Source organism: Vanellus vanellus (genome assembly GCF_965231255.1).
Source record: "Vanellus vanellus genome assembly, contig: HAP1_SCAFFOLD_49, whole genome shotgun sequence".
Lineage (NCBI taxonomy): Eukaryota > Metazoa > Chordata > Aves > Charadriiformes > Charadriidae > Vanellus > Vanellus vanellus.
In genome coordinates this window covers 942,437-1,083,243 of record NW_028126699.1, presented here as the reverse complement: position 1 = coordinate 1,083,243, position 140,807 = coordinate 942,437, and the positions used below count along the sequence as shown (strand labels likewise).

Sequence of the window (140,807 nt, the reverse complement as noted above, 5' to 3'; positions counted from 1 at the left end):
GTGTTTTCAGTCCTGGGGACAGGAGGGGACTCGGTTCCCTCCCATGCACACCACAAATCAGTCAAAGGAGGTGGGATTCCTCTTGCCTCAGCTCAGATGTGCACAACACAGCCGCCCTGGTGGGAGCTCCTTGTCTGGGCTCTGCTGCTAATGACTGGAGGTGGAGGGCAGTGGTGAGCTGCTCAGACACAAACACCTGGTGACATGGGAGGTACTGAGTTGGTCCAGGGTACGTGCAGGGAACTGCAAGCTCTAAGGGAGCAACTCTGAGAGATGGAGCAACACCTGGGGTCATCTCCTTGGAGGTTGTTGGGAAATTCCTTTGTCCAACTGAGATGACAACAGATGCCAAAATTTAGAGCAACTGCACCTTTTGCTACTCATTATGTTCAGGGCTCCATCACGCATAACAGTCACTTGGAAGGACAAATGCCATAGCCTTCAAGAGACCTTCCCCCAACACCTTGCTCTATCTTTCCCCAACTTTTATTGCTGAGCACGACGTTCTATGGCGTGGAATATCCTTTTGGTCAGTTGGGGTCAGCTGTCCCGTCTGTGTCCTCTCCCAGCTTCTTGTCCACCCCCAGGCTAGTTACTGGTGGGTCAGCATGAGAGGCAGAGAAGGCCTTGCTGCTGTGCAAGCCCTGTTCATCGACAGCTAAAACTGCGTTGTGTTATCAGGACTGTTTTGGTCACGGATCCAAAACAGGGCACCATTTGGGCTGCTGTGGAGCAAACTAACTCCGTCCCAGGCAAAAGCATTGCCGTAAAGCCCATCCTACTCCTGCCGCAGCAGCCACACGCAGCGGAGAGGAGTGTTGGAGCACGCTGGAGGGGCTGATGCACCCCAGAGGGCTTTGGTGCCCTCTCTCGTAACTTCGATGCACACAAGTCTATGGGACTGGATGGGCTACACCCAAGAGTGCTGAAAGAGTTGGCAGACGTGCTTGCCAAACCGCTTTCCATGATTTACAGGAAGTCATGGCTAATTGGGGAGGTCCTAATGGACCGGAGGGTGGCAAATGTAACACCCATCTATAGGAAAGGCAAAAAGGAGGATCCAGGTAACTACAGACCTGTCAGTCTAACCTCGATACCAGGGAGGTTACCTCGAGTATCGTGTCCAGTTTTGGGCACCTCAATACAAGAGAGATATCGAGGTGCTGGAGGGAGTGCAGAGGAGGGCAACGAAGCTGGTGAAGGGCCTAGCAAACAAATCATACGAAGAGCGGTTGAAGGAGCTGGGACTGTTTAGTTTGAGGAGGAGGAGGCTGAGGGGAGACCTCATCACTCTCTACAACTATTTGAAAGGGCACTGTAGAGAGGTTGGTGCTGGTCTCTTCTCACAGGTAATTAATGACAGAACAAGAGGGAATGGCTTCAAGCTCCAACAGGGTAGAGTTAGACTGAACATTAGGAAAGAATTTTTCACAGCAAGAGTGGTTGGGCATTGGAATAGACTGCCCAGGGAGGTGGTTGAGTCACCATCCCTGGATGTGTTTAAGAGACGTTTAGATGTGGTGTTGGGGGATATGGTGTAGGGGAGAACTTTGTAGAGTAGGGTAGATGGTTGGACTCGATGATCCTAAGGGTCTCTTCCAACCTAGACAATTCTGTGATTCTATGATTCTAAGCAGAAAAGCATAGAGGTGTCGCACCTGTGGGGAGGAGCGGGCAGGACAGGTGACCCAAAACTGACCAACGAGGTATTCCATTCAAGGAAGCTGCTTTACACTGACTGGCAAAAATCATTTCAGAACTGTCTGAAAGTCTCTCGTAACAGTGGCTTTCCAGTTTCGCTAACTGGCAATACTAGGAAGCCTCTGCACTCCTACAAAAATGATACTCAAGTTCTGAATTAGTTTAGTTTTTAAGAGTTGTCTTCATATGTAGCATTCTCTTTGGCTATTTTATTCCTTTTTCTATGTGTGTTTATTTCATGCCTCTGTAAATTACTCTGTATTACACCCCACAAGTTTGAATGAACATTTCCAACTTTGTCAGCCCCAGCAGAAGCGGTCTCTTGAGCGAGGGGGTGGAATGTGGGAAAGTAACAGAAGATTGGTGAGGAGGACTGCTGAAGTGCCGCGCACCTGGGGTGCTGGACAACACATCTGTCACACTAATTGTTGTTCAGCCCCATGTGTGCTCTCAAGTGGAATATCCGCACTTAGATACCGTGAGCCTGGGATGGGCTCAGGGACACCTTATCTGGCATACAGGAGATCACTGCTTTGGTGTTGAAGAAGAACAAAGCGCACTGGAAAGCTATGCCTGCTTGAACCCTCGAAAAGCAGTCGAGAACAGCGAGTTGGAGCTCACGCTGCTGCTAACAAGGACTTTCTCCCGCCCTGTGGCACCTGCATCCCCTGCTTGTGTCCCTCTGCCCGGGCGTTGCTGTGGAGACTCCCCGATTCGCAAGGTATTGAGATCACATTTGATCTTTGTCTTTCATCCGTGGTCTTGTGGTCGTTCCTGCGTCCTGCCCGAGTCGGCTCACACAGAAGCCTTTTGATTGTATCCCTTTCCTTAACGTGTGACCAATGCTGTATTATTGATCATTTTTAGTAATCTTTCCACGGGGGGGGGCGTTGCAGTCCCTCCTGGCACCAGCTGTGGTGCAGCCGCGGAACCCTGGGGTGCCCCCCATGGGAAATGTTAAAGAAATAGAGACCAACGTTTTATCCCTGGTGCTGTGGTTCCTCCTCCCATCCCGCAGCTGGGGCTGTGCCCCCCTCAGTGCCCGACCCAGTGGGACAGGTTGGCACTGCTGGCACCCACCAGCCTGGGGGGCAGGGTGGTCTCAGGGGAGCTGGGTGGGCTGGAGAAAGGGAGGAAGCACCTCTTGAAACCAGCTGGGCCCTCTCCAGCCACAAAAGCCTCCCCAGAGGCACCAGAGGGGACCCCCAGATCCTTGAAGGGCTGCCCCAGACTCCCTCTGGCCTGCAAGAGTCCCCCCCAGGACCCCATAAGTGCCGCCCAGGACCCCTTACGGACACCCCACTGTCCTCCCAAATCTGGGTTCTTTACCTGCTGGGCAAGCCAGTAAAACACACAGAGCAGAGGTATTACTAAGTTTATGCCATTAATCGCAGAAATGGGTGCTTGTCCCAAAACGGGAGCGCTCACACCTTAGTTCCAAAAATCTCCACTTTTACACATTGATTCTTACATATTCAAACAATTAATACATATTCACTGTTATTCTCTCTAATGATTGGTCGAGTTTTCTTTGCTTCCCACGTAAATGAATGCGCAGACTCTGTCTTCTTTTTCCACTCTTATGTTTTTAATAAGTGGTATTGTTTGGGGAGGTGGTCAATGAGTCGGTGGTCACCATCTCCCTCCGGCCGGAACCACCTTTTACCTGCTTTTCCTCTGATCTTGGCAGTTCCAAGCGGGTTTCTGGGTTTGCTGACCAGGCCTACAGTTCGTCGCTCTCTTGATAGGAATACCCTGCTTATCAACAGTGCTACACTGTCTGCTGGGTAGTTCCTTAACTGAATCATAGAGAAATCATGTCTACTAATTATTTCTCTATTTTGAGATTAGGTAAATAAATAGAGTTGGGGCAGTATCTAGGGCTTGAGCAGCAGCAGGTTTCCTTTGTTGCTTCAATTACATTTTACATTTAATTTTCCTGGTTTATGTCGATTTTAGTACAACAATTCCCTCCCTTTGAGACTTAGCCAAGTCTTTCTGTACTTCAGTGAGCCTCATTTCCTATCCCATATCACTAATACATAAGGTTGAGATAATTGCATGATAATGATACTCTTAAGACATCTAAACAAAACACAAACAAAAATCACTACGATCACAAAAATGATTGGGTTTCACAATAGGCTTTGCAGCCATCCGGTCCGGGCAAACTCAAAGCCAAGCAAGATCTCGTTCAACCATCCGACTTCTATTGCCTCTCGTAGATTTCTGCCATCCAAGCAGGAGGCAAATTAATTTTTCCTATCTTCTCTTTTGACTGATTCCCTGTCCAATCCATACACCAAGGAGTAGATTGCACGTAATGCCATTCTCCGTGTTCTGCAGTCTTCCACGCTGAAGGGAACTGCATTCCCCGAGGGAATCGATCACATGGTCCTGTTTGCTTAACCAATACAGGTTGCTGGGTCTCGTTAATATGCCAACACCAATTTTTAGAATCATTCCCCAGAACCTTCCATTTCCCTAATCCAAATCCCCTTTCCTTTTTCAAATTAAATCTTAATCTTCCAGTTCCATTCATGAAGATGGTTTCAAAGGTCCAATTCAAAGCAAGGGTTCAAATTCCCTGCTCCAAAGGAGAGTTTGCTGTCTTTGGTAAAGGCAGACATGCTGTAATTGAACCCATGTTAGGAATTTTACTACAGCACCAGGACACCACAGCGGACACGCAGTGTCCTCAAGGGCCCGTCCAGCACAAACCAGGAAACCATAAAGGGACCCACAGCACCATCAGGGAACCCCCAGACCTGAAGCAGCCTCTGTTTTAGGCAGCGCTTCCAGGAGATGCGGTTTCTCAGCCTGAGAAGCGAGCTGCACCAGCCAGTAGGAACCATGCTGTTGCGAGTTTGCAACCGCCAGTCCCCATCTGCCACCCAGTTTGGGGTGCCAAACTCGGATTCCAAAGCCGCGGGCGCAGCCAGCTGCCTGCTCGCAAGGACCCATGCGCCAGCTCCCCGTCTCAGAGCAGCTACGACATCCTTTTGGGGAAGGACGCCATGGAGAGAACCACGAGGTCCACCAGCAACTGGAAAACTACACCCTGGAGCCCCTCTGCAAGCGCAGCACCAGCCGCTGCACTGGTGGCAGAACAATGAGCATCGCTTCCCAGCCACGGGGCGGCTGAGCCGGTAGTACCTCGCCATCCCCATCCACCGTCCTGCTTCCAGACCAGGCCTTCGCTGCCCGGGAAAGTGCCCTGGAGCATCGGCATGCCATCCTGGTGCCGGAGAATCTGGTCCAGATTCTCTTTATGCGTCAGAACTTTGAGGGTTTGGAAGCTGTACGGAACAGCAGCAAGACTTGCAGCAGGAATCCACACGTGGAACCCTTCTGTGGGGCAGCGGTGGTTTAAATCCACCTACGGGGCTTTTGGACCTGTATTTCAATACCGTGCCGGGTATTTTCCCCAAACTCCCGCGTCTTGGCATAGCTTTGGCAGTACCAGCAGCAAGGAGCAGGCTTAGGGAGGAGGTGTGAACACACTGCCGCTTCTTTGATTTTCAGGTTTTTTACGTACAAGTGATGAGGAGCAAAAGGAGAATGTGCTGTTAATGTTAATTACCTAATCTAACTCTACTAAACATGTTTATACTTCAGCTCCCAGGTTTCCTTGTTTTACCCAATTCCCTTTCCCAGGTGGGGAGGGCTCATCGGGTGATAGAATGATTGCCTAAATGAAAAAAATTATGGGTCTCTCCAACTATAACAGCACCACCAACCAAGCGGAACGAGTTTTAATTGCTTAAATGATTTACAGCACAAACAGCAAGAGCAGTCCCAGAACTTTTACATTCACCAACCCAATTTAATAAGTTAAGGAGTAAACATATAAAATGTGTTGCTGTCGATTGCATGCTGTTGATTGCATGCTGTTGATTGCAGACGCAAGAGCAGTCGCACTCATGCCATGTATGGTGATGTTGCTCCTCCTCCTCCTCCTCCGATTGCGCTTCCTCCTCCTGGGAGGCGCCTTCCTCCTCCATGGTTGCTGGAAGCGGCTCTGTGGCATCCCATGCCAAGCTGAGCACCTATCCGCCTCGCTGCGCCGGCTGCTCCCTGGCAGGCAGATGCGCTTGGGCTCCACGCCGTTCTCTCGTGGGCTTGAATTCTAGTCTCTTGAATTCTCTGTTTAGAAAACTCTTTAGTTGTGCTTATCTTTCAATTTGTTTTCTGGCAAAAACATTTCTTCCACGGTTATGCCTTGTGGGAGTTAAAGCTCATTGGTGGCAGCTTGTACGTGGCATACAGTTGAGGAGTGTGTTTTGTTTTAAGGGTAAATCTTATCAGTTTCATTCTGTTCATTCAAAACTCGGAAGAATCCCTCTTTGCCTTTGTGCCGCCCGGTCTCTAAGGAAAGCAGTGGGCGCTGGTGCAAAGGAGCTGTAACCTCCAGCTGCAGAGTGCGGTGGAGAAGGGTGATGGGAGGCAGAGGGAGGCGAGTCCCAGGTGGCTGAGGAGAGACATGGTGGGGTTGGGGAGGTGTGGAGCCAGGGTGTCCCTGCTGTGTCAGACCTCCGGGGACAGCTTCTCTGACCAGTCCCACCTCGGGGGGGCGGAGCCTCGTAAGCACAGACCCCGCCCCCTCTGCCCTTCCCCCCCCCATCATGGTACTTCCACCGGGGGGTGGGTCCAAGCGTGGCCCCGCCCCCTCCTCCTCCTTCCCCCCTCCCCCATTCGGGTGGGGGTCATGGGGTGGGGTATGGGATTGGGGGGGTGGGGGGTAATTTTTGGAGGTGTATTTGGGTGGGGGATGGGTTTTGGGGGTGGGGGATGTACTTGCGGGGGGGGTCACGGGTTTCCCTCCACGGGATTTTTTTTGCCCTGTTCCAAGACCCCTCCCCCTGCCCCCATCCTGGACAGTCTGGAACGGCCAAATCCGTGTCACGGGAAGGGGAGGGGGGAATGTGGGGCCGCTGAGGGGACGGGGAGGGGGGGAAATAGTAAAATAAAGTAAAATAAATAGAATAGGATAGAATAAAATAAAAGTATAATAAAGTAAAATAGAATAAAATTAAAGTAAAATAAAGAATAAAATGACATAGAATAAAATAACAAAGAAAAATAAAATACCATAAAATACGGTAAAAGAAAATACAATAAAGAAAATAAAATAAAGAAAAAGAAAAAAATAAGTAAAATAAAGTAAAATAATGTAAAATAAAATTATACAAGAAAATAAGGTAAAAGAAAATAAAGTACAAGAAAATAAAGGAGAATAAAGTAAAATAATATAAAGTAAAAGAAAATAAAGTAAAATGTAAAATCAAATATAAAGTAAAATAAAGTAATAAAATAAAATAAAGAAAAATAAAATTAATAGAGCAAAATAAAATAACATAAAATAAAATACCATAAAGGAAAAAACAAAATAAACGAAAGAGATAAAATAATACAATAGGATGAGATACAATAACGCAGCAGCACCCGCCCCACTCGTGGCACTACTTTTATTCTCGGCCACTGCAGTGATTGGGGGATTTGACAGGATGGACCTTCCAAGGTCCCCTCCCACCCAAACCAGTCTTTGGGTCCATGACTGGAAGTGTCTGAGGTCAGGTTGGATGGGGCTGCAACCAACCCCGTCTACTGGAACCCAAACCACCCAGAAATCCAATCCAAACTGTTCTTTGGGTCCGGTTGGAGGTGTTCAAGGTCAGGTTGGATGGAGCTGGGACCAACCTGGTCTACTGGAAGGTGTCCCTGCCAATGATGGGGAGGTTGGACTGGATGGACCTTCAAAGGTCCCCTTCAACACAAACCGTTCTGTGGGTCTATGACTGGAAGTGTCCAACGTAAGGCTGGATGAGACTGGGACCAACCCTCTCTACTGCTTCCCAAACCTTCCAGCCCAAAAATCCAACTCAACCAACCCAAACCTTCTATGAGTCTGATTGGAGGGGTTCAAGGTCAGACTGGACGGGGCTGGGACCAACCTGGTCTGTTGGAACCCAAACCACCCAAAAATCCAACTCAACCAATGCAAACCATTCTGTGGGTCTGAGTGGATGTATCCAAGGTCCGGTTGGATGGGGCGTTGAGTAACCTGCTCTACTGGAAGATGTCCCTGCCGATGACAGGGGAGGTTGGACGAGATGGACCTTCAAATGTCCCCTCCAAGCCAAACCAGTCTGTGGGTCCATGACTGGAAGGTCCGAGGTCAGGCTGGTTGGGGCTTGGAGCATCCTGAGCTGCTTGAAGCTCTCCCTGCTAATGGCCACCCCACCAGAGGGCAGCAGGTTGGTGGTTGCCGTGTCACCACGGTCAGTCAATCAGCGATGAACATGTCACCCTGATGTCACAAGGGGTGCATGACACACCCACTCAGAGCAGGGGGTATAAAAGGGCCCACCAGGTGGTGGGTCCCACACTTTGCAGGAACGTCCATAAGACGACCTCCAACATGGCTGTTGCCACCAAGAACCGACCCACCAGCGTGAGGCGGACCAAGATGGACTTCTGGGATGGGATGGAGCACACCTTCGCTATGTCCAGCGTCACCGCTGAAGGTACGGCCAACTGCAGCCACCTCCCCGGCAGCCAAGACTCAAGGGCTTGTCACCATTTTGGAGCCAGCCATGACACTTGGCGTCTGCCACTGCGTCGCGGCTCAAGGGGGAGATGTTTGGGGTGGACCTGAGAGCTGGTGGAGATGGGGCCTGACCTGGTTCTTCTTTGTTTTTTTCAGAGCGAATGGCCGTCTGGGATGCAGTGGCTGGCTACATTCAAGACCAACTCCTGCTCCACAAGGTGGTGCAACACCCGCGTCCTCCTCATCCACCGTGAGGGGTGGTGGGATCCCCCTGGGGCGTGGCCTGCTCTCACCCTTCAACTCCTCAGAAAACAGGAACCTCACCCCGTCGTCCCCCCTGACAGCCAAACGGGGCCTGTGCAATGTTGGTGTCACCTCTGGTAGGGCTGATCCTGGTCACTGGAGACCCCCTGGGATGTCCTTGTCCTGGTTCTGCCCAAACTCCAGTGCTGTTTTTTTCTCCTGAGGAGGGGAAGGACTCAACATCTCCTCCCCAAAGTTCTCCCCACCGCCCAGCTCATGCCTCCGAACAGTTGGAGAGGGCAGGATCCAGCCTGAAGCACCATCCCTGGATGGGGGAGGTCACTTCCAGATCTTCCCTCTGGCCAATCCTCACCCTCCCACCCTTCTCGTCCACTTGCAGGGCGTCCGAATTCCCACCCTCGGCTCCTTCAGCACTGTCCCCGAACGCGTCCAGGTCGGAGATGAAACCCTGACTATCCAGAAACCGGTGTTCCACCTGGCCAGGAACCTTGCCGTTGTCCACAACCTGATAGACAACAAGGACTACCTGCCCGGTAAGATGGCTGACTGCACGGTCATCTTCTCTGAAGCAACTCCAAAGTCCAAAAATTGAGTGGTTTTGAGTTTTTTTGGGGCAATGCAATGATTGTGACGCACAAGCTGTAGGACACAGGCCACCGGGTGAGCATCTCCATCCTTCTGTGGTTTTTCCAGGCAACAAGGAGCTGGAGTCCCTCAAGTACTCCAAGGTGGCCGTGGCAGCCGCTGTGTCCCGGCAGAAAGTGGTGGACTGCATCCAAGGCACCACGACCCTCCTCTCACACTGCCTGGGGAAGGGGGAGAATGTGGCCCTCATCCTGAGGGAGGTGGGGGTGCTCCTCATTGAAGGCACGAAGGTGCGCATGAAGTTCTACCACGACTTTCTGGAGAGGCTGTCTGGGAAGGAGAACTTGAAGAAGGTTGCCTTCAAGGTGAGCATTTCGGTTTCTCTGTGGCGCGTGCGGTCCCACGGCAGTGTTCCGGCACTGCTTGTGTGGGGTCCCTCAGGACACGTTCAGCCACTCGGTCCAGGTGAGAGTTATGGTCCTGCCAACACTTGCTGCCTCGAGCTCCTCCAACACTGAGTGCCTCAGCCATATGGAGGATGTCCCGCCATCTTTGGCCTCCTCCAACGTGGGGTGCTTCAACCACGTTGAAGATGTCCTGCCATCTTTGGCCTCCTCCAGTGTGGAGTGTTTCAACCACGTTGAGGGATGTCCTGCCATCTTTGGGCTCCTCCAACACTGAGACCCTCAACCACATTGAGGATGTCCTGCTGTCTTTGGCATCCTCCACTGTGGAGTACTTCAACCACGTTGAGGATGTCCTGAATCTTTGTGTTCCTCCATTGCAGGTCCCCCATCTGCTGGACATGATTGTGTCCCCAGTGGTACCCGTGCCCTCACTGAGTTTCTCCGGCCATGTCATCCTCTTTCCCAAGTGAGTACGTTGGTGGCTGTAGCCGCTCTTTGATGCCAATGCCCAAGATAGCATCTCCTCCTTGTGCTACCATGGGTGTCCTCCTCTGGGGACACCAGGCGGCGACTCTTGATGATGTCCCCAGGCCGCAGTCACTCCCATAAGGCGGCTCTGAGGGGAAAGACAGAGGAATTTGGGTGACATTTCTTCTCGTGGTGGCCTGGACTTCTTTGCTGGGCGACTCCATTTCCCAGGCCTGTCCTTGGGGATGGGATGTGGTAGACTTGGGAAGACAATGGCCTTCATGGCAATGCCATACCCTGCCTGCGGGCAGGTGGCCGCAGCAAGTGGCAAGTGCTGGTGGTGCCATGGGTCATGTGGGTGTCTTCTCCTTCTTTCCAGATTTGTGATGGAGTGTGTGCCCAAACACCCACCCAGGGCTCTCCTCAAGACCTCAAGACAAGTCCCTGGTGAGGACAAGCAGATGAGAAAAGACAGTTTGCCACCTCTTCAGCAAGGTGGGAAAGGTAAAGCAGCTCCCAGCTCCTCTCCATGGGATGGGCAACTAACTTATGCCATCTTGTGGGGAAATGGCTGATGCTGAGTGCCAAAAGGCTCCAACTTGTCCCAAAGCTTCAGGCCAACTCCTGAGGGCTTTTTGTCCTAACGATTCATTGGCATCACCAAAACAGAGCCCCAGGGTGGGATGTGCCCAAGGGTACGGTGGGAGGATGGTGGGCCAAGGCCTTCTCCCCCTCTTCCCCTCAGAAATGACACCTACCCCCAAAAAATTAGTCCCTGTCCCCTCCCCGGCATCACCCGGCTCCTCCTTCCTGACCATGATGATGATGATGAAATCAGAAATTGGAAATGGTGCTGGTGTTGGGGAGGACACGATGGGGCTGCGAGAGGGGCAGAATGTCCACCCCTCGGACATTTTGGGAAGAGGCCTGAGCACCCCCTGCGTCACAGCGATGCTCTTCTGAGGAGGTGTCTCCTTTCTGGTTCCAGTGAGGTTTCCTGGTTTTCCCTTTCCTGCTGGTTCCGAGCCTGACTCAAACCGAAACGTCACAGTTCAGGGAAATCTCAGGGCCACAGAAGAGGAAGAGGACAAGGTCTCTGGCCAGGTGAGGCTGAAGGCTCAGGGCGGGCGGCCGCATGGGGCCATTTTCCCCGGAGAGGTGGGAGATGCCCCATCCCCGGAGACGTTCCAGGCCAGGTTGGATGGGGCTTTGAGCAACCTGATCTGGCTGAAGACCTCCCTGCTCATGGCATGGGTGTTGGACTACGTGGACCTTCAAAGGTCCCTTCCCACCCAAACCGTTCCATCAGCCTGACTGGAGGTGTTCAAGGTCAGGTTGGATGGGGCTGGAACCAACCTGGTCTACTGGAAGGTGGCCCTGCCGATGACGGCGGGGGATGTTGGACTACATGGACCTCTAAATGTCCCTTCCAACCCAAACCATTCCATGATTTTCTGACCCAGCAAGAGCCCATTCCCCAGCCCTGAACACTCCTTGGCCATCACCACCCAACAGTGGTGAAGGCAGCACCTGGAGGGGTGGGATGGGGCTGCTGGGAACACCCCCGTTTCACAGGGCTGGTTGTTCTCCAGCTCTTCAGGAGAGCCCCAGCGTGGTCTGGGGACATGGGGACAGCTGTGTGTCAGATGAGGGTCCCGGCACAGGGGGTTTCCTCAGCCGACCTGCTGGTGGCTATGTGAGGAGGCACATGGCTCATGGGGAGGGGCAGAAAGCGGCCCCAGACCCATTGCATCCTCAGGTAGACCTCTCCCTTTGTGTCCTTCCAGGTGGCGGTTGGTGGTCCCAAGGGTCTCCTCCGCCATAAACCAGCCTGTGACCAGCCAACCCAAGGGCAAAGCCATGCCCAAAGGACAAGCACAGAAGCAGAGCCAAGAGCAGGCAGCAAAAACTCAGCACTACGGAGGAGGAAGAACAAGAGAAAGAGGAGGAGAAGGAGGAAGAGAAGGAGAAGGAGGAAGAGAAGGAGGAGAAAGAGGAGGACAAGGAAGAGGAGGAGGAGAAGGAGGAAGAGAAGGAGGAAGAGAAAGAGGAGAAAGAGGAGGAGAAGGAGAAGGACGAGGAGAAGAAGGAAGAGAAGGAGAAGGAGGAAGAGAAGGAGAAGGAATAGTGGAGAAAAACCTCACCAAACGCGCAGCGCTGAAGGCGGTGAAGGCCAAGTCCTCCCATCCTCAGGAAGCCTCGGCCTTCATAATGCCTGTAATAGCTGTATTATCAGCAACGAGCTCCGAGTCAGCCTGCTCGAGGAGCCCACCTACGGGGCCCTCCAACGGCCACCACAGAGCCTGAGGCAGCAAAACCAGCAAAGCTGTCCCTCCATGGACACCCCTGGTTTGGTCCAGCCGGTGGGCGAGGGGACCACCTCCAGGCCATTGTCTGGCGCTGAAGACCACTTTGGTGCTCCCTTGGCCGTAGAGGCCACGGTTGGTCATCATGAAGGAGATGAATAAAGAGATGTTGTGAAAGAACATTGACCACCTCCCTCAACAAGCCTCCCCAACTCTTGGAGCACAGGGCAGAGGGCGGCTGCAACAAGGAGCTAGTGGTGGCAGTGATGCTGGCGGTTGGCAAAAACACCTTCCCTGATGACCCCGACAGCTTTGCCTGCTCCACCTCCTTTAACAAAGTCCAGGACTTCTTGGAGCCTAGGGTGGAGGGTGACTGCTCCAAGGACTGCCTGGTGCAAGCAATGCTTGGAGATAATGACCCTTTCTGGGGAGTGCCAGACACCCCCTTGCAGGACCCCAAGGGGAAGCAGGGTGGGGTGGCGGCAGACCTTCCCACCTGGCTGACACCGAGTCCTTTGGAGACTTCCAAGAGGAGCTCTGCGGAGAGTTCAGAGAAGACTTTAAAGGACAGTCCTGTGAAGAGTCCCTGGAAGGATCCCCTGAAGGGTCCTCCAGAGAGTCCCCTGCTGAGAACCCTCCGTCACCTGCTGCCAAGAACCCTGGCCAGACCCCCGGCTGTCCCCCAGCACTGGCCACCCCGCATGGCCCAACTGTTGAAGGAGCCGCTGAGGAGGCAGCCCCGTGAGGTTTTGACCTGCTCGCTGCTGCCACCAGCCATTGTCTCCTGCCAGGCTGTGCCTAGATCGGGAGAGGTGGGTGGCAAGCAGGCCAAGCGCCCCACGCCACACGGCACCCCCAGGACGCAAGAGACCTCCCCATGGGACAACATCCCACCCAAGAAGAGGAAGAAGACGGTGGTGTGCCAGGTGGAAAAACACTCCAAACCCCTGTGGGAGGGGACACCGGAGCGGGACGGTGCCGCAGTGGGCAGCAGCAGGCAGCACATAGGCAGCAACAAGCAGAGGGCATCTGATGGCAACACCATGGCCACCAAGCGACCCAGAACCCTGGGGGATGCAGGGGGGCAAAGTACCCCACCCCCCCCAGCCGCTCTTCATGGGCTGATAGAGAAGGCACGGAGCACGAATCCCCACCGCATGTGACCCGCACCCACCCACTCCAGCCCCAGACCTCTCCCACATCTCTCTCTCTTTCTTAATTCATTAAAGGTTTGATGTTTGGTTCACAGTGTGTCTGCCTGCGGTCATTCCTGCAGTGGGAGGCGTGGGGGTGAACGCAGTCCATGCCACATGTGTTCATCTGACACTCCACTTCTTCGTCCTAGTATATGAGGAATCCCCCGAGATTGTGGGTGGAGACTTTTAATCAGAAGCTTAATTCCCGGACTCAGGGCAAACAAGCTAGAAAGAGCTCTCAGAAATCTCTCCGCTACCATGGAAGGCACAGACAATGGCACAGCAGACGCCACTGTAGCCTTGCAACAGGAACACTCTTCTTTAGCTTTGAGAGCAGGAGAACATCATCTAGTACTCGATATGCTTACCCTGCAACAAGGAGGCAGATTTTCACTTTCTGAGCAGTTTCGTGCAAAAAATGTCAATGAGCATTTGCAAAAAATGTCAATGGAAACTCTTATTATTGTAATATTCTTGATCCTGTTACTAAGTTTTGTTTGGATTGTGATTAAGTGTTGCTTTGCCTTGTGCCATAGAACCAAACGATCAAACACAGACAGTGATTAATCTCACGTTTGCCCCTCGCTTGGGAAAGTCCTCCTCCTCCTCCACCATCTCTCCCTTCACACCCAGCCATTTCGCACGTGTAGATGCCAGAGAGGCTCACAGCCTCTCCCTGCAGGGCTGTCACCCAACCACTGGATCACGCCATTACCCATGCCATCAGGTGGGGAGTGTGGCGACATGCACTTGGTACGACCTTGGGTATGGCATGGGACAGTGGAAAGCGCTTACATACCGTGCTTGCGCTGCTCACCGTAGCTGCACAGATCCACTCGCACACAGAAACTGGTGACCATCCCCGTAGAACTACTTGTGGATCACCAACCCTTTTGAGACACATCCAGCTGTGTACGTAAAGGACATGTCTTGGTCAACCAGTTGACCATAATAAGACTGAACAGAGAAGGGGCAATCCCATAAGAAAGGCACCCCAACGCTGACTCCAGGCAGCTCTTGTTGCCTGGTCCACAGCTACAGCCCAGCGAAGGAGATACCCTTACATTATGATGGAGAATATGAATAATCAACAGTTTCCCCGACTGTTGCTCAAAAGTGGGTAAGTTTAATTGTTAACACTGTTGTATGTTGCCTACATGGCAAGTGAGGTTTCCCCTTCTCACTTTCACTCATGCCTAGATTGTTTGAGCTCCACTCAGTCTTAATTATATTGATTGTGAACTTATATTACTATAATAAGGTTATCAGACTTGGTCCATAGACCATTGCTGTTTTATCGCCCGATACCCAAAGAACCCTTGCTGTGTGACAGGCATCCACCTCTCTTGGAAGTCGCAAGCAGTAGCTCCCAGTGTTTGGCAAAGAAAGCTGGCAATGCCAGGGCAATCCCAGAGCACAGTGACACCTGGTCATTCAGGTTAAGCTGATGGGGAGAAGGACCAGAAAGCAGACTTTGGCCTCTTCAGGGATCTGCTTGATGCAGCACAGTGGGATAAAGCCCTGGAAGGAAGAGGGACCCAAGACAGCTGGCTTATATGCAAGGACGACCTCCTCCAAGCTCAGGAGCGATGCATCCTGACAAAGAGGGTGTCAGGCGAAAAACACCTGGAGGCCTGCGTGGATGAACAAGGAGCTCCTGGACAATCTCAAACAGGAAAAGGGAGCCTGCAGAGGGTGGAAACAAGGCCAGGTAGCCTGGGAGGTATACAGAGAAATTGTCTGAGCAGCCAGGGATCAGGTTAGGCAAGCTAAAGCCCAGATAGAGGTAAATCTGGCCCAGGGTGTCAGGGGCAACAAGAAAGCCTTCTATAGGTATATATGGGAGGCGAAAGGAAGACTGGGGAAAACGTGGGCCCACTCCAGAAGGGAACGGGAGACCTGGCCACCCGGGACATGGAGAAGGCTGAGATACTCAACAACTTTCTTGCCTCGGTCTCCACTGAGAGGGGCTCTGATCACACTGCCCAAGTTGCAGAAGGCAAAGGCAGGGACTGGGAGAATGAGGAACCACCCACTGTAGGAGAAGACCAGGTTCGAGACCAGCTGAGGAACCTGAAGGTGCACAAGTCCATGGGACCTGATGAAATTCATCCATGGGTCCTGAGGAACTGGCAGATGGAGTTGCTAAGCCACTATCCATCATATTGGAGAAGTCGTGGCAGTGTGGTGAAGTTTCCATTGACTGGAAAAGGGGAAACATAACCCCCGTTTTTAAAAAGGGTAGAAAAGAAGACCCGGGGAACTACAGGCCGGTCAGTCTCACCTCTGTGCCTGGCAAGATCATGGAGCAGATCCTCCTGGAAACTCTGCTAAGGCACATGGAAAATAAGGAGGTGATTGGTGACAGCCAACACAGCTCCACTAAGGGAAAATCCTGCCTGACAAATTTGGTGGCTTTCTATGACAGTGTTACAGCATTGGTAGATCAGGGGAGAGCAATACGTCATCTACCTGGACTTGTGCAAAGCATTTGACACTGTCCCACATGACATCCTTGTTTCAAAACGGGACAGACATGGATTTGACCAATGGACAGAGGATAAGGAACTGGATGGACAGTCACAATTCAAAGAGTTGCAGTCCACAGCTCCATGTCCAAGTAGCAAGCAGTGATGAGTGCTGTTCCTCAGGGGTCAGTACTGGGACTAGTACAGTTTAACATCTTTGTCAGTGACATGGATGGTGGGATCACATGAACCTTCAGCAAGTTTTACGACCACAGCAAGTTGTGTGGAGTGGACAACACACTGGAGGGCAGAGATGCTATCCAGAGGGACCTGGACAGGCTGGAGAAGTGGGCCTGTGCAAACCTCATGAAGTTCAACAAGGCCAAGTGCAAGGACCCACACGACGGTCAGGGCAATTCAAGCACAAAGAGACACTGGGCAGAGAACGGATTGAGAGCAGCCCTGAGGAGAAGTACTTGGGGGTGTTGGTGGATGAGAAGCTCAGCACAAGCCAGCAATGGGCACTTACAGCCCAGAAGGCCAACCGCATCCTGGGCTGCATCAAAAGAATCATGGCCAGCAGATCAAGGGAGGTGATTCTGCCCCTCTACTCTGCTCTCATGAGACCCCATATGGACTCTTTGGAGACTTCAGCTTTGGAGCCCTAAACATGGACATCGACCTCTTGGAGCAAGTCCAGAGGAGGGCACGAAGATGATCCGAGGGCTGGAGCACCTCTCCTGTGAGGACACGCTGAGAGAGTTGGGCTTGTTCAACCTGGGGAAGAGAAGGCTCCAGGGAGACCTTATAGCAGCTTTCCAGTATCTGAAGGGCGCCTACAAGAAGGCTGGAAAAGGACTTTTGACAAGGGCATGTACTGACAGGATGAGGGGGAATGGCTTCAAACTAGAAGAGGGGAGATTTAGACTAGATATTAGGAAGAAATTTTGCACTCTGAGGGTGGTGAGGCACTGGCCCAGGTTGCCCAGAGAAGCTGTGGCTGCCCCATCCCTGGAGGTGTTCAATGCGAGGTTGGATGGGGCTTTGAGCAACCTGGTCTAGTAGAAGGTGTCCCGGCCCATGGTAGGGAGTAGGAAGTACATGATCTTTAAGGTTTCTCCAACCTAAACCGTTCTAAGATTCTCTGATGATAAGGAAGAGGCGAGACAAAAAGGAGGACGAGCCCCGGTGTGATAAACTCAGTATCGTTTGTTCACCAAACCTAAAAACTTACATTTCCACAAGAAGGCAACTGCTTAACAAGAGGTGGCAAGATGGCCAACATTTTACTGTGTAAACAGGATATGCATGATTGTGCAGGCAAGGCTAAGCCGCAAGGTCAAGTTATGTAGACAAAGTATAATAAATTGTGAAAAGACTTGAAGGAAAGGAGCCTTCACCCCAAGACCACTGGCAATACTAGTGTTAAGATATTAATTTGTGGAATTTTAAAGGTGTTTGTTTAGTACTGCCAGAGTTTTAGAGATACCTATAGCACTTAGATAAATACTTTGAGAAAATGTTAGATGAAGAATCCTTATAGAATTTACTAACTCTTTAGAAAAAGGGGGGGACTGAGTCAAAGATATAGTACTAATTAACTAGAAGTAATTCATGACCTAAAAGACAGGCCTGATAAAAAATGGACGAAGCAAGAAGTCTTGAGGCATTGCCAAGGACAGCTCCTGATAACAAATAAAAGAAGGCCTTGAAAGGCGGCTGAAACCAACCCTGCGGTCTGGACAGAGACCAAAAAGAAAAACTGAGTCTGCGTGGGGACGAAAGGTTACTTGAAGTGATGAAGAAGAATTTGCAGCCTTCATCCCCAAGACCCTCAGCGACCACCACCACAAAGCATTGCGCAAGCACAGTTAGGAGGAGTTTATGAAAATGACTTCTTAAAGCTAATTTTAATACGAAGCGGGGATAGGTTATGCATATGTATAGCCGTATTAAGAGATCTTATGATTATGTAAAAAGTACCATATATATTTGAGAAGGCCGCTGCATTGGGTGCGCGCCGTCGGTGGAGTGAGACTCCCGGGCCGCCCAGCGCTGTTTTGCTTGCTGCCGCTTGCTAATAAATACTTCAAATTTTAATTGACTCTGTCTCACGTCAATTTTGTGAGATCAACATATAACAACGGCCAAGCTGAGATTGGGGGGGGGGGGGGGGGCGGGGGGGGCAGTTTGCCCCATGGCTGTGATGAGGAGAGAAGGGGTGGATGGGGAGTGGGGGGTGTGGTGTGGGGTATTTTTGGGGGGTGGTGTTTTTTTGCCAGGTGTCGCTTTACCCAGTGGCTCGGGGAGGTGTTGGCATCAGGAAGCCTGTGCTAAAGCGGGGTGGGGGCCTCGCCGCAGTTGGTTAGCAGAGCCAAAGTGGTTACTAATGGTTATTAATGGTGCACTAATTACGCCCGTGTAACTGGGAAGCTCAGATGCCCCCTAACCACCCCCCCCGGTGCTTCTCTAGCCAGGAGAGCGCTGGGCGTCCCCCCCCGCAGGAGGGGAGCGCACCTCCGGGGTGGGTGGAAGGGCATCACCCAACGGGGAGAGGATCAAGATGGGGCTTAGGTGTCCCTTGGGGTGGCCGGGTGGTGGGGTAGGGCTGCTGGGGTCTGCCACGATGAGGGACACCCCCACGCCTTTCTCCATGGCTCCCACAGCTCTGCTCCCTCCCTCCCTCCCACCCATCCAGTGCCGCCGGAGAGGTGGTGTCCCCCCTCCCGGGGCGGGCAGGGGCTGTGCCACCCCATCTAACACCTCAGCGCACCAAAGCACCTCACTGGGGGAGGGACCCTGTGCCTGGTAGCCCCGTGCGCCCCAGCACTGTAAGGATGGGGCTGAGCCCCCAACACGGCCACCCTGTGCAAACCAAAGACCCCCCCACAGAACCCCCCACCCCCATTCCCCGTGGCACTGCGAGGATGCACAGCCGAGGGGTACGGGGAGGGCTCTCTCCATCCCACAGCCTCCCCCTTCCTCCTCCCTCGCCTCCCGACGCTATCCCTTTAGTTGGACTAACAGAGGCAGAGAGAGAGAGAGAGAGAGAGGTTTTATTATTCTTTTTTTTTTATTTATTTTTTATTTCCTAAAAGCCACCGGTTTTTCATCCCAGGCATGGCCAGAGGAGCTCGCCCAGCATTGAGGGGGGGAGGTTGGGCTGCAGCGCACAGCGCAGCGGCTCGTCAGTTTTTAGAATTAATGTAACCCTAACGAAACTAACGGCGATTTTTAAGTTTTGTAAGGATTTCAATTATTTATTTATTTATTTAATTCCAGAGGGGCCCGGGGTGGGAAGGGGACATTTGTTTTTTAGCAAAAGCCGGCTTTTCTAGAGGTTAAAGGAAAGGCCGTGCTCGGCTGTAAATGCTTCCCTCCAGCGTCCTGGATGGGGGGGATGGATCTCCTAGGGGCCAGCTGTATCCTTGGAGGATCCCCCATTTGTCTCCCCAGACCCTGCGGTTTATATTTCCTGACTTGGTGAGGGTGCAGGATTATGCCCGAGTGGATTACACTGTCTGGGATATTTCCCTCTGGTGGTGCCATAGCGAAGTCTCTGTTGCCAATTTGTGATGTCCGGCGCTCAACATCACGGGAAGAGTGGTGGGATGGGACTCGGGGCATTTTGTCTGTTAAGGGCCATTTGGTTTTGGGTGTTCTGTGCCATCTGGAGATAAGCCCGGGCTGAGAAGCTGTTTTGCAGCTCCCCCCAAGTTCTCTCTGCACAGCCACGGCACGGCGGAGATGGAGCTGAGTGGGATGGCAGCTCCCTGCCTCTCACCTCTTGTGCTCTGAAACCGGCTTGGCTGGCTGCTCCCACACAGTGTGTTACTGGCTTGCCCAGCAGGTAAAGAACCCAGATTTGGGACGCCACTGGGGTGTGCGTAAGGGGTCCTGGGCGGCCCTTATGGGGTCTTGGGGGGGAGTCTTGCAGGCCAGAGGGAGTCTGGGGCAGCCCTTCAAGGATCTGGGGGTCCCCTCTGGTGCCTCTGGGGAGGCTTTTGTGGCTGGAGAGGGCCGAGCTGTTTTCAAGAGGTGCTTCCTCCCTTTCTCCAGCCCACCCAGCTCCCCTGACACCACCACCCCCCCAGGCTGGTGGGTGCCCGCAGTGCCAGCCTGTCCCACTGGGTCGGGCACTGAGGGGGGCACAGCCCCAGCCGCGGGATGGCAGGATGAACCACAGCACCAGGGATAGAGACCAACATTTTATTTCTTTAACATTTCCCACGGCGGGCACCCCAGGGTTGCGCGGCTGCACCCTGCAGCCTGTGCTCGCTGGCCAACTCGGAGGACTGCAGCAGCCTATTGAGGAGCAGCTTCTCTTCTCAGAGCTCCCTCTACGACATCCTGGAGGCCTGGCCCAGTGCAGCAACAGAGCCAGTGGTGCTCACACACTCAGGACACCCCCGCTCTCCCATGGCTGCTGGTGGAGCAGTGGGGAAACCGGGGCCGGTCCTGGGCCAGGAGCCTCCACGGGAGCTGCCAGCAGGGACCGAGAAAGAGTGGGTTCCCAGGCAGGGGACGGGACTGAGTGCGGAAGCATACGCTGTGGGGCTCTGAGCTGCTGCGTGGTGCCAGGTCTATCCAACGTCAGGCAGTACGTTCACAGGAGACGTCACCGCTGACAACTCTTCCGAGGAAGTGGGGCCGTTTCTGTAGTCGTAGCCTGCCTGGAGAAAGAGCCCCACGGAGCCAATAGTCTGCTGAGCAGCAAGGGAGCAGAGTCGCTGACTCTCAACCAAGGACTGAAATACAGCAACCCACTCTATTGCCTTCCCCCTTCGCCCGCTGCCTCCCACAGTTTGGAAGAAAAGAACCAGGGAGCTCCAAAGGAGGGGACCCCTCCCCCACTCCCACAAATCTGCCCAACACCCCCAAAGCTCCCCAAAGACACGAGACTCCTCCCACACACCTCCACTCCCCGCACCGACAACCCTCCCCCTCCCCCAACGCTCCAAAAAGCAGCAGTCCTTAGGGCAGACTCCTTAAGCTGACTCCACAGCTACGGCTCCCCGTGGGCTCTGGGGGAGACAAGGGGGCCCCGGGGGTCTCCGTGGGCTTTAAGGGGGTCCCAGGGCTGCCCACGGGCTCCCAGCAATGCCCGTGCCCACCACCCACCCCCGCTTCAGGGGGCCCAGCGCTGACACCCCCCGACCCATCTCGGGGGTACCTGGGGGGGCTCGGCCGTGGGCTGGAGGCGGGCGAAGGGGGCACGGCCGGGCTGACCTGCCGGGGGGAGCTGAGAGCGGAGCCCAGAGCGGAGCCAAGCGCCCGGCCAGGCCGGCCCCGGGCACCCTGCGCTGCGGCCGGGGCTGCCGCCACCTGCGGGGAGCGAGCGGGGGGTGAGGGGGCGGCAGCGGGGGACGGGGGAGCCTGAATCGGCCCTGTTCTCCCCGAGGACCCCCCACTCGGCTCTGCCCCCCCCAAAAAGGCCCAGACCGCCCCCCGAGGCCCCCAGCCCGGTCCCGCCACCCTACAAACCCCCCCAACTGGCCCCGGAGACCTCCGTACCGCTCCTGCCGCTGCCGCTGCGCTGTCGCTGCCGCCACCCCACCCCACCCCGCTCCCGCTCCCGCCCCCGCCCCCCTCGGCCCCGGTCCCCCCATCTCTCTCGGTACCGAACGCCGCAGCTCCCGACCACCGCCGCACAACGGAAACGTTCTCCTTCGCGTCCGCCCAACCGCGCATGCGCTGACGGCAGATCCGGGCCACGCCCCCCAACGTCGCCGCGGCAACGGCGGACGAGAGGGGCGGGGCCGCGCCGAGGAGGACGAGGCCCCCTCAGCCCCGCACCACCGCTTCTTTCCGCCCCGGGCACTGCGAGGCCGAAACCAGCGCAGCCCTCCCCCAAATGCGCCGGGACCCCCCTAAACCAGCCCAATCCTCCGCAAAATGAGCCGGGACTCCCTGAAATCAGCTCAGCCCTCACCAAAATGAGCCCCACATCCGCCTGCAGAGCTCCGCCAGCCCCCCCGACGGACATCACGGGGGTGGGGGGAAAGAAAACAACCAGAAAGGTACTGAAAACAACGTGGAGACGGTGCTTAGAGATCCTTCCGAGAGGCAAAACCCGGCCTTTGTTCTCATTTTTGAACACGGGGTTTCGCAGTGCTTCGCGGGCAGTGGTTATCCAGGGGCATCAGCTATCCCGGGAAGCGAACGTTCCCATCCCGTGTGGCAAAAATCCACTCGCATGAATAACTTGGACAAAACCAGCCCACAAAAGGACAAGAGGCACCTTTGGTCACCCTTTGCTTGAAGCTTCGCTAAAACTGTATACTCAGATTGGCCCTGTCCTGCAGTTTCTTTCCCAGAGTTTTGCCCCAAACCCACGCTTCTAGCCCCGCTCCCCAAGCCCTCCCTCAGGGCCACCACCTTTCTCCAGCCCAGCCTGTCCTTAAAGCTTTTCTTTCCACACACAGCCCTTTCCACTCACCTCCCTCCGGGGCCTCCTCTCTCACAGACACCTCACAGCCCTGCAAACCTCCTCTCCTTCTCCTCTCCCACTCACGAAAACCCCTTCCCCCCTCACAAACACCCATTCCCCTCACTCCCCCCTCACACGCTCACTCCCACACCCTCAACCCTTCCCCCCACCATTCTCCCCTCCCCCCTCGACTCTTCTCTCTTCTCTTCTCTTCTCTTCTCTTCTCTTCTCTTCTCTTCTCTTCTCTTCTCTTCTCTTCTCTTCTCTCCTCTCCTCTCCTCTCCTCTCCTCTCCTCTCCTCTCCTCTCCTCTCCTCTCCTCTCCTCTCCTCTCCTCTCCTCCTTTTTTCTTCTCCTACCCCTCTCTCTGCCCGTGGGCAGCCCTGGGACCCCTTTAAAGCCCACGGAGAGCCCCGGGGCCCCCTTGTCTCCCCCAGAGCCGACGGGGAGCCGTAGCTGTGGAGTCAGCTTAAGGAGTCTGCACTAAGGAATGCTGCTTTTTGGAGCGTTGGGGGAGGGGGAGGGTTGTCGGTGTGGGGAGTGGAGGTGTGTGGGTCCCTTCTGCCAAAGTGCAGTGAGAACCACGTTCACTGAACCCCCATTCTACATGGACAGGGTCAGTTGGATGTATAGGACCAAGTTGTTGGAATAACCTCAGCTCTTTTATTAGCAATTCCAAGGCATTGGTATGTTGGTCAGTCCATTCCCAGGATTTTCCCTTCCTGAGCAAATCATCAAGGGGCGAGCAATGATGGAAAAGCCAGGGGTGTGTTTACGCCAACAGCTTAAAGTTCCTAGAACTTGCTGTAACTCCTTCACACTGGGTGGATTCTGCCCCTGTTCTGTTTTTTTTAGGGTATCTTGAGGGACCGAAGCAGCTCCTTTAATCCACCAGAGCCCCAGGAATTGCACTTCCTGCGCCGGTCCTTGACACTTGGTGGGGAACGGCCCCAGTTGCAGATCTGACCTTGGAGGATGAAACCAGGCTTGGGTCTAGTGGGAGGTGTCCCTGCCCATGGCGGGAGGTGGAACTCGATGATCTTCAAGGTCCCTTCCAACCCAAACCATTCCGTGAGTCTATGATGGTGTCTGTCCAGCTGATGAGCTCCCACCCGAGTTTCACTCGGCGAAAAGCAGCAGCCGGTGCTTGGGTACCCAAAGGCTTCTTTTACATTTTCCCTCTTCTTTGTTTCTTAACTTTTTCAACTCAAACCAAAGGTGTTGGAAAGGGTGGCCCCGTGGGCAGAGAAATCATTCCTCCCTGCGAGATGGGCTGTGGCACCACAGGGCCATCTCACCTGAAAGGAGGAAACCCACAGGTCACTCCTTTGGTCCAAAGAGTGGAAAAAAATAGAAAAGAGAACCACCACCACCACCACCCCCCACCCCCCACCACCCCCCACCCCCCCACCCCCAACCACCAAACCAGCCCCTCGCTGAAGGCGTAAGGTGGGAAATACTGCAACAACTGTATTTTTTGCAACAGCCCCACTTAAAAAACGCTGTAATGATTCATAACGACCCATCCGACTAAAACCAGGAGTAGCGGTGACCTACCCGTCAGCTTTTAGCATCCTGCTAACCAGCTTAAAGGCACCGGTGAGGAGAAGAGTTCAGCCACAACCAGCTCGAAGGAGGAAAAGAGGATCTTGCTTTTAGGGGAACGGCTGTCTTTGCAGAAGGTAAGTGCCCCCGCGGCTCGACCACCCCTTCAAACCTCGATTTCTCCAGCTCAGTTTTCTCTGTAACTGCTCCCACAGCACTGCGGATCCTGCAGCTTTCCCTAAATCATAATAAAACCTTCCCTAAATCCGGCTGCCGGTTTCTGACGTCTCCAACGCCTCCGAGCATCGCATGGGGATCCCGCACGCCGCCGGTCCCCCGGGATTTCCAGGCTCTGACCCCTGGCTTGGCTCAGGTGCCCTCTTTTTTCACTCAGTTCCTCAAGTTTTAGGTAAAAGGGCACTGGGGATGCGCCTGCCTGACCCCACAGACCTGTGCCAGAGGGGGGGTTGAAAGAAATGAATAAAAAAAATACTATATGAAAGATAACTAGAATCTCTTTGGATTTAATGTAATGCTAATTAACTATTGCAGATGGGCAAAAATATACCCCCAAGAATGTAGGGAGGAAGAAATGCTCAATTTCTGTTGTGCGCCGGCCCCTCCATCCCCCCCAGTCCCCTTTCTGAGCTCCCTGAGCACCCCACGGTCTGGCAGAGGGGACACGTGTGACACTGCTGTCCCCTCCCTCCTGCAACACAGAGCTCATTGCAATTACTTGCACAGAGAAACAACCAAAATTATATATCAAAAAAACATTTAAAAACCCAAATTAAAGTAAACAACAAAATTTAAACCCCCAAATTTAATAACCCAAATTAAAAAAAAAATAAATTAAAAACCAAAACATAGTTAAGTCATTAAATTTTTCAACCCCCCAAACCCGCTAATTTCAGCCCTTTCCCCAGTCAGCTGGTTCCCCACCCCCAGCCCCAGGCAAATGGGCTTTCTCCCAAAAATCAGTGCTACCCACTCCTCCATCCCCTCCGCCCCCCCCCCCCCTCAAAAAAAGCTCCACAGCCCCCTCTGCCTCCTCCCCGCCCTCCCAAAGACACGGCAGCGGCGCAGTGAGACAAACGAGAGGTTTATTCCATTTTTTTTCCCATTACGTTCAATGGGCAACAAGAGAAAAAGGGCCGACAGTCCCATGGAACCCCTCAGTCCACAGTGACGCTCCACCGACGGGACCCACACGACGGCGACAGGGATTTGTGTCATTTGTGTTCCACAGAATGAACCCAAAATAAATTAAAAAAACCCAATGAAACAAAAAAACTAAAACCAAACACAAAACCACACAAAGATTCAAAGTGATAACTAACACAGATTCGCTTGGGGGATTCCCCCACCCCCCACCTCCAGTTTTATTTACAACACGGAGTGTTTCCAAACTAGATCATCTCTTACAATAAAATAAATATATTTCAGCATCTGCGCAACAAAAATAATTGGTGTATTTCTACATGTAGCGCACTGGGGGGAGGGGGGGGGAATTAAAATAATTAAAAAAAACCCACCCTTTTTTATTACCTTTTTACATTACATACACACACACCCCGCTTAAAGATCTCTTTTATGCGTATCATTTTAGGAAACTTCTTTCGAGGGGCCCCCGGGGGTGTGAGGAGCTGTTTGAAGGCACCGAAGCGCACAGCAGCCCCCGTCCCGCCTCGCTGGGAAGGGGCTTTGCTGCCAACTAAAGCATTGCGGGTCACTGCAGGGATATCTCTTTTGATTCCTAAAGCGACTCCAGCAGCAGCTTTGAGAGAGATTTTTCCTCCCGACTCCTCCCCGTAAAATTCTCCTCTGCACAGGGAAATATTAAATCCTCCCAAAATACGGAGCCGGCCGTGGGATTACGGGGCACGAAGGGGGGGACAGGCGCAGCACTGGGTCCCACAGTCAGCCCGGGGGGTTACCGCCGCCTTTTAGGTGGCTCAGAGTCACGTTGTTAACCAAGGCCTCAGCTTTCATTTAATTAAAAATAAATACATAAATATATAAATAAATAAAAAATCTCACCCTGTAAGCAGCAAAAACCCCCGAGCTTCGAATGCAGAAGAGGGCCGCGCCGGGGAAATCTGCTTTGCTTTTTAAGTAAGGACTTTTGGAGGCAGCCGCCAAGGTTTTGTCGCCCCTGGGGAGGGGGGAGATGCAGAGCCGGACTCAGCCCACTCTGCCCCAAAACCGTCCGCGTTTTCCCTCCAGGGTGATTTTCTTCCTTTCTGTCTCTGCCGGAGTGATGCCCGGCACGTGCCGAAAACAATCCCAGGCTCTGGCCCCGGTCCCGGCCAGGAGGGAGTGAAGCTCAGCCCCACTCCCTCCTTTTACAGGCAGGAAAACAAAATGGAAAAAAAAAACCAAATTGCCCTATATTAGAAGTGTATAATTCCATTTTAAGGGCAGGGCAGCAATAGGGCTGGTACCACAGCCCCCAGTCCCACAGCCACTGTGGGTCACCAGTGTAACGATTAAATTAAAGTTTCTTTTGGGAAGGGGGGAGAGACAGGGACTCTCCTGCTCTGGGACCTTTCCCCTCCGGGGAGGCAGAGCCGGAGCAGCGAGCACGGTCCTGCCGGGAGGGCAGCGTGGAGGGGACGCGCACGGGCATCCCGGAGGAACAGCAGCAAGGAAACCCCGGCGCTGCACCTTTCCCTTCCTCCGAGCCTTTTTCTTTTCCTCTTTTTAAGGGCTCAACCAGTTTCTTCCCCCTCCGACCGTCACCGTGGGGCACTGGCACCAGCCGCTTTGCAAAACCCCGTCCCGTAAAAGCCGCCTGATTTTGGCCCTGTTTGGGGATGCGCCGCTTCCATCCTTACAGAGCAAACTGATAGATGATTTGTTTTTCTCCCCCCTCCCCATTTAGCAAGAAGCACCAACGTGCCGTTGTCGTTTTGGGTCGGTTTGCTGCAGAAAAAGGCTCCCGCAGGGGACGGGATAAGCCGATGGCAGGAGGGTCCCTGCACCCATCCCACCGCTGCTGGTGGAGGGCGGCAAGGGGACCTTTTCTTCGGGGTTGTCCTCTCCTCCTGGGCTCCGCAGCCCCACGCCGCAGCCCAACGACCCCCCCGAGATGGGAAGAGAGCACGAGAACCATCTCTGCTCAACAGCTTCTTCCTGCAAAGGGGCAGGAAAAAGGAGGAGGAAAAGGCACCTTCCCACTTGCCTCCGGGCTCATCCCACCCTGCGAGAGAGACGCGGCTTTGTGAGGAGAGGGGAGGAGGAAAAAACACCACAGCGAGAGAGCCAGGGAGGGAAAAGGAAGGAAAGCGGAGGGACAGCGGAGGGGCAGCCCGGGGACACAGAGCCCCAGGTCTCGCCTGGCCGCTCCCGCCACCACCCGGCGGATTGGAGGGGTTTGATCTGAAGCGCTGCCTTATATTAATTTAACAGCCGGGGGAGGAGAAGGCGCCATTTCTGCCTTTTGCAGCTTCCAGGCTGACGGCAGAGCCGAAGGAAGAAAAATAATTATAATAAAAACAAACAAACAAACAAAAATTCCAAAAAAACTCCAATGTAAAACTGGAGCACAGGGAGCAAATGCTTTTCCTTCGCCTCGGCCCAACCGCTCGGGCGCTCCGCGCTGCCCCGCCACGGAGGGCATCCCTCTCCTGCCAGGGAGAGACAGAAGGGCGAACTGAAGGCAGGACCCCAAACCAGACCCGAGAACCTGGTCGCAATGAAGAAGAAAGGGGAGAATGCGTCACATACAACAGAAGCGTTCAGAGTTTATTTTGGGGGAATAAAAAAAAAAAAAAAAAAAACGAGAAACAGAAGAGGAGGAGTGAGATATTAAAAAAATAGCACTGAACGATGAAGCGGCAGCAGTCCGTCTACCGCTACAAAACGGCAACAACCCGCACATGAACACACGGAGGCGGAACACCACTGAACTCCCACTGACTGTCATGTGCACCTCAGTTTGCTGCTCTGGAGAGAGGGAATGCCTGAAGCACACCAAGGACAGCTGAAACCATCGCCGTGGCTTAAAGGGGAATCCTCCAACTGGAAAACAAAATAAAAGCGGTTTCTGCCCATGTCTGCGTGGGCACATCCCCGAGTCACGTTCTCACGCCTCTCCTTCAAAGTCAAGATTCCTAAACATGAAAACTGGAGTTGGGGGGGAGGAGGAGAGAGAAAAGGAGGGAGAGCGTCATCAGTGGGGCTGTTGCCCCGCTCGTGGGACCGCGCCGGCAGAGGAGCTGGTTCGTGTGCCGCAGCCCTCGCCGCTTGCTCGGCATTGCCGGCAAAAAAAAAAAAGCCGTAGGCACGTGCCACCGCTCACAAAGGAGCACGGCCACATTCCCACGCAATCCTTTACCTCTTTTCTCCCCAAATTCAGACTGTTTCCGTGCTCATAGTGAGAGCCTTCCACACGGTTGTTTTTGATATCTCATCCGAGATATTAATCTCCGAAGGATCAGTCCTGCAATAAATATTTGAGACAGCAATCTGTGACTGTGGGAACTGACGCCACCCAGCGCATCAGCACCAGCAAGAGGAACGGGGGGGAGGAGAACCAAAGCTGCGCATAAGCACAGCGGGTTGGGCGGGAGGAGGAGGTTTGGAAGGCGAGCCGGAGAGCCGCAGAGCTACAGCTCTGTGCAAAGGCTCTGCACAGAATCCCAGACTGGTCAGGGCTGGAAGGGCCCTCTGGAGCTCACCCAGTCCCACGCCTGTCAGAGCAGGGGCACCTACAGCAGTGGCACAGGACACCTCCAGGCGGGTTTGGAATGGCTCCCGAGTGGGAGACTCCCCCACCTCTCTGGGCAGCTGTGCCAGCGCTCTGCCGCCCGCCTTGCCCATAAATTTGCTCTTCCCGCCAAGCTGAGTGCATGGCGCTGGGATGCTCAGCAAAGATAAACGTGGAGAAAATTCTGCCAACCCCCTTCAGGCTGATCTTGCCGGGGGTCCTGCTGCTTGGTGGGGCTTTACCTGTCGCTGCTTGGCTTTGGGATATCCGCGCTGCTGGTCTTGCCCAGCTGCAGCCGAATGGAGTTTGCAGCAGCAGCTTCCATCATCTCCTGGGAGTCCTGACATAAAAAGGGACAAATCAAAGTTGTCTGTCTATGATCGAAGTGGAGATAAACTAAAGACCCAGCAAAGCCCACGTGCTGCCCTCTCCTTCTGACCTTCTGTTAGCGCAGCCGGGGAAAGACCTTTCACTCCAAACATTTTGGGGGGGGTTAAAACCACCCTTATGAGCAAATCTTTCCATCATAATGATAATGTTTATTATAAATGGCACCTTTAAAAATTATACCGCTATTCAAGTGTTAAGCTCACTGCTAATTTAAAAACAAGGTTATGATGCGGGATCCAGGCTGTCAGGATCTATTTCTATTGAGTTCGGATCTTCCCCCAACATTTCAAGAGAAGCTCTGACAGAAAGAGGCAATCTCAGAGCCCGAGGGAGACATCCAGCCCCGAGCACCCAGCAAGCATCACCTCTTCTTCTTTGGCTTCATTTTTGGCATCGGACAACTTCTTCCTGCTTTCTGGCATAAGGTCATCCAAAAAGCTGAGCTCCCGCTTTGAGAAGCAGAAGTCCATCACTTTCCGGACAAACACGAGAGCCAAAACCTTCACAAAATAAGAAGGAAGAGGGGGTGAGGTCTGAGATGATGCTACGTCTCACTCCGACGCTGCAAACGTCCCGCTGCTGAGCAGCACCGGCTCTTACCATCATGGGAAAGATGATGGCAGCACGGGACACCTTGATGGCCCAGAGCAGGACGAGGCAGATGAGCTGGATCAAGGTGAAGAAATGCACCTTCCGCAAGGGAACGTGCCGCAGGTAGATGAAATCCGGCTGGTGTTTTGCCGGCATCCAAAAGAGCTTCAAGCGGTCAAAGAACTGCAAAATAAAAGCGGAAAAGTTACCCCTTGGGGCTGCGGAAAGTTTCCGGCCCTGTTGGGACATGGAAGGAGTTTTCAGGATCTCGCGTGCAGTGAGAAATCCTGGATCCCACTTTGTTCCTCCCAGGAGCAGCACCCGTTTTCCCTTTGCTCCATCTATAAACCAGTGTGTCCATGAGAGCTGCCCACCAAAGTGCAATTATTCCACATCCTTCTATTATAGAATCACAGAAGGGTTTAGGTTGGAAGGGACCTCGAACACCAGCCAGTCCCACCCCCTGCCCTGGGCAGGGACACCTCCCACCAGCCCAGGTTGCTCCAAGCCCCGTCCAACCTGGCCTTGAACACCTCCAGGGATGGGGCAGCCACAGATTCTCAGGGCAACCTGCGCTGGTGCCTCACCACCCTCACAGGGAAAAATTTCTCCCTGATATCTCATCTCAATCTGCCCTCTGTCAGTGTCAAACCATACACCCTCGTCCCATCGCTCCCCTCCCTCATCCAGAGTCCCTCCCCAACTCTCCTGGAGCCCCTTTAGGCACTGGACTCCCCGGAGCCTTCTCTTCTCCAGGCTGAACACCCCCAACTCTCCCAGCCTGTCCTCCCAGCAGAGGGGCTCCAGCCCTCCCAGCATCTCCGGGGCCTCCTCTGGCCCCGCTCCACCAGGTCCATGGCTCTCCTGTGCTGCAGCCCCCCGAGCTGGAGGCAGCACTGCAGGGGGTCTCCCCAGAGCAGAGCACAGCAGAGGGCACAATCCCCCCTCGCCCTGCCGGCCACACTGCTGATGCAGCCCAGGATGTGGTCGGCCTTCTGGGCTGCGATCGCGCATTGCCGGCTCACGGTGAGCTTCTCATCAGTCCGCACCCCCAGGTCCTCCTCAGACCATCTCACCCCCCCTCCCTGTTCTTCTATAAAAATATATTTTTAATATATTCTATTCTTCTGTTTGTTATTTGGCATTTCTCAGCCCACTCAATCCCCCAGTGAGGATTCCCACCGGCAGTAGAAATCGCCTTCGCTTTGCACTGAATTCCCCCATTTTCACCACACCAAACACTGCCCTGTCCCAAACTGTGATGCAGAGCGCGCTGAACTTGCCTGGTCCTCCCACCCTACGTACCTCCTGTGCCCCCACCAATCTTTTCCTTATACAAAATACTTTCACTGCCTGCTTTTGGGGAGGTTTTCTCCCACACCACTGCTTTTTTCCTGCGTCTCTGGAGATGACACAGCAGGGAGCTGCACGCTGTAAGAGTCCGTACCTGAATCCCTCTGAGTGACGACACGCCCATGTAGAGAAAGACACCGTAAAGCACAGGCATGGGTATAAACTGGGAAATTAAAAAAAAGAATGCAATAATTTATTTTTTTAATTGCATTTCCAGTATTACTGCTCTCTTCTAGAGGCACTGCCTAAAATTGCCTAAAGCTTTCCAGTTTCCACAGGGTTAGAGATGTTTCAGCTCTCAACACATAGAGGTTTTGTGTGTGTGAGTGAGTGAGTGAATGCTCTGCTTTAGGCAGAGCATTTAGTTACGTTTCATTAGAATAATCCTGTTTTCCTGAAAGGTTGGAGGAAAATAGGTCATTTCACCCATGAAACTGTACGCCACGTTCTGTGACGGCTGAAGAACATTTCTACACATTTTTGTGGCAACATGCAAAAGCGAAGTGCCTCCTTTTAGCCTAGAGCTGCGGTGACTTTGTGGGAGGAACACACAAGGAAGCCCACGGGGATGATTTTGGTGTGTTTAGCTACTGGGAACGGCTGTTGGGAGGCATTTGGGGGAGCCAATTGCATCCCATAAGGTGCTGCCTGCTTGAAAGAGAGCAGTGTACTGGTCTGAATCCGCTTCGTCGTAACCCATAAACACAGGTGGGCCTGAGAGACACCTGGGAATTAAAGCAGTTGTCCTGCTCGCTTGCCTCGAGGACACCAAACTGGGGTGTGAAGGGCTGGAAAGCGTAACTGAGGCTGGTTCCCACCGTGGGCCAAGCCTCAAGGTTTGGGATCGCCTCCTCCTCTGCTCCACACCTACTCAGGCCTGGAGGGAGGGGATGGTTTTTGTATAACCTCCAAAAAGCTCACGCTTGTTGGGCGTTTTGCATTTTCCTCTTACCTTTAACACCGAAGTGAAGAAGACAGAGCAGCCCATGAGCACAAAGATCATCAAGCCGGTGACTCTCTGCTCTCGTATCCCCAGAAACTTGGGTTGTTCTCCTGGAGCTGAGCAGCCAGACTCCACTTTGAGGCTATTGACGTGGGTGATGGACAGGACAGTCGCAGCCACAAACCAGGGCAGCCCCATCACGGAGCACACCCCGAGCATCACGGCCACCATGAAAAGGTCCAGGTGGTACCCGCATCCTTTCTGTGGGCAGCAAAACAAGGAACAGAGCATCCCACAGCACAAGAGCGAGGACAACGTCGCGACTCAGACTCAAACCCTACTTGGGCGCAAGTCACCCTCTTGAAAATTTAAGAGAAGAATTGGCAAAAATAAGGATGGATATGGTCTTTGCGCAAGCACCTTTCGTGAAAATCTGGCAGGGGTTCAGACCAAGTGGATTTGGGAGGTTTGTGCAATAGCTACTTCTCAAACAAACACACAAACAAACAGACTATTTTCATTCATAAAGAAATTTCTACTGCTTGTAAGCAAGATGTGACCCCGAGTTATCCCTGGCAGTGCGTCAAAACAGTTCGTTCCCCCAGCTCCTGCTGGCGTTTTGAAACACAAATACGCTTCTATAGTGCTCGAAAATTAATTTGCTCCTCCAAAAGATTGCTCATCTGAACTGCCCTCGTTTGCTCCCTGTGACATCACTAATCCAGCAGAGCATCCTGCCACACAGCCTGACATTGTCCCGAACCAACGCCTTCACAAAGCACTTGGCATAGGAGCTTCTCCCCACACCTGCAGCCCAGAGTGGGGTGGGGATGGGGTCAGCTCTCGCAGCCCCTTACCTTCAGCTTGTGCTCCTTCCTGTTGACAATGACAGACGTGATCTGCTGGTCCATGAATATCAAGATGGTGCAGAGCAGAGCTGGGATGGGCGCGGCCAACACCGTCCACCAAGGGTTGGGCCCTATGGGGTTGACCAACCACCCGCGGTCGTCTCTGGTAGGCTGCAACAAAGCCAAAACACACATCAGGATCAACTCCCAGCCCAGCCACTTCACTGGCTTTGATTTTCCTCTCCATCGCTGTGCCGCCTCATCTCCTGGCCCTGCCTTCGTGTCACCCTCTCCTACGGGGTTCAGCAGTGCCAGCGTCCTCGTCGCAAGCACCTATAGATACTTCTGTAGGTATCAAGTTTTGGGGCTGGCGTCTTCTTTCCAGAAGGAAACGATGCATTCGGAGGTGGAAGAGGAGATAGTAACACCACCAGCATCCCCAGACTCAGCCCTGTCCTGTCCCAGCATCACCTTGTGGCATCCCCAAGGGCTGAAAGTGGCTCCACACCAAAACACCCCATTACCTTGAACATGTGGGGGACGTGGAGCTTCGGCGACGGGATCCCAACCAGGAAGTCAATGAGCACCATGACGACGATGGTGAGGAAGACACCAAAGTCACTTACTGCGGACCGTACCTGGGGCAAGAAAGCAGAGCTGAAAGGGACAGCACAAACGGGGCCATACCGTGAGATGGAAAAGTTAAAGACGTCAACAGCATTAAGGCTGGTTAACAAATTCCCACCACTCTGAGAAGATGCAGCCAAATCCCTCGGTTAGATACTGTTGCTGTGTTTGTACCTGCGAGATCTGGTGTCAGGCAACAAAAAAAGTTTAATTAGGTGGAAAAGGGTGGTTTAAATTCAAACCTTAAAAAAAAGCCAATAAATATTAAAAAATAAGGAAACAGATGTCTGCCACTACAGCTGCACTCACAGCTACAATGGGAATAAAGCACTGAGGCATCATTTGCTCCTCAAAAGGAAGAAACAGTGTCCTTTGTGACTTTTTCTATGGCAGTTCCTCATTTGAATCAACTTTCCATTTGAGCATATAAGGCACAGAAGGTGAAAAAAAAACACAAACAAAAAAACAACAGCCAACCAACTTTGGAAGACCTGATTTCCCACTGCCTGGGCAAAAAACCGCTCCGGGGCAGGTCGCGAGGCAGGTGGGAAACACTACGATCGTTTTGCACTCCTCGAAATGAGTGAGGGACATCCAAGTTTGGCCTTCAAGGTCAACATTTCCCAGTTTGACCAAGCGGTGGCAAACACTGCTTAGTGCTCCGGGAAAGCCATTTTGGGAAATGAGTATGGAGACTGCTGCTGGCCACCGTCTTCTACCTACTCTGGTCGGGAAGTAGCGGCTGGTTTTAAACTTCTTCAATAAGCCCGACAGGACAAAGGTGGAGAAGAAGAGGATGCAGCACCAGAAGAGGACATCGGGCGTGTAGGGGCCATCGTGTCCACAGGCAGGTCCACGAAACTCTCCATGCAAATACCGACATTCCTGGGGAAACAGCATCAGGACACAAAGGTAGTGCACATGCGGCAAGGAAACCTCGGATAACTAGGGGGTTTGAAGGATCTTGCTCCAAGATCCGTGACCTCGGGACTAATGCAGCTAGCGGAGATTTATATTTAACGATCAACAGCAGCTGAATAAGTGACACATGGAACTACACAGACAGCGGAGAGAGGAGATGTGATGGGACACTGTACCACAGACCCATGGCACATCCTCCGCTTGAACGGCAGGTAACCGTGGCTGAAGAAGACACCAGAGGGGAAGGAAACACTGGAAACTCTTGGGGAGAGTGAAAGAGGGAATGGGGAAGGAGGGCTAAGACAACAGTGACAGGAAAGGAGAAGAGACAAATTGTCCCTTCCCAGGGGCAGGCTCACAGGACACGGCCAAGGGGGGTGAAGATGTCCATAAGAGCGTCCCACCCTGTGCCTGAGCTCTGCTTCCAGCAACAACGGCCCAAGGGGCTGCTCAGACATGCAAGTTTATGCACATACCTTCAGACAGCGCTGAGTAAGAAAGCAAGGCCTGGAGTTAATAGGAACCAATTAAGGAAGCTAATTACAGCCTTCAAGCATGAACTGAAGTCCTCCAACTTCTCCAATAACCAAAGCACCCACTGAACCTTGCTCCCAGACAGAACCGCTGTCCTGAGGATAACAGTTATTGCCCACCATGTCGGGGATGAGGTGGAGAGGTGGACTCTCCTTCCCAGGCCCAAGGAGGTTAAACACACTGAAGTAATGACTTTTCAGAGCAGCACTGGCACAAGTTGAAGCCCACCATCACCTGAAGGGCTCTGAGCTTTGCACCAGGCCAGTGCCCCTGGACCCCGCGGCCGCAGCACGAGGAAGCAGTGACTCGGGGCACTTACAGTCACCGTGAGGTTCTCCCAGGTGATGCCAGACACATTGATCTTGTTGCTCTCCCAGAACTGCAGGGTTTCGTTGCTGGGATGGGTCGGTGCCTCACACTTACAGCTGGGAGGAGAGAAGCCAAGACGGGGGTGAGGGGAAGGCGATGGAGGTGCAGCCCTGAGCTCCTGCCAAGGGGCAGCGGTGTTTTAGGAGGAAGAAACCCACTAGGAGACGGTGAGGAAGTCCAGCTTGCTGTGCGTGTGCACAGGGTAGGTCTCTCGCAGGTGACTCAGCTTCTCCAGAGCCTCATAGATGAAGATGATGCAGATGAGGGAGGCGAAGGCTTCTTCGGTGAAGCGGGTGATGTAGCACACCAAAGAGCTAGCATCAGTGGCCACCAGCACTATGCAGAAGAAGGCGGTCCACAGACCAATGCATGCCCGGAGAGAGAGATAGGAGAGCGCGTAGTCCCTGGGAAAGCAAAAGAAAACGCAGGGTGGAGAGGGCAGCAAGAGGCTCCGAGCCGTGCCTTCCTTCGGGGAAAGTCGGCAGCAATTCAGGAGCGTGTCAAGGCTGCGGATGGTAAATGCAGTTTCGACAGACAGCCTTGGGACTGCGGCACAGGGTGTGGGCCCGCAGGAGGAGAGGCTAATTAATCCTTATTTAACAATGACCTTGTGTTAATGCCTCGGAGGCTAATTGAGGTCAGGTCCCTGTTGTGGAAGGTGGTGTTCTCCCACATCACCCCGATGCCCTAACAGCGAAACCGGCTGGGTTTGCACCCAGTTACCTGCTGCCAGCAAGTTGGGGCTTCATAATAAATTTAATTGCAATAAGGGGGTTAATCTCCCATCACAGTTGCCACAACAAAAAGACTGTCATGGAAAATATCCATTTCGCGTGAAAAGCTCCTGCTTTCTCAAAAATCATCAAAACATTGGACCAGAAAACTCTTTGGATATGTGGGTAAAATATATTTCCACTTCCAGCAAAAATCATGCAAAAAAGTGCCCGAGTTTGTACTGAGAGGAAAGCAAATCTTCCCTCATTCCCAAACCAGAGTCATTTGTCTCATCTTCCCTGTGCAGCCAAGCTCGGGCATCCACATCCTTGTGGTTTCTCCTCCTCCTGCTCTTTCACTTTAACCCTAAAAACCCCGAACCACCCATCCATCCTTCAGAGACCGAGGGCTCCTGCACCGTCACATACTAAAGCAGCAGCGCGTGATGTCTGTGACACAGAAGACAACTTAAATCTACCAACTACCACTAAGAAAAACATCTTTTCTCCATCCCTGCCTTCTGAAGGCGCTCGCAGCACCTGGCCGCAGCAGCCAGCCTTACTTGCAGAATTTGTAGAGGATCTTCTCGAACACGAGGACGGGGCCGGTGCTGCCGAGGATGGTGAGAGGTTGGCCAGCAAAGAGGGAATACACCACGCCGGTCATGGATGCGCCCAGCAGCGACTCCATGGCACTCTGTCCGGGGAAGAGAGGCAGCAGCGAGTAATTAAATCATTAGGGGGAAAAAAACAAGTGCAAATTCACTGCAGCAAGGACTTTTGCATGAGTTTTGTCCTCCCCCGTGCCACCCAACAGAGAGAGGTGCTCACTATGTGGCCGTTGGTCGCCTCCCCCAGCAGTCCCCCGAAGGTGATGATGGGGGACATGCAGGCACAGTAGAGAAAGAGAAAGGACGCCAGACACTGCAGGCTCAGACCATCCCGAAAGTCACTCCAGAACCAGGGGGCTTTTCGCTTCACATCCCGGATCAAACCTCCAAAGAGCCTGGAGGAAGGAAAAAAAAAAAACCACAACATTTTCGTGGAAGACCGCGTTAAGTTTTCTTGGCTGAGGAAGGACAATCACAAGCACAGAGTAACTTCCGTTGCTAAAAAGAAGTCTCCTTCTCCCATTTTAGCCCCAGTAGAAACTGAGGCATATGAAAAACCCCTCCAACAAAAAGAAAAAGAGACCAAACCTGAGAGCTCGTCCCCTCTTATTGCAACAGTCCCTCACTTTGAGAAGCAGCAGAGCTCTACCTGGAGGTACTTACACATCTGCTTCCACCCCAAAGCAAGAAAACCTGTGTGCAACCATGCTGCGGCTCAGCCCAGCTGCCCAAATGTCCCACCCACCCAGCCCAGGGGACCAAGCTGGGAACCTGGAGCCCCTTCACTGACACAGTTAACCCCAAAACTCTGCTAGAAGGGAGGTGTGCGCTCAGATTTTAGGGGCAAACAGAAAAACACCCCACCAAACTATTTCAGTTCACACCTTCCTGTCCGCTCCAGTTCAGGACCGCTGTGTTTCTCCGGCTTGCTGTGAGAAGCGCTGTCATCGAGAGCTTCTGGCACCTTCCTTTTTTCCTGTTAAAATGGAAATAAGATAAAGATATGTCTTTGCAGCCACTGGCTTGGTTTGCTTTTTGGGCTGGGTACGTGACCTGTGAATTTGGGCCCCTGAGCAGCACCCCCAGCCGTGCTGCCCTCCTGCCCGTCCCCCTCGTGCCTCCTTCTGCCGCAGCACCCACCTGTGAAGGGATGTTTTTGGGGGGCTCAATTCGGATGGAGGGATCCCACTCTCCTGGCGGCAAAACCATGACCTGATCCAGAAACTCATCGATGCCAGCCACCAGGTCATCCTGGTTCTTGGCTTTATAGGCAACGTCGTGGAAAACCTGCCGTAGGAGACAACCTGGTGAGAGGATGACCCATCTTGGATGTCCTAACCAGTGCAATAAGCTCTTGGCTAAATGCAAGGTCATTTCCCCCAAATCGCCTGTTGGAAGTGGCAGGAAATATTCCCCCCAAAGGAAAAATCTGTGCATCACAGTATTTGTAACCATCTCCACCAGGCTCCCGTCCCCCATGGCACACCACAGCCTTCTGCTTCAAGAGGAGAAGTTTCACTGGCCCTGGCAATGCCACCACTGGGGACAGCGTGCTGGGGACCCTGGGGAGAAGGATGAGGCGCGGGCTGCAGCCCCGGTAGGATTTTAGCCTCCAGCAGGCAGCTAACAGGGACAACAAACCCTCTTCCTCACTACTACAGAGACAGGAAGAGGTGAAGAAAGCCCAAAAAAATGACCCGGAGATATCTCTTATCTCGTCACACCTCATCCGTCATGATAGTAGCCATGGACCTGCCGATCTCGTGGTACTGATGGGCTTTTCCTCCTGGTCCAAGCAAAACAAACAGGAACCTAGGCAAGAAAACCAAAATGAGAGAGAAGAACATGGCCTCACTCAAAGGGCGCCCAAGGAAATCCCTGGGAGCTCCCAGCCCAGAGCGTGGCTCCAGGGGGGACGTGTAGGCTCACCGACTCCGGTGATGTATTTGAAACGCATCATAACCAAGTGCAAATTTGAGTTTTGGGCAAACTTTCATTAAAATTGGCCAATGGGTTTAAAAGCTCCAGCAGGGAAGGGAGAAATGAAAGCACGGAGATGTGGGTGGGAGAAACGTGCTTGCTCCCACTGGCCGTGTTCCCCTGGGACGCCCAACTGATGCGTGCAATTTGGTGGTTTGTTGTGGTTTTTTTTTTAAATACAAACTTTGTGCTTCTCATTCAGACCTCGTTGGGATGGGAACTTCCGTCATGCCCGAGAGGAGGACAGCTGGGGTCAGGCGGACAAATGCCACGATGGGCTGGCGAAGGAAATCCAGCTCTCCTACGAGCACGTTGCACGCTTCAGCCCCGGTGGGAATTTTCTTCATGAAGCGCAGCTCAGCCTGGGCATGACAAAGGATTTTCAGGCCATTACCCCAAAAGCAAAGCGCACCGCACTCTGCAGAACACTCTGCAGCCAAGTTTGCAAGAGCAAATGTGGCCCTAAAGGTGTAAGAAAGCTACGAGTGTCTCACCTTGCTTAGATCCATCGCATGGCTGTCATGGTTCACCCCATTTTTAGCTTCTGCAGTGGTGGGAGATGGGTGAGGAGTGAGTGTTTGGGTTGGGAGGAGAAAGAAAGACACTCAGAAAGACAGGCAAGGAGCAATCGGGACACTTCTCCTTTGCCGGGAGAAGTCTAATGGGGCCAAAGCCCTGCAGAAACCTTCACCTGGTGCCAAAGCCTGGCAGAAACCCTCATCGGGTACCAAACCCTGCAGGAACCCTCACCTGGCTTGTCGAGGGGATGCACGTCTAACTGCTTCTTGCTCATGTCAGGAAACGAGCAGACGATGGGGAGAAGGTTGTTTCTTTTCTTCTTGTTCTGATGGTGATGTTTCTTCAAAAGCACTTCTCGAACTTTCGCCCGCGTGCACTCATCAAACTCTGCGAACTGCTCTTGCTGGCCCAGGATCATATCTGGAGATGGCAACGGGAAACAAAGCCGTCAGAGCAGAAAGTCCCCAAGCCCCGACCCCTCAAGCCCCCGGCGAAGGCTGCGCCACGCAGGATACCCTAACGCGGGCTCAGCCTTGCTTAGCAAGACGTTTTAATGCAGTTCAGCCTTTGCAGCAAAAGGAAGAATTCTCTTTTGCTAAAAGCCATCATCAAAGTGCTTATTCATCACTCCGCTCAGATAATTATTCCCAATCCTAGATAATGACATTTTTTTTCCTGATCTGGCGTTTCTAGACAGACTCTCTAGGCTCGACACATTTCAACAAATTATAAGCAATCTCTAGCGCAGACTTTCCCAGAGTTTCCTTTGCCCATCCACTGCAATTTGCCAAACACAGGGAGAAACGTGCTAAGAACGGCTCCGACTTCTCCAGCTCTTGCAAGGGCTGAATGGAGACCTGCCAGTCAAAGATAATTTCTCCAAAGCCGCTTTTTCAATTAACTTCAATTATCTTCCCCACAGAAATATGCTGCTTGGTCACCTGCCAGATAAACTCTGCCTTTAAAGCTCTTAAATCCTGGATGTTAAGGCAATAGGAAAAAAAACAAAACAAAGAACGGGAGGAAACAGCTTGTAGTAAGTAGCTTATTTAAGGAGGTTCAGCTCTTACGCAGACTCCGTGTTTCTGAGAGCAGCCTGCCAAGCCCTGACACTCCTTTCTGGCCGGAGAATATTCTCTAATCGCCTCTCTGACCCCACAAATTGCTTTCAAAAGGCTCCCATACTGGGAGAAAAAGCTGATGTGACTGTTGTACACCCAGTCTACATCCAAAAAGCAACCCACGATTTAAAAACACAGCGGAGGTTCTGGAAAAGGATGTGCCATTGGGGCAGGGTTTGATACGGGAGTGAAGGGCACCGCGGCAAATTGAGCTCGGCCGTTCCCGGCGGGACGCAGTGCGCTCAGTACCTGCGATCTCTTCGATGCTGTTGGCACAAACGTCCAGCAGCACCATCCCGTTGCTGATGCAGCTCCGCAGCTCGAAGAGGCTGTGCAAGGACAGCGTGGCCACGTAGGGCTTGCTCCAGCGCTCGCCGCCATCTTCCACGTCCTCCTCAAACTTCAGCCACCTGTGGACATCGGGCACGATCAGTCCCGTTGCAAGAAAACAGCCTCAGCTCTGCAACCCCTTTGGTGCAGCTACGGGGCGGCAAGAGGAGAAGGCTCCGCGCATCGGCACCTGCAGCTGCAAAAGCTTCGCGTCCCGGAGAGCGGAAGGCAGAGCCCACAGCTGCCACCACAGCCGGCGGCAGGGATTTACCTTGCCGTTTCCTTCCACTCGGCATCTTCACCCTCCTTCAGGAAGATCTCATCCAGCTCAGTGAACAAGTGGTGGGGAACATGCTGCTCGTCCTCCTCGGTGCTGAGGATGAACTGCACCCGCTGGGATGGGGTGTCTGGGGGCAGAAGATAAATCCCGTTACCACACCTGCATTCGACCCGTCACGCTCACACGCAAAGTGGCCATCGATCAGCACCAGTTCAGCCCTAAATATTGGGCTGGCCCCTCTCCCCCAGGTCTGGCCGGGCTTGCACAGAGCCATGGAGAAGGAGAAGCATCTGTTCCACCTCTGCATAAGGACGGGCCACTTTCCTTCCCCACGTTTCCATTTTTAATGGCAGGATCCCTCTAAGGAAGACCAGCCTCAATCCATTATGCCTTCAACTGCCTCCCAAATAATGCCACTTTCCCTCAGAAGAACAGCAAACCACACAAATCAGCCACACGGACCTGCTTGCAGAGGACCCCGGCACCCACGCAGCCCCGAGAAGGCTCGTGAACGCTGCGGCGGGACTTACAGTGGTAGCCCTGCTCCAGCGGGGCACAGTCCTTCTCCCGTTCCTTCTTCCGATGCTTCTGGTGGTGGGGTCGGTGGTGCCGGTGGCACCGGTGGCTTTGCCTCACCAGCGGCATCCGCACGCCCACGGACAGGGTGCGGTGGCCTGCAAAAAAAGCAGTGTTCGCATCACTCTCGATATTGCGGAGACGGTTGACGCCACTGCCACGATTAAACCAGCGCATCCATCCCAGGAGGAAACACCAGCTTCTCTTCATTTTAGTTTCACTGCATCCCCGAATGTCAGAGACCCCTCCCTTTTTCCAAGCCTGTTTTACTCTAACTTTGCAACAACAGAGCAACAACAAGCGATGGCTCCGGGTCACCTAAAAGTGCCCTGAAAGTATCAACCCTTGTCTAAAATTCCAGCTTTGGCTGGACAACACTCAGACCTGCTCATTAAGCAGCCACAGAAGGTAATTATTTTTAAAATCTTTGTATGGCACAAGGCAACAAGAGGAGATCCAATCAGTCCTGTGATAATGAAGTCTGGAACAAAAAAAAAAGAAAATCACAGCCCTGTGTCTGCAGCCATCAAATTATTCTCCTGACCTCTCCAAGCCAAGAGCAGCCTCTGAGAAAACAAGCTGGGAACTACCAAGCTCTGTGGCCAATGCTCACACCGCAGATGCCACGGGGGCTTTTTCCCCTCTGTCTAAAAGCCATAATATTAAAACAATGTGAAAATAAATGTGCTTGTTTATTTAGAAGCACGCCACGTTTCGCTGCAGGTGATGCGTATGCTGAGCACGGGACGCAGCAGGGACTTTGCACGACGGGAAAACGCGTGGGACTGGTGGCACCTCTCCCGACTCACCTTCCAGCTCCTCCTTCTCATAGTGAATAGTGACAGCGGTGCTCGTTCTTCCCTGGTCAATCACCGCCTCCTCGTCGTGTCTCTGTTTAGTGAGGAGAAGAAGATATAAGTTGGGGCCAGGTGAGGAGAGCTCCCTTACGTCCTCCCAGTCATCACCCATCCCTGCGCCACGCGAGCCCAAGAGCATCACACCTCCGTGTGTCTCCTCCTCCAGGCACAGCCCTAAAAACACGGACTTGGAGGTTTTTATTCCCATACCCAAATAAAACCACCTGTAATGTCACCTGTATTGTATATACTGTGAGTCTGGAAGGATTTACTAAAAGGGGAGACAGTTGAGTGTTTCAAACCAAAACCAAACCTCCTGCTTTGTTCTTGTGGTTCCTTTCGAAACAATAAAATTAAAAAAGGGATTTCCAAACTGGGGGTGGAGTGGGGTGGGGTGGGGGAACCCAACTCCACACTTTTGATCACAGCCAGTTTCATTCTCCAAACGTGATACCTGCAGAACTCACTAGATGGCACTTGGCCACAGGACATGGCCACCACCAACCTCCAAAGGCCCTCAAGAACCTGCAAGGGTGAAGCTTCGACTTCAGCACAACCAGGCTCGGGCTTCTCTTGCTGCAAGCAAGATTGCGTTTTTCTCCTCAAAAGAAAAGCCAAAGGCTAACAGCTAATGCCCTCCTTGGCTGAAATACCACTGCCAGCGCTGCACAAAGAGCATCTGTGCCTTAAAAGCCAAAGGAGAACTACAGGCGTTCTCTTCTCCCCTTGTCCCTGGGCTGGGGAAGGGCATCACCGGGATTACCGCGCTCAAAGAAATAAAAACCCAACCACATCTCACACTCGAGTCGCAACTGCAACTTTGAAAGGGCCTCCAGGAAACACTTCGCTTTAGAGAAGAGCAAAATACCGGAAATCTGCTTTTTATCCCCCAAATCCCTGCTTTGACTGAATGGCATCACCTGCCGCTGTGCAGCAGCGACGCTCGGGAAGCTCACACCTCCCCCGCTCACCAGTTAATTTAATGAGCAAAAGGAACAAACGTTCCCATCTGGGAATGAGTTTTTTCTGGCCCCCGAGTACTAATTTCAAAGCCGACTTGCCTCGACCTCCCCGCCACCTCCCGGCACTCGCCCACGTCACCCGGCAGCCGGATTATGACGCGCCTGTGGCTTTCCCGTCCTCTCTCCCACGCCGATCTCCACCACCCTCCGTCCCTTCTTAGCAATGTGTCTACTCCCCTCCAGATTTACCAGAAAAAAAACTCAAAACCCCAAACCCCAACCTCAGAAAAGGCATGGGACAAAAGGGGCTTAATCAAATCGCTTTAAATGGCAATTTTAGTAAAATCGTTACTTAAGTAAAACACCAATTTGAATTAAATCGCAATTTAAGTAAAATCGCCACCGAAATAAAACCCCAATTTGAATTAAATCGCTATTTAAATTAAATCACAACTTAGATACAATCACAATTGAAATAAAATCGCAATTTAAATACAACGGCGAGCTTGAGTGTGTTACAGGGGTGTCAGAGTGGGAATAAACGGAGCGATTTGGGCATCACAGCTCCCCAAATCCCCCCGAGCGACATGGGGAAAGTCTGCTTCTCTCTCAGAAACCATTTTGGCTCCGTGCTCCCACCCACAATGCTAAACCTGCCCCCGGCAGGGCACAAAGCATCGTCCCCCCGCATCCTTCCCTGCTCTGGCGACATGCCAGTGGGATTTTGGGAAGTCTCCCCCCCTTTTTGGGGGATACGCAGCCCCTCGGCACAGCCCTCCCACCTGTAACTCTTCCAGAAGTGTCATTTTGGGACCCTCCTCCTGCTTCATCCTCAAGTCGGTCACCGGTTTTGGGGGATAACTGAGCCTCCAGATCAATCAGAGGACCAAACCCTCCGACTGCAGCCCAGTGACTCCCAGTCTGCACCATCTCCAGCACATAAACAGCGACCGTTGCTGGGATCGGAATGTTCAGGGTGACCCCGGCAGTTATTTAAAGCTATACACCCCAATACTGATCCCGCTTGGAAAACTTAGCGGATGGGGAGAAACCTGCTCTGTTTTGAGGAAAAACTATCCAGAATAGAGAAAAGGGGTGGAAACGCTGCATCTCGGCAGGGCAAAAGGTGTTACACAGTGTTTGGGTGTATTTGAAAGCCCAAACTGCCAAAAGACCACGTAAGGCACAAACCGTTGGGGAAATGCCCGTTATGGGGCAGCCCTGATCTTCATCAACATTTCCTGCAACAAATCAGGGTGTTTCAGGGAGGTCTCCCTTCGGCACAGCCTCCGTCCCTTCGCGGCTTCCATAAACCCTCGTTAGCCAGACCAAGTCCTACGCCGTACGGAAATGGCCAGAGAAGCCCCATGTTTTACTCTCCTCGCTTCCGCCAGCTATCTCCAGCCCTACTTTATGTTCCGAGTGGAGCTAATCCCTCATTTCCAGCCTACAGATTCATTTGCTGTCATGAACTTCCTCCCCGGCGCTGCTCAGCACAAAGGTTGACGGCCCCGGCTCGCCCTGAAAGGTGACATGGGATGTAAAAGAACACAGCGAAGGAGGGTGACAACGAGGTCTAATCCGTTAAAATCCCATCGGGATCCAAGCTCAGATCTCTGCTGCTTTTTTATTATTTAGTATTAAAGCTTCAGGCGCAAATACAGGAGAAAGAAGCCAAGCGGGTCCGTGGCAAGACACTCCGAGAATCCCATCGCCCTTCCCCAGTTGTTGCAGCAGAAATCGCAGCAAACCTCGCACAGAGATGCCACCGAAGGAAACGGTGCCACTCAAACCCCTCTTTTTCCCGATTAAGCCACTCAAATAGACTCATAAAGGTTATTTCATTGAGGAAATCGCTGGAGGATTGAAGGATTTAATAAGTCTATGGGATCTGTGGACGCGTGGGCTTGGGATGGGATGGAGCAGGACGGAGAGATGCCTCCAGAAAGCGAATTAACCCATCCCAGGATGGGTACCAGCACTTGCAGACACTTCGCCTTCCCTCTTTGTCCTTCTCCGCTGCTGCCAGGCACTTGGAAAACATCAAATCATCGAAACTGGGCTGGGAAAGGGGATGGCGAGCTCACTTTTGAGTTTCAGAGCAGAGAGTGTTGTTCCATCTCAAGAAAACTTCTCCAAATTATTATTTTGCTGCAGGGTTTTTTTTGTCCCAGCAGAAGAGAGAGGGATTTTTGACTGTCCTGCCTCAGTTTACCTGTCTCAGTGCAACTCCTCCAGTTAGAAAGAAAAATCTTTCCCTGGGGAAGCTTTGGTGTAATTGAGGATGAGGAAAAGCACAAAGCAGAGGTTCAGGTCTGGCTTTGAGTTTTCCCGGTGCCGGGGGAGGCCAAAAGCATCGCACGAGCAGGCAAACCTGCCACCTCGGCCCCCTCGTCCCGTCACACGCAAGCTGGACTGGCCACTAGCAGCAGGAGGGAGAATTGATGTAATTAATCTCGCGCAAAGTGTAATTAATAACACTGATCCCAGTGTTATAAGGGGGTGAGGGACCAAACTGGGGGAGCTGCTCTAGTGGTGGAGCAGGAGACCCCCCTCCTCGCCCCTCTCCATCTCCATCCTACCCAGACGAAGCCACCAGTCCTGTGGCTCCCTCCTTTGCTATCGTGGGGGTCAGCACCATCCCCTGCAGGGACCCCTCCGGCTCCTGAGCCAGGATTTGGGCTGTGACGGGAACTGGAACCCGGGAGAGGACACATCTCCAGAGCCCCAAAGTGGGGCTGTGAGGGGGGGACACACGCAGGTCACAGCTGAGCATCACCAGGACGTGACCGTCATCCCTTGCTGGCGGAGACGCAAATTCCTCTCAGTCTTTCCCGTGAGCTGCAATTTCAGGGCAGATTAATTAATTGCCCACCTCTCGTTTGCCCCCGAGAGCAGCTCCTGCAGCCAGGTCCCATGGGTGCAGCGGGGGGGGCAGACAGGCCCTCCCCCAGGCCAAGGAGATGCAGAAAGAGGGGGGGACCACCCAGCCACCTCCTGCCTGCACCCCAACACCGGGCACACCCGTGCAAGCGCCTGGTGGGACAATAGCTGAGGTGACCGGGTGGCATGGGGCTCTGCGGGGACAGTGGCCTTTGTCCTCCTGCTCTGAAGGGCCGCAGCATCACCAGGGGGTCACATCGAGATGCGGAGGAGGGGGGGTCTGGTGGGGAGACCCCCAACAGGCATCGCCCAGGTGCCTTCCTCCCCTCCTCACATCCCTCCCGCACCCACCTTGGGTACCCCTCGCCTCCCCCTTTGCGCCCCCACCCCTCCGCCTTGCAGATGCCTTGCTGATGCCTTACACCCACCCCCCTTCAGCAGCCTGCTGCCTCCCCTCCTTGCACACCCCCAGCACCCCATTTTAGACACCTACCACCCTCCTTACCCCCTCCAACCTTGCAGATGCCCTTCACTCCCCTTTCCATGGCCCTCACAGCGCCACCCCCCTTCTATTGCCTCTCGTAGATTTCTGCCATCCAAGTAGAAAGCAAATTAATTTTTCTTATTTTCTCTTTTGACTGATTCCCTGTCCAATCAATACACCAAGGAGTAGATTGCATGCAATGACATTCTCCTTGTTCTGTCATCTTCCAAACTGAAGGGAACTGCATTCGAGAAAGTGCTCGAAAGCCCAGCAGTTATGTTTTGGACCTGCACTTAAAGGAGATGCGGTTTCTCAGCCCCAGCCTGAGAAGCGAGCTGCACCAGCCAGTGAGAACCACGCTGTTGCGGGTTTGCAACCACCAGTCCCCATCTGCCACCCAGTCTGGGGTGCCAAACTCGGATTCCAAAGCCACAGGCGCAGATGCCGGCAGTCAGCTGCCTGCTCGCAAGGACCCATGCGCCGGCGCCCCGTTTCATAGCATCTACGACATCCTTCTGGGGTAGGACCCGATGGAGAGCATGCCCGAGATCCACCAGCAACTGGAAAACTACATCCTGGAGCCCCTCTGCAAGCACAGCACCAGCTGCTGCGCTGGTGGAAGAAGAACGAGCATCGCTTCCCGGCCGTGGGGCGGCTGAGCCGGCAGTACCTCGCCATCCCCACCACCGCCCTCCTGCCAGACCAGGCCTTCACTGCCGGGGAAAGCGCCCTGAGCATTGGTGCACTGTCCTTGTGCCGGAGAATCTGGTCCAAATTCTGTTCTTGCATCCACATTCTGATTTTTTAGAATCAATGTGAAACAGCAACAAGACTTGGAACAGGAACTGGCACGTGGAGCCCTTCCCTGGGTCAGTGGGGGGTTAAATCGACCCGCGGGGTTTTGGACACCACAGTTAGATAGGGTGCCGGGTATTTTTCCCAAACTCCCGCCTTTTTGGCATCGCTTTGGCAGCACCGGCAGTGAGGAGCAGGCTTAGGGAAGAGGTGTGAACACGCCGATGCCTCTTCTGACTTTTAGGGTAGTTTTTTTATAAATACAAGTGATGGGAAACAAAAGGAGAATGTTCGTACCCGCTCTGCAAAGCGGGCGCTTCGGGGAAAGAAGTTTACCATGGCCCAGACCTGAAGATCACTCCTTTAAAGACAAACAGAACCAAAATACAGATTTGCTTCAACTGGGCGGGAATATTCAGCCACACAAAAAAAATGAAACAAAGCCATGAAAATCGGGTGGCCTGGCAATGAAAAATAAACTTTTTCTCCCTCCCGGTACACCGCCGGTGGAGACCAGCCCCTTTCTTTAGATGTCATTCCCTGAACTAACCCAACGGACATTTCAACTGCCAAACGCCACGTTATTTGTGCAAACACTGATGGGAGCTACAGTGCGGCACGAAAGGCCAGTGCCGACTCTGGCGGATAACTGAGAGGCCTCGTGGCCATCCAATGCTCCAACGGGCGCAGAGAAAAAGCGGCTATTAAATGAAAGGTGGTGACAACATGTGGCAGCGTGCGGCGCGGGACAGGCGCCCCAACACCTCAGGGAAGAGACCGTGAGGCCTTCAAAGGCACAGGAAAACAGGAGTTTCGGCTAAAAGTCCAACAAAAGCAGCAGGTGGTGGCGGGACAGGGGGAATCCTCCAGCTGCCCTTAGTTCTGCGCCCCCCCGGCCATCTCAGAGAGTTTCCATCTGTTTGAGCCCAAAGCAGTGAGTTTCGAGAAGAAAAAGTGAGCAGCTCACCTTCCACACTGCCCGCAGGGAAACCCAGCTGCATCGCCTGCGCCTCCAGCCCCGTGCGGAGCGTCCCCGGGATGGCGGGAGGGACTGCCTGTGCCACGGGGCGTCTTTTCGCTGCTCTTCTGCTTTTTTTGGGCATTCTCCTTTGGCCCGAGACGGCGCCTCTTCTTCAGGCTGCAACCACCCTGTAAAGCAGACAGCTTGTACTCATTTCTGCTTCTTCTCAGCAAGGGGGACAGCTAAAGTGAAAAACTGGCTGGAAACATCCCCAAACGGCCCAGACACTGAGGGGTTTATTTGTGTGCTGGGTGGAATGCGTTCTATCAGCCCCAGCCTGCCTTGGTGAGCTCTTCCGAACACTAAAACAGACCAAACAATGCTGAAATTCGACAGGGAGGATGGGGTGCAAAGACAGATGTTGAAAGAAAAAACATATTATTTCTACCGTCCTCAGTAGAACAGCACTTTCCCCCACAAAAGTCTGTCAAATGGGCTTAAAGCATAGAATTACCGAGCACTGAAGGGACATGGTTACCCGGTGTCTACCACCAAAAAATCTTCTAAATAATATATATATTTCTGTGAACTTAATTCCTGTTTCCTGGGAAGGAACGTTTTGGCAACACCCACGCAGAGGCGGGTTGCCAACAGTTCCTGTGACGGAGCACTGGGACGTTACGAAACATCACCGAAAATCATCAGCAGCAAGTTTAACACAAAGGAGATTGTTTCCCAGAGCCTGGGACGAAGGGTTCATGGAGGAGCGGCATCTCGCACCCACCCCCGGCAGTTTTCCTACCTTCTCTTCGGCCTCCTCCACCTCATCTGTGCCTCGCTGGAGCCTTTTGGCTGTCCATCCAGGTCGGGTGGCGCCAAACCTGACGTGTTTTTTCCAGGTGTAGTAATATTCCACACACTGGGCCACGGTCTTCGTCTGAATCTGTCAGGAGAAAACCAGAAGCGATCGATGAGGGAAATACCGCAGGAAAACGCTGAAGGCACAGACCCACAACAAATCTATCGAGTGCTGTTTGTCTGTCCCCCTCTGTGTCTGTGGTTCCCACAGCACAATGCACAGGTGAGATCAGGCCGAAAACAAGCCCCCTTCTTCTGAAAGGGCTGTAAAGAAGTCTTGGGAGGGCAGAAATGTACATTACACGCCAACAGTCAGCAGAACGTGTCATTATTCTTTTAATATTTCCCATATTTTGTACCGGAGAGATTAAATATTCTTTGGTAATTACACATTAGGGAAAATTATGTTTCGTACCGGTGTCTTTTTAGCATGAAGCGGCATCCCAAGGACAGGATTCCGACACACCATTCAAAAAACGACTTTTCTGGGTTAAAACTCCCCTCCACGCTAACAACCCGTGACCCGCCTCGGACTAACTGCTTTACCTTCTTCTGGATCAGGTGGAAATTCTTCTTATGCACATAAAAAGCCTCTTTAAACAACTGCTCCTCCAGGGGCGTCCAAGTGTCTGAGCCTGGGAAGAAACAGCCACGTGCAAATGATTAGACCACTCGCAGCCTACCTGAAATCCGCACAAGTTATTCATCACACATCCACATCTCTCCTCCTGTGGAAAGTGATTAGCCAATGCCACAGGGAATTCGTTAGCACGAGCAGTTACAGCTCCCGGCAGAGCTGCCATGAAGCCGGCGTGCGAAAGGAGGAATGTACGACGGCGTGGGGCATCACTGCACGGGACAGCAGTGGGCTGGAACACAGGGACGAGGCACTCCCCGCGCCAAAAGGCCCCGGAACAGATTAAAACAACTATTTTCCCTGCCCCAAAGAACATGAACCGTTGCTCGCACGTTTCTAAAAATCACTTCTTTCAATCAGAACAAAGGGAACGGCAGTACCAGCTCGCATTCCCGGAGAAGGAACAAGCTCTGCTTCCACTTTACCTGCGTAATGATAATCAGCCAGGGGATGGGATTCAGGTCGCTGGGGTGCCCCAGACTGCAACATCTCCAGACCCTCCTGCGGGAGTTCAGAGAACAAGACTTAGATTCCCCCTCAGCAGGGGCCAAAATGTCAACTCTTCAGCCCACTGTCAGAAGATGGTGCTCAGTTGACGCTCAGCAACAGCGCGTCGGGGTTGCCTCCGCCCATGGCAGTCGATGGGAATATTTCGTCAATCCACACTGATGTGTTTTAAGAAACCAGAACCTGTGCAGATCTCCGGGGACCAAGCTGTGGCACCCCAACGGCCACCAACCCGGGAGAAGACTGCTCGCTGCTGGAGTCCTTTTGGGCTCGTCCCTGCTGCAGGCAGAGCTGCCTGCAGAAGTAGGAGGACTTCTATTCTCCAAATTGTCAGAATTCACAAGAGACAAAACAAGCTTTTTGATACACGGGGTCTGTCATCCCACGAGACCTTAATGCAGACGGCGGCCAACAGGCAGCACGCAAGAACTCTGCCCCTTTAGCAAAGGGATTCGAGCCTGCGGAACAGAAAACTCAGGAGCGACTCCCAGCTCACCCCAGTGCCAAAGGCTGTCCTAGTCTGGTAGGGATTTGAAAATAGCTGCTTCTTACCAGAGCTTCATGCAGGCGGTGCAAGGCGTGCTCCAGGTTGGGTCTTTCCCCCGGCACCACATTGGAGCAGGCGAAATTGAGCAGATTTGTCACTAGAAATGCAACAAAAACCAACAGAAAGTCAGTTTCCATCAAGAAAGGGGAAAAGGTACGATACAGGACAGACAGACTGGAGACCCATAAAACGCACTGAAAAAAAGGCAGGTTATCCGCTATCGCTCTCTCTGCCTTCAGAGCAGCTTTGGGACCAGAAGCTCCAGAGACAGATCTCCCCTCTACCGAGGTCACTGCAGTTGAGGTGGGACAGCTACAAATACCCCTGACCGTCTCTCCCAGAGGACGCAACTCAGAGCGCCACCAGTTATCTGTTCACTGTCCCACCACATCTGAGCACCCTCGGGCGATACCAGCCACGAAGGCAGTCAAGGAAAGGAGGGAGAGGGTCCCAGCGGACAAACAGCTGCTGTGAAAACACAAAGTTTTCGACCCTTAGTATCTTGGGGGGAACCTGACAAGAAAAACGTTAAGAGAAACCTCTGTCCTGTGTTTCCGGGTTCGTTGCGATGTCTCCCCAGGGCTTCCACACCAGCGACGCTCCCTCCTCCTCCTCTTCCAAACAGGATCTGTCCTGCAGGTCTGGGATCTCCGCCTGAAAGTCGCTGCCAATGTTGACGTGTCTGAAATTGTTAAGGCAGAAGAGGTGAGGAAGCAGAGCTGGGAACAGCACGCTAGCATGCACCCGCTTCAAAGGAGTGGACGTGTCAGGTACGGCAGTTATTTCCCAGCACAGCATCACCAACTGCCCTCTAACAACTCCCACAGCCCCTTCTCGCCACCAACAGCATTACCGTTCCACCACATGAGCCCTTTTGCGCCCCATCGGGCAAGAAAATTGCCACTGAGCAAACTGGCAAAGTTCACTCCGAGAGCCACAGCCAGCAGCAGCAGAGCTGCGACCGTGGGCCAAGACCACAGTCGGAATGTTGTGTAGAAGGCGGGAGGCCGGCAACCGGCATCATGAGGTCAGCCTGAGTGGCAAGCCCAGCCTGGGCTAGTTCTGGCCATTTCTGGCCAGCACAGGGGTATACTCCAGCCAAAAATAACCCTCCATTACCCTCTGCAGTGCTGTGGGGCAGTGGGAGAAGTGGCCGAGCTACGGGGAGAAGGTCAATGGCAACAGCGAGGGCTGGCACAGCCCCGGCGCCAAACCAACCACGCACCTGCTCCTCAGCCCCCTTTCCCCAGGGTTTGCGGTTATTCTGACCACTGGGCCGGAACTCACGGCCCAATGCGGATTTTAGAGTTAACCTTCATCGGCCTAAACAAAAAGTCCCCGGCCATACTGCCCAAAAGATATATGAAAAAACCCACTCACGGTAAAAATCATCGAGACCATCCTTTAGCCTTCCTCGCCACCCTCATCATTGCACCACTCCCCATTCTCCCAGAACTTCCCTCTTTTCGGGGAAATCTCTCACTGGACACGGAAGGTGTGGAGATGGACCCTCTGGATCTCCTGGCACAGCTGCCCCTCACCTGGGTCACAGTCGGCCCCGCAGGGATTGCAACGTTTGGGGCTTTTTCCAAGCCAAAGCCAGGAGCGGAGCAAAAGCCCGGTGGGCTGTTTCCATCCCCTCTGCCACAACAGCAATCCCAAAGGAGAAAGGCACCTCCTTTTTCACTTTTCCAGACTTTCTTTGCAAGGCACGAGTCTTTTAACAATATAGTTTAATCACCGTCAACATTAGATCCACGCTCGCATTCCCTCCGTAGAGCTCACTGCCTGTCTAGCTGGGAAATCCCTACCGCTCAATTAGCCGCAAAAGATGGGAACTGGAGAAAAATCCCCAGCGGGACATCAATCCCCGGCGTTATCACGATACAGCCTGAAATAAGAGATGCGGTTAAGATCCCTTCTCCTTCCAGCGACTACGTGAATTGCACCCATTGACAAATATGTACAAATATTTGTTTCAAAGTTACAGACGTCACTTTTTAATTGCGACACCAAAAAGGAATGACCTGCATTAAAAGTTCCAGGAGCGTTTTCTTCCCATACCGTGCTGGAATTTCTGAAAAATCCCGTTTCCTGCACAGAATAACACATCATTTGTGGATAACAAATGGCGAACTCAGCGTTTGGGGAAGGTGAGCTCCAAAGTGCTGAGGATCCATCTCTCCATTCACAGGAGGAAGATAGCAAAGCCAGTAAAAGCTTCCCAGCACAGCATCCTTACTGCCTGCCTGTTCCTATAGCCCGGGAGATCCTCGGAGCCTTCCCACAGGGAAAGGGAGGAGGGGGCTGACCACCAAGGCCGGGTGGACCACGTAATGATTGTCACCATATTTGTTTCTTGCCAAAGAACGATAAAATTCATCCATCTAATGATATAGCAGGTCCCTTCCCTGCCATGGTTCCAGCGCTGGAGGAAAGGTGCCTCTCCCGAGGCCGCATTGGGACGGCACTGCTGCACAGAAAGACAGAGATTTTTAAATCTATTTTTTTCTTCCTGGGAAAAACTTGCTTTCTCACTCAGTAAAGGACAAGCTCCCCAGGCCAGGCAGGAAGGCGGCACAGCCACGATTTACTTACAGAGAAAGGACCAGAGGGGTGGGTGGTCCCTGCGCCCAAAGAAAGCAGCCATTGCCTAAGCAGAGGGAAGGACGCAGCAGAGAGAACCGAGTCACAGACTCACTCTAAAAAAAAAAAAAAAAAAAAGCATTAACCACAAAATTAGCTAATGGCTTCCCAAACCTAAACTCAGGGCCTCCCTCTGTGGTTATAATGCAGTAATGTTCTTAACAGGCAGGCAGCTCACCAGGAATGAGATGGAGAGTGACCCCCGTATTCCCCTGGAAACCCTTCGATGAGGCAAATCCCTGAACGCCCTCCCAGATTGTCGGTTCTTTACCTCCACGAGGAACTTGTGGCCTTTTATTGTCATATTGGGTGACCAGAACAAGCCCCGCCATTCCTTATTCCAGCCTTAACAGCCTTCAGCGTTTCACTCCGGTCACCTCCCTGTCCCACTTCCGTCCCTGCACAATTTTTAAGATGGCAACTCAGAAATTAGGTCTTGTGGTTCCCATTGAAACACCCATTAATTCATACAACCAAAAGCTAGGCAAATGAAAAGGCCATGTTAAACCTCAGCCCTCAGGGAAAAGAAATGTGCCCAACGAGGTGCTAAAAGGCGCTCTGGCAAACCACCCCCCTCTCCAAACTGCAGTTTGCTCCAGGAAACTGACAAGTTTTCTTCCTCTGCGGCCTTAGCGAGGCTGTAGATTTTTCCACCCTGCAGGGAAAGAAACAATCCTCAAAAGCAGATGTCATTCTGCCTGCAAGGAAAGCTTTAAAATAGGCATTCTGCCTGCAAGGAAAGCTTTAAAATAGGCATTCTGTCTTTAACAAAAGAAAAATAAACGGAACATCCGAGCTGGTTTCTCCATGTAAATAACACTTTGCACTTGCACAGCAAAGCAACGCTCATTAACTAATCTCGTAAAGCTTCGCAGGCATTAAGAAACTCTCCGCGTAACACACCTGTGTGCATCCTGTAAGCACATGGGCAAAGAGGTATCCCCGTTTACGCACCCCGGCTATATCAAACCGCACTATTTCCCTCACAAGCCGTGATGCAAATGGGCCACGCTCCCATTCCTCGGCTCCAGAGCTCTGGCGATGCCGGGATCATGCCGACCCTCAGCTGCTACGAGCATCAGCTCTGCTAACACCCCGCTGCCGGGTCAGTGACAGGAATCTGGGAGCAGGAAGGGGATTGTACCACCCAGGCTCCCCAAAATTCCCCGCAGTTAAGAGGAATGCAAATCTCGGGCTCCCCTAAGCCAACACATTTCTCACCGTGACCGCTGCACTAACACCCAGAGCAGTTTTTAAGCAGCACGCACTGGGTTAAACCTCCACGCCTGAGAAAGTCCCTGTCCTGAGGGCTGCCGGTCCCCTCGGCCCAATGCAGGAGGCAGCAGCAAACCCCTCCAGACAGGGCAAGAGGTGCTTGTAAGAGTGACATCCAGCTAATAACCAAAAAGCAATTAAACCAACCCCAAACTTTGGAGACATTTAGTCTCGGGCCGGCCGCAGCACGTTGCTCAGTAAAGCACACTTCCACGACTCCCCTCAATTAACCGTCACCTCCAGAGCGCGACCTCTGAAGGTGAGAAGTTCCTTTAGGTTGACTCTTGACGTCCCTTTCCCTCCCACAGGCAACGAGACACCAAGTATTTCCACTTGAGAGTGCGGTTCCCCTTCCACGGGCACCCAGCTCGCTCTGCAGTTTTGGATTATCACCGCCCTCTGCGTCAGCTCCACCAAGAAGCCAGGTAAAAGGCTCCGAATCACGTTACTGAAGATCCCAAGGCTTGACCTTGTTCAATTTATTTCTAAACCTTTGGCCCTGGATTAATGAGTTCATTGTTTTCAGGGCGTTCCAGATGTAAGTGCTGAGTACTGTTATTGGTGAATCCAGAACTGTCAACAGTGATAAAAAACAGAGTGCAGGAAGACAGTAAGGCCTCCGAGTCCCAAACTCAAATAACAGATGGCTAAAAGGGAAGGAGGAGCACACAGACATACTCGAATCCTGCTGAAAATAGTCAGCCATGGCCAACAGGAGCCGAGGAGGCAGTGGCCGTGGCCACCTGGCTCGGGGGAGCCGCGCAGCTCAGCACGTATTTCGAGAGCTTTTCAGAACAAGTAATAAAAGCTTGACAGTAGCAGGGAGTGCGGGAGTCGCGGCAGCAGTTGCATCGATAAGCAATCTGTGCAACAGTTCCTAAAACAGGGGCTGCCCACAATCAGAAGTTGACTCTTTGATACAAACTCCCTCCACACCAGTCATCACACAGGGGAAAAAAAACAACCAAGCTATTGTAGGGCTCAGTATTACCCATTTCTCTGCAGCTGGACAGACATACACACTTCTGCGGCTTTTCCCACACTGGAAAATTGAAAGCATTAGTACTAATAAAAAGACTTCTTTTTCTAACGCCTCTGTTGGAGGCCTCCGGCCCATGGTCTGCAACGAGCGAATATCCACACAAAAACAAGCCCCAAAAGTCCCACAAAGCTGCTCTACCTCTTACAGTTTATTGCTGGGGTCCCCACCAACACCTAAACCCACGTCCCACCCCCCCCACGGTACATCCTTTGCCATTTTGAACTTTGCTGCAAAACATTTTACCATTTTTCCACTCCTCTTTCTTGGGAAAAGACAGAGGGAGCGAGACAACTCCAAACCGCTGTTTTATTTGATCTGCAGCGATTTGACAACCCCAGCACTTCCCGCTGGATTAGGCTTTGGGAAACAATTCAAGGGTCCCCAGCCACGAGTAAGGAACGAGCCGTTACTAACTGGCGAATCAGTAGAAACACCAGCCCCAATCATTAGGAGAAAGTCTCATTTTTCAGTCATGGATTTTCATGGGTTTTGTTTTCAGGCCACCAAAACAGGGCGCGCTTTTAGAGCCATCAGCAATTAAGTTCTCCATCCCCTCCAGAAAAGCCTTTTCCTAAAGGCGCTCTCCTTCCAAGGGCAGACCCACAAAAAGAAGCCCTCTCTGCTTAATCCATTTCACAGAGAATTTCAAATGCAAAATAGAATTAAACAGGACGTCTTTTCCCCGCTTCAGGGAAAGCCACTAATATAGACCTTGGCAACATATTTAGCAAATCTATCATTGTAATGCCTTTGCATTTCCCATTTCCACCTGGGGAGCAGGCTGAAAGGACTCATTAAAAAAAACCAAACCAACCACAAAACATATTCCTGTCTAGGGGGTAATTTTATGAAACGATTTGAACACCTTAACGATTTGAACATCTTTTTACAGGTACAAGGCAACAAGAAACATTCTCGAGGTGCAAAAAAAACAAACCACCTATTCACCTCTTTACCCCAAAGATCTTTTCACCGCACGGATTCCACCACCAATACACAGCTGCTAAATATCCCCGGCTGCTGCCGATTCGTAAGAAACCCTTCAAAATACAAGAGAACGCTGAGCCCGGCGCGCTGACGGTGCTGCCAGGGCTGTGAGTCACAGCCCCTGAGGACGGAGTCGCAGCCCCTGAGGTTGAAATCAGCCCCACACTTAGGCACAACCCGGGGTTTTAAGCCTCACTACAAACCAGCCCCCCGCTTTTCAAGAAAAACAGGGAGATTCACCTCAAAATAAACCACGTTCTCGACGCCAAAGGGGCGCTGGTCCATGGCTGCCGCTGCCCTTAGGGCCAGTTCCATGGGGCTTCGCTTGACCTGGAGCAGAACTCGCGGGCGTGAGGACAATGAGCCCCCTACACAAAATCTAAAAAAAAAGGAAAAGTTCAATAAGAGGTGTGGGGAGAAGGTGGGAGGGAGGAAAAGGCTGCCCAGGAGTGGGGTAGGGGGAAGGAGAGGGCTCCATCCATAGGGGAAACAGTTCCTGGCCACACAGGCGGCAGCGGGACCACCCTGGGGATGGATTTGAGGGCTCTCCCTGAGGGAAACACTGCTCCCAGCCATGCAGAAGGCTGTGGGGCCACCCTGGGGATAGGTTTGGGGATGAGGGGGGATCTATTCCTGAGGGAATCACTGCTCCCAGCCATGCAGGAGGCTGTAGGGCAACGACAGAGATGGATTTGGGGGCTCTCCCTGAGGGAAACCCCATTCCCGGACACACAGGAGGCTGTGGAGCCGCCCAGGGGACAGATTTGGGGGCTCTCCCTGAGGAGAGCCTGTGGGGAGGAGGGAGGCGGGGGCCGCCCCAGGGCCGGGGCCACTCCTGGAAGGGGAGGGGGGGATCTCCAGCCGCCCACGCGGGGCTGCCCGAAGCCTGAGGAGATGAAAAGAAGAGGAAAAAAAGAGGAAAATTCCCTCACCGCCATCGCCTCTCACAGCCCCGGCCCTCCCCGCCGCGCCTCATGGCGGCTGTGTGCGGTGTCACCTGAGCGGGGGGCGGGGGCTGAGGCAGGAAAAGGCGAGAGGGGGAGGGAAGGGCCATTTTGAATGGGAGGAGAGGGGAAGGGGGGGCGAAAGATGGGGGGAGGGGGAGGGGAGGAGAGAGGATGGTGGGGGGGGTGGGAGCGAGTGTGTGAGGGGAAGAGGTGTTGCGTGAGGGGGGAGCGAGGGGGGAATGGGTTTTCGGGAGAGGGAGGTTTGCGGGGCTGTGAGGTGCCTGTGAGAGAGGAGGCCCCGGAGGGAGGTGAGTGGAAAGGGCTGTGTGTGGAAAGAAAAGCTTTAAGGACAGGCTGGGCTGGGGAAAGGTGGTGGGCCCCGAGGGAGGGCTTGGGGAGCGGGGCTAGAAGCGTGGGTTTGGGGCAAAACCCTGGGAAAGAAACTGCAGGACAGGGCCAATCTGAGGATACAGTTTTAGCGAAGCTTCAAGCAAAGGGTGACCAAAGGTGCCTCTTGTCCTTTTGTGGGCTGGTTTTGTCCAAGTTATTCATGCGAGTGGATTTTTGCCACACGGGATGGGAACGTTCGCTTCCCGGGATAGCTGATGCCCCTGGATAACCACTGCCCGCGAAGCACTGCGAAACCCCGTGTTCAAAAATGAGAACAAAGGGCGGGTTTTGCCTCTCGGAAGGATCTCTAAGCACCGTCTCCACGTTATTTTCAGTACCTTTCTGGTTGTTTTCTTTCCCCCCATCCCCGTGATGTCCGTCGGGGGGGCTGGCGGAACTCTGCAGGCAGATGTCCGGTTCATTTTGGGGAGGGCTAGGATGGTTTCGGGGGGTCCCGGCTCTTTTTGGGGAGTGCAGGGATGGTGTCGGCTTCGCATTGCCCGACGCGGAGAGAAGCTGTGATGTGGGGCTCGTTCTCCTCGGCGCGGCCCCGCCCCCTCGCTCGCGTTTGCCGCGGTGACGCAGGGGGGCGTGGCCCGGGTTTGTCCCTCGGCGCATGCGCGAGTGGGCGGACACGAAGGGGACCACTTCCGGTATGCGTCGGCGGTCGGGAGCTGCGACGGTTGGTACCGGGGGAGAGGGGGGAACCGGGGCCGTGGAAGGCGGGAGCGGGAGCGGGCGCGGGCGCGGGCGGGCGGCGGCGGCAGCGGCAGCGGCAGGAGCGGTGGTGCGGAGGTGTCCAGGGCCAGTTTGGGGGGTTTGTGGGGTGCCGGGACCGGGCTGGGGGGCGCGGGGGGCGGCCTGGGCCTGTTTGAGGGGGGCAGAGCCGAGTGCGGGGTCCCCGGGGGGAACAGGGCCGATTCAGCCCCCCCCCCCGTCCCCCGCTGCCGCCCCTTCACCCCCCGCTCGCTCCCCGCAGATGGCGGCAGCCCCGGCCGCAGCGCAGGGTGCCCGGGGCCGGCCTGGCCGGGTGCTTGGCTCCGCTCTGGGCTCCGCTCTCAGCCCCCCCTGGCAGGTCAGCCCGGCCGTGCCCCCTTCGCCCGCCTCCAGCCCACGGCCGAGCCCCCCCAGGTACCCCCGAGATGGGTCGGGGGATGTCAGCACTGGGCCCCCTGAAGCGGGGGTGGGTGGTGGGCACGGGCATTGCTGGGAGCCCGTGGGCAGCCCTGGAACCCCCTTAAAGCCCACGGAGAGCCCCGGGGCCCCCTTATCTCCCCCAGAGCCGACGGGGAGCCATAGCTGTGGAGTCAGCTTAAGGAGTCTGCCCTAAGGACTGCTGCTTTTTGGAGCGTTGGGGGAGGGGGAGGGTTGTCGGTGTGGGGAGTGGAGATGTGTGAGAGGAGTCCCGTGTCTTGAGGGAGGTTTGGGGATGTTGGGCAGATTTGGGGGAGGGGTGCCCTCGCTTGGAGCTCCCTGGTTCTTTTCTTCCAAACTGTGGGAGGCAGTGGGCGAAGGGGGAAGGCAATAGAGTGAGTTGCTGTATTTCAGTCCTTGGTTGAGAGTCAGCGACTCTGCTCCCTTGCTGCTCAGCAGACTGTTAGCTCCGTGGGTTGTTTCTCCAGGCAGGCTACGACTACAGAAACGGCCCCACTTCCTCGGAAGAGTTTTTATCAGTGACATCTCCTGGGAACGTACTGCCTGACGTTGGATAGACCTGGCACCACGTAGCAGCTCAGAGCCCCACAGCGTATGCTGCCACTCTCAGTTGGCTCCATCAAATCCTCCGACCTGAGAATGCCAAAGGTACGGAGTTGAAACGGGCCATTCCTCACCCGCTGAGTCAGATGAACCTTTTTCCGCCCAAGTCGGCTGGGGACTGCTCCTGCCTCGCCGCCTACAGGTGGAGCATGACTGTGAGCAGGGGAGCTCAACACACAGTGCTTGCTGATTGCACCTGCTCCCTCGGGGGAGCACCCGCAGCGGTGGGATGGGAGGAGGGAGGACAGCACGAGGGCTAGAGACAAACATTTTATCTTTAATGTTTCACATAGGGGGTACCCCAGAGGGGTTCCCGGCCCCACACGCCACAGCCGCTCAGTATTCGGGGCACTGTTGGTCTTCTGGGCCTGGCGCTGTCACCACTTGCAGGGCTGGCGGAAGCAGACACATGTAGTGGCATCTCCACCAGCCCTTCAGGTAGCCCCACAGCTGGGCGCAGCCCTGCCGCAGGCACCTTCCTGCCCTGCACAGCCCTGGGTCTGCCTGGCCACACTCCCTGCCGATGGTCTTGCAGGACTCCTCCGTCTTTGCATTCAAGGCCTGGAAAGCATACGTGATCTCCCGCACCCGCTCCACCTTGTCCATGTCCATGGCTGGGGGGCTTCCGGGGGACAGGTGCTCATCCATGGGCCTCTGTGCCCTGTCCATCCCCTGCCGGGGAACGCACTCTTTCTTGGTCCCTGCTGGCAGCTCCTGTGGAGGCTCCTGGCTGAGGACCAGCCCCAGTTTCCCTACTGCCCCACCAGCAGCCATGGGAGAGCGGGGTTGTCCTGAGTGTGTGAGCACCACTGGCTCTGTTGCTGCACTGGGCCAGGGCTCCAGGAAGTGGTAGAGGGAGCTCTGGGAAGAGGAGCTGCTCCTCAACAGGCTGCTGCAGTCCTCCGAGTTGGCCAGCGAGCACAGGCTGCAGGGGCTCTTGCGGTGGCCATCGGTGGGCCAGGGAGCCCAGGGGGTGCCTGGACCAGAAGGAGCTGTCCCCACTGATAGGACCTATAGGCGGCAGAGGAGGGCAGGGGTCCTGGGGGCTTGGGGGGGGCATGGGGTAGAGAGAGGCATCACTGCTCAGATGGTATATGGTTGGCAGGGAGCCCAGTGGGTCCTGTGGGGCCCGGTGCTGCCTCCTCGGTTGCCCTGCAGAGGAGGAGAGAGAAGAGACCCGCTGCACCCCGTCTCCTCCGTTGGAGCCCGCGGGCAGCACCCCCTTCTCAGCAGGCGGGCAGGGCTGTCCAGCGCAGGCAGGGCACGGGCTGAGGGTCTGGGGCAGGATCTGGGGGTCTCCCCCACACTGCTTCTCCTGCATCGACTTGAGCTCCCATCCTTCATCCGCTAGCCGAGAAGCTGCTGAGGGAGGGGACGGAGTGAGCAGCCGGCAGCCCCCGGCACAGCTCCGGCTGTTTGCATGGTGCTCGGTGCCAGGCCACTCACCGCTCTGCTCCTGCGGCCAGGCTCTTGCGTCCATCGTCCCTTGCTTTGGCTTCTTCCAGTCCCTCTGCAGGACCCCGGGAGCTGGGTGAGATGGGAGCAGCTCCCAGCCCTGTGCCACAGCCCCCCACACCACCCCACGCTGCGGCACAGTGCGGTGCAGCAGTCACCTACCTGGAGCCGCTTGGTCCGTAGCACATAAGAGACCGCGCTGAGCCCCATCAAAAGCATCACGAGCGGAGCCAGGTGAGCTGTGGGGGGGACGTTGGAGTCCCTCCTGGCACCAGCTGCGGTGCAGCCGCGCAACCCTGGGGTGCCCCCCATGGGAAATGTTAAATGGAGCTGGGTGGGCTGGAGAAAGGGAGGAAGCACCTCTTGAAACCAGCTGGGCCCTCTCCAGCCACAAAAGCCTCCCCAGAGGCACCAGAGGGGACCCCCAGATCCTTGAAGGGCTACCCCAGACTCCCTCTGGCCTGCAGGAGTCCCCCCCAGGACCCCTTACGGACACCCCAGTGGCGTCCCAATTCTGGGTTCTTTACTTGCTGGGCAAGCCAGTAACACACTGTGTGGGAGCAGCCAGCCAAGCCGGTTTCGGAGCACAAGAGGTGAGAGGCAGGGAGCTGCCATCCCACTCAGCTCCATCTCCGCCGTGCCTTGGCTGTGCAGAGAGAACTTGGGGGGAGCTGCAAAACAGCTCAGCCCGGGCTTATCTCCAGATGGCACAGAACAACCAAAACCAAATGGCCCTTAACAAACAAAATGCCCCGAGTCCCATCCCACCACTCTTCCCGTGACGTTGAGCGCCGGACATCACAAATTGGCGACAGAGACTTCGCTATGGCACCACCAGAGGGAAATATCCCAGACAGTGTAATCCACTCGGGCATAATCCTGCACCCTCACTGAGTCAGGAAATATAAACCGCAGGGTCTGGGGAGACAAATGGGGAATCCTCCAAGGATACAGCTGGCCCCTCGGAGATCCGCCCCCCCCATCCAGGACGCTGTACAGGGTAACTTCCCCGGGATGGAGCGACCTCACCTGAGAGAGAGAGGGTAAGTGACTAAGAAACATCCGTATGGTATAGGGCATGCGATTGAGTTTGTGACTGGTGCACTCTTCTAAGGCATTAATATCTAGCGCCCTTGTGGTTTGTGTTGCTACTTGTCGGGGGCATTTGTAGCTCGCAATAGTGGATCCCGCTAATTGCTTCTAAATTGCAATAGTGTAATCGCCATCGCACACACAGAACTTGCAATAGTGACGTATTGGGCCCGTGAGCGAAGTCCAAATAAATTGTTAATTTGAACCTCTCAGTGAAGCCCTTTTTCCCGTTTCGTCCCACTCCCCGAACCACTGGGTAAAGGAACACCTGGCAAAAAAACCACCACCACCCCAAAAAAACTCCACACCACATCCCCCACTCCCCACCCACCCCTTCTCCCCCCATCACAGCCATGGAGCAAACTCCCCCCCCCCCCCCCCAATCTCAGCTTGGCCGTGACCCCCCCGAGACACTGGAAAGAGAGCAACGGAGAGCGAGCTCAGGCTCGTGTGAGCTGGAGAGATTTCTCTTTGTTTTTTGATATTGTCGGTGGGTGGGATTTGGTTGGTTTTTTTCACAGAACACTTTGCAGTGTGGTGTCACAGCCCGTGGGATTGCTTTCCTTCTCCCGCCTCGCACTCAGTAGAGAGCATGTTTTCCAACTGTTTTTTTTTTTTTTTAAGAAAATAAACAAAAAGAATGCGCCAGCTATCAGTTTTAGAAGGCATAGAAAATCTCTAAAAGGGAAACAGAAGCGCAATGTCCTGAGGTATGAGAATCTGAGGTAGTTTTTGTTTGTGTTTGTGTGTGTGTCATCTGGGTTTGGGGGTTGTGTGTGTTTTATTTTTGAAATTAAAAGAAAAAAAAATTTGCTAGTGAATTTTTTTTTTTTCCCCCAGCCCTGGGCTGACAACCGCTTGGAAATATGGCTTTCCCCCCCTGCCCCTCTTTCCCCCCTTCTCTCCTTGCAACTGGGATAAAGCGTTTACAGCCGCGCACGGCCTTTCCTTTAACCTCTAGAAAAAAAAAAAAAAAAAAAAACAGCTTGTGCTAAAAAACAAACATCCTCCTCCCGCCCCCACCCCCTCTGAAATGAAATAAATAAAATCCTTACAAAAATTAAAAATTGACGTTAGTTTCATTAATGTTATATTAATTCTAAAAACTGATGAGCCACTGCGCTGTGCGCCGCTGCCCAACCTCCCCCCCCCCAACGCTGGGCGATCTCCTCTGGCCATGCCTTGGATGAAAAAACAGTGGCTTTTAGGAAATAAAAAAATTAAAAAAAAAAAAGAATAATAAAACTCTTCTTTCTCTCTGCCTATGTTAGTCCAACTACATGGATAGTGTCGGGAGGCGAGGGAGGAGGAAGGGGGAGGTTGTGGGATGGAGAGAGCCCTCCCCGTCCCCCTCGGCTGTACATCCTCGCAGCGCCGTGGGGAATGGGGGGCTGTGTGTTTGGGGGGGGTCTTTGGTTTGCTCCCCTGACCTGCTGGGGGTGGGGGAAGGGGGGAATGTCCAGCAGCAGGGTTACATTCATCGGGCGGTGCTGGGCGGCACGGCGGGAGCCTCCCTGTGAGGCTGGGGCTCCCGGAGCGTGTTTCTGCTCCTGCTGCTTCACCTGCTGGAGCATTTCCCTCATCTTGCACTGTGCAGTCTTGGGGAGGAGAAGGGAAAAGCAAGAGGTGGGGGTCAGGGCACCACTTCTCCCCCCACCATCCACCCCCAAGCCACCACCGAGCATCTCGACACATCATTTCCGATGATGGCCCCCACCGCCTGCGTCCTGATGAACAGGTTCACAACCTCTTGCTCCAGCAGCTGAAGGGGCACAGAAGAGCGAGAGGGTCAGGGGACCAGCCAGACAAGGGACAAGGGAGGTGGCTGTCCCCATGCTACCATCCCATGATGATGGTGGTTGCTCACCCTCCCGAGGTGCCCAAGCGAAGATCTCCTGGAAAGGGGTGCCAAGCACTTACTGGGTGCTGATTGGGGAAGGCACTGGCCGGGGGGGGCTCCATACACACCCAAGAGGTACACCGAGGAGCTCTATGGTGGCAGAGAAAACGATGCTCAGTGACAGCCCCAGCGTGCCAGACCCTTCCCGGCCACTCCCAGCCCCACGCACAGCAGCGTGCCACCACCGTGAGCCCAGCAGGGACACAGGGACAACCCTTCAGGCCCTGAAACCCCCCCTCACAGAGCATGGGTGCACTCGAGGGTGCATTGGGGTGAGCTGCAGCCCCGACCCAGCGCGATGGGGCTGGGAGGCAGACAGGGGCTCCCAGTTACCCCCACACCCTCCCCACTGCCATGTTTTCGTCTGTGTCCTGCATTTGTAGGGGAAAACCAGGACACAACTCTCTCCTGCTCAGCGTTCCAGCAAGTGCAACCAGATGCTACCTGCAAACCACCATTGCTCACGTGGAGGAGGAGCAGACCCAGCTCCCCTGCCCAGGCGGGACGCCGCTCTCGCTCCCAGCCCTCCATTTAAGAGCATCATATTGAAGAGCCCCCTTAGGAGCAAGGGCAGGGCGAGGCAGCGCCCCAAGAGCCAGCCAACCCCCCGCACACAGCTCAGCACTCACCACACGCTCGCCGGCCCCCGCAGCAGCGGCTCGAGCGGGGCTGCCCGCGGCCGGCGGTCGGGCGCCGCTCCATCGCAGCCGCTCACCATGGTGGAACGCCGAACGCAGTCCGCGTCCTTCCAGTCGCGCCGCAGCCATGGCGCAGCCGGATGCGGCCACCGGAGCTCCGCGCCAGAGGGGCGCAAAGCGCCGTGCGAGCGCGGAGGAAAGGGCTCGGTAAGCCCGGGACTGGCATTCCCTCACCCACCGCGGGCAGAGGAGGCAGGAGGGGGCGCGCGAGAGCCCGCGCCGCCGGGCGGTGCCGCTCGCCTCAGTCCTGCGGGACGCCGAAAGGCTTCTCCGCTCTCCGAGGGGCCCCTCCGCCTCTGGGAGGCTTCTGGGGGGCCCCTCCGTCTCTGGAGGGCTTCTGGGGGGCCCCCTCCGGCCTCTGTGGGGGCCTCTCCCCGAGGGCAGACAGGCCTCTTCCCCTCCTCCGGGCACCCCCCGCCTCCCGGCGCCCAGCTGCCAGCCGGGGCCCGGCTCGGGGCTTTCGGAGAAGGGCCAGCGCCTCCCCCAGACACAGGAGGGCGAGGCGGGACGGCGCCGGCCCGGCCCCACCGCAGGGCAGAGGCAGAAGCGGGCCGGGCGGCCGCTAACGGCTCCCTCAGGCAGAGCACAGACGCGGCGCGCCTGCGCGCGCGCACCCACCGCCCCGCCCCGCCCCTCTCTCCCCCCTCAGCCGCCCCTGTACCGATGGCTGTGGGGGGCCCTCGGCGCCCTCCTCGCCGCCCCCGGCCCCGCCGCCGCGCAAGAGGCCGCCCCCCAGGTCAGCGAGCCGCCCCGCCGCCTCAGGGCCGCCCCCGGGCATCGCCCCGGCGCCCGCTCCCCCCCCCCCCCCCCGCCTGGGGCCTGCGGGACCCCCGGGGCTCCTTGGCGGGACCCCGCCCGGCGCCTCGGCCGGGAGCGGCGTTAGTCGCTCTGTGGGCTCGGGTGCAGGGCGGGGTCTTGCTCTGGGGCTCCCCTGGCTCTGGCTGCCCTCCCCTGGGCTGGGCTCGGCCCCTCTGCCCGCCCAGAGCCCCCCCTCCGGGGCGGTGGGGCTCGTGGTGGGCCCCGGCAGCCCCGTGCCCCCCCCCGGCCTCTCCCAGCCCGGCAGCCCCGTCCTTCCGGCCCTGTGCGGCGGCTGTGGCTCCTGCCGCTGTGGGCTCGCCCCGGGCCGCAGTCAGAGTCGTTCCCCTGTGATGCCGAGATGACTGTGGCTTCCAGATGTTCCCCCCAAATCCGTGGGCAAAGCCACCCCCTCGTTGGCTTTCCGTCTGCACAGCGGGGGCTTGAAAAGTGAAAAAGAGGGGGTGGAGACTTGGAGTGGTGAAGGAGCGGGGAGCAGCTTAGTACAACTTCCCAGGAGAGAATTCCTCTTTTCTCACCCTCAAACTGATCCTAAACCTCCAAGTGGCTGGTAAAGTAAAAAAGGTCAAAACAAGGCTCTCCCAGGTGCCGGGTGCTCTGGTAAAGCTGGAGAAAGCGGCATTTCTGTTCACAGGCAGTTGCCGTAAGTGCCGTCAGGTATTGAAACTGCGCTTCTCTCAGGACGTAGCCTTGAGCCTGGAGAGCAGCTCAGAAGGAGTTAGCTCCTGCGAACAATTGAGCAGGAGGATACAAAGATTTTGCCTTCTCTACTTTTGCCTTCTGAAGTATCAAATATGCTGAGTAAGAATGCATCTTTATGGGAGGGTATTTGCCTCTAATGCCTACCCCCCGATATTTTCTGCCTGACTTTAATAGCATAGGAATAGCCAATACTTTTGACATTGTATGAAAGGTGCCGTTAGGGACTTTTTTGTGCTCCTGATACAGAGAGAAGATAGTCCAGAAGCAATGATATCAGCAGGGTTCGGGGGCATAACAGTTTCAAAGAAATTCCTTTGTGTAAGAAAGACCAAAGAATTCTTCAAAGAATCCTTGCCGTCTTTCATGACATTTGGGAGGGCAAATAGAGGCAAAAACCCACCTAGGACCATCCTTTGTGCTCCATTCCCAAAGGACAAAGTGATTGAAGTGGGTGTATGCACGAGTTGCTTTCCCACCTTTTATTTCCTGTCCTCCTTAGACTTTTCTTTGCAACTCAGTGTAGTGATTTACGAAATGAGATGGCGTAGTAATCTCTGGTGTGCTGCTTTCCCTGAGGAAAGAGGAAAACATTACATATAAACTCAATTTTTTGGCGATAGGAACAAACGTTAAATGTTAGGAAGCATTAATTGAATGAGAAAAAGAGGCCTAATGTGCTGCAGCGGGATAATTAGCTCTCTGAGAGCAGTCATTGGCTGGGAGAGGTTGGGGGATGTTGAGGAGGGGTGCAGTTAGGTGTATGTGCCTGAGATGATCACAGGGGCGCTTGGAGGGGGAGACCTTCGGGATAGGAAAAGTAACTTTGGAAGTTTGGGCCCTGTGAAGGGAAGTCAGCCTGTTGGGAGCTTCCCTAGGGTTGCAAAACACTGTTGTGTGTGTTCTTTCCTCAGCATTTGGATACCTGTGGACGATGGTGACGAGAGTCCGCCGAAAAAGAAAACATCAGGTATTGCACACTACAGAAGTATTGAATATGCCTGATTTTTCTGAGGTTTCGTGTCCCTTGGGAAAGTCTGGCTTTTGTGCGCTGGCATTGTTCCTGAAACTGTGGCTTTTCAAGCTGTTCTTTCCTTGTGGCTATCTATCCCTATAGCCAATGGCTTGAGGGTGTACGGTAGGGCTTAGCCCTCTGTATGACGTTATCTGCGGTGACTGTGGCAGGGCACAGTACTTTTACTGCCAGCAGGAGATAGCCCAGGTCTCTGGCGGTGAGCCCGCGCCTGTCAGCAGAAAGAGTATTTTAAATCAAAGCTGTGTGCTCCCTCCTGGCTGTATTCGTAATGTACCTCTGTTGGTTTTCTATCATGTTCTTCTATGGCCTGTCTTTGTTTTTTAGATTATGCCATCTCTGAGCGGAAGGAGAAACTTTCTGCTGTGGTGCAGTTGCCGACCAAGGCAACCAAACGCCCGGCGGCTTCTTTCAGCGAAGATGTTCCATTCCCAGAGTCTGCGGAAGAGGTTAGCGAGGGGTTTGAAATATTAGGATCTGTGCAAGGTGCGAGAGCAAGCAGCTCTCCCTAATGCATCTTGAGGTTGAGCCTGCTCTGAGCCTGTACAGCTGTAGGTGGTTCTTTTGCATTTCTAGCAGGCAGCTATGATGTGGGCTGGGTTTGCCTTACTCAAGTCTGCGTTATTCTCTTTCTCGAGTTTGTGGTTAAGGAATCAAAATACACTACCTTACAAGAAAAACTGCATACTTTCTGTGGATAAACCTATTTCTGCTCATTATCCAACAGTTCAGGAGAGGATTCCTGTAGGACTTTGGCTCTGTAAAAATGAGCCACTGACTGCTTGACTCCCTAGTTTGGTTCAAAGGTGTAGTGCTATTTTTCTTATTACCCCATTGGATTAGAGGGCTAAGAGACTGTCGGGCTCTAATTCTTCATTCCTGAGAGAGTCGTTAACTCTTATTTGTACAAAATATATTTTTCAAGGGCTGAATTATCACACTTTGGAATGTTTAGGAGCTGACTGCACGTATGAGAGCCTGTATTCAAAAATTAAAGCGTCCCTGTCAAAGGTCCTGCAAAGATTGGCATTCTTCTGCAATCTGAAGCAGCAAGTCATGGTCCCCGAGTCATAGCAGAGCTGACTAAGTCTCAGGAAGTGTGTTTGCTTGGATTCTCATTCAGGTTATACTCACATTGGTACTTTTTTTTTGTTTTCTTTTAAGACTCGGTCCACTTCTTTTGAGACTTCATCTAAAAGACCAAGATTTTCATCGCTCGATGTAGCAATGCTGCAAATTGGTAAGGCTGACATCAAGTTATACGACTTGTTTCATTTTCACCCTACCTTGTGTACCGTCCAAGCCTACCCCTAGGGTTCTGTACGGATTATTGCAGGCACAGGACGAGGCAGCATCTGGGAAGACTTGAGCGTGACCTCTGTTTCTTACCTGCACCCTTGCATTGCTTCTGGAGTGGAGCTGAGCGTTTATCTTGTCGTCTCAGTGCCAGAGCTGCCTTGGATGCAGTCCTTCCATTCTGATCCGTCCACTGTTAGCTTGCCAGAAGTAAATTGTTTTCAATACTCCTTTTATGTAGTAGATCCCGAGAAGCCTTTTGTATTTCAGGTTTCGGCTGGCAATACCTTGTGTGCACAACTTGCTGTAGTTGCCGGTGTGTGCTCGTTACTGTAAACTCATGAACCTCTTCAGTTCCCTTTCATAGTTCCTGATGCCTTACGCTCTTCTCTCGTAGGTCAAATGCCATGTGGAACCCATGCTTACTTGACTAAGGAAACACTATCTCGTCCTCACAAGACAATTCCACGTCTGAGGTAAAAATCCTTCTGTTTTCTTCGACTTCTTCCCCAAAAGGTTTACTGCCTATGGTAAGGGAGGTCTCCAGCTGCTTCCCCCCAGAAGAACCAATTTTCAACGTTTTCTTTAAACCCAGCTACTTAATTCACACAGGAGATTAGCTAGAGATTAAAGGTCTGCGGTAAGAGGAAGTGTTGAACTTGAGAGGAGGCTGAGGACACAATCAACAGCGTATCTTCAAGGCAGTTGTTGTGATTTTCACTTTCACTTCTCTGTAATTCCCCATTAGCCAGTTGAAGACATCAGGTCTTCATCTGAAAGTCATGAACATCTCGTGTCTGTCTCCATCATCATCGGTGTACGTGCTTGACAAAGTAGTTGGTGGTGGAGGTGCATATTGGAATGTTCTCTGGATACCATTTCTTTTGCCGTTGATGTTTTCAGCACAAGCCGGAATGGCAAACAGAGCATCAAAGCTGCTCCAGACAGCTTCTTACCACTGAGGCCACCCATGAAGGAGCGCGCTGTGCCAGAATCCGCCACTTCAGATGAAAATCCATATCATGAAAATGATACAGAAAACAGTTTCTCATGTAATCTTAAGTGCGCTGGCAATAGCATTTGAGAGCGGGTCAAGACTCTGCTTTCGGCGTCTAATCTGCCAGTCGTTGCTTATTGTGGTTTGGCTCATATTTTGGAGCAGATCTGCAGCATGAGAAAGAGATTCCTTTCAGAGGAAGGTAAACCAGAGAAGGTTCCTGGGGAACGTGTCTAATGCACTCCAACTGCTACTGAGCATATAGTCCCTGAGGTCAGAGCAGGGCAGGTCTGAAGTAAAATGTCCCAGCAGTGTGGATGTTGTGGACATTGCCATTCTCACTGTCAGCATAATCTTTAACAAATAGATTGAGCAGAATTGGTCAAGGCTGGTTGAAATGAACGCTGTCTTGTCCCGCAGAGTAAAGTGGCCTCCTCAGGTTGATGCAGATATTTGTTGGATGTGCAAAGAATATTTTTTTCTTTTCAAAGAAAAACCCCAAAAGCCACCGTGAATTGGTATACACTGATAACAAATGCCCCACATATAAAAATTGTGATTCTCCTCTGTTGTTTGTTTCCTGCCCCAAAGTGTTCAAGACTCCTCTAAGGAACCAGTGACGACTGTGAGTCACCTGGAAGAACCAAAATACGGAGGAGAGGTCTATCCACGTCCAACACTAAGGACCGGTGAGTATCCCCATGATTCCAATCCGTTCCACTTTGTAGGTAGACTTCAAATCAGAATAGGGCATTTCTTATACACTGGCAGATGATGTTCAAAGCGCTTGCCAGAATTCGAACTTCCTGACCATACAGTCAGCATTCAAAGTTTTTCTTTTTTTTTTTTTTAATTATCACTCAGAAATGGAGAGCTATGTACATCCAATGGTGATTGAAAATCGACTTCTTGTTTTCTTACTACTTCTTTTCTGTGCAGGTGTCGAATGTATAGATGTTTGCTGCCCGCAGTGGTCGCAGAGAGGTGATACGATCAGGTAGAGTCTCTTTTAATGTAGTAATGAGTAGCTACCTTGCGGCTCCGGAATTGCTCGCAAGCCAGTTGCATCTCCAACACAGCTGCCATGCGAGAGCCGTGCTGCGTGACAAAGAGGGTTGTGCTGGTGTGGTGTTTGCTGTGGGAAGAAAGCCAGTAAGGGTGCGAGTGGTGGCCGTCCCAAGTTGTCCTTGGATGTGCAGAATCCGTTTTTGTTTGTGAGTCATTCTGCCGAGCCATCAAGGAGCTGACATTTCATTTCTTTCACTTGGAAACTCGCATCCTGAGCATAAGGATTAGAGAGCTTGTAAAGCCTGGTGGGACTTGAGGCAGTTTTTGGGACTTAGAGGATGCGTGGGGTTTGACTAGGAGGGGGAAAAAAGCAGCGTGCGGTTGGGTTTGAGAGGCCAGCAGCCTCTCTCAAAGGGGTCTTTTGGTGACAATGCGAATTCTTGTTTTTGAAGCAGGGACATATATCTGGACAACTTTAATGTCTGTGTATTTGTTTGCTCTTCAGAGTCTGTGTGGTTTGAATGACAATCCTCTCCAAATGGGGATAGTCACTCTCTTGACTGGCCTGTAGAAGGCAAGTAAACATCCTGTGGCTGTCCCATTTGGAATTCAGTGTGCTGGCCTTAGTTTCCCGAAGCTCACTCTGTTTGGATGCAAGTCTAGTTGCAGATGTTCCTGTTATACCTTGCAGTAGAACACCCAGCGTGCAGTGTTTATCAGCAGTAGATCACAAAGCCCTCGATAGAGGAAGTGCTGGTTGCTTCTCTGTTTTCTAAATAATGCAACTGATAAAGAGAAGGAAAAGGAGTCTTGTACAAGTAAATGGGAAAAAAAAAAAAATTCCAAAGCTCCCAGCTCTTCATTCTATCCCAGTCTTGCTGCTAAGAAAGAATGGTGCTGGACGTTGAGGCGATATTGTCACGTGTTGATGTGTGCAACCGGGGCTGTAGTCAGAATAAGCCTTGAAAAAGCCTTTCTTGTCCAGAAGGTGAATTCCTGAGAATTCCATGGGAGAGGACGGATACAAAGCTCACTTCTCTCTCTCCCTCTCCTGGCAGGTACTGCACACCAGAGGAAAACTCTGAGGAAGAGGAAGGAGCAGCAAAACAAACCATCGCAGGGGTAAGATTGTGTTATTCACAAGGAAAATAGAGCTATTTGTGATCAGAAACTTCAGCACTCTTCACATGACTTACTCAACAATATCTGTATTTGCCCAGGTTGTTTTTCCCCGGGAAAGTGGGAGCGTTATTTGATGAGTAGCGCTGTCGCAAAGTGTTTTCCGCTGCCGTTAATTTTGTTTCTGGACTATTAGGAGCACGCTACACTATAGCATTTTGATTCTTCCCCTTTCATGTGTTGGGTATAGCCTCAAAATCTTTACTGCACAGCCTTAGTTGACCTGCAAAGCTGGACTGGGGTGTCTTTAGTCTTATCTTGTTTGCTGGGATGGGAAGTACATCTCCGACTTCCACCTCTGGTCAGGATTGAGGTCAAAAATACAATTTTAATCATGGAAATCATAAATAGTAGTCTCACTCTCAACTTAATACCTACACGTGGAGGCTTTGCTGGGGTTCTTAACGCTAGCCCAAACCAAACGAGCTCTCTGCCTCTCTTGCCTCCAAGTGCAGCACTCCATGGGTGCACAGTTGGAATGCAGTCGTCAATAAAAAGTCACTTTGGGGTTTGCTGTTTGGATGTGTGTACAAAAACCCTTCCAGTTTCCTATATAAGCAAGATTTTCTGTCCTATCCCCAAGCAAACAAATCTGTGCTTGATTGCTAGCTTAACGTCCGTTTGTCTAACAGAGGCAGCGTGGCACTGAAATCTCAGAAGATGCAATATTCCGAGGACACCCAACACGTGTTCAGTCCAAAAAGTCAGCCAGCCTCAATGTGGAAGGAAAGAAAGTGCCAGGCTTGGGAAAAGTAGCGGAACGCTTTCCTCCGCTCACAGAGGTACCACAGCCGACAGTCTGTTAGACAAAAGAGAAGGTTGTGACAGAGCTGCAGGGAACTCCTCTTATTCTCGGTGGTTCTTAAGGCTCTTTGAAATCTGAAGAACTTGCATTGAACCTGTTAGCGAGCGTCTGCGGCTGTGACTTCGCAGTGCGAGGGTCAGCACTAAAGCTGGTTTGAAGGATTTCGTGTGCTCCAGCGCTCCTTCAGTTGTGCTGCCTTGAGGGTTTGTGGGCCTTCTGTTAGCAGGACAAAAAATGAGTCCAGGTTGAACACCAGTCTCCAGAGCAGTGCTAACCCGACTCATCCAGTTATATTGGATGTGCCTCTTGTCCTACCGTGGTGATAGAACCTGAAAGATCAGCTTGTGCTGATCCGTGGTGCCGTCCACCAGGGAGTGGGAGTTCAGTTTCCCCTGCTTGTATGAATTTTGGCTGCTTTTATTCTTCGGAGTTGCAGTCTAATTGAGCTCCCCCCGCCTTTTCCTGCCTGTTGAGGATGGACTTGGAAAGGGCGAGCAAATGCAGAGTTTACAAAGTCTGCAGCGTTGATGCTGGGTACAAGGGAAACCGGGTGGTTTTCTTATTTTGCTCGCCCAGATTCAAGCAAGAAGATGCTATTGCAGATCAGAGTATTTTATACCACCATCCGTAGTGGTTTCTTTGCATTCCCCGCTGGGATTGGCTTAAACCTGGGTATTGCGAGGGCCGCGGCAGCACGTGGGAAAGGGGTTTGCCAGAGTTGTGTTCCATTTTCAGCTGCTTTAGCGTGTTTGCTGAGTTTACGGGTTTTATCCCAACGTCCTTGGTGAAAAGAAATGGCAGCAAGCCTGTGAAGTTCAAAGTTAGGATGCTGAAACCACCCAAGCAAGGCAAAAGCGCTATCGCTCACTGAGCCAAGAAACCGTCGAAGGCAGTTGCTCTGTCAGCTGAGCTGAATTTACAGGCCGTGTTTCAGTGGAAAGCTGCCCCCAGGTCAGCGTGCTCCATGCGCTGTTTCACAAGTCCTTCCCCATTTAATTGTTCCTTTCAGGCCATGGAGAGAGAGGTCAGTGCCGCATTTGGCAGAGGTGAGCCAGATGAGATCATGAGCAGTGCCTTCAAACTAAAGGTCACTCGTGAGGACATCCGCACGCTCAGGAACCTTTGCTGGCTAAATGATGAGGTAAAACCAGCTGCAGCACAGGGACAGTCTAATTCAGCCTTTATTGAAAAATACCCCTCCGCTGTGTACAGAAGTCCCGTCAACGTTCTTTGACGACCTCCGCGGCAGAGCCTAGAAATCTCTGTACAGGTCTTATTTGAGGTATTGAAGGGTCGAGCGTTTCTGGAAGTTCCGTTACTTCTTGTATGACGCAGCTTCCAGGAGTTCGTCCGGGTTATTGGCGTGGGGGGCAGGTGTTTTGATCAAACTGCCGATGTAGCCCCGTGTGAAATTCTGGGAACAAAAGCCGACAGCTGAGGCTGGAGTTCTCTCCGCTGCGTGCTTAAGGGTGGCCAGAAAAGACATGGTGCTGTATTTTTCATTGGGGAAGGCAGCGTCTTATTTTTACACCTCACGTTTCCTCTTTATGGTACAGGTCGTTAATTTCTACATGGGTCTGCTGACGGAAAGAGGCAAGAAGGAAGGCTATCCAGCGGTCCACGCGTTCAGTACTTTCTTTTATGCCAAACTAACATCTGGGGGCTACGATGCAGTAAGAAGATGGACCAGAAGTGTCGATGTCTTCAAGCAGGACATCCTCTTCGTGCCTGTGAACTCGCGAGCACACTGGACACTAGCCGTGAGTCCCACAGGCTTTTTCTTTAGAATTGGACAGGGAGCAAAAACTGGCAAGATAAGTCATTTAGGTGTTGGGGGTTGTGTGGCAGAAGGTTGTGCTTTGTCTAATGGTCACCTTTTAATAACAGGTCATAGATCTCAGGAAGAATACGATCACGTACTTGGACTCGCTGGGCCAGAAAGGGGACGAGATTTGTCAGACTTTGCTGTAAGTAACCGCTCCGTCACTGCTTTTATAGTGTGAATGAGGAGAGGGTTTTTAGATTTAGTCCCTGTAAGGCGACTGCAAGTTTTCACATGGCTTGTAGATAACCAACCCGGAATCTTGGCGTTGCTTGCTGCGACTTGTCTGGCATCGGCTGCTTATCTGGTGTCACAGCGTCCCCTCCGCCCAGGGTCTGGGGTGCCTGGATTCTGCCGCCTTCCCGTGATAGGCACAGCCAAATCCACCATAGCCCCGTGGCACACGTGTGCCGACTTTGTTAGTCGGATCCCAGTATGTGGGATGAAGGCACACGGTGGAATTATGGCATTACAGTTCCCTGCTTGGTTTGTCTCTTGGTCCTCTGATAACATGTGATTTGGGGTTTTTTGACCTCTCCGAAGCAATGAACTTAGGTTTGTGTGGAAGCCTCTGTTGGAATTGTTGGTCTCATTCTTGACCATTAGCTCACAGCCTCTCAGCGTGTTTATAAATTGAAGATTGGGATTTTTCCTCCCAAATCAGCCTTAAATCAGCTGCTGTGAGGATCCTCTGACGTTTTCCCGTCCTGCCGTTCATCTTCCTGTGATCCTTCAGCCACTTTATTTTGTTGTTGGCCTAAATTACAGAGATGAAAAGGGATTTTTTTTTTCCCTTTTGTTTTAACCAGCCAATACCTGCAAAAAGAAAGCCGGGAAAAAAGAAACCTGGAGCTGAATGTTTCGGAGTGGACTCTTCACAGCATGGAGCCACGTGTACGTGAGCACCACTTGGGTTTGAAATGGGAACTGTCAGTGCTTCTTTGGGGCCCAGATCCTGGCACGTGACAAAGCAAAGGGTCCCTAAAGACTGGATTTAAGAAAGGTCACTTGAGAAAGACGCCGTGCGAACCTCGAGACACCTCGCAGGGAGGAGGGCTGCTGCCCCTTCTGGGCCTGCCAAGAATTTGGATTGTAGTGTCCGAGTCCGGGAGGCAGAGGGGAGGGATGGTGCGCAGTGAACTGGGTCTGTTCCTCGTGGGCGGGAGTGGGTATTCGGGATTACGCAAGTAGGGTCAGGAGTGTGCGGTGAGCACAGTGTCGGTGTGGGTAATGTGCGCTACTTCCGAGTTGCTTTTCTTTTGAGACAGAGGGAAATCCTCCATCTTCTTTGCATTCCTTAGGAGATCCCTCAGCAGCTGAACGGAAGCGACTGCGGCGTCTTTATGTGCAAATACGCAGAGTACATCGCCAGAGAGAAACCGTTCAACTTTACCCAGGTGAGTGAAGGTCATAAACCCCTCCAGCCCCTTTCGCGCAGGGACAGGAGCCAGGGAGGTTACGCAGCAGCTCTTAATTGTGTCCAGGGCAGGGGCTGAGGTTTCGTGCCCCATTTCGGTGCGTAGTTGCTGGGGTCAGAACTTCCAAGTGGTCTGGGCAGGGCAGAGCTGTGGTTCTACATCCCCGCCTTTGGGAGCTGCTGCCGGTGAGATTCCTCTTGGGCAAGATACTGCCGCCAGCGGGTTTGGCATATCTGGGCTCGTATCTTTTGGAGAAATGGCTTCTACCCTTTGACCAGTCAAGACACTGCTTATTTTTATTGATTTTGTTTTAGACCGGTCTTTTATTAGCGTGCTTGTAAGCTGTCGCGCAGTCAAGTCAATCTGGTTTTGTCGGGTTGTCGTGTCACCCTCTTAGGAGCCGTGTGGGGTGTTGTACCCAAACGGTTGACAGTTCTTAAAGGGAACTTCATATTAAGGACTCCGCTGGGCGTTTATGCCTGTTTGCTGCCTCTTTCTACCGTGACGTCATTATTTAATGGATTTCTCTTCTCTTTTCAGACTCACATGCCATACTTCCGCAAGAAGATGGTGTGGGAGATAATCCACCAACAGCTGCTGTGACATGTGGACTATTAGAGTTCTTATTTTAATTACTTTTCTTAGACCTTAGTTACTTTTCTTAGACCTTAAGTTAGTTTTCTTAGACCTTTAGTTACATTTCTTAGACGAATTTTCCTCTTTAGGTTATGAAGTAGAAGTTAAGATGGTTTATTCCCCCCACCTCCCTTATTTTGGAGACAGTAACTCTGGGGTTTGGGTTTTTTTTTTTTTGCCAACACCACCAACAGCTGCTGTGAGATGTGCACTATTAGAACAACGCTGTGATCACCTCCGGGTGACTATTTGTTATTGTAGTTACATTTCTTAGACCTTATTTGGAACAGCAGCAGGCACACAAATTTTCCTCTTCAAGTTATGAAGTAGTGGGTTAAGACAGTTTATTTCCCCGCTCCCCCCTCCCCCCCTTATTTTGGAGACAGTAACTCTCTTTGAAATTAGTTAACGCACCTTAAGCGAGAGCCAGAAAGATGGGTGTGACCTCGTTAAGGGCAGAGTGAAGAAGGAACGTCGTCAACTTCCATGGCTGAGCCGCACGCTCGCGCCTCGCAGCGCACGCGACCACGTTACAGACAAATGGGAAACATCTGTGGTGGTGGTTACAGTCGTGTTTGCCCAACTTACCTTCCCAAGGACAACGTGCTGAACTACCGTCTCCTCAAAGAGAGTTTTCCTCTGTTTCTGGAATATCTACCGTCTACTTGATTCCTAAAACTGGATTTGTCATGACCACGGAAAGAAAGCATTTACCATCTCTTGATTTCTCACCAAAGCCCCTGTCATTTGGGCTGGTTTGGGGTTGTTTGTTTTTTGCTGTCTCCAGGGAGTTATCTAATGTGAAAAGAGAAGTATTTATTTCTTTATATAATTTAAATATTTATTTTAATAAAAAGAGCCTTAATGGAACGAAACTCTACCTCTGTCCTGGTTTGAGGTAAAACAGAACCAATTTTGTTCAGTAACTTTGCTTCTTAGCGGGGCCTCTTCTAACTACTGAAGTTAACTGCATATTGTGCAGACAGTGTTCACTCTCTCAGAGAGGTCAGACCAATGGTTACAGCTGATGCCCGGGCGTGGGATGCAGAGAGGCTCCTGCTTATACTCATTGCTATAACCCCCACGGCCAAACAACTTTGTGATTTGCCCCATTGGAGGGTCGGAAGCGGAAAAGCATAGTGGGGTCCCACCTGCAGGGAGGAGCGGACAGAACAGGTGACCCCAAACTGACCAACAGGGTATTCCATCCCATCTGCCTCATGCTCAGTATAAAAGCTGAGGGATCAAAGGGTCAGCGCTCTTCTTTCAATGGCCGATGTCTGAGGGGGACTCTGTTTGTCTGCCTGTGATCCCGATCCTGAATCCAGATCCGGAACCCAGTTCCCGTCTGTCACTGAGTCCAGCCTGGGACTGCCCCAGTGCCAGCCGGTGACGTGATTGTTATCTCAGGAGCTTGATACGGTTTTGTATATATTTTTCATTATTTCTTTTTATTTTATTATTAAAATTTCATTAAAGTAGTTTAGTTCCTTCTAAACTCCTAAGTCTCTTTTTCCTCCTCTGCCTCTCTCTTTGAAGAGGGGTAGAGGGGAGCATCTGTCGGTCCCGTTTGGGGTCCCTCGGGTCTCCAGTGGTGGATTTGGCCTAAACCACAACAGATTAATTGGAGCCCAACGTGGGGCCCGAGCAGTGCTCCACCAGAGCTGTGATAAATTGTCCAAATAGTTTGAATTCCAGTTTGCTCGGAGATTAGAACAGACAGCTTGCATCATGTCGTTCTTAGACGAAATCGTGTATCATGCCTTTAAACAGCTTTGTTGGACCTTAATGCTCAACTTGGTTTAACCTGCCAAAGGTGTTGCAAACTTCATTTATTCTTTGTCTTTTTATGGGAAGGTTTAAAGGTGCTGTTTTGGTGTGGTTCGCAATTCAGATGTATAACACGATGAGTTGGGTAACGGCTCTACCTGTATATCTCGGGCATCAGGTGATGGGTTCTGCTATTAGTTACACTTTTGGTTCTACCTGGGGAATGTTTACTTCGCCCTTTGATAATTATGCTGATGTGACACCCTCAGAGCTGGGGCATGGAAACCTCCTGGGCTCTGAGGATAAGGACTGGTACCTTCTCAAGATCGTGATTTTGTTGTTGGGGCTCCTGAATGTGGTGCAGGGGTGGTTTCATGTGAAACATCTGTGCAGGGGGAGCCGTAGGGGACCGTGCGCTGCCGCCACTCAGACCTGCGCAGCCGCTCGGCGATCTGCAGCGGCGTGAACCGCGGCCCCGCCCGGCCCGACCGCAACCGCCCCCCCCAGAGCGACGGCACCACCGGCAGCCGCCCCCCCCACGGCACCGGCACCACCGGCAGCTGCCCCCCTCACTGCAACACCACCGGCCCCTCCGCCGCCTGTCCCGGCACAAGCCGCGCCCCCCCCTGCAGCGGCACAAGCCACGCCGCCACCTGTCCCGGCACAACCTACTGCAGCCACTACAACCAGTACCAAAACTACTCAAACTCCATCAAAATCGGTACAAGCCGCCCCGGTAACCAGGAGGAAGATGAGGAGGTCAACTCCTTCCCCTGCCCCTTACCACAAAGTCAGATAGCTTGGGGGAGAGTTCTGAAGAAGATCCAGGGGAGGGTCCTTCAAGACCACAGAAGGGAAAGAGACCTTTGAAAACAGACAGAGGCGAGAGTCCTTCTAAAGCAGATGCTGGAGAGGCCCCTTCTGGGGCAGCCTCCCCACAGGAGGACTCAGATGTAGAGGGAGTTGTTAAATCCTTCTCTAGGAAAGATCTGAGAAATATCAGGAAGGACTTTAGTCGTCATGAAGGTGAAACACTTGTCTCCTGGTTGCTCCGATGCTGGGATAGCGGGGCAGATACCCTAGACTGAGATGGCAGAGAAGCTAGGCGATTGGGAAACCTGGCCAAGGATGGAGGGATTGATAAAGAGATTGGGAGAAAGACAAGCACTCTCAGTCTCTGGAGGCGACTGGTGTCAGCCATAAAGCGCAGGTATCCCTTTAAGGACGATATCGAATGCCGTCCAAGTAAATGGACCAACATGGGAAAAGGTATTAAGTACCTGAGAGAACTGCCTGTGCGAGAGGTGATTTATAGTGATGGGCAAGCGACAGTAGACCCTGATGAAATGCCATGCAAACGGTCTATGCTCAAAAAGTTTGTACAAATTGCACCATCAACATATTCCCACCCATTGTCAACAATGGTCTGGGGAGGATCTGATACTGACACACCAACTGTAAATGAAGTGGTTAATAAGGTACGACAGTATGAAGACAGTCTCTCTCGTCCCTTCTCTGTGGCAGCCATAGAAAAGCTGACTGTGACCACCGAGAAAATGACTGAGAAACTGACTGAGAAAATAGAGCAAATGACCCAGAAATTAGTTGAGCAAACCGATAAACTGTTTGATAAACTAACCAAGGTGGAGGAAAAACTCCATTCTTTCCCTGTGCAGACTCATGTTGCAGCTGCTAAGAGGAAACGCCCTCCTACTCAAGAGAAAAAGCACCCTCCGACTCAAGACAAATCAAACCCAATGCGAGATATCCTGTGGGTTTGCCTCTGTGAATATGGAGAAGACATGAAGAAGTGGGATGGAGAACCTACCTCAGCCCTACAGGCACGGGTGCTTGAGCTGCAAAATGAAGCAGATAGGAGAAAGGATTCTTACAGGAGGAAGGCTGCTCCGACCTACGGTAGGCGATCCTACGGACCAGGTAGGAAACGATCTGATAATCGTAGGTACTACGGTCAACATTAGAGGTGCCCTGCCTCCAGCCAGGAGGAGGAGAGGGACAACCGAATTTATTGGACTGTGTGGATTCGACGGCTTGGCACATTAGAGCCACAAAAGTATAAAGCCCTGGTGGACACTGGTGCACAGTGTACCCTATTGCCATTGAGTCATAAAGGGGCAGAAACTGTCACCATTTCTGGAGTGACAGGCGGATCTCAAGAACTGACTGTATTAGAAGCTGAAGTGAGCTTAACTGGGAATAAATGGGAGAAACACCCCATTGTTACTGGTCCAGATGCTCTGTGCATCCTTGGCATATCTCAAGAGAGGGTATTTTAAAGACCCAAAAGGGTATCGGTGGGCTTTTGGTATAGCAGCTGTAGAGACTGAGGATGTTACACAGCTGTCTACCTTACCCGGTCTTTCAGATGACCCTTCTGTTGCGGGACTGCTGAGGGTTGAAGATCAGCAGGTGCCAATTGCTACTGCCATGGTGCATCGACGACTGTATCGCACCAACCGAGACTCCCCGATTCCCATCCATAACCTGATTCGCCGGCTAGAGAGCCAAGGAGTGATCAGCAGAACTCGCTCACCCTTTAACAGCCCTATATGGGCAGTGCGAAAGTCTGATGGGCACTGGAGATTAACAGTAGACTGTCGTGGCCTGAATGAAGTTACACCACCACTGAGTGCTGCTGTGCCAGATATGCTACAACTTCAGTATGAACTGGAGTCAAAGGCAGCCCAATGGTATGCTACAATTGACATTGCTCATGCCTTTTTCTCTATTCCTTTAGCAGCAGAGTGCAGGCCACAGTTTGCTTTCACCTGGAGGGGTGTCCAGTGCACCTGGAATCCACTGCCCCAGGGGTGGAAACACAGCCCTACTGTTTGCCATGGACTGACCCAGACTGCACTGGAGAAGGGTGGAGCTGCAGAACACCTACAATACATGCATGACATCGTTGTGTGGGGTAATTCAGCAGCAGAAGTTTTCCACAAAGGTAGGGAAATAATTAAGATTCTTCTGAAAGCAGGTTTTGCTATTAAAAGAGGTAAGGTCAAGGGACCTGCACAAGAAATCCAGTTTTTGGGAATTAAGTGGCAAGATGGCCGTCGCCAGATCCCAATGCATAGGATTAACAAAATAACAGCGATGTCCCCACCTCCTAACAAAAAGGAAACACAAGCCTTCTTAGGTGGTGTGGGTCTCTGGAGAATGCATCTTGCAGGTTACGGTCAGCTTGTGACACCTCTCTATGAAGCAACGCAAAAGAAAAAGGAGTTTGTGTGGGGCCCTGAGCAACGACAAGCCTTTGAGCAAATTAAAGAAGAGATTGTGCATGCCGTAGCCCTTGGACCAGTCCAAACTGGACGGGACGTTACAAATGTGCTCTCCACCGCAGCCGGGGACAATGGCCCTACCTGGAGCCTCTGGCAGAAAGCACCAGGGGAGACTCGAGGCCGACCCCTGGAATTCTGGGGTTGAGGATATAAAGGCTCCGAGGCCAACTATACTCCAACTGAGAAAGAAATCTTGGCAGCATAGGAAGGAGTTAGAGCTGCTTCAGAAGTAATTGGTCCTGAGGCACAGCTCCTCCTGGCGCCCCCATTACCAGGACTGAGCTGGATGTTCAAGGGTAAAGTTCCCTCTACTCATCACACCACCGATGCTACCCTGGAGTAAGTGGGTTGCCTTAATCACGCAGCGAGCTCAAACAGGAAACCCTAATTGCCCAGGAATGGTAGAAGTGATCACAAATTGGCCCGAAGGCAAGGCCTTTGGGGTGCCACCAGAGGAGGTGGTGACACGTGCTGAGGAAGCTCCACCATATCATGAACTCTCATTCTCTCAGCTAATGAGAACCAGCATGCTCTCTGGTTACTGATGGGCCTTGTCGTACTGTAGGAAAGCATCGAAGGTGGAATGCTGCGGTGTGGAGTCCTACAGGACGAGTGGCAGAAGCTGCTCAAGGACAAGGTGAGCGGAGTCAATCTGCAGAGGGAAAAGCCGTCCAGCTGGCGTTAGCTGTTGCTGAAGGAGAAAAGTGGCCAAGACTCTCTCTCTCTCCTGACTCCGGGACGGCAGCAAATGCTCTGTGGGGGCGGCTAAAGCAGTGGAAGCAGAGCAACTGGCAGCCCTGTCCTGCCGGCTGGGCCTGTACTCTGTGTCTGTCGGGGCTCTGGTTGCCGGGGGCAGCTGTGAGGCGCTGAGGCGGGGGGGCTGGTTGGCGGCCATGCCAGTGATGCGCTCTGGCGCTTGTGACATCAGAGGGGCCGTGTCACAATGGGGGCAGCTGTAAAAGGCGCCCGCAGGCAGCGCTGCCCCAGCACAGCCTGAGCCAGAGGTGAGTGCGCAGGCGGCGGGAGGCTGGGCCGGAGCGGGGCCCGGGCAGAACGGCGGGCCCCCGGGGGGGTGGGTTCTCATCCTGCATCAAGGGCCCAGCTGCTGGCGGGAGCGCCTGGGGCCGGGCACGCTGCCACCGCCGCCGCCGGGGCTGGGCGCAGGCCTTGCTGCCCCCCAGCTGCCTCGGCCCCTCTCCTGCCTGCCCCCAGCTCCCTGCGGCTGCCGGCCCCGCTCCCCCCCCCACCACCTCCTGCCTTCCCAGCCCCACTCAACCCCTTCTCTCCCTCCTCCCACAGGCCATGGCTGACACAACCTTCCTCACCTTGCTCGTGCAGAGCATCCTCCAGCTCCTGCACATGGTCTGCCAGGAGCTGGGTGAGGCCACCTGCGAGCACATGCGGCAGCACGCGCAGCAGCTGAACCAGCCCAAGACTCGGCTGCTGCAGGACATGGAGCAGAACGCCTCGGCCTGGGGAGACCTGCTCTTTGCTGCCTTGCAGCACTGGCAGGTCTGGGCGCTCGCTGCAGTCCTCATCCTGATCTTCAGGCTCTGCCGGCGCCTCAGCAAAAGGAGCCCCCAGCCAGACAGCAGCGCTGCAGAGGAGGAGAGCTCCAGCAGCAGCACAGAGTGCGGCAACGAACAATGTGCAGGAGAAGGTTCTGGCGACTATGAGAAGCGTGTGTTTGGGAGGTTTGCAAAGCGCATCCGGTCGTCAGTGCAGCGCCTGGCCTACAGGAGCCGCGTGGTGGAGGAGCTGGTGGGCGACCTCCTGGCTGTCCTGCAAGAGCGCTTGTCCAACAGTTTCTTCCCGGTCCTGCAGCCAGCCATCGGGGTGGGCAGCGCCTTCGAAGGTTGGAGTCCCCGTGGGCGTGATGCTGTGTACCGCCTGCTTGTGCCCCTTAAGCCCCCCCGTGGGCACGTTTTCCACCTGGAGCTGGGCACTGCAGCGGAGATGCCGGCAAAGGACTCCCGCGTCCGCGTGGAGCTGGCGTGTACCTGCAGCAGGGATCAGCTGGTGGAGAACACGCCGTTCTACCTCCACCACCCCCAGGAGGAGGAGCTGAGGAAAAATCCGTCGGCCGGCCTCCTCGGCACCCTCTGCACCGGCTCCTACCTGGATGTGCACAAAACCGCCCAGTGGTTGCAGAACCTGGTGAGCTCAGCCTGGGAAGAGATGCCTCAGGCGCAGCACTACAGCATGAAGGTGCTGCCTTCCAGCCGCTCCTGCAAGCTGCAGCTGACGAACGCCTCCGGGAAAAGCATCCTCATTGACATCACGTTTGGGGTGCGGCGAGGTGACTCAGACATCTTCCTGAGCAGCCAGGAGACTACAGAGGCCATCCTTACCCCCAGCACAACGTGGGTAGAGAGCTACGCGGTGGCAGAGGTGAAGTTCTTCAGGCATGTGGCCAGGCAGGCCCCACACGACACCTCCCACCTCAAATGCCTCCAGCTCTTTGCCGCTATCCTGCTGGGCACCAGCTTTTCCACCGCTATCTTCAAGACGGTTGCCATGCACCTCCTCAACACCTTACCCGTGTCGAGCTGGAGCAGGAGGGAGTTCCTCATGCGGCTGCAGGATATCCTGTGGTACCTGCGCGGCTGCCTGCACGACAAACGCCTCGACCACTTCTTCTTTGCTAATGAGAACATGCCCGAGGACATCGTCTTGCCCCCAGCCCTCCAAACAGCGGAGCCACTCAACCTCTTCCAGCGCCTGCTGCACGACCCGGCTGCCCACGCCAAGGCAATGCGTGAGGCCGATGAGCTGCAAGATCGGCTCACAAGCCTGCTCTTCTACGGACACCGAAAGAGCTCCTCACGCACGGAGCTCTCTTAGTGTCCCCTAGATACTCCCCTGGTGCTGCGGAACTGAGCACGCTGGGCACGCACAACACGCTACTCAGTCGGCTCTGGGAACTGCTGCCACACCTTTCCTCTGCAGCAGAACCGCACTCTGGGGAGTGGGACGCGATGCGGCTGGAGTCGCCCTTGCAAGGAGCCTTGCGACAGAGACTCCTGTTACCATGGGCCCAGCCACCACCCTGTCCCTCGCGGAGCTTTACTCTGTACATAGATGTCAATAAATCATTTGTTTCACACCCAAACGTGCGTCTGTGCGTGTGTGGGCATCGGTTTTGGGGGGAAGGCGGGCATAGGTGCTGAGCGCTCAGCTGCCCCAGAGTGGCAGAGCGTTTTGCTGAAGAGCTGATGCGGTGGCTCTGCTTTCACTGATTGTGGAGCTAAGGCTGCCACCTGTCTCTGCTCCAGCGCTGGGGCAATGGCAATCACTTGTCCCCCTCCACAGCTCTCTGGGTGGCTCCATAGGTAGGGAGCCTGCAGTGCCTTCCTTGGGAGCCGTACACAAAGCACGCCCTGGTAGCCCGACAGCCCTTGGATGACCCCCGTGGGGTGGCTAGGACCCTGCCCAAGTGGGGAGCCCTGTGCACAGGGAAGAAGTGTCACGACTGCTGAGCAGGGCTCTGCCTCCTGTACAAGTACCAGGTTCATTCTCCATACCCTCGCGGCACCTGCACAACCACCTCCCTGTGGCTGCTGGCCCGCTCCCCCCGCCACCACCTCCTGCCCTCCCAGCCCCACTCAGCCCCTTCTCTCTGTGTGGGAGCAGCCAGCCAAGCCGGTTTCAGAGCACCAGAGGTGAGAGGCAGGGAGCTGCCATCCCACTCAGCTCCATCTCCGCCGTGCCTTGGCTGTGCAGAGAGAACTTGGGGGCAGCTGCAAAACAGCTCAGCCCGGGCTTATCTCCAGATGGCACAGAACAACCAAAACCAAATGGCCCTTAACAAACAAAATGCCCCGAGTCCCATCCCACCACCCTTCCCGTGACGTTGAGCGCCGGACATCACAAACTGGCAACAGAGACTTCGCTATGGCACCACCAGAGGGAAATATCCCAGACAGTGTAATCCACTCGGGCATAATCCTGCACCCTCACCGAGTCAGGAAATATAAACCGCGGGGTCTGCGGAGACAAATGGGGGATCCTCCAAGGATACAGCTGGCCCCTAGGAGATCTGTCCCCCCCATCCAGGACGCTGTACAGGGTAACTTCCCCGGGATGGAGCGACCTCACCTGAGAGAGAGAGGGTAAGTGACTAAGAAACATCCGTACGGTATAGGGCATGCGATTGAGTTTGTGACTGGTGCACTCTTCTAAGGCATTAATATCTAGCGCCCTTGTGGTTTGTGTTGTCACTTGTCCGGATCATTAGCAATAGTGGATCCCACTAATGTCTTTTAAACCGCAATAGAGTAATCGCCATCGCACACACACAACTTGCAATAGTGACGTATTGGACCTGTGAGTGAAGTCCAAATACATTGTTAATTTGAACCTCTCAGTGAAGTCCTTTTTTCCTGTTTCATCACAGGCATGATGCCCATCAGGAGGGCTGGCAGGGGCTGTGCAGGCAGGATGTCCGTCGGGGGGGCTGGCGGGGGCTGTGCCGGTACGGTGTACAGCAGGAGGGCGGTGGGGGCTGTCGTAGGAGCCAGCAGAGTCTGGATGTGATCACCGCCTGCCATAGAGGCCGCCGGCAGCTGTGAGCGGTAGGAGTCGGTGGGGTCTTTGCCGGACGTTTCCCTCTGCCGCAGATCCAGCCAATGAAAAAGATCAAACCCTCAAAACTTAACCCGAGTACAACAATCAAAAGTTTCCAAGGGTATTCCAAACTCTCAAAAACTGTTACTATTGATGACATCGGTACATCTAAATTCTCAAGAGACATCCTCTCCTTTGCTAAATGACCCGTAACATAACCCAATGCACAATGGTCAGCAAAGGACTCCCACTGTCCCAAGATGGGTCTGACCACTGCAATTCTCGAGATGCTATTATATAAGTGACAAATAACGGAAAGATTACAAACGACCCGATAACATAGCAAAATACCGCCACACAAAATAACAAGGCAATGTTTTTGAGTCCACACTGAGAAACAATAAGCTGCCCTAAAGGAGAGAGAAACAGCAATGACCTCCCCCACAGCTCCCATAGCTCCTGACCTAAGTTTATACAAAGATAGCGGAGAACTCTGACCAGGTTCCTTCAAAACCTTTCCAACAGAGTCATAGTGACTTTTCGAGGAATCCAATCAAATCTTTTTAAAACTTCAACCCTTCAGAATTTTCCAATTAAAACCTACAGTTCTCCCAGCACTATTTAAATTAAGTGCAAAATATCACATTGAGTGCCAAACCCATTACAATACCACATTGGGCACCAAATTTGTTATAGTTTGAGAGACCCATAACAATCTGTTGTCATTTAGACAATCATTCTATCACCTGATGACCCCTCCCCACCTGGGAAAGGGAAATCGGGAAAAACAAGGAAACCCGGGAGCTGAAGTATAAACAGATTTAATAGAATAAGATTAGATAATTAACATTAACAGCACTAAAGAACCGATATTGATCCCGACACCAATACGGAATATGCAAAGATTATACTCAGCCAATTCTATCAGTAGGAAGCTGTGCACTCCCAGCAGTGGACAGCTAATGTGGGACACTGCGAGTGCTATGGCTTCAGGAGGAAGGGAAGGCCTCAGGGCTCCGGCACCAGGGCACGAAGTTCTCAGGATGGCAGCCATCAAGGGAGAGAGAGAACTTCGTAGCAAACTTTCTAATTTATAATGAGTGTGACGTTGATGTTATGAACTAACCCTGTCGGCCAGCTTGGGTCAAGTGCCCGGGTCTCGCTCCTCCTCATCCCTGCACCTGGCGAGCTCGAAAACACTGAGACCTTGAGACCCACACACCACAGCTGGCTGTAAAGTCACTATTTTCACAAATTCAGACACTGGAGCTTTCTAAAAGTGCAGTTTTCCCAAGTGTTTGAGGAGAAATTAGTCCTGTGTGGCTCAAACCAGGACAATAAGGTGTCCCTGAGCCCATCCCAGGCTCACGTTATCTAAGTGCAGATATTCCACTTGTGAGCACAGAGGGTTGAACAACAATTAGTGTTCAATAGATGTGTTGTCCTCACCCCAAGTGCGAGTCACTTGGGCGAGTTTACAGTCTTCCTCTCCAATCTTCCGTTACTTTCCCATATTCCACCCCCTCACTCAAGAGAGCGCTTCTCCTGGGGCTGACAAAGTTGGAAATGTCCATTCAAATTTGCGGGGTGTAATACAGAGTAATTTACAGAGGCATGAAATAAACACACATAAAAAAAGAAATAAACAACTCTCTAAAGTAAAGCTTTGAATCAGGTGTCCCATTCCTCCTGTCAAGAAATTAAACCCCTCAGCCAGCCGGGCACCGCCAGTACGTTGTTTCACTGGATGCATTAAGTCCTGGAGGATTTTGAATGTCTTGCTTCATGCTGACTGCTTCCTCAGTTATGTTGGAACAACACGTGTTTTCAAAGTCGAAGCAGCATTTCTGACGTCGAGGGAGGAAACAGTCCACCATCAGTTGGGGTTGTGATATTCGTTGGCGGATAACAGCCGTTACCTACTCAGGAGAGAGAGCACTGAGAGACATTAACACCAAAATCACGTAGCACAGTATAGTTCTATAGTACAGCTGCTGGGGTTGGTATGCCATGGAAACAAGTTACCAAAAGATCTGCAGCTGCTAATCTTCCCTTGATACAAAAGGCAGATGAGTTAGTGACAGTCGAGGCTGACCAAATCTCAGTATTTGCGTGTTGGTTTGTCAGAGCTGTACCCAGGGCATGCGCTCGTAGCACAAGACTACAAAGCCCGAGGAGCCAACCTGTGACAGGGGAGAAAAGCAGCAGTGTCATCTCCTTCCAGTGATACATCACGTTGCTCCTGCTCCTTCAGCCAACATTACTCTGGGTTTGATAACCCAATGTGGGGTAATTGCCCACACAGACTGGAGACCGGAGGAAAGGGACCTGGGGGTCCTGGTGGACAGCAGGATGACCATGAGCCAGCACTGTGCCCTTGTGGCCAAGAAGGCCAATGGCATCCTGGGCTGTATTAGAAGGGGGGTGGTTAGCAGATCGAGAGAGGTCCTCCTTCCCCTCTACTCTGCCCTGGTGAGACCGCATCTGGAATATTGTGTCCAGTTCTGGGCCCCTCAGTTCAAGAAGGACAGAGAGCTGCTGGAGAGAGTCCAGCGTAGGGCAACTAAGATGATTAAGGGAGTGGAGCATCTCCCTTATGAGGAAAGACTGAGGGAACTGGGTCTCTTTAGTTCGGAGGAGACTGAGGGGTGATCTTATTAGCGTTTATAAATATATAAAGGGGGAATGTCATGAGGATGGAGCCAGGCTCTTCTCAGTAGCAACCAATGATAGGACAAGGGGTAATGGATTCAAGCTGGAACACAAGAGGTTCCACTTAAATTTGAGAAGAAACTTCTTCTCAGTGAGGGTGACAGAGCACTGGAACAGGCTGCCCAGGGAGGTTGTGGAGTCTCCTTCTCTGGAGACATTCAAAACTCGCCTGGACGCCTTCCTGTGCAACCTCATCTAGGTGTTCCTGCTCCGACAGGGGGATTGGACTAGATGATCTTTTGAGGTCCCTTCCAATCCCTAGCACACTGTGATACTGTGATACTGTGACCTGTGGCGTGCAATTTTTCAGATGGAACTGAATGTGATGTTGTGCGGTGGGATTCAGACGCAGACCAATATGATCGTGCTGAAGCCGTTTTATTACAATACTTGAAGTGTTATATCCTTTTACTACAACGTGGGTTACCATCGTGTCTTGTGCTCATTGGCCTTTAACCTTATACACACAAACTATTATTGGTTAAATACAGCTGTAGCAATACACATTCAGCATCTATTTAGGGGTCGCAGCAGCTTCAGTATCAGCGTGTGAATTCCTCCTGTGAATTCCTCCTTCATGTCAACCTTCAGACTGTACCAGCTTGTCTCTTATCTCTTCTGTTGCACAAAGTTCATAAGCTCATTATTTCAACGTTTCCGTTGTTTTCCAAAAAGCTTCCCACAATTCCCCCTTTTTGTTTTAGTTCAGCGGCCCAAACTCCTTCTAAAGATTTCTGTATTGATCGCTTTAGACAAGATACTATACATGGCACAAATATCAAAATTATCAACACTATAAGGATAACTAATAGTCCTTGTTTTAAGATTCCTTTCAACCATCCTGTTAACCCCCATCCTTCAAACGATTCATCAAGCCACGAGTGATCAATGGTTAACTTGTGCATATTAGCTCTCAGCTGGCTTAATTACTTATGAATCAAAGTTGAGTGGTCAGAAAGATTCATGCAACACATACCGTCAAATTCCTCACAGCCGTGACCCTGCACTAAAAGCACAAAATCAATAGCAGCGTGATTTTGCAATACAGCATGCCTAACACTATCTACATCTGTCAATAATGCGCTAATGATATCAGAGTTATAATAAAGGCTATAACAAGTATGATTAGCGTGAGCAGTACCCACTAAACTCTCATTTAATAAGCTACTACTGCTAACATATCCTTCAAAATCTTTTAAGCGTATATGTGAAAAACTGATCAAACGTGTTTGAAAAGGAACAGAAGGCGTAGCCATTGACAGGCAAAAGGCCTCTTGGCCTGTTTGATTGGCCCAAGTTACCCATATATTCTGTCTCGGTGAAATGCCAAAGATACTTTCTACTCCTTCATAAAGAAGGCCAAACCACAAGATTAATGTCCAAAAGGCCACGTTCCACGATATGGTTGGCTAGCTATTCCTTGTCTTGCTCCTGGACGTCCGGGTCTTCAGCCAGATCCTTCCAGGGCGTGATCCATCTGGCTGGAATCCAGCGAGGGCCTCTTTCTGTAATGATACGAACATACCTTCGGCCAATATATCGCAGTTCAGCAGGACCTTTCCTTACTCCAGTTTCAGGGTCCCTATATTGGACCAAAATACCTTGGTTCTGTTCTTTATGTCCCGAGCCCAAAGCTTGGCTGTGAATCACTGTGGGGGGCTCAGTGTCGGTTCCCACTAACCGTAAAAAATTCATCACATATATTACCTTCTGTATTCGTGCTACAGGAGACAAATTCTCCTCCTCTCCCCCTTTTTGTTTTAACAGTAACTGTTTGATTACTTGATGCACACGTTCTACAATCACCTGTCCTGTGGGGGAATGAGGAATACCTGTAACATGTTTAACTCCCCAGAGGTTCATAAATCGTTGCAGGGCCTGCGAAGTATAAGCAGGACCGTTGTCTGTTTTAGTTTCAAGAGGAACTCCTAGAACGACAAAACATCTGTGTAAATGTAGTTTTACATGTCGAGCTGTTTTCCCAGACAAAGGGGTAGCCCAAATAGCGTGAGAAAAGGTGTCTACTGTAACATGTACATATTTAAAATGACCAAAATTTGGTACATGGGTAACATCCATTTGCCAAAGCTGTAATGGCCGTAGGCCTCGGGGGTTGACTCCTAAGCCCACCCCCAACATTTGTCCTTGACAGTCAGGGCAAGCCTGAACAATTCCTTTAGCGTCCGATAATGGGATGTCAAACTGTGGAATTAACATTTTTGGAGCCTGATGGAAAAACATATGTGAGTTTCGAGCCTGCTGGAATGCATTAGGAGGCGGACCATTCCATGCAGCGGCCACTAACTGATCGGCGCGTTCGTTACCTTCCACTAAGCTACCAGGAAGGCCAGAATGGCTACGAATGTGGACAATAAAACAGTCATGCTTACGGCAATTTAGCAGTTGCCATAGCTCGGTTAAAAGTTGACTAAGTCAGCAATTATTCACTTCTTTCAAGATAGCGTGTTCTAATCGTTGCACTATACCAACAACATACAGAGAGTCACAAACAACATTGACAGGTTCTGCTGACCAATTTCTAAATACTTCAAGAAGGGCATATAACTCCAACGTTTGAAGGGAATCAGTAACGTCACCCATTAAGCGTTGTGAATGCCATTGCCCACTGTGATGCCACACATACCCGGCCTGATGACTGTTCTTACCAGCATCTGTAAAGATGGTCAGTCCGTTAACCGGTCTCCTAGAGAACTTTGGAATAATTTCAAAACCGTAACGGAGCAAAAACTTGATTAATCGGTGAGCTGGGTAATTAATGGTAAGATCTCCAATGAAAGCATTCAAGGCTAGGGCTAACACAAAATCGTTTTGCAATACCCAATTAATGTATTCCGCTATAATAGAGACATAGATAATAGCAGGGTCAAACCCAGCTATTTGTCGACATCGTTTTCTTATACGAATGATCACTTAGGCAATAGCTTCCACTTTAGTCACAATGGGTTTTGATAATCGATATGGCAAAAATATCCATTCCATGATACATAAAGGATGAACCTGTTTTTCATCCCATTGTGCCAAGATAGCAAACAGCTGAATACCACCATTAAAAATAAAGGCTTGAACTGGTAGCTCGGGATTCCACTGGCTGGCTTTGGACATAGAGATTTTATTGACAATATTTTGTCATGCCTTCTTCTGCATTTGAGACAACTGTCGAGGTTCTCTCACATCGGGAGACCCCTTTAGCAAAGGCATAAGTGGTGCAAGGTCATCATTAGTGATACCACATATTGCACGTACCCATTGGATATCACCGATCAATTTTTGGATATCAGATAGTGTTTCTATTTTCTCATTTAGAGTTACTTTTTGTGGAGTAACTGTAGTTCCAGATATGATCCAACCTAAATATTTCCATGGTGATTGCTGCTGCACCTTTTCTGGAGCGATAACCAATCCAGCCTTTGCTTACTCCTGCTGAAAAATAGGCACAACAGTGTTAGGATTTAACTCTTTTTCTGCAATTAAAATGTCATCAATATAATGATAAATCACAAAGGTACTAAATCGTTCCCGGAGTGTCTGCAGAGCCCAAGAGACATATAGTTGAAAAAAAAAAAAAATTTTTTTTTCTTTTGTATCATGACCGGCCTAGGTAGTCCTGGCTGCAAGGTTACCTTGCCGACATTGTCGCTGCAGGTGCCCCATCTTACCGCAATTATAACAGCGTACATAAGAGGAGGATCCTTTGGCTCCTCTCCCATGATTAAGCAGCGGCTTAACAGCAGCGGCAAATGCATTGGCAAGGTACTCAGCCTTCTCTTCAGCGGTTCCTACTTTTGCACACGCGTCCATCATGTCTTGCAATCCTGCCGATTTCGGTAAAGCCTGCAAAATACGCTTACAAATTGAGCTAGCATTTTCTACTGCAAGTGACATCAACACTGACTCCTTTGCTCCAGGAGCCAAATCCATATTCCTTTCAATAGCTGCAGTAAGCCTATCAATAAATTGCATATACAATTCATTCAGTTCTTGCTTAACAGAAACATAAGATGGAATAGGTTTTCCAGCTTCAGGAACTGCTTTAAAAGCTGCCAAAGCAAGCTCCTGAGATTGCTGCAAAACTTCAACAGCCATGTGCATTTGTGCATTTTCTGAGCTAAACCGACCCCGACCCACCAACATATCAGAGGTAACTCCAGATAACGGATCGTTTACCCCACGGTTTGCGTTGTTATCTGCAGCGCAATCCGCCAAAGTTTCAAAGGCACTTTTAAAATGTAACGCTTGGGATGGAGTAAGCAGAATATTAGCCAAACGATAGTAACCATTAGGCACCAAAACCGTACTAGAAAACATTGCACTAAGCATTTGCTGTGTATAATTAGATGCCAACCCATATTGTGCAATAGCACTTTTTATTTCCTTTAAAGTTTTCCAGTCGAAAGACTGCCATGCCCTTTCCCCGTGAGCATTAGCTACTACTGGAAAAGCATGAGGCAAATCAAGAGGCAGAATAGCCCCATCTAGCATTGCTTCTTTTATAACGCCTTTCCAACGCCGGGCAGCTGTATCATCTGCCGACGGTTTTCCCTGTGGTGGAAGAGGTAAGTCATCAACATTTAACGTTCTTTCGTTGCGGCATCGACAGTCGTTCTAAGCATCGCTTCAGATCAGTTAATTGTCTATCTACGTCCTCCTTTGAAACCGGAGTATGCCACTTTTCTTCCCACAAGTCTGTAGAGGAGACGCCAGTTTTATTCCCACACGTCTACAGAGGAGGGCGGCGGGGGATTTACCGCCGGAGTATCGTCAGGAAAACCCTCCAACGGAGGTGCCGATGGTTCTGGCAGAGGACTGGGCAGCTGCATAGGCGGCTCTTTTCCTTGTACAAGAGGAGCCTGAGGCAGTGGCGGCGGCGCAGGCACAGGCGCGGGGGGGTCACTCACCCCGCACGGTGGAGACACCCAGCGAGGGTGGAAGGAGTGGGGGGAGGGGGGGTATCAAACATGCGGACCTCATGGCGCACTACTTTTTGTGCATCTCTCCCCCTGTCCTGGTCTGGCCCGGTATCTGAAAAAGCCACACACGCTTGTAAAGTCACATTTTTCTCTGCTCGCATACTTGCTACTGTATCTTTAAGCAATTTCCATAATGTTGCTAGAGGTAATAAATCTTTTTTCCCAGATGAGATATCTTTCCATAATTCTTGCCCAAGGCTATCCCATATTGCTGTCTGGAAAATGTCCTGGGCATCCTTTACTATGCCCGTTTCTTTTGCCCATAAAAGCAATTTCTTTAAAATAACGGGGTCATACTTAAGTCCTCTCGTAGAGAGGAAATGTTGCAAAAGCTTTAAGATACCTTGCTCCTCATAACTTAAATTATTTCCCATTATAACGTATGACCCAAAACACGTTTGGCTGCTCACCTTCTCTCGTGGCCACGATTAACAAAAACTTCTCGTCTCTCAGCCGGTTTCTTTTTTTTTCTTTTTCTTTTTCTTTTTCTTTTTCTTTTTCTTTTTCTTTTTCTTTTCCTTTTTCTTTTTCTTTTTCTTTTTCTTTTTCTTTTTCTTTTTCTTTTTCTTTTTCTTTTTCTTTTTCTTTTTCTTTTTCTTTTTCTTTTTCTTTTTCTTTTTCTTCTTCTTTTTCTTTTTCTTCTTCTTCTTCTTTTTCTTTTTCTTTTCTTCTTCTTTTTCTTTTATCGCAAACTGTCAATTTCAGTAAGAAATTGCCAGGGGCCCCACGTTGGGCGCCAATTGCAGTGGGATTCAGATATAGACCAATATGATCATGCTGAAGCCGTTTTATTACAATACTTGAAGTGTTATATCCTTTTACTACAACGTGGGTTAGCATCGTGTCTTGTGCTCATTGGCCTTTAACCTTATACACACAAACTATTATTGGTTAAATACAGCCGTAGCAATACACATTCAGCATCTATTTAGGGGTCGCAGCAGTTTCAGTATCAGCGTGTGAATTCCTCCTGTGAATTCCTCCTTCATGCCGACCTTCAGACTGTACCAGCTTGTCTCTTATCTCTTCTGTTGCACAAAGTTCACAAGCTCATTATTTCAATGTTTAAGTTGTTTTCCAAAAAGCTTCCAACAGGTGCCCCCTGTCTCTCTGCCCCGGGGACGCAGAGTTGGGCATCAGCTGTCACCCCTGCCCACCCCAGGGGGACAAATCCCGGGTGCACAGTGGTTTCAGCGACATCTTGACCCTCAGCCCCCATGTCCTGGTGGTGGTTCTCGTTGGTCCCAAGGAAGGGGGAGACACACAGGGTGCCTGGTGCTGTGGTGACACCAGCAGCAGAGGATTTTGGCTCTTCCATGTTATAAGTTAGTCCCACAAATTGATGCGAGGAGACTGAGCCAATTAAGACTGAAGTATTTATTAGCAAGCGGCAGCAAGCAAAACAGCGCGGGGCGGCCCGGGAGTCTCACTCCGCCGACGCTCGCGCCCGGTTCCCGAAAGTCCCTGGTTTTATACTCTTCTTTTTCCAGTAGAGGGGTACTCTGCATCTGCACGACACGACTTGTTGCTAGGGGGTCGTTTTCTGCTTTCCTTTTCCTCCTGGTTGTCACAGGGATGACAGATTCATGTCTTCCTCACATCATGTACTCTTCGTCTTCATGAGCCCCCCTCCCCTCCTCCAAGTCTTTTTCACATCCTACTTTGTTTGCATAACCTGACCTTTGCAGTTTTAGCCTTGCCCGCTCACAGGATGCTGGCTATCTTGCAACAGCAGGTTCAGCAATTGCCTTTTTGTAAAACAATGTAACAGTGTAAGTTTCTAGGTTTGGTGAACAAACAGCGCTGAGCTTATCACAATTCCCCCCTTTTACTTTTTACTATTTTGTTCATCAAACCGCTTAAGCGCTTGTGCTTGAGCTTTTATTGTGCTTGAGATAACCTCCTGTCCAGAGGGTCCTTGAGCGACTGGTTGGATCAGCAAATGATCTTCTGTTACTTATTACATTCCACAAAAAAACTCTCTTGTGGTTCGCTCCAGGTGAACGAACTGCAAAACAACCAGTGCAGAAGTCATTGTGCCACGAGACAAAACGCCGGACGAGAACGAGGAGGTCATCGTTAAAATCATTGGGCATTTCTTTGCCAGTCAGGTACGGTTTGGCCGTGGCGTTACCCGATATTCCCCGGCCGCTTTCATCCACCGAGGAAAGGCACGGGGCTTGCTGAGCCCAGCACCACCAGAGCACCCTGCCCCTCTTCTTTTGGGAGGTCCCTGTGCCCCCAAGAGGCACTGAAGGTGTTTCGGTAGCTCCCCCCGGCTGTGCAAGTGCTGAAATTGAAGATTGGCTTGTTTGAGCTAAAAATGGGTGTTTTGGATGCTGTGCAGAGCAGCGCCCAGGGTGTGAATGGACTCCCCGGTGCGGGCAAATCCATGCGCATCCCACCTGGGTGCATCTTCCATAACCTTGTCTCCTGTCCACTTCGGCGGGATGGCGACCCCCCCAAAAATTCAGGCTCTCTCGAGGAGTGAAGCACAAGTTAAAAAAAAAAAAAAAAAACCTGAAATTAATTACAGCTTGTCCGGAGTGACAAGTTGGGAACAGCGAGATGCTCGATGGGGGCTTGGGAGTGGTTGGTGGGGGGAGAAGCGGTGCCCTGACCCCCACCTCTTGCTTTTCCCCTCTCCTCCCCAGGACTGCACAGCGCAAGATGAGGGAAATGCTCCAGCAGGGGAAGCAGCAGGAGCAGAAACACGCTCTGGGAGCCCCGGCCTCGCAGCACAGCAAGGGAGGCTCCCGCCGTGCCGCCCAGCACCGCCTGATGAATGTAACCCCGCCGCCAGACATCCCCCCCTCCCAAATCCTCCTCCTCCACCCCCAGCAGGTCAGGGGAGCAAACCAAAGACCCGCCCAGACACACAGCCCCCCATTCCCGCGGCGCTGCGAGGATGCGCAGCTGAGGGGTACGGGGAGGGCTCTCTCCATCCCACAGCCTCCCCCTTCCTCCTCCCTCGCCTCCCGACGCTCTCCCTTTAGTTGGACTAACGTGGGCAGGTTTGGGTACCTCAGCACCTCACGCTTGTGTCTCCCTTTTAGAGATTCTGTGTGCCTTGGAAACCTGAGAGTTGCAGGGTTTTTTATTAATTTTCTAATAAAAAAAGAAACGAGTTGGACAAAACGATGGGGATAGGCAGCACTGTGGTCATTCTCTCCGGGGCGTTGTGGAGGAAGGCTGCCAGTCTTCCTCCCAGTGTACTTTTCCCCGTTGGCTCCAGACTGCTGCTGGGGCTGAGCTCTGAGCCGCCAGAGCGGTTCTCAGCAGACGGTCACTCGGCGCAGACAATGAGGCCCTGAATAGCCCTTCCTGTGCTCTTGATGGCTCCGGATGGCTCTGCTCCTCTGCTGCTTCTAAGGTGGGGCTGCCCCAGTGCCCTCACTCAGGAGCCTTTTGTCTGTGCAGGTCTCACTTGTGACAGGGGGTGGGGGTGTTGCCAAACTAACTGCTGTGCTGCGATGTGTGAGTGGGTGTTCCCGCCCGTGTCAGTGCCAGAGCTCTTCCGTAGGCTCCTTCTGCCAGCGGAGAGCCAGGGGCCGCTCCTTCGGGAGAGAGCTTGTTTAAAGAGAGGAAAAAAAAAAAGGGGGGGGGGGGGGGGAGGGGGGAAGTCGGAAAAGAAAAAAGAGGAAAAAGATAAAAAAAGGGGAAAAAAGTAGAAAAAGAGAAAAATTAAAACGGGGGAAAAGGGAGAAACAGAGAAAAAAGGGGGGAAAAGAAAATAAAGGGAAAAAGAACAAAGGGGAAAAAGAGGAAAAAAGTAAAACAAGAGAAAAAGTAAAACGGGGGGGACAGGAAACAGAAAAAAGGGGGAAAAAGCAAAAAACAAAAAGGGAAAAAGAAAAAAGGGGAAAAAGAGAAAAAAGGGGGAAGAAGTGAAAAAAGAGAAAAATAAAAATGGGGGGGAAAGGGGAAACAGAGAAAAATGGGGGAAAAGGAAAAAAAAATCGGAAAAAAAAGGGGAAAAAGAGAAAAAAGGAGGGGGAAGCGAAAAAGAAAAGGGAGAAAGAAGAAAAAGGGCAAAAGAAAAAAAAAACCCCACATATTAAAAAAGAAAGGTAGAAAGGAAAAAAACAAACAAACAAACCAAGGAAGGAAAGTGGGAACATCCCCCGGGCAGGAGGAGGGACAGGAGCCGGGGGGTCGGGGCGTGGGGGGAGGTGGCGGTGCCAGCGCGGGCCCCGGGGGCTGCGACACCACGTTTTTGTCCTCTGCTGCAAAGTGTTCTGTGAAAAACAACCAACCAAATCCCACCCACCGACAACATCAAAACCCAAAGAGAAATCTCTCCAGCTCACACGAGCCTGAGCTCGCTCTCCGTTGCGCTCTTTCCAGTGTCTCGGGGGGGTCACGGCCGAGCTGAGATTGGGGGTGGTGGTGGTGGGAGTTTGCCCCATGGCTGTGATGGGGGGAGAAGGGCTGGGTGGGGAGTGGGGGATGTGCTGTGGGGGTTTTTTTGGGGTGGTGGTGTTTTTTTGCCAGGCGTCGCTTTACCCAGTGGCTCGGGGAGGTGTTGGCATCAGGAAGCCTGTGCTAAAGCGGGGTGGGGGCCTCGCCGCAGTTGGTTAGCAGAGCCAAAGTGGTTACTAATGGTTATTAATGGTGCACTAATTACGCCCGTGTAACTGGGAAGCTCAGATGCCCCCTAACCACCCCCCCCCCCCCCCCCCCCCCGGTGCTTCTCTAGCCAGGCGAGCGCTGGGCGTCCCCCCCGCAGGAGAGGAGCGCACCTCCGGGGTGGGTGGAAGGGCGTCACCCAACGGGGAGAGGACCAAGATGGGGCTTGGGTGTCCCTTGGGGTGGCCGGGTGGCGGGGTAGGGCTGCCACGATGAGGGACACCCCCACGCCTTTCTCCATGGCTCCCACAGCTCTGCTCCCTCCCTCCCTCCCACCCATCCAGTGCCACGGGAGAGGTGGTGTCCCCCCTCCCGGGGCAGGCAGGGGCTGTGCCACCCCATCTAACACCTCAACGCACCAAAGCACCTCACTGGGGGAGGGACTCTGTGCCTGGTAGCCCCGTGCGCCCCAACACTGTAAGGATGGGGCTGAGCCCCCACCACGGCCACCCTGTGCAAACCAAAGACCCCCCCAAACACACAGCCCCCCATTCCCCGCGGCGCTGCGAGGATGCACAGCCGAGGGGTACGGGGAGGGCTCTCTCCATCCCACAGCCTCCCCCTTCCTCCTCCCTCGCCTCCCGACGCTATCCCTTTCGTTGGACTAACACAGGCAGAGAGAGAGAGAAAGAGAGGTTTTATTATTCTTTTTTTTTTTAATTTTTTATTTCCTAAAAGCCACCGGTTTTTCATCCCAGACATGGCCAGAGGAGCTCACCCAGCGTTGAGGGGGGGAGGTTGGGCTGCGGCACACAGCGCAGCGGCTCATCAGTTTTTAGAATTAACGTAACGATAACGAAACTAACGGCGATTTTTAAGTTTTGTAAGGATTTTAAATTTTTATTTATTTCATTTCAGAGGGGGTGGGGGCGGGAGGGGGACGTTTGTTTTTTAGGACAAGCCGGCTTTTCTAGAGGTTAAAGAAAGGCCGTGCTCGGCTGTAAATGCTTTGCAGAAAGATCCCAGTTGCAAGGAGAGAAGGTGGGAAAAGAGGGGCAGGGGGGGAAAACAGATTTCCAAGAGGTTGTCAGCCCAGGGCTGGAGAAAAAAAAAAAAAATTAGCAATTTTTTTTTTTTAAATTTCAAAAATAAAACACGCACAACCCCCAACCCCAAATGACACACACACATCCACACACAAAAACTACCTCAGGCTTTCATACCTCAGCAGATTGCGCTTCTGTTTCCCTTTTAGAGATTTTCTATGCCTTGTAAACAAAAATAATGCTCCAGCTATCAGTTTTATTTTTTTAATTAAAAAAAAAGAGACGAGTTGGAAAACACAGTCTCTACTGAGTGCGAGGCGGGAGAAGGAAAGCAATCCCACGGGTGCCAGAGCTCTTCCATAGTCTCCTTCTGCTGGCTGAGAGCCAGGGGCTGTTCCTTCGGAGAAAGCTTGAGAGATGTTTGAAAAGAGAAAAAGAAAAAAACCAAAACAAAAAAATGGGGGGAGAAAAAAAAAGAGGGGAAAGAAGAACAAAGAGAAAAAGGAGATAAAAGGGGGGGAAGAAAAAAGGGGGAAAAAGAAAAAAGGGAAAATGAAAAAAGGGGAGGGAAGAGAAAAAAAAAGGAAAAGGAAACAAAAACCCCAAATATAAAAAAAGAAAGGTAAAAAGGAAAAAAAAAAACAACCAAACCAAGCAAGGAAAGTGGTGAAAGCCACCGGGCAAGAGGGACGAGAGCCGTGGGTGAGGTGGCGGTGCCAGTGCCGGCCCTGGGGGCTGCGACACCACACTGCAAAGTGCTCTGTGAAAAAAAACAACCAAAACCCACCCAACGACAACATCAAAAACCAAAGAGAAATCTCTCCAGCTCACACGAGCCTGAGCTCGCTCTCCGTTGCTTTCGTTCCAGTGTCTCGGGGGCGTCACGGCCGAGCTGAGATTGGGGGGGGGTGGTGGTGGGAGTTTGCCCCATGGCTGTGATGGGGGGAAAAGGGGTGGGTGGGGAGTGGGGGATGTGGTGTGGGGTTTTTTTTGGGGTGGTGGTGGTGGTTTTTTTGCCAGGTGTCGCTTTACCCCGTGGCTCGGGGAGTGTGACGAAACGGGAAAGAGGGCTTCACTGAGAGGTTCAAATTAACAATTTCTTTGGACTTTGCTCACAGGTCCAATACGTCACTATTGCAAGTTCTGTGTGTGCGATGGCGATTACATTATTGCAATTTAAAAGAAATTAGCGGGATCCACTATTGCGAGCTACAAATGCCCCCGACAAGCAGCAACACAAACCACAAGGGCGCTAGATATTAATGCCTTAGAAGAGTGCACCAGTCACAAACTCAATCGCATGCCCTATACCGTACGGATGTTTCTTAGTCACTTACCCTCTCTCTCTCAGGTGAGGTCGCTCCATCCCGGGGAAGTTACCCTGTACAGCGTCCTGGATGGGGGGGACGGATCTCCTAGGGGCCAGCTGTATCCTTGGAGGATTCCCCATTTGTCTCCCCAGACCCTGCGGTTTATATTTCCTGACTCGGTGAGGGTGCAGGATTATGCCCGAGTGGATTACACTGTCTGGGATATTTCCCTCTGGTGGTGCCATAGCGAAGTCTCTGTTGCCAATTTGTGATGTCCGGCGCTCAACATCACGGGAAGGGTGGTGGGATGGGACTCGGGGCATTTTGTTTGTTAAGGGCCATTTGGTTTTGGTTGTTCTGTGCCATCTGGAGATAAGCCCGGGCTGAGCTGTTTTGCAGCTCCCCCCAAGTTCTCTCTGCACAGCCAAGGCACGGCGGAGATGGAGCTGAGTGGGACGGCAGCTCCCTGCCTCTCACCTCTTGTGCTCTGAAACCAGCTTGGCTGGCTGCTCCCACACAGTGTGTTACTGGCTTGCCCAGCAGGTAAAGAACCCAGATTTGGGACGCCACTGGGGTGTCCGTTAGGGGTCCTGGGCGTCCCTTATGGGGTCCGGGGGGGACTCTTGCAGGCCAGAGGGAGTCTGGGGCAGCCCTTCAAGGATCTGGGGGTCCCCTCTGGTGCCTCTGGGGAGGGTTTTGTGGCTGGGGAGGGCCGAGCCGGTTTCAAGAGGTGCTTCCTCCCTTTCTCCAGCCCACCCAGCTCCCCCGACACCACCACCCCCCCAGCTTGGTGGGTGCCAGCAGTGCCAGCCTGTCCCACTGGGTCGGGCACTGAGGGGGGCACAGCCCCAGCCACGGGATGGGAGGATGAGCCACAGCACCAGGGATAGAGACCAACATTTTATTTCTTTAACATTTCCCATGGGGGGCACCCCAGGGTTGCGCGGCTGCACCGCAGCTGGTGCCAGGAGGGACTCCAACGTCCCCCCCACAGCTCACCTGGCTCCGCTCGTGATGCTTTTGATGGGGCTCAGCGCGGTCTCTTCTGTGCTACGGACCAAGCGGCTCCAGGTAGGTGACTGCTGCACCGCACTGTGCCACAGCGTGGGGAGGGGTGGGGGGCTGCGGCGCGGGGCTGGGAGCTGCTCCTGTCTCACCCAGCTCCCGGGGTCCTGCAGAGGGACTGGAAGAAGCCAAAGCAAGGGACGACGGACGCGAGAGCCCGCCCAGAGGAGCGGAGCGGTGAGTGGCCCTGGCACCGAGCACCATGCAAACAGCTCACACCCCACGGCAGCCCTGAGCCGGGGCTGTGCCGGGGGCTGCCGGCCGCTCACTCCGTCCCCTCCCTCAGCAGCTTCTCGGCTAGCAGATGAAGGATGGGAGCTGAAGTCGATGCAGGAGAAGCAGGGAGTGTGGGGGAGACCCCCAGATCCTGCCCCAGACCCTCAGCCCGTGCCCTGCCTGCGCTGGGCAGCCCTGCCCGCCTGCTGAGGAGGGGGTGCTGCCCGCGGGCTCCAGCGGAGGAGACGGGGTGCAGCGGGTCTCTTCTCTCTCCTCCTCTGCAGGGCAACCGAGAGGCAGCGAAGAGGGAGCACCGGGCCCCACAGGACCCACTGGGCTCCCTGCCAACCATATACCATCTGAGCAGAGATGCCTCTCTCTTACCCCCCCAAGCCCCCAGGTCCCCCTGCCCTCCTCTCCCGCCTATAGGTCCTATCAGTGGGGACAGCTCCTTCTGGTCCAGGCACCCCCCGGGCTCCTGGGCCCCCCGAGGGCCACCGCAAGAGCCCCTGCAGCCTGTGCTCGCTGGCCAACTGGGAGGACTGCAGCAGCCTGTTGAGGAGCAGCTCCTCTTCCCAGAGCTCCCTCTACCACTTCCTGGAGCCCTGGCCCAGTGCAGCAACAGAGCTAGTGGTGCTCACACACTCAGGACACCCCCGCTCTCCCATGGCTGCTGGTGGGGCAGTGGGGAAACTGGGGCTGGTCCTCAGCCAGGAGCCTCCACAGGAGCTGCCAGCAGGGACCGAGAAAGAGTGGGTTCCCAGGTAGGGGATGGACAGGACACAGAGGCCCACGGACGAGCAACTGTCCCCCGGAAGGCCCCCAGCCATGGACATGGACAAGGTGGAGTGGGTGCGGGAGATCACCCGCGCTTTCCAGGCCTTGAAGGCAAAGAGGGAGGAGTCCTGCAAGACCACGGGCAGGGAGTGTGGCCAGGCAGACCCAGGGCTGTGCAGGGCAGGAAGATGCCCACGGCAGGGCTGCGCCTGGCTGTGGGGCTACCTGAAGGGCTGGTGGAGATGCCACTAGCCGTGTCTGCTTCTGCCAGCCCTGCAAGTGGTGACAGCGCCAGGCCCAGAAGACCAACAGTGCCCCGAATACTGAGCGGCTGTGGGGTGTGGGGCCGGGAACCCCTCTCGGGTACCCCCTATGTGAAACGTTAAAGAAATAAAATGTTTGTCTCTAGCCCTCGTGCTGTCCTTCCTCCTCCCATCCCACCCCTGCGGGTGCTCCCCCGAGGGAGCAGGCTGCAATCAGCAAGCACTCTGTGTTGAGCTCCCCTGCTCACAGCCATGCTCCGCCTGAAGGTGGCACGGCAGGAGCAGTCCCCAGCCAACTTGGGCACAAAAAGGTTCATCTGACTCAGCGGGTGAGGAAGGGCCCGTTTCAACTCCGTACCTTTGGTATTCTCAGGTCGGAGGATTTGATGGAGCCAACTGGGAGCGGCAGCATACGCTGTGGGGCTCTGAGCTGCTGCGTGGTGCCAGGTCTATCCAACGTCAGGCAGTACATTCCCAGGAGACGTCACCGCTAACAACTCTTCCGAGGAAGTGGGGCCGTTTCTGTAGTCGTAGCCTGCCTGGAGAAACAGCCCCACGGAGCTAATAGTCTGCTGAGCAGCAAGGGAGCAGAGTCGCTGACTCTCAACCAAGGACTGAAATACAGCAACCCACTCTATTGCCTTCCCCCTACGCCCGCTGCCTCCCACAGTTTAGAAAAAACCAACCAGGGAGCTCCAAGTGAGGGCACCCCTCCCCCACTCCCCCAAATCTGCTCAACACCCCCAAAGCTCCCTCAAGACACGGGACTCCTCCCACACACCTCCACTCCCCACACCGACAACCCTCCTCCTCCCCCAACGCTCCAAAAAGCAGCAGTCCTTAGGGCAGACTCCTTAAGCTGACTCCACACCTACGGCTCCCCGTCGGCTCTGGGGGAGACAAGGGGGCCCCGGGGGGTCTCCGTGGGCTTTAAGGGGGTCCCAGGGCTGCCCACGGGCTCCCAGCAATGCCCGTGCCCACCCCCCACCCCCGCTTCAGGGGGCCCAGCGCTGACACCCCCCGACCCATCTTGGGGGTACCTGGGGGGACTCGGCCGTGGGCTGGAGGCGGGCGAAGGGGGCACGGCCGGGCTGACCTGCCGGGGGGGGCTGAGAGCGGAGCCCAGAGCGGAGCCAAGCGCCCGGCCAGGCCGGCCCCGGGCACCCTGCGCTGCGGCCGGGGCTGCCGCCACCTGCGGGGACGAGCGGGGGGTGAAGGGGCGGCAGCGGGGGAGGGGGGGGGGGCCTGAATCGGCCCTGTTCCCCCCGGGGACCCCCCACTCGGCTCTGCCCCCCTCAAACAGGCCCAGGCCGCCCCCCAAGCCCCCCAGCCCGGTCCCGGCACCCCACAAACCCCCCAAACTGGCCCTGGACACCTCCGCACCACCGCTCCTGCCGCCGCTGCCGCCGCCGCCGCCGCCCGCCCGCGCCCGCTCCCGCTCCCGCTCCCGCCTTCCACGGCCCCGGTTCCCCCCTCTCCCCCGGTACCAACCGTCGCAGCTCCCGACCGCCGACGCATACCGGAAGTGGTCCCCTTCGTGTCCGCCCACTCGCGCATGTGCCGAGGCGAAAACCCGGGCCACGCCCCCCTGCGTCGCCGCGGCAAACGCGAGCGAGGGGGCGGGGCCGCGCCGAGGAGAACGAGCCCCACATCACAGCTTCTCTCCGCGTCGGGCAATGCGAAGCCGACACCATCCCTGCCCTCCCCAAAATCAGCCGGGACCCCACGAAACCATCCTAGCCCTCCCCAAAATGAACCGGACATCCGTCTGCAGAGTTCCGCCAGCACCCCGACGGACATCACCGGGATGGGGGGAAAGAAAACAACCAGAAAGGTACTGAAAAGAACGTGGAGACGGTGCTTAGAGATCCTTCTGAGAGGCAAAACCCGGCCTTTGTTCTCATTTTTGAACACGGGGTTTCACAGTGCTTCGCGGGCACTTCTTTCCCAGAGTTTTGCCCCAAACCCACGCTTCTAGCCCCGCTCCCCAAGCCCTCCCTCGGGGCCCACCGCCTTTCCCCAGCCCGGCCTGTCCTTAAAGCTTTTCTTTCCACACACAGCCCTTTCCACTCACCTCCCTCCGGGGCCTCCTCTCTCACAGGCACCTCACAGCCCTGCAAACCTCCCTCTCCCGAAAAGCCATTCCCCCCTCGCTCCCCCCTCACGCAACACCTATTCCCCTCACACACTCGCTCCCACCCCTCCCCCCATCCTCTCTCCTCCCTTCCCCCTCCCCCCATCTTTCACCCCCCCTTCCCCTCTCCTCCCATTCAAAATGGCCCTTCCCTCCCCCTCCCGCCTTTTCCTGCCTCAGCCCCCGCCCCCCGCTCAGGTGACACCGCACACAGCCGCCATGAGGCGCGGCGGGGAGGGCCGGGGCTGTGAGAGGCGATGGCGGGGAGGGAATTTTTTTTCTTCTTCTTTTCATCTCCTCAGGCTTCGGGCAGCCCCGCGTGGGCGGCTGGAGATCCCCCCCTCCCCTTCCAGGAGTGGCCCCGGCCCTGGGGCGGCCCCCGCCTCCCTCCTCCCCACAGGCTCTCCTCAGGGGGAGCCCCCAAATCTGTCCCCCGGGCGGCCCCACAGCCTCCTGTGTGTCCGGGAATGGGGTTTCCCTCAGGGAGAGCCCCCAAATCCATCTCTGTCATTGCCCTACAGCCTCCTGCATGGCTGGGAGCAGTGATTCCCTCAGGGATAGATCCCCCCTCATCCCCAAACCTATCCCCAGGGTGGTCCCACAGCCTTCTGCATGGCTGGGAGCAGTGTTTCCCTCAGGGAGAGCCCTCAAATCCATCCCCAGGGTGGTCCCACAGCCGCCTGTGTGGCCAGGAACGGCGTTTCCCCCATGGATGGAGCCCTCTCCTTCCCCCTACCCCACTCCTGGGCAGCCTTTTCCTCCCTCCCACCTTCTCCCCACAGCTCTTCCAGGGCTGGGAAAACACTCCTGCCCTTTCTCTTCCTGCGGATTTTGAGTAGAGCCCCCTGTCTGCCCAGCCCACACGTAGGGTCTGGGCAGCTCCACGCCTTGTGTTTGAAGCAGGAATTGGGATATTTCAGTTTTCTTCTGCCATCAGGCATGGTTGTGAAAGGGCCAGTTGTAGTGGTTAGGCTTTGGTGGGTGAGTAACAGCAAATCTTATTTAACTTTTCCTTTTTTTCAGATTTTGTGTAGGGGGCTCGTTGTCCTCACGCCCGCGAGTTCTGCTCCAGGTCAAGCGAAGCCCCATGGAACTGGCCCTAAGGGCGGCGGCGGCCATGGACCAGCGCCCCTTTGGCGTCGAGAACGTGGTTTATTTTGAGGTGAATCTCCCTGTTTTTCTTGAAAAGTGGGGGGCTGGTTTGTAGCGAGGCTTAAAACCCCGGGTTGTGCCTAAGTGTGGGGCTGATTTCAACCTCAGGGGCTGCGACTCCGTCCTCAGGGGCTCCGACTCACAGCCCTGGCAGCACCGTCAGCGTGCTGGGCTCAGCGTTCTCTTGTATTTTGAAGGGTTTCTTACGGATCGGCAGCAGCCGGGGATATTTAGCAGCTGTGTATTGGTGGTGGAATCCGTGTGGTGAAAAGATCTTTGGGGTAAAGAGGTGAATAGGTGGTTTGTTTTTTTTTTCACCTCGAGAATGTTTCTTGTTGCCTTGTACCTGTAAAAAGATGTTCAAATCGTTAAGGTGTTCAAATCGTTTCATAAAATTACCCCCTAGACAGGAATATGTTTTGTGGTTGGTTTGGGTTTTTTTATAAGAGTCCTTTCAGCCTGCTCTCCAGGTGGAAATGGGCAATGCAAAGGCATTACAATGACAGATTTGCTAAATATGTTGCCGAGGTCTATATTAGTGGCTTTTCCTGAAGCGGGGAAAAGACGTCCTGTTTAATTCTATTTTGCATTTGAAATTCTCTGTGAAATGGATTAAGCAGAGAGGGCTTCTTTTTGTGGGTCTGCCCTTGGGAGGAGAGCGCCTTTAGGAAAAGGCTTTTCTGGAGGGGACAGAGAACTTAATTGCTGATGTCTCTAAAAGCGCGCCCTGTTTGGGTGCTTTGAATTTTCCAGTGTGGGAAAAGTCGCAGAAGTGTGTATTTCTGTCCAGCTGCAGAGAAATGGGTAATACTGAGCCCTACAATAGCTTGGTTGTTTTTTTTTCCCCTGTGTGATGACTGGTGTGGAGGGAGTTTGTACCAAAGAGTCAACTTCTGATTGTGGGCAGCCCCTGTTTTAGGAAGTGTTGCACAGATTGCTTATCGATGCAACTGCTGCCGTGACTCCCGCACTCCCTGCTGCTGTCAAGCTTTTATTACTTGTTCTGAAAAGCTCTCGAAATACGTGCTGAGCTGCGCGGCTCCCCCGAGCCAGGTGGCCATGGCCACTGCCTCCTCGGCTCCTGTTGGCCATGGCTGACTATTTTCAGCAGGATTTGAGTATGTCTGTGTGCTCCTCCTTCCCTTTTAGCCATCTGTTATTTGAGTTTGGGACTCGGAGGCCTTACTGTTTTCCTGCGCTCTGTTTTTTATCACTGTTGACAGTTCTGGATTCACCAATAACAGTACTCAGCGCTTACATCTGGAACTCCCTGAAAACAATGAACTCATTAATCCAGGGCCAAAGGTTTAGAAATAAATGGAACAAGGTCAAGCCTTGGGATCTTTAGTAACGTGATTCGGAGCCTCTCACCTGGCTTCTTGGTGGAGCTGGCACAGAGGTCGGTGATAATCCAAAACTGCAGAGCGAGCTGGGTGCCCGTGGAAGGGGAACTGCACTCTCAAGTGGCAATACTTGGGGTCTCGTTGCCTGTGGGAGGGAAAGGGACGTCAAGAGTCAACCTAAAGGAACTTCTCACCTTCAGAGGTCGCACTCTGGAGGTGACGGTTAATTGAGGGGAGTCGTGGAAGCGTGCCTTACTGAGCAACATGCTGCTGCCGGCCCGAGACTAAATGTCTCCAAAGTTTGGGGTTGGTTTAAGTGCTCTTTGGTTATTAGCTGGATGTCACTCTTAGAAGCACCTCTTGCCCTGTCTGGAGGGGTTTGCTGCTGCCTCCTGCATTGGGCCGAGGGGACCGGCAGCCTTCAGGACAGGGACTTTCTCAAGTGCAGAGGCTAAACCCAGTGTGTGCTGCTTAAAAACTGCTCTGGGTGTTAGTGCGGCGGTCACGGTGAGAAATGTGTTGGCTTAGGGGAGCCTGAGATTTGCATTCCTCTTAAGTGCGGGGGATTTTGGGGAGCCTGGGTGGTACAATCCCCTTCCTGCTCCCAGATTCCTGTCGCTGACCCGTCAGCGGGGTGTTAGCAGAGCTGATGCCCGCAGCAGCTGAGGGTCGGCATGATCCCGGCATCGACAGAGCTCTGGAGCTGAGGAATGGGAGCGTGGCCCGTTTCCATCACAGCTTGTGAGGGAAATAGTGCGGTTTGATATAGCCGGGGTGTGTAAACGGGGATTCCTCTGTGCACGTGTGCTTACAGGGTGCACGCACGTGTGTTACTTGGAGTGTTTCTTAATGCCTGTGAAGCTTTACGAGATTGGTTAATGAGCGTTGCTTTGCTGCGCAAGTGCAAAGTGTTATTTTCATGGAGAAACCAGCTCAGATGTTCCCTTTATTTTTCTTTTTTTTAAAGGCAGAATGCCTATTTTAAAGCTTTCCTTGCAGGCAGAATGACATCTGCTTTTGAGGATTGTTTCTTTCCCTGCGGGGTGGGAAAATTCTATAGCCTCGCTAAGGCCGCAGAGGAAGAAAACTTGTCAGTTTCCTGGAGCAAACTGCAGTTTGGAGAGGGGGGTGGTTTGCCAGAGCGCCTTTTAGCACCTTGTCGGGCACATTTCTTTTCCCTGGGGGGGGCTGAGGTTTAACATGGCCTTTTCATTTGCCTAGCTTTTGGTTGTATGAATTAATGGGTGTTTCAATGGGAACCACAAGACCTAATTTCTCAGTTGCCGTCTTAAAAACTGTGCAGGGACAGAAGTGGGACAGGGAGGTGACCGGAGTGAAACGCTGAAGGCTGTTAAGGCTGGAATAAGGAATGGCAGGGCTTGTTCTGGTCACCCAATATGACAATAAAAGGCCACAAGTTCCTCGTGGAGGTAAAGAACCGACAATCTGGGAGGGCGTTCAGGGATTTGCCTCATCGAAGGGTTTCCAGGGGAATACAGGGGTCACTCTCCATCTCATTCCTGGTGAGCTGCCTGCCTGTTAAGACCGTTACTGCATTATAACCACAGAGACAGGCCCTGAGTTTAGGTTTGGGAAGCCATTAGCTAATTTTGTGGTTAATGCTTTTTTCCTTTAGAGTGAGTCTGTGACTCGGTTCTCTCTGCTGAAGATGAGACATGTCCTTCCCTCTGCTTTGGCAATGGCCGCTTTCCTTGGGCACAGGGACCGCACACCCCTCTGGTCCTTTCTCTGTAAGTAAATCGTGGCTGTGCCGCCTTCCTGCCCGGCCTGGGGAGCTTGTCCTTTACTGAATGAGAAAGCAAGTTTTTCCCTGGAAGGAAAAAAAGAGATTTAAAAATCTCTGTCCTTCTGTGCAGCACTGCCATCCCAATGCAGCCTTGGGAGAGGCACCTTTCCTCCAGCGCTGGAACCATGGCAGGGAAGGGACCTGCTATGTTGTTAGATGGATGAATTTTATTGTTCTTTGGCAAGAAATGAATATGGTGACAATCGTTACCCGGTCCAGCCGGCCTTAGTGGTCAGCCCCCTCCTCCCTTTCCCTGTGGGAAGGCTCCGAGGATCTCCCAGGCTATAGGAACAGGCAGGCAGTAAGGATGCTGTGCTGGGAAGCTTTGACTGGCTTTGCTATCTTCCTCCTGTGAATGGAGAGATGGATCCTCAGCACTTTGGAGCTCACCTTCCCCAAACGCTGAGTTTGCCATTTGTTATCCACAAATGATGCGATTTTCTGTGCAGGAAACAGGATTTTTCAGAAATTCCAGCACGGTATGGGAAGAAAACGCTCCTGGAACTTTTAATGCAGGTCATTCCTTTTTGGTGTCGCAATTAAAAAGTGACGTCTGTAACTTTGAAACAAATATTTGTACATATTTGTCAATGGGTGCAATTCACGTAGTCGCTGGAAGGAGAAGGGATCTTAACCGCATCTCTTATTTCAGGCTGTATCCTGATAACGCCAGGGATTGATGTCCCGCTGGGGATTTTTCTCCAGTTCCCATCTTTTGCGGCTAATTGAGCGGCAGAGATTTTCCAGCTAGACAGGCAGTGAGCTCTACGGAGGGAATGCGAGTGCAGATCTAACGTTGACTGTGATTAAACTATATTGTTAAAAGACTCCTGCCTTCCAAAGAAAGTCTGGAAAAGTGAAAAAGGATGTGCCTTTCTCCTTTGGGATTGCTTTTGTGTCAGAGGGAATGGAAACAGCCCACCGGGCTTTTGCTCCGCTCCTGGCTTTGGCTTGGAAAAAGCCCGAAACGGCTCAATCCCTGTGGGGCCGACTGTGACCCAGGTGAGGGGCAGCTGTGCCAGGAGATCCGGAGGGTCCATCTCCACACCTTCCGTGTCCAGTGAGAGATTTCCCCGAAAAGAGGGAAGTTCTGGGAGAATGGGGAGTGGTGCAATGATGAGGGTGGCGAGGAAGGCTAAAGGATGGTCTTGATGATTTTTACCGTGAGTGGGTTTTTTCATATATCTTTTGGGCAGAATGGCCGGGGACTTTGTGTTTAGGCCGATGAAGGTCAACTCTAAAATCCGCATTGGGCCATGAGTTCCAGCCCAGCGGTCAGAATAACTGCAAACCCTGGGGAAAGGGGGCTGAGGAGCGGGTGCGTGGTTGGTTCGGCGCCGGGGCTCTGCCAGCCGTCGCTGTTGCCGTTGACCTTCTCCCTGTGGATTGGCCACTTCTCCCACTGCCCCACAGCACTGCGGAGGGTCATGGAGGGTTATTTTTGGCTGGAGTATACCCCTGTGCTGGCCAGAAATGGCCAGAGCTAGCCCAGGCTGGGCTTGCCACTCAGGCTGACCTCATGATGCCGGTTGCCGGCCTCCCGCCTTCTACACAACATTCCAACGGTGGTCTTGGCCCACCGTTGCAGCTCTTCTGCTGCTGGCTGTCGGTCTCAGAGTGAACTTTGCGAGTTTGCTCAGGCTTTTGAGGAAGGAAGCGGCAATTTTCTTGCCCGATGGGGCGCAAAAGGGCTCACGTGGTGGAACGGTAATGCTGTTGGTGGCGAGAAGGGGCTGTGGGAGTTGTCAGAGGGCAGTTGGTGATGCTGTGCTGGGAAATAACTGCCATACCTGACACGTCCCCTCCTTCGAAGCGGGTGCGTGCTATCGTGCTGTTCCCAGCTCTGCTTTCTCACCTCCTCTGCCTTAACAATTTCAGTCATGTCAACATTGGCAGCGACTTTCAGGCTGAGATCCCAGACCTGCAGGACAGATCCCGGTTGGAAGAGGAGGAGGAGGGAGCGTCGCTAGTGTGGAAGCCCTGGGGAGACATCGCAACGAACCCGGAAACACAGGACAGAGGTTTCTCTTAATGCTTTTCTTGTCAGTTCCCCCCCGAGATACTAAGGGTCGAAAACTGCACGTTTTCACAGCAGCTGTTTGTCCGTTGGGACCCTCTCCCTCCTTTCCTTGACTGCCTTCGTGGCTGGTAGCACCCGAGGGTGCTCAGATCTGATGGGACAGTGAACAGATAACTGGTGGCACTCTCAGTCGCGTCCTCTGGGAGAGACAGTCAGGGGTGTTTGTAGCTGTCCCACCTCAACTGCAGCGACCTCGGTAGAGGGGAGATCTGTCTCTGGAGCTTCTGGTCCCAAAGCTGCTCTGAAGGGAGAGAGAGCGATAGTGGATAACCTGCCTTTTTTGCAGTGGCTTTTCTGGGTCTCCAGTCTGTGTGCTCTGTTTGCCCTCGGCCTTGTATCGTACCTTTTCCTCTTTCTTGATGGGAACTGACTTTCTGTTGGTTTTTGTTGCATTTCTAGTGACAAATCTGCTCAATTTCGCCTGCTCCAATGTGGTGCCGGGGGGAAGAGGCAACCTGGAGCACGCCTTGCACCGCCTGCATGAAGCCCTGGTAAGAAGCAGCTATTTTCGAATTCCTGCTGGAGTAGGACAGACTTAATTACTGGGGTGAGCTGGGAGTCGCTCCTGAGTTTTCTGTTCCGCAGGCTCAAATCCCTTTGCTAAAGGGGCAGAGTTCTTGCGTGCTGCCTGTTGGCCGCCGTCTGCATTAAGGTCTTGTGGGATGACAGACCCTGTGTATCAATAAGAGCTTGTTCTGTCTCTTGTCAATTCTGACAATTTGGAGAATAGAAGTCCTCCTACTCCTGCAGGCAGCTCTGCCTGCAGCGGGGACGAGCCCAGAAGGACTCCAGCAGCAAGCAGTGGCCGTTGGGGTGCCACAGCTTGGTCCCCGGAGATCTGCGCGGGTTCTGGTTTCTTAAAACACATCAGTGTGGATTGAGGAAATATTCCCATCGACTGCCGTGGGCGGAGGTGACCCCGACGCGCTGTTGCTGAGCATCGACTGAGCACCATCTTCCTACAGTGGGCTGAAGAGTTGAGGTCCCTCCTGAGGGGGAATCTAAGTCTTGTTCTCTGAACTCCTGCAGGAGGGTCTGGAGATGTTGCAGTCTGGGGCACCCCAGCGACCTGAATCCCATCCCCTGGCTGATTATCATTACGCAGGTAAAGCGGAAGCAGAGCTTGTTGCTTCTCCAGGAATGCGAGCGGGTACTGCCGTTCCCTTTGTTCTGATTGAAAGAAGTGATTTTTAAAAACGTGCGAGCAACGGTTCATGTTCTTCGGGGCAGGGAAAATAGTTGTTTTAATCTGTTCCGGGGGTCTTTTGGCATGGGGAGTGCCTTGTCCCTGTATTCCAGCCCACTGCTGTCCTGTACAGTGATGCCCCACGCTGCTGTACGCTTCTCCTTTCACACGCCGGCTTCACGGCAGCTCTGCTGGCAGCCATAACTGCTCGTGCTAACGAACTCCCTGCGGCATTGGCTAATCACTTTCCACAGGAGGAGAGATGTGGATGTGTGATGAATAACTTGTGCGGATTTCAGGTAGGCTGCGAGTGGTCTAATCATTTGCACGTGGCTGTTTCTTCCCAGGCTCAGACACTTGGACGCCCTTGGAGGAGCAGTTGTTTAAAGAGGCTTTTTATGTGCATAAGAAGAATTTCCACCTGATCCAGAAGAAGGTAAAGCCGTTAGACCAAGGCGGGTTGCGGGTTGTTAGTGTGGAGGGGAGTTTTAACCCAGAAAAGTCATCTTTTGAACGGCGTGTCGGAATCCTGTCCTTGGGATGCAGCTTCATGCTAAAAAGACACCGGTACGAAACATAATTTTCCTAATGTGTAATTACCAAAGAAATTGAATCTCTCCGGTACAAAATATGGGAAATATTAAAAGAATAATGACACATTCCGCTGACCATCGGCGTATAACGTACAGTTCTGCCCTCCCAAGGCTTCTTTACGGCCCTTTCAGAAGAAGGGGGCTCGTTTTCGGCCTGATCTCACCTGTGCATTGTGCTGTGGGGACTGCAGACAGAGGGGGGGACAGACAAAGAGCACTGGATAGATTTGTTGTGGGTCTGTGCCTTCAGTGTTTCCCTGCAGTATTTCCCTCATCGATCGCTTCTGTTTTTTTCCTGACAGATTCAGACGAAGACCGTGGCCCAGTGTGTGGAATATTACTACACCTGGAAAAAACACGTCAGGTTTGGCGCCACCCGACCAGGACAGACAGCCAAAAGGCTCCAGCGAGGCACGGATGAGGTGGAGGCGGCTGAAGAGAAGGTAAGAGAACTGCCGGGGGTGGGTGCGAGATGCCCCATGGACGCATTGTCTCGGGCTCTGGGAAACGATCCCCTTCGCATTAAACTTGCTTCTGATGATTTTCGGGGATGTTTCATGACGTCCCAGTGCTCCGTCACAGGAACTGCCGGTGATCCGCCTCTGTGTGGGTCTTGCCAAAATGTTCCTTGCCAGGAAGCAGAAATGTGGTTCACAGAAATACATATTATTTAGGGTTTTTTTTTGATGGCAGCCACTGGGTAAGCATGTCACTTCAGTTCTCTGTAATTCTACTGTTCTGCTGAGGACAGTAGAAATAATATGGTTTTTCTTTCACCATCTGTCTTTGCACCCCATCCTCCCCGTCGAATTTCAGCATTGTTTTGGCTGTTTTAGCATTTGGAGGAGCTCAGCGGGGCAGGCTGGGGCTGATAGAACGCGTTCCACCCAGCACACAAATAAACCCCTCACTGCCTGGGCCGTTTGGGGATGTTTCCAGCCAGTTTTTCGCTTTAGCTGTCCCCCTTGCTGAGGAGCAGGAGAAATGAGCACAAGCTGTCTGGTTTACAGGCTGGTTGCAGCCCAAAGAAGAGGCGCCGGCTTGGGCCCACCAAGAAGCAGAAGAGCAGCGAAAAGACGCCCCGTGGCACAGGCAGTCCCTCCCGCCATCCCGGGGACGCTCCGCGCGGGGTTGGAGGCGCAGGCGATGCAGCTGGGTTTCCCTGCGGGCAGTGTGGAAGGTGAGCTGCTCGCTTTTTCTTCTTGAAACTCACTGCTTTGGGCTCAAACAGATGGAAACTCTCCGAGATGTCTGGGGGGGAGCAGAACTAAGGGCAGCTGGAGGATTCCCCCTGTCCCGCCGCCACCTGCTGCTTTTGTTGGACTTTTAGCTGAAACCGCTGTGTTTTCCTGTGCCTTTGAAGGCCTCACGGTCTCTTCCCTGAGGTGTTGGGGCACCTGTCCCATGCCGCACATGGCCACGTGTTGTCACCACCATTTGTTTAATAGCCGCTTTTCCTCTGCGCCTGTTGGAGCAACGAACCTGTCGGGATTGTTCCTGCTCAGTTCCATCCTCCTCCCGTCTCCCCTGCACTCGGGGCTCCTCCGTCTCCCGCTGACTGCAGCCACAATGGTTTCTCTCTCTCTCTTTGAAGGCCCTTTCCTTCCATTACAGGCTCAGGGCAGTTCATCTCCTTGGGTGAGAATCCCAGCGTTTCTCCTTTGTTTGGCTGAGAGAAAGGTTCCACTGAAGTTCCTTCTTGCGGTTTGCGGCCCGAGGGCTCCCGCGCTGCAGTCACTCGTGCCAAGCGACATTGCTCGTGCCACACAGAGCCACTCGAGTTTCAGTCCGACCCGATTTTAATCCATCGTGATGTTAATTCTCCTATTTTAATCCCCAATGATCTGCCGTGTTTAACCACCTAGGTCCCACCCAGACGGGGGTACTGATAGAGACTGTGTGGCACCACACAGCAAAACGCACAAGAAACTCACAAAATTAGAAATAATGAAACGTCGTCTAACAAATTTTTTTTTCTTAAAAAAGGAGTTAAAAATCCCCGTTTGTTTTTTCCCTTCCAGGGTGTTTGGGACAGTCAACGGGAGGAACGCGCATGTGAAATACCATCGCCCACGGCAGGATCGGAAGGCCCTGGAGACGTCTTCAAAGGGCGGCGAAGCCGGCAGAAGCCCAGAGGGTGACCTCCTCCCGTTGGCAACTGCGCAACTGCCGGTGCAGCCCAGCGACCAGGTCCCTTTCCACCACTAAGAAAACCCCACCCACCATCTCTCGCCTTCGGCAGCGCCTGAGCTCTGCGGAGGGTCCACCACCACGAGGTCGCCCCCGCTCCAGAAAGACCCAGAAGATAAGAACAGCAGAGAATAAGGTATTGTATTTAATAGTGTTTCCCCCTTAGGTGATAGTGACGTGTAGATTTTCGGTCTTTCTTTAGTGACGTGTAGTCTTTCGGGTGAAAGACTGAGAGGAATTTGCGTCTCCGCCAGCAAGGGATGATGGTCACGTCCTGGTGATGCTCATCTGTGACCTGTGTGTCCCCCCCCCTCACAGCCCCACTTTGGGGCTCTGGAGATGTGTCCTCTCCCGAGTCCAGTCCCTGTCACAGCCCAAATCCTGGCTCAGGAGCCGGAGGGGTCCCCGCAGGGGATGGTGCTGACCCCCACGATAGCAAAGGAGGGAGCCACAGGACCGGTGGTTTCGTCTGGGTAGGATGGAGATGGAGAGGGGCGAGGAGGGGGGTCTCCTGCTCCGCCACCAGAGCAGCTCCCCCAGTTTGGCCCCTCATCCCCTTATAACACTGGGATCAGTGTTTTTAATTACACTTTGTGCGAGATTAATTACATTAATCCTCCCTCCTGCTGCTGGTGGCCAGTCCAGCTTGTGTGTGACGGGATGAGGGGGCCGAGGTGGGAAGTTTGCCTGCTCGTGCGATGCTTTTGGCCTCCCCCGGCACCGGGAGGACTCAAAGCCGGACCTGAACCTCTGCTTTGTGCTTTTCCTTATCCTCAATTACACCAAAGCTTCCCCAGGGAAAGATTTTTCTTTCTAACTGGAAGAGTTGCACTGAGACAGGTAAACTGAGGCAGGACAGTCAAAAGTCCCTCTCTCTCCTGCTGGGACAAAAAAAACCCTGCAGCAAAATAATAATTTGGAGAAGTTTTCTTGAGATGGAACAACACCCTCTGCTCCGAAACTCAAAAGTGAGCTCGCCATCCCCTTTCCCAGCCCCGTTTCGATGATTTGATGTTTTCCAGGCGCCTGGCAGCGGTGGCGAAGGACAAAGAGGGAAGGCGAAACGTCTGTGAGTGCTGTTACCCATCCTGGGATGGGATAATTCGCTTTCTGGAGGCATCTCTCTGTCCTGCTCCGTCCCATCCCAAGCCCACGCATCCACAGATCCCATAGACTTATTAAATCCTTAAATCCTCCAGCCATTTCCTCAATGAAATAACCTTTCTGAGTCCATTTGAGTGGCTTAATCGGGAAAAAGAGGGTTTTGAGTGGCACCGTTTCCTTTGGTGGCATCTCTGTGCGAGGTTTGCTGCGATTTCGGGGATGCTGCAACAACTGGGGAAGGGCGATGGGATGCTCGGAGCATCTTGCCACGGACCCACTTGGCTTCTTTCTCCTGTCTTTGCGCCTGAAGCTTTAATACTAAATAATAAAAAAGCAGCAGAGATCTGAGCTTGGATCCCGATGGGATTTTAACGGATTAGACCTCGTTGTCACCCTCCTTCGCTGTGTTCTTTTACATCCCATGTCACCTTTCAGGGCGAGCCGGGGCCGTCAACCTTTGTGCTGAGCAGCGCTGGGGAGGAAGTTCATGACAGCAAATGAATCTGTAGGCTGGAAATGAGGGATTAGCTCCGCTTGGAAAATAAGGTAGGGCTGGAGATAGCTGGCGGAAGCGAGGAGAGTAAAACATGGGGCTTCTCTGGCCATTTCCGTACGGCGTAGGACTTGGTCTGTCTAACGAGGGTTTATGGAAGCCGCGAAGGGACGGAGGCTGTGCCGAAGGGAGACCTCCCTGAAACACCCTGATTTGATGCAGGAAATGTTGATGAAAATCAGGGCTGCCCCATAACGGGCATTTCCCCAATGGTTTGTGCCTCACGTGGTCTTTTGGCAGTTTGGGCTTTCAAATACACCCAAACACTGTGTAACCTTTTGCCCTGCCGAGATGCAGCGTTTCCACCCCTTTTCTCTATTCTGGATAGTTTTTCCTCAAAACAGAGCAGGTTTCTCCCCATCCGCTAAGTTTTCCAAGCGGGATCAGTATTGGGGTGTATGGCTTTAAATAACTGCCGGGGTCACCCTGAACATTCCGATCCCAGCAACGGTCGCTGTTTATGTGCTGGAGATGGTGCAGACTGGGAGTCACTGGGCTGCAGTCGGAGGGTTTGGTCCTCTGATTGATCTGGAGGCTCAGTTATCCCCCAAAACCGGTGACCGACTTGAGGATGAAGCAGGACAAGGGTCCCAAAATGACACTTCTGGAAGAGTTACAGGTGGGAGGGCTGTGCCGAGGGTCTGCGCATCCCCCAAAAAGGGGGGGAGACTTCCCAAAATCCCACTGGCATGTCGCCAGAGCAGGGAAGGATGCGGGGGGACGATGCTTTGTGCCCTGCCGGGGGCAGGTTTAGCATCGTGGGTGGGAGCACAGAGCCAAAATGGTTTCTGAGAGAGAAGCAGACTTTCCCCATGTTGCTCGGGGGGGATTTGGGGAGCTGTGATGCCCAAATCGCTCCGTTTATTCCCACTCTGACACCCCTGTAACACACTCAAGCTCGCTGTTGTATTTAAATTGCAATTTTATTTCAATTGTGATTGTATCTAAGTTGCGATTTAATTTAAATAGTGATTTAATTCAAATTGGGGTTTTACTTCGGTGGCGATTTTACTTAAATTGCAATTTAATTCAAATCGGTGTTTTATTTAAGTAATGATTTTACTAAAATTGCCATTTAAAGCGATTTGATTAAGCCCCTTTTGTCCCGTGCCTTTTCTGAGGATGGGGTTTGGGTTTTTGAGTTTTTTTTCCGGTAAATCTGGAGGGGAGTAGACGCATTGCTAAGAAGGGATGGAGGGTGGCGGAGGTCAGCGTGGGAGAGAGGACAGGAAAGCCACAGGCGTGTCATAATCCGGCTGCCGGGTGACGCGGGCGAGTGCCGGGAGCTGGCGGGGAGGTCGCAACAAGTCAGCTTTGAAATTAGTACTCGGGGGCCAGAAAAAGCTCATTCCCAGATGGGAACGTTTGTTCCTTTTGCTCATTAAATTAACTGGTGAGCAGGAGGTGTGACCTTCCCAAGTGTCGCTGCTGCGCGGCAGCAGGTGATGCCATTCAGTCGAAGCAGGGATTTGGGGGATAAAAAGCAGGTTTCCGGTATTTTGCTCTTCTCTAAAGAGAAGGGTTTCCTGGAGGCCCTTTGAAAGTTGCAGTTGCGACTCGAGTGTGAGACGTGGCTGGGTTTTTATTTCTTTGAGCGTGGTGATCCCGGTGATGCCCTTCCCCAGCCCAGGGGGCAAGGGGAGAAGAGAACTCCTGTAGTACTCCTTTGGCTTTTAAGGCACAGATGCTCTTTGTGCAGCGCTGGCAGTGGTATTTCAGCCAAGGAGGGCATTAGCTCTCAGCCCTTGGCTTTTCTTTTGAGGAGAAAAACGCAGTTTTGTGTGGAAAGCAGGCTTGCAGCAAGAGAAGCCCGAGCCTGGTTGGGCTGAAGTCGAAGCTTCACCCTTGCAGGTTCTTGAGGGCCTTTGGAGGTTGGTGGTGGCCATGTCCTGTGGCCAAGTGCCATCTAGTGAGTCCTGCAGGTATCACGTTTGGAGAATGAAACTGGCTGTGCTCAAAAGTGTGGAGTTGGGTTCCCCCACCCCACCCCACTCCACCCCCAGTTTGGAAATCCCTTTTTTAATTTTAATTTTTCGAAAGGAACCACAAGAACGAAGCAGGAGGTTTGGTTTTGGTTTGAAACACTCAACTGTCTCCCCTTTTAGTAAATCCTTCCAGACTCACGGTATATACAATACAGGTGACATTACAGGTGGTTTTATTTGGGTATGGGAATAAAAACCTCCAAGTCTGCGTTTTTAGGGCTGTGCCTGGAGGAGGAGACACACAGAGTTGTGATGCTCTTGGGCTCGCGTGGCGCAGGGATGGGTGATGACTGGGAGGACGTAAGGGAGCTCTCCTCACCCGGCCCCAACTTGTACCTTCTTCTCCTCACTAAACAGAGACACGACGAGGAGGCGGTGATTGACCAGGGAAGAACGAGCACCGCTGTCACTATTCACTATGAGAAGGAGGAGCTGGAAGGTGAGTCGGGAGAGGTGCCACCAGCCCCACGCGTTTTTCCATCGCGCTAAGTCCCTGCCGCGTCCTGTGCTCAGCGTATGCATCACCTGCAGCGAAACGTGGCGTGCTTCTAAATAAACAAGCACAGTTATTTTCACATTGTTTTAATATTATGGCTTTTAGACAGAGGGGAAAAAGCCCCCATGGCATCTGCGGTGTGAGCGTTGGCCACAGACCTTGGTAGTTCCCAGCTTATTTTCTCAGAGGCTGCTCTTGGCTTGGAGAGGTCAGGAGAATAATTTGATGGCTGCAGACACAGGGCTGTGATTTTCTTTTTTTTTTGTTCCAGACTTCATTATCACAGGACTGATTGGATCTCCTCTTGTTGCCTTGTGCCATACAAAGATTTTAAAAATAATTACCTTCTGTCGCTGCTTAATGAGCAGGTCTGAGTGTTGTCCAGCCAAAGCTGGAATTTTAGACAAGGGTTGATATTTTCAGGGCACTTTTAGGTGACCCGGAGCCATCGCTTGTTGTTGCTCTGTTGTTGCAAAGTTAGAGTAAAACAGGCTTGGAAAAAAGGGTGTCTCTGACATTCAGGGATGCAGTGAAACTAAAATGAAGAGAAGCTGGTGTTTCCTCCTGGGATGGATGCGCTGGTTTAATCGTGGCAGCGGCGTCAACCGTCTCCGCAATATCGAGAGTGATGCGAACACTGCTTTTTTCGCAGGCCACCGCACCCTGTCCGTGGGCGTGCGGATGCCGCTGGTGAGGCAAAGCCACCGGCGCCACCGGCACCACCGACCCCACCGCCAGAAGCATCGGAAGAAGGAACGGGAGAAGGACTGTGCCCCAATGGAGCAGGGCTACCACTGTAAGTCCCGCCGCAGTGTTCACGAGCCTTCTCGGGGCTGCGTGGGTGCCGGGGTCCTCTGCAAGCAGGTCTGTGTGGCTGATTTGTGTGGTTTGCTGTTCTTCTGAGGGAAAGTGGCATTATTTGGGAGGCAGTTGAAGGCATAATGGATTGAGGCTGGTCTTCCGTAGAGGGATCCTGCCTTTAAAAATGGAAACGTGGGGAAGGAAAGTGGCCTGTCCTTATGCAGAGGTGCAATAGATGCTTCTGCTTCTCCATGGCTCTGTGCAAGCCTGGCCAGACCTGGGGGAGAGGGGCTAGCCCAATATTTAGGGCTGAACTGGTGCCGATCGATGGCCACTTTGTGTGTGAGCGTGACGGGTCGAATGCAGGTGTGGTAACGGGATTTATCTTCTGCCCCCAGACACCCCATCCCAGCGGGTGCAGTTCATCCTCAGCACCGAGGAGGACGAGCAGCATGTTCCCCACCACTTGTTCACTGAGCTGGATGAGATCTTCCTGAAGGCGGGTGAAGATGCCGAGTGGAAGGAAACGGCAAGGTAAATCCCTGCCACCGGCTGCGGTGGCGGCCATGGGCTCTGCCTTCCGCTCTCCGGGACGTGAAGCTTTTGCAGCTGCAGGTGCCGATGCGCGGAGCCTTCTCCTCTTGCCGCCCCGTAGCTGCACCGAAGGGGTTGCAGAGCTGAGGCTGTTTTCTTGCAACGGGGCTGATCGTGCCCAATGTCCGCAGGTGGCTGAAGTTTGAGGAGGACGTGGAAGATGGCGGCGAGCGCTGGAGCAAGCCCTACGTGGCCACGCTGTCCTTGCACAGCCTCTTTGAGCTGCGGAGCTGCATCAGCAACGGGATGGTGCTGCTGGACGTTTGTGCCAACAGCATCGAAGAGATCGCAGGTACTGAGCACGCTGCGTCCCGCCGGGAACGGCCGAGCTCAATTTGCCGCGGTGCCCTTCACTCCCGTATCAAACCCTGCCCCAATGGCACATCCTTTTCCAGAAGTCGCGCGGTGTTTTTAAATCGTGGGTTGCTTTTTGGATGTAGACTGGGTGTACAACAGTCACATCAGCTTTTTCTCCCAGTATGGGAGCCTTTTGAAAGCAATTTGTGGGGTCAGAGAGGCGATTAGAGAATATTCTCTGGCCAGAAAGGAGTGTCAGGGCTTGGCAGGCTGCTCTCAGAAACACGGAGTCTGCGTAAGAGCTGAACCTCCTTAAATAAGCTACTTACTACAAGCTGTTTCCTCCCATTCTTTGTTTTGTTTTTTTCCTATTGCCTTAACATCCAGGATTTAAGAGCTTTAAAGGCAGAGTTTATCTGGCAGGTGACCAAGCAGCATATTTCTGTGGGGAAGATAATTGAAGTTAATTGAAAAAGCGGCTTTGGAGAAATTATCTTTGACTGGCAGGTCTCCATTCAGCCCTTGCAAGAGCTGGAGAAATCGGAGCCGTTATTAGCACGTTTCTCCCTGTGTTTGGCAAATTGCAGTCGATGGGCAAAGGAAACTCTGGGAAAGTCTGTGCTAGAGATTGCTTATAATTTGTTGAAATGTGTCGAGTCTAGAGAGTCTGTCTAGAAACGCCAGATCGGGCAAAAAAATGTCATTATCTAGGATGGGGAATAATTATCTGAGCGGAGTGATGAATAAGCACTTTGATGATGGCTTTTAGCAAAAGAGAATTCTTCCTTTTGCTGCAAAGGCTGAACTGCGTTAAAACGTCTTGCTAAGCAAGGCTGAGCCTGCGTTAGGGTATCCTGCGTGTCGCAGCCTTCGCCGGGGGCTTGAGGGGTCGGGGCTTGGGGACTTTCTGCTCTGACGGCTTCGTTTCCTGTTGCCATCTCCAGATATGATCCTGGGCCAGCAAGAGCAGTCCGCGGGGTTTGATGAGTGCACGCGGGAGAAAGTTCGAGAAGTGCTTTTGAAGAAACATCACCATCAGAACGAGAAGAAAAGAAGCAACCTTCTCCCCATTGTCTGCTCGTTTCCTGACATGAGCAAGAAGCAGTTAGACCTGCATCCCCTTGACAAGCCAGGTGAGGGTTCCTGCAGGGTTTGGTACCCGATGAGGGTTTCTGCCAGGCTTTGGCACCAGGTGAAGGTTTCTGCAGGGCTTTGGCCCCATTAGACTTCTCCTGGCAAAGGAGAAGTGTCCCGATTGCTCCTTGCTTTTCTTTCTGAGTGTCTTTCTTTCTCCTTCCAACCCAAACACTCACTCCTCACCCATCTCCCACCACTGCAGAAGCTAAAAATGGGGTGAACCGTGACACCAATGCAATGGACCTAAGCAAGGTGAGACACTCATAGCTTTCTTACACCTTTAGGGCCAGATTTGCTCTTGCAAACTTGGCTGCAGAGTGTTCTGCAGAGTGCGGTGCGCTTTGCTTTTGGGGTAATGGCCTGAAAATCCTTTGTCATGCCCAGGCTGAGCTGCGCTTCATGAAGAAAATTCCCACCGGGGCTGAAGCGTGCAACGTGCTCATAGGAGAGCTGGATTTCCTTCGCCAGCCCATCGTGGCATTTGTCCGCCTGAGCCCAGCTGTCCTCCTCTCGGGCATGACGGAAGTTCCCATCCCAACGAGGTCTGAATGAGAAGCGCAAAGTTTGTATTTAAAAAAAAACACCACAACAAACCACCAAATTGCACGCATCAGTTGGGCGTCCCAGGGGAACACGGCCAGTGGGAGCAAGCACGTTTCTCCCACCCACATCTCCGTGCTTTCATTTCTCCCTTCCCTGCTGGAGCTTTTAAACCCATTGGCCAATTTTAATGAAAGTTGGCCCCAAACTCAAATTTGCATTTGGTTTTGATGCGTTTCAAATTCATCACCGGAGTCGGTGAGCCTACACGTCCCCCCTGGAGCCACGCTCTGGGGTGGGAGCTCCCAGGGATTTCCTTGGGTGCCCTTTGAGTGAGGCCATGTTCTTCTCTCTCATTTTGGTTTTCTTGCCTAGGTTCCTGTTTGTTTTGCTTGGACCAGGAGGAAAAGCCCATCAGTACCACGAGATCGGCAGGTCCATGGCTACTATCATGACGGATGAGGTGTGACGAGATAAGAGATATCTCCGGGTCATTTTTTTGGGCTTTCTTCACCTCTCCCTGTCTCTGTAGTAGTGAGGAAGAGGGTTTGCTGTCCCTCTTAGCTGCCTGCAGGAGGCTAAAATCCCACCTGGGCTGCAGCCCGCGCCTCATCCTTCTCCCCAGGGTCCCCAGCACGCTGTCCCCAGTGGTGGCATTGCCAGGGCCAGTGAAACTTCTCCTCTTGAAGCAGAAGGCTGTGGTGTGCCATGGGGGACGGGAGCCTGGTGGAGATGGTTACAAATACTGTGATGCACAGATTTTTGCTTTGGGGGGAATATTTCCTGCCACTTCCAACAGGCGATTTGGGGGAAATGACCTTGCATTTAGCCAAGAGCTTATTGCACTGGTTAGGACATCCGAGATGGGTCATCCTCTCACCTGGTTGTCTCCTACGGCAGGTCTTCCACGACGTTGCCTATAAAGCCAAGAACCGGGCTGACCTGGTGGCTGGCATCGATGAGTTTCTGGATCAGGTCATGGTTTTGCCGCCAGGAGAGTGGGATCCCTCCATACGAATTGAGCCCCCGAAAAACGTCCCTTCGCAGGTGGGTGCTGCGGCAGAAGGAGGCACAATGGGGACGGGCAGGAGGGCAGCACGGCTGGGGGTGCTGCTCAGGGGCCCAAATTCACAGGTCATGTACCCAGCCCAAAAAGCAAAACAAGCCAGTGGCTGCAAAGACATATCTTTATCTTATTTCCATTTTAACAGGAAAAAAGGAAGGTGCCAGAAGGTCTTGATAACAGCGCTTCTCACAGCAAGCCGGAGAAACACAGCGGTCCTGAACTGGAGCGGACAGGAAGGTGTGAACTGAAATAGTTTGGTGGGGTGTTTTTCTGTTTGCCCCTAAAATCTGAGCGCACACCTCCCTTCTAGCAGAGTTTTGGGGTTAACTGGGTCAGTGAAGGGGCTCCAGGTTCCCAGCTTGGTCCCCTGGGCTGGGCGGGTGGGAGATTTGGGCAGCTGGGCTGAGCCGCAGCATGGTTGCACACAGGTTTTCTTGCTTTGGGGTGGAAGCAGATGTGTAAGTACCTCCAGGTAGAGCTCTGCTGCTTCTCAAAGTGAGGGACTGTTGCAATAAGAGGGGACGGGCTCTCAGGTTTGGTCTCCTTTTCTTTTTGTTGGAGGGTTTTTTCATATGCCTCAGTTTCTACTGGGGCTAAAATGGGAGAAGGAGACTTCTTTTTAGCAATGGAAGTTACTCTGTGCTTGCGATTGTCCTTCCTCAGCCAAGAAAACTTAACGCTGTCTTCCACGAAAATGGTTTGGTTTTTTTTTTTCCTTCCTCCAGGCTCTTTGGAGGTTTGATCCGGGATGTGAAGCGAAAAGCCCCCTGGTTCTGGAGTGACTTTCGGGATGGTCTGAGCCTGCAGTGTCTGGCGTCCTTTCTCTTCCTCTACTGTGCCTGCATGTCCCCCATCATCACCTTCGGGGGACTGCTGGGGGAGGCGACCAACGGCCACATAGTGAGCACCTCTCTCTGTTGGGTGGCACAGGGGAGGACAACACTCATGCAAAAGTCCTTGCTGCAGTGAATTTGCACTTGTTTTTTTCCCTCTAATGACTTAATTACTCGCTGCTGCCTCTCTTCCCCGGACAGAGTGCCATGGAGTCGCTGCTGGGCGCATCCATGACCGGCGTGGTGTATTCCCTCTTTGCTGGCCAACCTCTCACCATCCTCGGCAGCACCGGCCCCGTCCTCGTGTTCGAGAAGATCCTCTACAAGTTCTGCAAGTAAGGCTGGCTGCTGCGGCCAGGTGCTGCGAGCGCCTTTGGAAGAAGTCAGGGATGGAGAAAGGATGTTTTTCTTAGTGGTAGTTGGTAGATTTAAGTTGTCTTCTGTGTCACAGAAGATCATGCGCTGCTGCTTTAGTATGTGACGGTGCAGGAGCCCTCGGTCTCTGAAGGATGGATGGGTGGTTCGGAGCTTTTAGGGTTAAAGTGAAAGAGCAGGAGGAGAAACCACAAGGATGTGGATGCCCGAGATGGGCTGCACAGGGAAGATGAGACAAATGACTCTGGTTTGGGAATGAGGGAAGATTTGCTTTCCTCTCAGTACAAACTCGGGCACTTTTTTGCATGATTTTTGCTGGAAGTGGAAATATATTTTACCCACATATCCAAAGAGTTTTCTGGTCCAATGTTTTGATGATTTTTGAGAAAGCAGGAGCTTTTCAGGCAAAATGGATATTTTCCATGACAGTCTTTTTGTTGTGGCAACTGTGATGGGAGATTAACCCCCTTATTGCAATTAAATTTATTCTGAAGCCCCAACTTGCTGGCAGCAGGTAACTGGGTGCAAACCCAGCCGGTTTCGCTGTTAGGGCATCGGGGTGATGTGGGAGAACACCACCTTCCACAACAGGGACCTGACCTCAATTAGCCTCCGAGGCATTAACACAAGGTCATTGTTAAATAAGGATTAATTAGCCTCTCCTCCTGCGGGCCCACACCCTGTGCCGCAGCCCCGAGGCTGTCTGTCGTAGGACGTGGAAACTGCATTTACCATCCGCAGCCTTGACACGCTCCTGAATTGCTGCCGACTTTCCCCGAAGGAAGGCACGGCTCGGAGTCTCTTGCTGCCCTCTCCACCCTGCGTTTTCTTTTGCTTTCCCAGGGACTACGCGCTCTCTTATCTCTCTCTACGGGCGTGCATTGGTCTGTGGACCGCCTTCTTCTGCATAGTGCTGGTGGCCACTGATGCTAGCTCTTTGGTGTGCTACATCACCCGCTTCACCGAAGAAGCCTTTGCCTCCCTCATCTGCATCATCTTCATCTACGAGGCTCTGGAGAAGCTGAGTCACCTGCGAGTGACCTACCCTGTGCACACGCACAGCAAGCTGGACTTCCTCACCATCTCCTAGTGGGTTTCTTCCTCCTAAAACGCCACTGCCCCTTGGCAGGAGCTCAGGGCTGCACCTCCATCGCCTTCCCCTCACCCCTGTCATGGCTTCTCTCCTCCCAGCTGTAAGTGTGAGGCACCGACCCATCCCAGCAACGGAACCCTGCAGTTCTGGGAGAGCAACAAGATCAATGTGTCTGGCATCACCTGGGAGAACCTCACGGTGACTGTAAGTGCCCCGAGTCACTGCTTCCTCGTGCTGCGGCCGCGGGTTCCAGGGGCACTGGCCTGGTGCAAAGCTCAGAGCCCTTAAGGTGATGATGGGCTTCCAACTGTGCCAGTGCTGCTCTGAAAAGTCATTACTTCAGTCTAAGGTGTGGGTTTAACCCCCTTGGGCCTGGGAAGGAGACTCTACCTCATCCCCGACATGGTGGGCAATAACTGTTATCCTCAGGACAGCGGTTCTGTCTGGGAGCAAGGTTCAGTGGGTGCTTTGGTTATTGGAGAAGTTGGAGGACTTCAGTTCATGCTTGAAGGCCATAATTAGCTTCCTTAATTGGTTCCTAGTAACTCCAGGCCTTGCTTTCTTACTCAGCGCTGTCTGAAGGTACGTGCATAAACTTGCATGTCTGAGCAGCCCCTTGGGCCATTGTTGCTGGAATCAGAGCTCAGGCACAGGGTGGGACGCTCTTATGGACATCTTCACCCCCCTTGGCCGTGTCCTGTGAGCCCGCCCCTGGGAAGGGACAATTTGTCTCTTCTCCTTTCCTGTCGCTGTTGTCTTAGCCCTCATTCCCCGTTCCCTCTTTCACTCTCCCCAAGAGTTCCCAGTGTTTCCTTCCCCTCTGGTGTCTTCTTCAGCCACGGTTACCTGCTGTTCAAGCAGAGGATGTGCCATAGGTCTGTGGTACAGTGTCCCATCACATCTCCTCTCTCCGCTGTCTGTGTAGTTCCATGTGTCACTTATTCAGCTGCTGTTGATCGTTAAATATAAATCTCCGCTGGCAGCAGCAGTCCCGAGGTCACAGATCTTGGAGCAAGATCCTCCAAACTCCCTAGTTATCCGAGGTTTCCTTGCCGCATGTGCACTACCTTTGTGTCCTGATGCTCTGTTTCCCCAGGAATGTCGGTATTTGCATGGAGAGTTTCGTGGACCTGCCTGTGGACACGATGGCCCCTACACGCCCGATGTCCTCTTCTGGTGCTGCATCCTCTTCTTCTCCACCTTTGTCCTGTCGGGCTTATTGAAGAAGTTTAAGACCAGCCGCTACTTCCCGACCAGAGTAGGTAGAAGACGGTGGCCAGCAGCAGTCTCCACACTCATTTCCCAAAATGGCTTTCCCGGAGCACTAAGCAGTGTTTGCCACCGCTTGGTCAAACTGGGAAATATTGGACCTTGAAGGCCAAACTTGGATGTCCCTCACTCATTTCCAGGAGTGCAAAACGATCGTAGCATTTCCCACCTGCCTCGTGACCTGCCCCGGAGCGGTTTTTTGCCCAGGCAGTGGGAAATCGGTCTTCCAAAGTTGGTTGTTTGTTGTTTTTTCGTTTGTGTTTTTTTTCACCTGGTGTGCCCAAGGGGAAAGTTGATTCAAATGAGGAACTGCCATAGAAAAAGACACAAAAGACACTGTTTCTTCCTTTTGAGGAGTAAATGATGCCTCAGTGCCTTATTCCCATTGTAGCTGTGAGTGCAGCTGTAGTGGCAGACGTCTGTTTCCTTATTTTTTAATATTTATTGGCTTTTTTTTAAAGTTTGAATTTAAACCACCCTTTTCCACCTAATTAAACTTTTTTTATTGCCTGACACCAGATCTCGCAGGTACAAACACAGCAACAGCATCTAACCGAGGGATTTGGCTGCATCTTCTCAGAGTGGTGGGAATTTGTTAACCAGCCTTAATGCTGTTGATGTCTTTAACTTTTCCATCTCACGGTATGGCCCCGTTTGTGCTGTCCCTTTCAGCTCTGCTTTCTTGCCCCAGGTACGGTCTGCAGTAAGTGACTTTGGTGTCTTCCTCACCATCGTCGTCATGGTGCTCATTGACTTCCTGGTTGGGATCCCGTCACCGAAGCTCCACGTCCCCCACATGTTCAAGGTAATGGGGTGTTTTGGTGTGGAGCCGCTTTCAGCCCTTGGGGATGCCACAAGGTGATGCTGGGACAGGACAGGGCTGAGTCTGGAGATGCTGGTGGTGTTACCATCTCCTCTTCCACCTCCGAGTGCATTGTTTCCTTCTGGAAAGAAGACGCCAGCCCCAAAACTTGATACCTACAGAAGTATGTATAGGTGCTTGCGATGAGGACGCTGGCACTGCTGAACCCCGTAGGAGAGGGTGACATGAAGGCAGGGCCAGGAGATGAGGCGGCACAGCGATGGAGAGGAAAATCAAAGCCAGTGAAGTGGCTGGGCTGGGAGTTGATCCTGATGTGTGTTTTGGCTTTGTTGCAGCCTACCAGAGACGACCGCGGGTGGTTGGTCAACCCCATAGGGCCCAACCCTTGGTGGACGGTGTTGGCCGCGCCCATCCCAGCTCTGCTCTGCACCATCTTGATATTCATGGACCAGCAGATCACGTCTGTCATTGTCAACAGGAAGGAGCACAAGCTGAAGGTAAGGGGCTGCGAGAGCTGACCCCATCCCCACCCCACTCTGGGCTGCAGGTGTGGGGAGAAGCTCCTATGCCAAGTGCTTTGTGAAGGCGTTGGTTTGGGACAATGTCAGGCTGTGTGGCAGGATGCTCTGCTGGATTAGTGATGTCACAGGGAGCAAACGAGGGCAGTTCAGATGAGCAATCTTTTGGAGGAGCAAATTAATTTTCGAGCACTATAGAAGCGTATTTGTGTTTCAAAACGCCAGCAGGAGCTGGGGGAACGAACTGTTTTGACGCACTGCCAGGGATAACTCGGGGTCACATCTTGCTTGCAAGCAGTAGAAATTTCTTTATGAATGAAAATAGTCTTTTTGTTTGTTTGAGAAGTAGCTATTGCACAAACCTCCCAAATCCACTTGGTCTGAACCCCTGCCAGATTTTCACGAAAGGTGCTTGCGCAAAGACCATATCCATCCTTATTTTTGCCAATTCTTCTCTTAAATTTTCAAGAGGGTGACTTGCGCCCAAGTAGGGTTTGAGTCTGAGTCGCGACGTTGTCCTCGCTCTTGTGCTGTGGGATGCTCTGTTCCTTGTTTTGCTGCCCACAGAAAGGATGCGGGTACCACCTGGACCTTTTCATGGTGGCCGTGATGCTCGGGGTGTGCTCCGTGATGGGGCTGCCCTGGTTTGTGGCTGCGACTGTCCTGTCCATCACCCACGTCAATAGCCTCAAAGTGGAGTCTGGCTGCTCAGCTCCAGGAGAACAACCCAAGTTTCTGGGGATACGAGAGCAGAGAGTCACCGGCTTGATGATCTTTGTGCTCATGGGCTGCTCTGTCTTCTTCACTTCGGTGTTAAAGGTAAGAGGAAAATGCAAAACGCCCAACAAGCGTGAGCTTTTTGGAGGTTTGACAAAAACCATCCCCTCCCTCCAGGCCTGAGTAGGTGTGGAGCAGAGGAGGAGGCGATCCCAAACCTTGAGGCTTGGCCCACGGTGGGAACCAGCCTCAGTTACGCTTTCCAGCCCTTCACACCCCAGTTTGGTGTCCTCGAGGCAAGCGAGCAGGACAACTGCTTTAATTCCCAGGTGTCTCTCAGGCCCACCTGTGTTTATGGGTTACGACGAAGCGGATTCAGACCAGTACACTGCTCTCTTTCAAGCAGGCAGCACCTTATGGGATGCAATTGGCTCCCCCAAATGCCTCCCAACAGCCTTTCCCAGTAGCTAAACACACCAAAATCATCCCCGTGGGCTTCCTTGTGTGTTCCTCCCACAAAGTCACTGCAGCTCTAGGCTAAAAGGAGGCACTTCGCTTTTGCATGTTGCCACAAAAATGTGTAGAAATGTTCTTCAGCCGTCACAGAACGTGGCGTACAGTTTCATGGGTGAAATGACCTATTTTCCTCCAACCTTTCAGGAAAACAGGATTATTCTAATGAAACGTAACTAAATGCTCTGCCTAAAGCAGAGCATTCACTCACTCACTCACTCACACACACAAAACCTCTACGTGTTGAGAGCTGAAACATCTCTAACCCTGTGGAAACTGGAAAGCTTTAGGCAATTTTAGGCAGTGCCTCTAGAAGAGAGCAGTAATACTGGAAATGCATTTAAAAAAATAAATTATTGCATTCTTTTTTTTAATTTCCCAGTTTATACCCATGCCTGTGCTTTACGGTGTCTTTCTCTACATGGGCGTGTCGTCGCTCAGAGGGATTCAGGTACGGACTCTTACAGCGTGCAGCTCCCTGCTGTGTCATCTCCAGAGACGCAGGAAAAAAGCAGTGGTGTGGGAGAAAACCTCCCCAAAAGCAGGCAGTGAAAGTATTTTGTATAAGGAAAAGATTGGCGGGGGCACAGGAGGTACGTAGGGCGGGAGGACCAGGCAAGTTCAGCGCGCTCTGCGTCATGGTTTGGGACAGGGCACTGTTTGGTGTGGTGAAAATGGGGGAATTCAGTGCAAAGCGAAGGCGATTTCTACTGCCGGTGGGAATCCTCGCTGGGGGATTCAGTGGGCTGAGAAATGCCAAATAACAAACAGAAGAATAGAATATATTAAAAATATATTTTTATAGAAGAACAGGGAGGGGGGGTGAGATGGTCTGAGGAGGACCTGGGGGTATGGACTGATGAGAAGCTCACCATGAGCCGGCAATGCACGATCACAGCCCAGAAGGCCGACCGCATCCTGGGCTGCATCAGCAGTGTGGCCGGCAGGGCGAGGGGGGGATTGTGCCCTCTGCTGTGCTCTGCTCTGGGGAGACCCCCTGCAGTGCTGCCTCCAGCTCGGGGGCTGCAGCACAGGAGAGACATGGACCTGGTGGAGCGGGGCCAGAGGAGGCCCCGGAGCTGCTGCGAGGGCTGGAGCCCCTCTGATGGGAGGACAGGCTGGGAGAGTTGGGGGCGTTCAGTCTGGAGAAGAGAAGTCTCTGGGGAGTCCAGTGCCTAAAGGGGCTCCAGGAGAGTTGGGGAGGGACTCTGGATGAGGGAGGGGAGCGATGGGACGAGGGGGGATGGTTTGACACTGACAGAGGGCAGATTGAGATGAGATATCAGGGAGAAATTTTTCCCTGTGAGGGTGGTGAGGCACCAGTGCAGGTTGCCCTGAGAATCTGTGGCTGCCCCATCCCTGGAGGTGTTCAAGGCCAGGTTGGACGGGGCTTGGAGCAACCTGGGCTGGTGGGAGGTGTCCCTGCCCAGGGCAGGGGGTGGGACTGGCTGGTCTTCGAGGTCCCTTCCAACCTAAACCCTTCTGTGATTCTATAATAGAAGAATGTGGAATAATTGCAATTTGGTGGGCAGCTCTCATGGACACACTGGTTTATAGATGGAGCAAAGGGAAAACGGGTGCTGCTCCCGGGAGGAACAAAGTGGGATCCAGGATTTCTCACTGCACGCGAGATCCTGAAAACTCCTTCCACGTCCCAACAGGGCCGGAAACTTTCCGCAGCCCCAAGGGGTAACTTTTCCGCTTTTATTTTGCAGTTCTTCGATCGCTTGAAGCTCTTTTGGATGCCGGCAAAACACCAGCCGGATTTCATCTACCTGCGGCACGTTCCCTTGCGGAAGGTGCATTTCTTCACCTTGATCCAGCTCATCTGCCTTGTCCTGCTCTGGGCCATCAAGGTGTCCCGTGCTGCCATCATCTTTCCCATGATGGTAAGAGCCGGTGCCGCTCGGCAGTGGGACGTTTGCAGCGTCGGAGTGAAATGTAGCATCATCTCACACCTCAACCCCCTCTTCCTTCTTATTTTGTGAAGGTTTTGGCTCTCGTGTTTGTCCGGAAAGTGATGGACTTCTGCTTCTCAAAGCGGGAGCTCAGCTTTTTGGATGACCTTATGCCAGAAAGCAGGAAGAAGTTGGCCAATGCCAAAAATGAAGCCAAAGAAGAAGAGGTGATGCTTGCTGGGTGCTCGGGGCTGGATGTCTCCCTCGGGCTCTGAGATTGCCTCTTTCCGTCACAGCTTCTCTTGAAATGTTGGGGGAAGATCCGAACTCAATAGAAAGAGATCCTGACAGCCTGGATCCCGCATCATAACCTTGTTTTTAAATTAGCAGTGAGCTTAACACTTGAATAGCGGTATAATTTTTAAAGGTGCCATTTATAATAAACATTATAATTATGATGGAAAGATTTGCTCATAAGGGTGGTTTTAACCCCCCCCAAAATGTTTGGAGTGAAAGGTCTTTCCCCGGCTGCGCTAACAGAAGGTCAGAAGGAGAGGGCAGCACCTGGGTTTTGCTGGGTGTTTAGTTTATCTCCACTTCGATCATAGACAGACAACTTTGATTTGTCCCTTTTTATGTCAGGAGTCCCAGGAGATGATGGAAGCTGCTGCTGCAAACTCCGTTCGGCTGCAGGTGGGCAAGACCAGCAGCGCGGATATCCCAAAGCCAAGCAGCGACAGGTAAAGCCCCACCAAGCAGCAGGACCCCCGGCAAGATTAGCCTGAAGTGGGTTGGCAGAATTTTCTCCATGTTTCTTTGCTGAGCATCCCAGCGCCATGCACTCAGCTTGGTGGGAAGAGCAAATTTATGGGCAGGGCGGGCGGCAGAGCGCTGGCACAGCTGCCCAGAGAGGTGGGGGAGTCTCCCACTCGGGAGCCATTCCAAACCCGCCTGGAGGTGTCCTGTGCCACTGCTGTAGGTGCCCCTGCTCTGGCGGGGGTGGGACTGGGTGAGCTCCAGAGGGCCCTTCCAGCCCTGACCAGTCTGGGATTCTGTGCAGAGCCTTTGCACAGAGCTGTAGCTCTGCGGCTCTCCGGCTCGCCTTCCAAACCTCCTCCTCCCACCCAACCCGCTGTGCTTATGCGCAGCTTTGGTTCTCCTCCCCCCCGTTCCTCTTGCTGGTGCTGATGCGCTGGGTGGCGTCAGTTCCCGCAGTCACGGATTGCCGTCTCAAATATTTATTGCAGGACTGATCCTTCGGAGATTAATATCTCGGATGAGATATCAAAAACACCCGTGTGGAAGGCTCTCACTATGAGCACGGAAACAGTCTGAATCTGGGGAGGAAAGAGGTAAAGGATCGTGTGGGAACGTGGCCGTGCTCCTTTGCAAGCGGTGGCACGTGCCTACGGCTTTTTTTTTTTTTGCCGGCAATGCCGAGCAAGCGGCGAGGGCTGCGGCACGCGAACCAGCTCCTCTCTGCTGGCGCCGTCCCACGAGCGGGGCAACAGCCCCACTGATGACGCTCTCCCTCCTTTTCTCTCTCCTCCCTCCCCCCAACTCCAGTTTTCATGTTTAGGAATCTTGACTTTGAAGGAGAGGCGTGAGAACGTGACTCGGGGATGTGCCCACGCAGACATGGGCAGAAACCGCTTTTATTTTGTTTTCCAGTTGGCGGATTCCCCTTTAAGCCACGGCGATGGTTTCAGCTGTCCTTGGTGTGCTTCAGGCATTCCCTCTCTCCAGAGCAGCAAACTGAGGTGCACATGACAGTCAGTGGGAGTTCGGTGGTGTTCCGCCTCCGCGTGTTCATGTGTGGGTTGTTGCCGCTTTGTAGCGGTAGAGGGACTGCTGCCGCTTCATCGTTCAGTGCTATTTTTTTAATATCTCACTCCTCCTCTTCTGTTTCTTTTTTTTTTTTATTCCCCAAAAATAAACTCTGAATGTTTCTGTTGTATGTGACGCTTTCTCCACTTTCTTCTTCATCACGACCAGGTTCTCGGGTCTGGTTTGGGGTCCTGCCTTCAGTTCGCCCTTCTGTCTCTCCCTGGCAGGAGAGGGATGCCCTCCGTGGCGGGGCAGCGCGGAGCGCCCGAGCGGTTGGGCCGAGGCGAAGGAAAAGCATTTGCTCCCTGCGCTCCAGTTTTACATTGGAGTTTTGGGGGAATTTTTGTTTGTTTGTTTGTTTTTATGATAATTATTTTTCTTGTTTCGGCTCTGCCGTCAGCCTGGAAGCTGCAAAAGGCAGAAATGGCGCCTTCTCCTCCCCCGGCTGTTAAATTAATATAAGGCAGCGCTTCAGATCAAACCCCTCCAATCAGCCGGGTGGTGGCGGGAGCGGCCAGGCGAGACCTGGGGCTCTGTCCCCGGGCGGCCCCTCCGCTGTCCCTCCGCTTTCCTTCCTTTTCCCTCCGTGGCTCTCTCGCTGTGGTGTTTTTTCCTCCTCCCCTCTCCTCGCAAAACCGCGTCTCTCTCGCAGGGTGGGATGAGCCCGGAGGCAAGTGGGAAGGTGCCTTTTCCTCCTCCTTTTTCCTGCCCCTTTGCAGGAAGAAGCTGTTGAGCAGAGATGGTTCTCGGGCTCTCTTCCCGTCTCGGGGGGGTCGTTGGGCTGCGGCGTGGGGCCGCGGAGCCCGGGAGGAGAGGACAACCCCGAAGAAAAGGTCCCCTTGCCGCCCTCCACCAGCAGCGGTGGGATGGGTGCAGGGACCCTCCTGCCATCGGCTTATCCCGTCCCCTGTGGGAGCCTTTTTCTGCAGCAAACCCACCCAAAGCGACAACGGCACGTTGGTGCTTCTTGCTAAATGGGGAGGGGGGAGAAAAACAAATCTATCAGTTTGCTCTGTAAGGATGGAAGCGGCACATCCCCAAACAGGGCCAAAATCAGGCGGCTTTTACGGGATGGGGTTTTGCAAAGCGGCTGGTGCCAGTGCCCCACGGTGACGGTCAGAGGGGGAAGAAACTGGTTCAGCCCTTAAAAAGAGGAAAAGAAAAAGGCTCGGAGGAAGGGAAAGGTGCAGCGCCGGGGTTTCCTTGCTGCTGTTACTCCAGGATGCCTGTGCGCGCCCCTCCACGCTGCCCTCCGGGCAGGACCGTGCTCGTTGCTCCGGCTCTGCCTCCCCGGAGGGGAAAGGTCCCAGAGCAGGAGAGTCCCCGTCTCTCCCCCCTTCCCAAAAGAAACTTTAATTTAATCGTTACGCTGGTGACCCACAGTGGCTGTGGGACTGGGGGCTGTGGTACCAGCCCTATTGCTGCCCTGCCCTTAAAATGGAATTATACACTTCTAATATAGGACAATTTGGATTTTTTTTTTCCATTTTGTTTTGCTCCCTGTAAAAGGAGGGAGTGGGGCTGAGCTTCACTCCCTCCTGGCCGGGACCGGGGCCAGAGCCTGGGCTTGTTTTCGGCACGTGCCGGGCATCACTCCAGCAGAGACAGAAAGGAAGAAAATCACCCTGGAGGGAAAACGCGGCCGGTTTTGGGGCAGAGCGGGCTGAGTCCGGCTCTGCATCTCCCCCTTCCCCAGGGGCCACAAAACCTTGGTGGCTGCCTCCAAAATTCCTTACTTAAAAAGTAAAGCAAATTTCCCCGGCGCGGCCCTCTTCTGCATTCGAAGCTCGGGGGTTTTTGCTGCTTACAGGGTGAGATTTTTTATTTATTTATGTATTTATTTTTAATTAAATGAAAGCTGAGGTCTTGGTTAACAACGTGACTGAGCCACCTAAAAGGCGGCTGTAACCCCCTGGGCTGACTGTGGGACACAGTGCTGCGCCTGTCCCCCCCTTCGTGCTCCGTAATCCCACGGCCGGCTCCGTATTTTGGGAGGATTTAATATTTCCCTGTGCAGAGGAGAATTTTACGGGGAGGAGTCGGGAGGAGGAATCCCTCTCAAAGCCGCTCCTGGAGTCGCTTTAGGAATCAAAAGAGATATCCCTGCAGTGACCCGCAATGCTTTAGTTGGCAGCAAAGCCCCTTCCCAGCGAGGCGGGACGGGGGCTGCTGTGCGCTTCGGTGCCTTCAAACAGCTCCTCACATCCCCCGGGGGCCCCGCGAAAGAAGTTTCCTAAAATGATGCGCATAATAGAGATCCTTAAGCTGGGGGGAGAGGGGGGGGGTAATGTAAAAAGGTAATAAAAAAGGGTGGGTTTTTAAAAATTATTTTAATCCCCCCCCCCAGTGCGCTACATGTAGAAATACAGCAATTATTTTTGTTGTGGAGATGCTGAAATAAATTTATTTTATTGTAAGAGATGACCTAGTTTGGAAACGCTCCGTGTTGTAAATAAAACTGGGGGTGGGGGAATCCCCCAAGCGAATCTGTGTTAGTTATCACTTTGAATCTTTGTGTGGTTTTGTGTTTGGTTTTAGTTTTTTTGTTTCATTGGGATTTTTTAATTTATTTTGGGTTCATTCTGTGGAACACAAATGACACAAATCCCTGTCGCCGTCGCGTGGGTCCCGTCGGTGGAGCGTCACTGTGGACTGAGGGGTTCCCCCCGCCGGAGCCGGGACTGTCGTCCCTTTTTCTCTTGTTGCCCATTGAACGTAATGGGAAAAAGAATGGAATAAACCTCTCGTTTGTCTCACTGCGCCGCTGCCGTGTCTTTGGGAGGGTGGGGAGGAGGCGGAGGGGGCTGTGGAGCTTTTTTTGGGGGCGCGGGGGAGTGGGCAGCACTGTTTTTTGGGGGAAAGCCCATTTGCCTGGGGTGGGGGTCGGGAACCAGCTGACTGGGGAAAGGGCTGAAATTAGTGGGTTTGGGGGTTTGAAAAATTTAATGACTTAACTATGTTTTGGTTTTTAAATTTTGTTGTTTTTTTTTTAATTTGGGTTATTAAATTTGGGCGGTTTAAATTTTGTTGTTTTCTTTAATTTGGGTTTTTAAATTTATTTTTTTTTTATAATTTTTGTTGTTTCTCTGTGCAAGTAATTGCAATGAGCTCTGTGTTGCAGGAGGGAGGGGACAGCAGTGTCACACGTGTCCCCTCTGCCAGACCGTGGGGTGCTCAGGGAGCTCAGAAAGGGGACTGGGGGGAGGGAGGGGCCGGCGCACAACAGAAATTGAGCATTTCTTCCTCCCTACATTCTTGGGGGTATATTTTTGCCCCTTTGCAATAGTTAATTAGCATTACATTAAATCCAAAGAGATTCTAGTTATCTTTCATATAGTATTTTTTTTATTCATTTCTTTCAAACCCCCCTCTGGCACAGGTCTGTGGGGTCAGGCAGGCGCATCCCCAGTGCCCTTTTACCTAAAACTTGAGGAACTGAGTGAAAAAAGAGGGCACCTGAGCCAAGCCAGGGGTCAGAGCCTGGAAATCCTGGGGGACCGGTGGCGTGCGGGATCCCCATGCGATGCTCGGAGGCATTGGAGACGTCAGAAACCTGCTGCCGGATTTAGGGAAGGTTTTATTACGATTTAGGGAAAGCTGCAGGATCCGCGGTGCTGTGGGAGCAGTTACAGAGAAAACTGAGCCAGAGAAATCGAGGTTTGAAGGGGCGGTCGAGCCGCGGGGGCACTTACCTTCTGCAAAGACAGCCTTTCCCCTAAAAGCAAGATCCTCTTTTTCTCCTTCGAGCTGGTTGTGGCTAAACTCTTCTCACCGGTGCCTTTAAGCTGGTTAGCAGGATGCTAAAAGCTGACGGGTAGGTCACCGCTACTCCTGGTTTTAGTTGGGTGGGTCATTATGAATCATTACAGCATTTTTTAAGTGGGGCTGTTGCAAAAAATACAGTTGTTGCAGTATTTCCCACCTTACGCCTTCAGCGAGGGGCTGGTTTGGTGGTTGGGATTTATGTGTGTGTGTGTGTCTGTGTGTGTGTTGTTGTTGCTGTTTCTCTTTTCTATTTTTCTCCACTCTTTGGACCAAAGGAGTGACCTGTGGGTTTCCTCCTTTCAGGTGAGATGGCCCCGTGGTGCCACAGCCCATCTTGCAGGGAGGAATGATTTCTCTGCCCACGGGGCCGCCCTTTCCGACACCTTTGGTTTGAGTTGAAAAAGTTAAGAAACAAAGAAGAGGAAAAATGTAAAAGAAGCCTTTGGGTACCCAAGCACCGGCTGCTGCTTTTCGCCGAGTGAAACTCGGGTGGGAGCTCATCAGCTGGACAGACACCATCATAGACTCACGGAACGGTTTGGGCTGGAAGGGACCTTGAAGATCATCGAGTTCCACCCCCCCGCCATGGGCAGGGACACCTCCCACTAGACCCAAGCCTGGTTTCATCCCCCAAGGTCAGATCTGAAACTGGGGCCGTTCCCCACCAAGTGTCAATGACCGGCGCAGGAAGTGCAATTCCGGGGCTCTGGTGGATTAAAGGAGCTGCTTCGGTCCCTCAAGATACCCTAAAAAAAACAGAACAGGGGCAGAATCCCCCCAGTGTGAAGGAGTTACAGCAAGTTCTAGGAACTTTAAGCTATTGGCGTAAACACACCCCTGGCTTTTCCATCATTGCTCGCCCCTTGATGATTTGCTCAGGAAGGGAAAATCCTGGGAATGGACTGACCAACATACCAATGCCTTGGAATTGCTAATAAAAGAGCTGAGGTTATTCCAACAACTTGGTCCTATACATCCAACTGACCCTGTCCATGTAGAATGGGGGTTCAGTGAATGTGGTTCTCACTGCAGTTTTTGGCAGAAGGGACCAGCGGGACCGGAAATGCCGCGATTGAGAGACGGGGAGACAGCTTGATGCAAGCAAGGTTCCGATTTATTGCTCTTAGCAATAGTTTTTTATACAGTCATACTTAGTCGTGTCTTCTACTAATTGGTCTAAACACATAATTACCTTATGCGTATTGCAAAAGCTAGGCTCACGATTGGTTAGTCGCCAGGCAAACAGTTACGCTTACTCTTCTCTTTTTCTCTGCTTCTCCCTCATTCTTCTTTATCACAAGCATCCCATTTTTGTCTAACTGTCCCAACAAGGACATGCTGTCCTTGTTTCTGATTGGTGATTAACAACTCAGGTCAGCTCTTTTGCACTTTTCCAAGGCCTGTGGTCGAGTTCCATCTTGTCCGCTTCTGTCAGGCACGTTATGCTAGATACATATCTCAAGTCACTTCCTACATCTCCCCCTTTTTCTTTTTGCACTAACAAAACTTGACCAGCTACACGCGTAAGCAGCTTTCTAATACAAGAGAGAACACAACCCAAAACTACTAATCCAATGATAACAATAATTAATACAAGCAAAGCACTTTGTAACAACCCTTTTAACCAGCCTCCTATACCAAGCCAGTTTGCTAAGCCTTCCAGGCCAAAAAACCCAACATCTTTCTGTATCTTTTGGGAATGCTCCATGAGTTGCTGTATTTCTTTGTGTATTGAACTTGAGTTATCTTCTAAATCCATGCAACACATGCCGTCAAAATCTTCACAACCATGCCCATGAGCTAACAATAAAAAATCAATGGCCATACGATTTTGCAATACGGCATGTTGAACAGAGCTTAGACTATCGGCTAAGTCTGATAAGACTCTACTGGTGAGGTTGGCTTGTTTGACAATCCAGCAAGAAAGCGTTTCTATGTTTCTGTGAGCTCGGGCAGCAGCAACACCTGGGGTAAAAAAGGAGGCAAAGACTACTTCCCATTTGTTCCAGAGTTGAACATTATCATCACAGCTGTTACCAAGAACTTGGGTAAGGTCTCTTTTCCATCTCACTGGGTTAGCTTTTTTGGGGTGATGATGTGGCAAGGCTAAACTCAGGCGACCAATCGTACATGGGCCACCTGTGGGTTTAGGAGGAATTCCGTTCCATGCTCTATTGCCACAGATAAAAAACAAACCAGAAGGTAGTTTTCTAGGGGTTACTATTCCTTCTGTAGGGTGAGTTTGATTTGTAAGTGTGTAGTTACACCGCCTTTTCCAGCTAGATCGATTTCCAATTGGATACACAAAGAGATCAGCGGTTGCATTACAAAGAGGATTACGACACTCGCTAGTATTCAGGTGTAGGCAATAAGAGGCGTTCAGAGAATCTACGAGTTCTATTTCTTGCACGCCAGGGTTAATAGGGAGACTGCCAGCACAGGTTTCTAATTTTTCAAACAAGTTCCTGGTACTGTTTACTGAACAACGCGAGCGTGGCAGAGACTGGTTAAAAGCCTTCAGTGCGTCCCAGTCAGTATCATTTAGCGGTACCCCTACTAAACAGGTTAAAAAGGGTGCACTAGGGGTTGACAAACTGGCACAAAATGTGGTGGTGTTAACAGACCTACTCAAGGTTACCCATACATTTTCTCTAGGATCAAAAAGTGATGCAGGTATAAAGGCTACGGTTATAGCAATAAGGCTGATTATAACAATAAGCTTCAACATTATGCTTAATGATTCAACACAATTAAGGCGACAATTACTATTCTGAGAGCAACTTTCATCGGCCTTTTCTTAATTTC

At 52.7% G+C, this 140,807-nt stretch overlaps 3 protein-coding genes across 3 annotated transcripts; 2 read left to right on the top strand and 1 right to left on the bottom strand.

Moving 5' to 3' along the window:
- Positions 1–28,275: 28,275 nt before the first annotated feature.
- LOC309685832 (electroneutral sodium bicarbonate exchanger 1-like) lies at positions 28,276–48,810 on the bottom strand (the record flags this gene model as incomplete). Its single annotated transcript, XM_082501538.1, has 24 exons — positions 28,276–28,363; positions 28,873–28,970; positions 29,386–29,520; positions 29,621–29,794; positions 31,059–31,127; positions 31,917–32,168; positions 32,765–32,926; positions 33,280–33,393; positions 34,106–34,267; positions 35,157–35,262; positions 35,365–35,610; positions 36,483–36,616; positions 36,751–36,925; positions 37,415–37,506; positions 37,671–37,817; positions 38,255–38,342; positions 38,715–38,872; positions 39,005–39,114; positions 39,261–39,449; positions 40,400–40,560; positions 40,752–40,887; positions 41,291–41,434; positions 42,146–42,227; positions 48,793–48,810. 24 exons carry the CDS (start codon positions 48,808–48,810, stop codon positions 28,276–28,278), a joined length of 3,240 nt encoding a protein of 1,079 aa, XP_082357664.1.
- Positions 48,811–83,199: 34,389 nt separating this feature from the next.
- On the top strand, positions 83,200–84,645 carry LOC309685831 (inositol 1,4,5-trisphosphate receptor-interacting protein-like 1; the record flags this gene model as incomplete). The annotated part of the gene is made up of 1 exon (XM_082501537.1): positions 83,200–84,645. One exon carries the CDS (start codon positions 83,200–83,202, stop codon positions 84,643–84,645), a length of 1,446 nt encoding a protein of 481 aa, XP_082357663.1.
- An 8,040-nt stretch (positions 84,646–92,685) lies between these two features.
- On the top strand, positions 92,686–133,154 carry LOC309685830 (electroneutral sodium bicarbonate exchanger 1-like; the record flags this gene model as incomplete). The annotated part of the gene is made up of 23 exons (XM_082501536.1): positions 92,686–92,850; positions 119,798–119,879; positions 120,589–120,732; positions 121,136–121,271; positions 121,463–121,623; positions 122,573–122,761; positions 122,908–123,017; positions 123,150–123,307; positions 123,681–123,768; positions 124,206–124,352; positions 124,517–124,608; positions 125,097–125,271; positions 125,406–125,539; positions 126,423–126,668; positions 126,771–126,876; positions 127,769–127,930; positions 128,633–128,746; positions 129,100–129,261; positions 129,850–130,101; positions 130,895–130,963; positions 132,228–132,401; positions 132,503–132,637; positions 133,053–133,154. 23 exons carry the CDS (start codon positions 92,686–92,688, stop codon positions 133,152–133,154), a joined length of 3,303 nt encoding a protein of 1,100 aa, XP_082357662.1.
- Between the last annotated feature and the right edge of the window lie 7,653 nt (positions 133,155–140,807).